At 40.3% G+C, this 144,179-nt stretch overlaps 3 protein-coding genes across 6 annotated transcripts; 1 reads left to right on the top strand and 2 right to left on the bottom strand.

Annotated features, from left to right (window-relative positions):
* Window positions 1-1,382: 1,382 nt before the first annotated feature.
* On the bottom strand, window positions 1,383-17,120 carry DRAM2 (DNA damage regulated autophagy modulator 2). 3 transcript variants are annotated; one of them, XM_070745748.1, is made up of 9 exons: window positions 16,793-17,114; window positions 15,615-15,757; window positions 12,914-13,070; window positions 11,476-11,543; window positions 10,360-10,499; window positions 8,188-8,365; window positions 6,168-6,247; window positions 5,229-5,321; window positions 1,383-3,332 (listed from the first exon to the last, which is right to left on the bottom strand). In XM_070745748.1, exons 3-9 carry the CDS (start codon window positions 13,042-13,044, stop codon window positions 3,225-3,227), a joined length of 798 nt encoding a protein of 265 aa, XP_070601849.1. In that variant the 5' UTR covers window positions 13,045-13,070; window positions 15,615-15,757; window positions 16,793-17,114; the 3' UTR covers window positions 1,383-3,224. The 3 variants fall into 3 exon arrangements, with proteins under 3 accessions (XP_070601849.1, XP_070601848.1, XP_070601850.1); XM_070745747.1 differs by lacking the exon at window positions 15,615-15,757 and having other exon boundaries at window positions 16,793-17,120; XM_070745749.1 differs by lacking the exons at window positions 15,615-15,757; window positions 16,793-17,114 and adding an exon at window positions 13,872-13,943.
* A 125-nt stretch (window positions 17,121-17,245) lies between these two features.
* CEPT1 (choline/ethanolamine phosphotransferase 1) lies at window positions 17,246-52,555 on the top strand. Of its 2 annotated transcripts, none has more exons than XM_070745744.1 (9): window positions 17,246-17,331; window positions 19,694-20,095; window positions 25,164-25,311; window positions 28,996-29,137; window positions 37,643-37,727; window positions 40,671-40,802; window positions 44,816-44,974; window positions 47,947-48,072; window positions 51,555-52,555. In XM_070745744.1, exons 2-9 carry the CDS (start codon window positions 19,757-19,759, stop codon window positions 51,672-51,674), a joined length of 1,251 nt encoding a protein of 416 aa, XP_070601845.1. In that variant the 5' UTR covers window positions 17,246-17,331; window positions 19,694-19,756; the 3' UTR covers window positions 51,675-52,555. The 2 variants fall into 2 exon arrangements, with proteins under 2 accessions (XP_070601845.1, XP_070601846.1); XM_070745745.1 differs by lacking the exon at window positions 17,246-17,331 and adding an exon at window positions 17,536-17,853.
* A 1,681-nt stretch (window positions 52,556-54,236) lies between these two features.
* Window positions 54,237-115,211, bottom strand: DENND2D (DENN domain containing 2D). The gene is made up of 12 exons (XM_070745743.1): window positions 114,916-115,211; window positions 99,274-99,452; window positions 96,112-96,224; window positions 92,084-92,153; window positions 81,021-81,098; window positions 78,834-78,974; window positions 69,587-69,735; window positions 67,869-68,046; window positions 67,214-67,255; window positions 64,194-64,278; window positions 57,507-57,746; window positions 54,237-56,978 (listed from the first exon to the last, which is right to left on the bottom strand). The coding sequence occupies exons 1-12, from the start codon at window positions 114,977-114,979 to the stop codon at window positions 56,917-56,919; spliced, it is 1,401 nt and encodes a 466-aa protein (XP_070601844.1). The 5' UTR covers window positions 114,980-115,211; the 3' UTR covers window positions 54,237-56,916.
* Between the last annotated feature and the right edge of the window lie 28,968 nt (window positions 115,212-144,179).

The following is a 144,179-nucleotide window of genomic DNA, read 5'->3' on the forward strand; positions in this document are numbered from 1 at the left end:
GCAGTTCAAAATTACCAGAGAAGCAGCTGTGAAGGATTAGGTTAACAACTCTTAAAGCCTTTTTGGCAATGTTGTTGCAGTGGGCTCTAGGACTTAAGTCATTGGATACCCCAAGGTCTTTGACAGATTGAGAGTTATCAATAAGTTCAATTCCTCCAAGTTTATATTTAATATTCTGATTCTTTTTACCAATGTGTAAGACAGAGCATTTAGTGGTGGAGATTTGAAGTTGCCAGGTTTTAGATGTTTCCATGGCTGTTTTCTAGGTCCACAATAAATCCATACCAATTTGGTTCATGGTCTCACTGGAAAGGCAACTGACTGTAATAATCTGGGTGGTTTCACAGACCTATTTTTTGTGGTGGTACATACCATAAAACTCCACATGTAATCTTCCACATTTTTTTCACCTGCGGCCACCAGAACTTTCTGTTGATCAAATGCAAGGACTTAAGGAAACCACAATGGCCAGATGCTTGGCATCGTAGCACCACTGTAGCACAGCAAAACAAACAGTACTGGGTACATACAATTTGGAATTGACAAAAATCGGCAAATCTCACTCACATGAGTGTCCTCACACGAGATTTCACTTGCTGTGCATGCACAGAAGCCAAATCTCATGTGGGGGCACATCAGGGCCACACAGGTACATATATACATACATATTACACACAGGCACACAAAAATATACATCATCTGCTATATAAAGTTGTGTATGCACACACACACACACACACACACCCAGAGCTCTTCTAAAATTGGAAACACACACCCAGAGTCCACTTTTTGCCACAGTCTCGCACACTCATTCACCGAATCTCTACTTTCTGCCTGCCCCACCAAAGCTTCCGCCAGCCCAGAGCCCGGCAGAGCTCCATAGGTGTGCACCCCAACGCTTCCTGGCCTGCAAAGGTCCTGGAACCAAAGCTGGGAAAACGAGAGGGGGGTCAGTGGAAGCAACCGCACCCTGGCGTCAAAACCTGTCATGTGTCCTCTGGGAGCAGTCTCTGGGTTGGCGGGGCAGGCAGAAATGGCAGATAGGTCTTACTGTTTGGCTTAAAATTAAGACTACTGAACTGAATTTGAGATCGGTTTAGCCGCTCTATGCCAAGTTTCCAATAATATTTTAATATAAATTAAGAGGGGAAGCTTGGGAATTTCAAGAAGCAAAATACCCAGACCATGTTTTTTTCCCATTTCTTTTTCTGAAGATGCTCTTTTGTCCCACTGTTAAACTTTGCTAATCTAGTTAGTCGCAGATTTTTTGTTCATTTTGAGAAAATTCTTTAGGCAAGCAATTGTGGTCTGAAAGTTATAATGAGATATATTCTGAGAATATTCACAATAATTTTATGAGGTATACAAAAAAAAAAATCAACTTTTGTTGTTTAATGTGCAAAATTTTTATTTTATAAAAATCTATAAAGAAATATACCATATAACCATTATTTTTTATATTACATAGTACAATATTTTGTGAGATACAAAAACGTATTCTATAAACTATTGGCAAAAGACAGTAAAAATCCTTCCTTAATATTTCATATAAAATGACATTTTAATATATTGCACTGAATATTATATAAATTTATATGTGCTATAAATTAAAAATGGCTTTCAGAAGCAGTTCTATTAATAGTTTATTTTTTTATCAATTAACAAAATGGAAAATGAATTAAAGAGAAATCCAAATCAAATTAATATTTGGGGTGACTACTTTTTGCATTCAAAACAGTATCAATTATTTTAGGTATGTTTGCACATAGTTTCTGAAGGAACTTGGCAAGGTTTGTTCAAGCTGTTCCAAACATGTTGGCGAACCACAGATCTTCTGTAAACGTAGGTTGCCTCAAATCCTTCTGTCCCTTCACATAATCCAAACAGATTCAATGATGTTGAGATCAGGACTCTTGAAAGGGCCAAACCATCACTTCCAAGACTTCTTGTTCTCTATACTGACGGTAGTCCTTAATGACATTGGCTGTATGTTTGGGGTCATTTTCCTGCAGAAGAATAAATTTTGGGCTAATCACAGGCCTCTCTGATAGTATGGTATGATAGGTAAGTATCAGCCTGTATTTCTCAACATTGAGAACACCATTGATCCTGACCAAATCTTGAATTCCATTTGCAGAAATGCAGCCTAAACTTGCAAGGAATCTCCATACTTCACTGTTGCCTGTGGACACTCATGGCATGCTCTCCAGCTCTTTGGTGAACAAACTCGCCTGGTTCAGCCAAATGTCACATTTTGATTCATCACTCCAGAGCACCTGCTGTCATTTTTCTACATCCCAGTTCAGATGTTTTTGTGCATAGTTGAATCACTTGCCCTTGTTTCCATATCAGAGGTATGGCTTTTTCCATGAAGATTACTTCTGGCCAGACTTCTCTATAGACAGTAGATGGATGTACCTAGGCCCCACTGGTTTCTGCCAGTTCTGTGCTAATGGCACTGCTAAACGTCTTCTAATGTCAAAGGGAAGTGAGCATGGTGTGTCTGTCATCTGTTTCCTTGGTCAACCACTGCGTCCTCAGTTTTGCTCAATTCTTTGTGCGTCTTCAAGAGTATGAAGAGTGCAACTTAAACTCCAATATGCTTTGCAATCTGCCTGGGAAAGACGTTGCTGATACAGTATAATTTATCTTTTGTCTTGTTCCTGTTCTCAGTTTTGTCAATGTTTGAGCGGTGACATGAAATTGTCTTCCAAAACCCCACACCTTAGTAGCAGAATTTGTTTGTCTCACCCAGTTTTAAGCTTTTAAGATGTCTGTTTCAATTGGCGACTGTGTTTCAACCTATATATGAAATTGATGCTCATTAGCCCCTGGCTTGGTATATAACTGGTTAATCACGTACCTAACTCTAATCCTACAAAACTTTGTGCAAGTATAAGAATTTATGCTGTTTTGAGGGCAAAAGGTGGTCACCCCAAATATTGATTCGGATTTTTCATAAGTTGATTAACTTTTCATTTTCTTAATAGATAAAAATAAACTATTAACACATATTTCTAAAAACATTCTTAATGTACAGTATTTTTGCACAGCTGCCTAAAATCTCAGGAGTGTACACATAGCCATGTATATGGGCTGATGTCAGTGGAACTAATAGACATTGTGATTTCTGCATATTAAAAAAAATGGGACTGCTATATGTGAACCAAAGCTTTCCCCCCCCCAGAGAAGTTCTAATTATTGTCATTTTCTCTGTTTTCTTCTCATATGCTTCCTGTGATTGGTATTCCTTGCTCATTTTCTAGGAGCTGCTCTTGAGTGTGATAAAGATTAGGGCCAAATAGTCTTGTTTCCATATGCAATGAGATTTTCTAGAATAAATGGGAAAATAATGAAATTTATTAGTTAATTTGGTTATGTATGATAAAATAACAACTTGATTGTACTTTATAAAAAATAATTAAGGAATCTCATGGAGATTCTTAATAATTTTATCAACATTCAGAAATTGCATGAAGTCATCTCAAATCATTCCATCACTGAGACTTTGTTCTCTTCCTTGTCTATCCCTTAAAGGAATTATCTGAAGTCCTTGGAAGTCATTACTTCTAAATGCTGAATGGTACTGTTTCCAGAATTTTGCTTGGAGGCCTTCCTTTCCTAACAGGTGGAGATAAGGTAGAAAACATAGATTGCAGCTCAGGAGGTAGGTTAGTAATAGAAGCAGGTAAATCAGAGGGAACCCTGTGGGCCCTAGAAGGGTCAGGCTCTAAGGGACCCTGGTTCAAGTGGTCTGGTTCCTCTAGACCTAAGCCCCATAAGTTAGGTTGGGGTCTGTTTAGGTTTGGCTCATCCAGAGACAAGATAGGTACACTTGAGGGGGGCAGATCAAAGGAATCTGGGGGTTCAGGTTTCAAGTTTCAAGTTCAAGTTTTATTGGATTTATACGCCGCCCCTCTCCGAAAACTCGGGGCGGCTAACAACAATCATGAACAATATACAATAAAATCCAATACTAAAAGCAAATTAAAACCCCTTAATATATAAGCTTACATGCACTTGGGCCTGCACTTTTAGGCCTTTATCTGATTGTTCATTGATTTTTTTAGAGTGCTTTATCCCTTCTCATTTCTAGCCACTGGGGGAGCTGCAAGAGAGGAGGACGAAGCCTGTGGAATGGGTTCAATTTCATCACCAGTAGGCCTAAAGTCCTGAACATTTCTGGAATTGGTGCCTCTCTGGGAACAGAAGCCATGGCCTGAGCAAATTACAGGGACAAGTTCTTGAGCCAAAAAAAAAAAAATTTGGAGAAGCAGTATTATAATTCCCAAGAGGAAGGGGGGCCCAAGCTCCCAGGCCCAGGAGCGTCTGCCACACAAAGACAATCTGGATCAATCCGAGATTCGTGCCAATGAGTCCAGACAGGCTAGGCCTCACTATTTACGCAACCAAGGCACACTGGTTGAGAGGCCTAGCACACGAGTAAAAGCCTGAGACTCTCACAGCCTACTCTGGGCCACACAGTGGATTTATGGCGCCAAAGGGCCTATTCATGGGCGGGCCATTGGTGCAAAAATTACTGGGTGTTGAGGGCCTTTGCATCAAAATCAATGCTCAATAAGAGTCTGACTAAGTCCGGGGGGCTAAACAAGCGCCCTTGTACAAGCGTCCCACTCCGCAGGAGGTAACAGAAAATAACAAGCCAATTGATAATGAAAACCTCCCTGCTGGTCACATTTAAAGAAAATAAACATAGCCAGCTGCAGCGAAGCAAGGCAATTACGCAATTAGCAGAAAGTTTTGCTGCAGCTTCTCCGCTTAAAGCCGAGCCCGGGAGGGCTGGCTGAAGGCTAAATTCCTTCGGTTGCCTTAGAAGAACGAAAAAGACTAATTACTTATCTTATCAGATTGAATTCTAGTGGAACGAGTGGAAGGGAAGGTGTTTGGAGAGGAGCTGAGCCACCACATGTCCTGCCGGTAGGAGGACTGAGCGAATTCTGGAGAAGGGGCGGATCCAACAATCTTTTTAAAGACAGGCTCGGTCCTATGCAGATTGGACAGCGAGCAACCCACGTGACTGCTGGACCCACTCCTTCAGTATGTAGAACAGAAACAAAGTATCTGTCTCTATGACCCAACTCCTATTTGTGGTTCTCATACAATGTTCAGTTCAGCTAAATCCAATGCCATCTGTAGCCACTGTCTCTAGATTAAGGACACTTTGTGTCTACCAAATGCTTGTCCATCCTTGCAATAGAGAAACTTACCTGGAAATCACGGATGAAAGTCAGAAAAAAACTGACAAAAGTGAAAGCCAAAGACCATTCAGAGACTGTAGTAATGATATGGAGGGTATATCCCTGTAGAAGATATTTTTAAAAAATGTATTATGAGAGTGCTTTTCAATGGCAGAATATATATCATCAGTCCTAGTGGTGAACTCAAATAAGGAAAACCAATAACAAGCACAACAAAAGAATTTTAAGAATTACAAACATGCAATTTATGTTTCAAGGCCTTTTTAAAAGCAGTCAAAAGGCCTTAGACAATTATAGGAGAATGAGTATCACACTTTTTATTCCATTCCACTATGTATGTTTATGTACATTAAAAAAAATTCCTAGTGTCACCGAGACAGGCAATGCTTATGGAACTTGCTAGTGGTGATGCCGTCTAGACTCCATAGAGATTATGACAGCTGAACTTTGGAAAGGCCTTAACAATACCAAAGTATAAAAAAACAGACAATGAGACAAATAATTACCTAATGCTCAATGGAAGTTATTAATGACTAGGAAACATGGTTTGTGTGTCTCAACATACACACAAATACACAAACATACACTTTCTCCATGTTTACAGGCATTATAAATAAAAGGCCTTTTGTTCATATCCTTTCATTGAAATTCTTAGTAACATCTAGGAATAAAACTTTGGCCTGATTTAGCAGAAAACCTAACTTTATTAAACTAGCTTTTTTAGATATTAAAGAAGTTGTACCAGCTACCCTGGATCTCTTTTTTCACTACTGAAGACAACTGTAGAATTCTTGCTTATGTTTGTGTGTATTAGCAGAATTAAACATGGTATTTCAGGAAAATAAACACTACAATGCATTAAAATTATCTTGGACTGTTTTCTGCAATGCACTTAACATATTTCATTTATATCTTCTCTGTTATCTTTTTTTAAAAAGTCAAACTTACTTTATCCTGAGGATTCCAATGCTGCCTCCGTAGGGAATCTATTCCACTTAAATTGAGTAAAATGAGCGCAGAAATAGCCACTTTAATCATTAAGGAATATCTTTGAAATACAAAGGAAATAGCCTTACTCTCCATCCATTCTTGTCTAATCCTGCTTGTTTTTATTTAAAGGCTATACACTCTAGGACAGGGATGGTAAACCTGTGTGCAACAGGTGGCACACAGAGCCATATCTGAGGGCATGCGAGACTTTGCTCCATGTCAGCTCCAGTGAACTAATTTTTGACCTTCTTTTCGATTGTTTTTGCTCTCCCCAAGCTTCAAGAAAGCCTTCTGAAGCCTGGTGGAGATGGTCAAAAACAGCCCTATGGCCCAACCAGAAGTTGACCAGAAGTGCATCACTCCTAGCCTCCTTTTCCCCATCAGCGGTCTTCAGAAACTTCTTCGACTTTGGACAGTTGCAGCCACACCTCTCACATCTTGGCCCATTTGTTCTGCAGCCAGCAAGGCTTTCTTTGAAGGCCTCTACAGCCGATAACATAACTCTGTTATAGGCTAGAGAGGCCTTCAGAAAAGCCTTGCCAGCTGCAAAAGAAATGGGCTGAGGTGTTCAAGGCTCAGTTGCAATTATCGGAAGGTAAGTAGTAGGGCAGCTTCATTTCGTTTCCAAACTTCCGGTTTGGCTATTTTTCGCTGTCCCCAGGCTTCAGGTGGCTTTCTTAAAGCCGGGGAGAGCAAAAAACAGCCCAATGGGCCTACGGGAAGTCCAGAGGCTTCAGTGAGGCCTGTGTGCATGCACAAGGGGGGCAGCCCGAGGGAGGGTTGCATGTGCACAGGAGGCAGCGTGGGCATTGTGCACACGTGTGGGGGGAGAGCATTGCATTATGGTTGTGGCATGTGCGCATGCTACCACATGTGCACCCTTTTGGCACCTGAACCAAAAATGTTCGCCATCACTGCCCTAGGCATTTTGAGAAACATAGAAACATAGAAGATTGACGGCAGAAAAAGGCCTCATGGTTAATCTAGTCTGCCCTTATACTATTTTCCTGTATTTTAGCCCAGCCATGTTTAAATTCAGTTACTGTGGATTTGCCAACCACGTCTGCTGGAAGTTTGTTCCAAGCATCTACTACTCTTTCAATGAAATAATATTTTCTCACATTACTTCTAATCTTTCCCCCAACTAACCTCAGATTGTGCCCCCTTGTTCTTATGTTCACTTTCCTATTAAAAACACTTCCCTCCTGAACCTTATTTAACCCTTTAACATATTTAAATGTTTCGATCATGTCCCCCCTTTTCATTCTGTCCTCCAGACTATACAGATTGAGTGAGTTCATTAAGTCTTTCCTCATAAGTTTTATGCTTAAGACCTTCCACCATTTTTGTAGCCCGTCTTTGGACCCGTTCAATTTTATCAATATCTTTTTGTAGGTGAGGTCTAAATCTAATCTAATCTAATCTAACTGAACACAGTATTCCAAATGTGTGCTCTATACAGCGGGATCACAATCTCCCTCTTCCTGCTTATTATACCTCTAGCTATGCAGCCAAACATGATCAGAAGGGCTGATATAATGTTTAGTTTAAATGATTTTTTTAAAAGTTATCTCTAGTTTGGCCCATCCTTTTGAAATGTGCCAATAATGCAGCAAATGTCCCATCTGAAGGTCAGTCAGTACAAAAATACAATTGTGACATTTCACTCATCCAGAAAATTGTTAAGGATCAGGGTTCTCATAACCCATGAGATGTGAATTAAGAGGATGCAACTGAGAAAAGAATTAACAGAAATCAGGGATTATAATCCTAAAACTATCATTATATGTACCTATTCTCATACAATACTATATTTTGAAATCCTTTTCACAATCAATACATGTAACATGAATGAAATAAATAGGAACACAATGAGTTCTAATGTAGTCATTTTAGCCACCTGAAGATAAAATGTGTTTATTTAAAGTAGACTTAATACCCCATTATTCATCACTTGCAGTTTTACCACAAAGGATACTACTCATTATGCTTACTGTGCACCATAGCAGTATTGTAAATCTGATCCAAAAAATATCCTTTCCGTGAATATGTGGTTGCATCTTATAGGAAATAATTGTCTGAACAAGAACATATATGACTCCAATTCCAAATGCGAGGAAAGCCCCAAATGTATGCATCAAATATATAGCATTTTTCTACAGAAAAATAACACAATTCAATGTTTTTAGACAATACTGGAGTAATACTTGAAAGGTTCAAATGATATAACTAAAGTGAATCTTTGAATATAATCTCTCAAAATTACCAGAACTTTGGCTCAATAATAAATATCATGTACATTGGAGCATCTTGAAACTCCAAATATAGAAAAATATTAGAATGTGCAGATATGAACAGATTAATGGTTGCTATAAAGGAAAAAGAATAAACTGAATTATTATATGACATAGGAGCTATTTTATGGATGGTTGGAGAATAAAAATAGAAGTGAAAATAAATGGAGATCAGTGAACTAAAGCACATATGTTAAGATAGAGATTTAAACAATATGATTATCAATATGATTGTTAAGTTTATTATATCTAATATATTATATTTCCAATAGAAGATATGTTAAGAGGGAGAAATTAATAGTTATAATGTTGATTATTATTATACAATTAGAAAATTATCATCAATATAATGAATACTGTAAATTTGGACTGTAATAGCACAGAGACGTTTGTACCCACACAACACTGTTTAATGGAAGATTATATGCTCAGGTTAAATTTAATTTAAAAAAAAAAAAACAAGTACAGTACCGCTATCTGCAAACCACTATAAAAACCTAAAGATTTATTATTATTGGAAGTTCATTATTTCTAATTAAGAGAAAGATTGTAAGGATATATATCCTAAAGGCAGTAATTTTGCTACAAGAAGGTGACTTTATTTAATGAGTCTTCCCCCCACCAAACTACAACATACCCATACGATTAATTTAAGAAAATATTTTCCCTTTTCTTTTGTCAGGTTATAATTCTATGGAAAAAATAATTGGCTTTAAAAAAAATTCTGAATATGTATTTTTGCCACTGAATGTTATTAGAGCTTCTATTGATATATAAGGGAATTTGAAGGAAAAATATAAGCCATCAGAGTCCTGACTTCATTTATTTCCTAACCAGCTTATATTCAATGTGCCACAATAAAAATTTAATGAGTCCAATCAGTTCAGTTAAGGAATTCTAGCTCCAAGTTTCAATGTTCATAAAATATTCAGGATTGATAAGAGACTTTTGAAGATGTCCATTACAAACAAATTGATGCCTATCAGTCTGAAAAAGGTTGCAAAATAATTTTGAAAAATTTGATGCTCTGCCATTTCACTTCAGAGAATTGTGTGAAATGAGATTGGGTACATTACTGAATTTGCCGGTGGCTACCCTGTCAAAATTGCTCTGAGAGAACATCATAAAATTGTCCATGAAATCATAGACAAAAAAAACAAACAATGGGCAGCATCCAAGGAATTACAGGCTTCTCTTGCTTGTGCTAAAAGTGTTCATAATCCCAAGATAAGATCACTGGGTAAAATGAGATTTGTGGAGAAAAAAGATTTTTTTTTCTCAAGAACTAAATAATCAACTAAATTTCAGGAGGATACATAAATCAATGGGGAGCTTTCTAATTGTCAGGACATTTATTCTGCTAAATTGTTATTTTTGAGAAATTCTGAGATTTATTTTCACCAAACTAGATTCTTTTTTATTTAACTTAATTCTATTAATACTGTAGTATTTTGCTTGCAAATGTATCCATTTTAAAATTTTTATCTGGCCTAAATAAAATAAATCCATTTCAAATATCAGCAGTTTGTCCTGGAAATTTAAAAGTAACTTACATTTATTTGATTTATATCTTATTGCTCATGGTAAATAAAATTAAGAAATAGCTATAGAAATATCCTCAGTATCCAACTATATTGTAAAAGCCAATCAATACCAATTAAAGTTGCTTCCAAATATACACATACTGTTCAAAATATATTATGCATCTTGTGCTGTCTCTTCAGAAACATGGAAAAAATGGTGAAGAAAAATGATGTTCCAAGCTTCATTTGGGCATACCCTTAGAACAGACTATTACAGTCTTATGATAAAGATATGTACTTTAGTAATTCAGTCATCTCAGACAAAACACAAACCTGGAAGTTTGCAATGATGCAAACCCCCAAACAGCTAACCATTCCAATCACTAAGCCAGCCTTATTGAGTCTGAGCATCTTGGGTTCTTCAGGATTCAAAGCACTGACTTGTTTGTACCGAACATATATTGTGGCAATAGCTGTGAATGAATAATTAAAGTAGAGTCAGAATAGATATGATATCAGAATAGCATGATATCAAATGCAATAAAGACTAATTAAATAACAATTATAGCCATATGAAAATTGTGATCTTTTATGCAAGACATAACAAAAGAATTGTAGAAGTAAATTTAACTGCCTGAGGACTCCTTTCATGCTAAGTATAAGAGGTTTGGAGAAACCTGCCAACTATGATTTTTAAACTGGCCATTCAATAATGTAGATCTGTAGGTCAGCGGTTCAAATCTCATCACCGGCTCAAGGTTGACTCAGCCTTCCATCCTTCCGAGGTGGGTAAAATGAGGACCTGGATTGTGGGGGCAATATGCTGGCTCTGTTAAAAAGTGCTATTGCTAACATGTTGTAAACCGCCCTGAGTCTAAGGAGAAGGGCGGCATAAAAATTGAATAAATAAATAAAATTAATCATATTGCATTTCTACACTAACGATTAGTAGCGTTTTATGATATCAACTGTTGCAAAGTGTTAAAAAGTGCTATTGCTAACATGTTGTAAGCCACCCTGAGTCTGAGGAGAAGGGCAGCATAAAAATTGAAACAATGAATGAATGAATGAATGAATAAATAAATAAATCCAGTTAAGTAACTATAGCTTACATTCTCTGAATGCATAGTAGAGTGCTATGTTCTTTAGCTATTCCTGCAATAACTTAACATCTTGTGCTCCCTTACTCTGCCCAGGTGTTGTGCGAATAGATTTTCAGACTACAGTATTTCATTAGAGTAGATGCAATGCTGTATAACTATCCCAATCTTTAAAATCTGTAAAAACTAGATTTTTTTGGGTCTCAATTGCATGTACCAACTGCATTGCCTCAAACATCTTTCAGTGAATGTTCTTTTCCTGTAGTTAAGATGCATTCATCATTGTAGTCTCATTAAAGCCCACATCTAAGCAATCTCAGAAGCTCAGTATTATTTTTACTGTACTTACCCAAGAAGGAAGCAAAGCATAACATTATTCCAAACAAGCATCTTTCTGGAGGTGATACCCCTGTGTCACTGAAAGATAAGCAACTTATGATACTAAGCATCCTGCAATACAATTGGAATGACAAAACCTATGGAATACACAACTGACACCCATTATTGTTGATAATAATGATAAGTGACGTAGTATGAGTAAAGATAAAGATTTCTTTGATAACTACATACTGTAGATTCTTGCAGGATAGGTATTTGCCAATACCTATCTCCATGATGTATTTTAAATCACATACAAAGCCTAGCAATCTGAGACTTCCTGGAGATTTTTCATCCAACATCTGAGTCTGCTAAATATTTTAGAATCAGTCAAGGTTAGCAATATATCCAACTATTTTTCTCTCCTTTCAAAAAAATAAATGTGTTAATGATATGTAGGATTGACCTTATAAGACCGGGATGCTTCCCAGGAAATGATCAGATAAGACCGGGTGTAGTACACAGGTGCATAATGAGCAAAAAAAGAAACTCAGAAAAGCACTTCCCTAACTTGTCAGGCAGTAAAATAGATACAGTCAAACTGTACTGATATAGGTTATTATACAGTAAACTGAACATAATTATACTTAGCAAAGCATATATATTTAAAAACAGGAAATGCAAATTTGTAAATAAGGCCTAATATTTACATAGCATAAATAGTTACACATGTTTTATCAATCAGTTGTTAATGTCAATCAGTTCAGGGTAACTTAAGCCTATTAAGACATAAAACGGCGTCTTAATATTTTTTCTCACTTTAAGATCAGACGTCAAGGATGCCACTGAATCCCCTAAGTAGCAATTGATATGAAATATTGATAATATCAATAATAATGAATTAATACTTTTAATAAATCAAATAATAGCTCAAGAAACTGCAGTCACAGCTATTTCTTTCTAGATAATATATGAGAGATCAAATATCTTAACAGATACTGTAATCTTGCAATTCATAAGCAAATACCAACTTTTGAGGAGCAATACGTCAAACTGGTTTATAACAATGGCTTGCTTTAAAACAGAAGCAGCACTTGAAATAGGAGGAAGAGAAAGAAAATATTGTATCTTCTTGAACATTGTACATGCAAATCCTCAAATCTCTTCATTCTCTAGTTCTCTAATAATAAAGTACAATGAATTTCAGCTGACTTGCTTTAGAACTAAAAAGTGAACACTGAGTTGTACACAAAAACAAGATAACAGGAGTTAGATTACTGGTAGAAGCAAATGGCAGAGGCAATTCTAATTCTTCCAGGAGCAAAGCAATTACGGTATTACAGAAGTGAATAGCAATTTATTATTATGTCCCAGTAAAAAGTAATATTCTACTACTATTATGTCCCTTCAGTTTCATAGATGTAACATTAGAAAATAAATTGCAATGGAAAAATGTAAAGTATACTGACCTGATATAGGGCACCAAAGCGTCAACATGGTACAAGAGTACTCCAAGAACATATGGAAACACAAAAGCAGCAGAAGAGCAAATAACCAGGGCAGAAGGCAAGAAACTCAATCCTTGCTGAAACCACCACATTTCAAAATGATCCACAGAATCAAATACTGAAATAAATAATAAATAAATAAACATTGTTTTCTTTCTTCTTGCCTTGAAGACAAATAAATTGTACATATTTATCTACAACAACATTTCTACATCATCCATTTCTCCCAATTCGTTAGTATACAGTACTATCCTTCTGCTCTGTACTGTATTTGAAAATATTTCCAGTCCAATCTTTTCATTGAATTATCAAATCAGGACATCATTCGAAATAGTATTTTCAGCTTCCCTATTTAAGTTATGTTCTAACTGTAGCTCAAACCATGAAAAAGTGAACAAACTATTTGGAGCATGTTTTTAAAGAATAGGAAATGGGAGAATGAAAAATCAAATCAAAATGTTGATAACCTTTATCTTTTAGTCTAAAAATGAGTGGAACCCAATGCTATACAATTTATCCTTTAATATATACAAATATATATTTTGTAATAGAAACTACAAACAACCACATTCATGCCTCCCTCATCTTCCATTCCAACTCCACAGGACTGCCATCTAGAAAAAGAAGGTAATGCAAAATACATCTAAAGGAAATAATCTAATACATCAGATAACACCAGCATTGCAGGAGCTGTATGAGATCCTGATGAGACTAAATTTCACATTTTTGCCCATCAAGTCTTTCTCAAGGACCTGGGATATGCAGATATTGTTTGATAATGTTAAAGGTACGGATAGCTTCATACCTATGGTAGGACTAGAACTCAGTCTCTCAGTTTTTAGCCTGATGCCTACAACTAGAATCAATAGGCTATAAAGTCTATATGGTTGAGGACCTGATTATCTCTGAGATTGCTTACTTCAAATAGAATCTCCTCAAAAGATACTTGCACGGAGAATATGCTAAGAGTTTCATCTTCCATTAGAGCTCAGAGGCAATCTCTTAATATGGAAGTTCCTTCTTGAAGAATATATCTCAAATAAAATGGGCATTTTTAACTTTTGTTAATTAAAAGGCTTGTTAAATTTCACCTTTTTCAAGGAATATTTAGAATCTGTGGAATGGGTAAAGAATGTACACAGGATTTATTATTTCAATTTATATAGATGTATATTTCAAATATATGACTCTGGGTAGCTACAACAATTAAAAACAAAACAAAATTAACACAATATAAAAATTAATATAACAAAATGTAGAACCATATTTAAAAACAGAACACAATTCTTAGTCATGCTACTCCAAAATCCATTGACTATCAACAATAATTAATATAATCAGGGCACAGGTCCTGTCACGCATTGAGATCCCGAATCCAATGGCAAAACTATTGCCATTAATCATTAAACCATTAATCTGAGTGTGTGTGTGAGAGGTGGGGGAGGGAAGCAGAGAGGTTTCAAAGGGTAGGACAAACAATAGAAAATGAAGAACATTGTGACTTCTATGGAACTGATAGATTTAGGTCTGATCTGAATGAATCTAACTGTAGTTCATAAAATCATATACCAAAATGTCCTTCCTGTTAATGACTACTTCACCTTCAATCATAGCAATACACGAGCACATAATAGATTCAAACTAAACGTAAACTGCTCCAAACTCAAATGCAGAAAATACGACTTCAGCTATAGAGTGATCAATGCCTGGAATGCACTACCTGACTCTGTGGTTTCTTTCCCCAACCCCAAAAACTTTAACCTTAGATTGTCTACAGTCAACCTCTCCCCATTTCTAAGAAGTCTGTAAGGGGCATGCATAAGCGCACCACTGTGCCTACCATCCCATTCCTATTATCATCTTATTGTTACTTTTTACTTATGTTATGTTTATACAAGCTATTACTATCCTACACATAATTGACAAATAAAACAAACAAACAAACAAACAAACAGGGGTGATGGATGCCAATTAAATTATGTAACTAGTCAAAGTAAACCCCATGCAATCAATATTTTTTGCAGCCCATTTTGAAACTCAATTGGTCCTTTTCAACAAAACATTGACTCTGTCCCAATTGATTAATCTTTTCATTCATCATAGAAACATAGAAGAAGATTGACGGCAGAAAAAGACCTCATGGTCCATCTAGTCTGCCCTTATACTATTTCCTGTATTTTATCTTAGGATGGATATATGTTTATCCCAGGCATGTTTAAATTCAGTTACTGTAGATTTACCAACCATGTCTGCTGGAAGTTTGTTCCAAGCACCTACTACTCTTTCAATAAAATAATATTTTCTCACCCTGCTTCTGATCTTTCCCCCAACTAACCTCAGACCTCACATCGGAACCTCATACCTCAAATCAATCCCTGCAATGCAATTCAAAATTCAAAACCTCTATATAATTTGGATCAACTGGACCAGAGAACCGACCACAGCAAACAATTTGCATCCTTAAATTTACACTATCAATTATACTCTTTATTAAGGGGGGGGGGGCTTTTAAAGCTCTTTGTATCCATTGCAGTTTCACATTTAGGACCTGCCCATATTTTGTCTTTTCCTCTTTTCAACCAGAGAAAATAGGAAACAGGAACAAAATAGCCAACAAAGCCGATTTTGTTATTAATCACTAGCAACTGTCGGTCGGAAATACCCAAATCAGAGGGTCTCTTGCTTCAGCCAAGTGGTCCAGCCAGATTGGAAGGAGGATGAAGGAGGAAGATATTTTCGTCCTAAGGAGAGCTCTCCTGTCCTCTCTCGGGCACCCACATAACGAACACTGTACTGTATATCTTCCTGGTGGGTTTGAAAAAATACAAAATAAATAAGCAACAGTTTGCAATGGTTCCTTTTCTCCAGTTTTCATTCTATGACTTCGCCATCATCCCGGACATACTAATATACTAATAACAAAAAATTTAAGTGCCAAAGCCCACTGCAACAACATAGCCAAGAAGGCTTCAAGAGTTGTAAACCTAATCCTATGTAGCTTCTGCTCTGGCAATCTCTCACTACTTACCAGAGCTTACAAAACTTTCGCCAGACCCATCCTCGAATACAGCTCGTCTGTTTGGAACCCATATCGCATCTCAGACATTAACACCCTTGAAAATGTCCAAAGATACTTCACCAGAAGAGCCCTTCGCTCCTCCACGCAAAACAGAATACCCTATGAGACTAGACTTTCAATTCTGGGCCTAGAAAGCTTAGAACTAAGACACCTTAAACATGATCTACGTATTGCCCACAAGATTATATGCTTTAACGTCCTGCCTGTCGGCGACTACTTCAGCTTCAACCACAACAACACAAGAGCACACAACAGATTTAAACTTAATATTAATCGCTTCAAACTTGACTTTAAAAAATATGACTTCAGTAACCGAGTTATCGAAGCATGGAACTCATTACCGGACTCCATAGTGTCATCCCCAAACCCCCAACACTTTACCCTTAGATTATCTACAGACCTATCCAGATTCCTAAGAGGTCAGTCAGTAAGGGGCGAGTACAAGTGCACTAGAGTGCCTTCCGTCCCGTCCTATTGCTCTCCTATATCTCCTATACCTTTCTTCTATTCCTATATCTCTTCTTCTATTCTTTCATTGATATGTTCTATTGATATGTTGATATGTTCTTCTCTTCTATTTTTTCTTAGATATATTTTACTGAGTACAGTATATCCTCTATAGCCTTCATTATGTATTTTACTATGTGTATACCCACTAAAACTCTTATTGTGTATTGGACAACATAAATAAATAAAATAAAAAATAAACTATTCTAGTCTTAGGCTTTAAAAAAGCTGCCCTAACGCGACATAAACTTAACCTCCGCCAACCAGCAGCGCGTCAGCAGCCTCCTCCTCCTCCTCCGGCTCGAATGGCAGAGAAAGCAGAGCTCTCCTTTGCAAGGTGGCGCCTGACAGGATATACACTGTATAACTCCCGTCGTCGTTTTGTGCCGGCGAAGCGCGCTCTGTCATTCAAGCCTCCCAAACGAGGTTATTTACTACCTCACGCGCTCTCCCAATTGCCTCACTTCACCCCCCACCCCCCCACCCCCGCGCGGCGCCTCCGAGGGCGGGCCTCGTGCCTTGGACGAAGCGGACGGAAGCAATCAGAACTCGCGCCGCCTTCCCTCCCGCCATCCTAACCCTGCAGGTAGTTACCCGCCCCTTTGGGCATGCGCATCAAAGCCCCAATCTCCGGGTTGTCCCACGCACGCACGCCCCTCCCCGCCGGCCGCTCCGTTAGTTGCCTGTTCCCAGTCGCGCGCCCTTCCTAAGCAACCACGCAGCCGGCCTTATTTACGGCAGGCCGTAAAAAAAAGGACGTAAAGGCGCCTCCTGGGCGAAGAGGCTGGTTAAGGTAAATGCCGGGTGTTCTTGGGGCGCTTCAAGGGTTTGGTTGGCACTGTTGGGCGGTAGAAGCTCGGCCTCTGGCCGGCTGTCGGGTGGCCTTCGAGATCAACCGAAGGAGGTTGAATCTCTCTGCCTCACCTGCCGCGAGGTGGGCGGGCAGTGGTCGTCCTTCTGTTCTCTCCTTTTGCTGAGCCTCGTCGCTCCTGCGCAAGAGAGGCGGGGAGGGTGTCGCTCGCGCTCCCTTGTTTTTCCCACTCGGAGAAGAACTGCTGCCCTTTTATTGCCCCGGACAGGCTGGCAGTCAAGTCAGTCAGTCAGTTTGTGGAGGGAGTGATGTAACCGGAGCGGGCGTTCTTCAAATGCCGGGGACAAGTCAAAACAACCCTCTCCCCCACATAGAGATATAAAGAGAGGATTCGTGTCAAATACAAGGCTGTGGCACGCATAAAATAAAATGCGCTTCAGATTTAGATGGATGTTCAAGATCGAAATAACCGGTTTTTAGTTGTCTTCAGATTTTCGGCTGCTGGTGGGTTTATTGGTGGAGATGCATGTCCTCCGTTTCGGGCAAAGTGCTAATTGCCGTATCTGCTTTCCTTTGAACGAAAAGCTAAAATTGGAAGCTTGGACGTTGTATAAACCCGCCTTGTTTGTAAAATCACAGCACTCTTTCCCCTCAGTCTTTTTTTTTAATCACTTAAATTACATTAAGAGTAACAAGATCTCTTCAGTAGTGTTCTTCTGAAGTGTTTTTTATATGCGACGCACTTAAGAGATACACGCAGAATTGCAAAAACGTCTTTTCATCTATTACATTTTCTTTTAGTTATTTAGTATTTATTGAGTGCCTGACATAAGTGAATCAGGTAACTAATTTGCTGCAAAAGTTATATCATTTGCGTAGTTTGTGATTATATAGAAAGCAATAAAATCTATATTAGTTTTAAAGGACTAGTTTTAAAGGTTCTTTAATTGTTAAATGGAGAAGCTGATAACTTCAAACAATTTGGAAGGTGCAGTAGTTTGCAAACTTATTCCATTGTTTTGAATTTAGCTTACCATACATATCTCTGAACAGGAGCTTCTTAAAGAAGAAAATATATTGAAATAAAATTATTGAGGCTAAATCATGTTCAAATTATTCCCAACACTTGCTCAAATCTTTCTTTATCCAGAAACAAAAGAACAGTATAAACTGGACCATAACACACACTTTCCTGTATTAAATGGAGATCTAGAACTCTCCATTGGCTGATAATCTTATTATTTACAATAGTGAAATGTTTATGATTGCAGCCCATAATACTCCTGACATCGGCCCTCAGGTCTCATGACGGAAGTACATCTTCAATGTTATCCCTAACATAAATAGTGCTTTCCAGAGAATAGCAAGAAGTTACTGGATATGGACAGTACACTTTATTTAAGTGGAAGGTGAAGATTAAAACAAGGCAAAGCAAATAGGATTAAGAATTTAATGAAGAGAAGGGCTTTGTTTGTGAATAATATTAAAAAGTTTTGATGATTCCAATCAGAAGATAGACATTTACCCATAGGAAGCATGTATTTGAATGTATTTTCATTTTTAAAGGTATTAAGAATTACCTTAACTAGTAAAAATCAGTAAGTACTTTTTTGAAATGACTTTCCATAATGTAATTATTTTTCATTTTTATTCTTTATTGTTGGTAGCACAGTCAACCAGATGTTCAGACCCTTTAGCATTTTTCTTTATCTAATACTTCCTACATACCTTGGATCGAGAGATATTGTTAATTAATATTAGAGATACTATCATAGGATGTTAGCTGTTCCAATTAAATCTGCTTTTAAAAAATTGACTGATGGTGATTTTATTTATTTATTTATTTATTATTTAGATTTGTATGCCGTCCCTCTCCGCAGATTTTGTCAATGTCGAGAGTTGGTGCCTATTATTCTTACTTAGATTTACATCACAACTTTTTTCCAGAATCTCAAGACAGCTTAGTTTACTCTCCTGTGAGCCGCCCCTAGTTTTCGGAGAAGGGCGGCATACAAATCTAATAAATAAATAAATAAAATAAATAAACATGAAACCTGTAAGATTGATTGGGCTGAAACAAAATGAGTGTCTCATAGTTTCTTTTCGGCTCTCCACATCATTCTTCATACTCCTCAGTAACAAGCCTCAAAGTGTAGAATATTCACTAGACTCTTGCATTTACGGTATTATTTTTAAAAGGAATATTAAAGTTGGTGCAACTATAGCTTGGTTTAATGTATTTACGAATATTCTGGATTTTCAACTATTGTACTCTCACCATTAAACACTTCAAAATTTTATAATATCTTTCTTCTTATATTAATCTAAATACTTTCTGTTCCAGGATCTTATGTTTCTTTACAACAATTAAACTCTGTCGGATACAGACTTTAAAGTGAACAAATCCATGAGTGGGAATCGATCACTGAAGAAACGATGTGGGGAATTGCATCTGGAATCCCCTGCACGCTATGGTCACGTTCCTTCTACAGGATGTACATTGAGCAAATTGTTTCAGTTTCCAACACCACCTTTATCAAAGCATCAGTTAAAACGATTAGAAGAACACAAATATCAAAGTGCTGGACGGTCCCTACTTGAGCCACTTATGCAAGGTTTCTGGGAATGGTTAGTGCAAAGAGTACCAGCCTGGATTGCCCCTAATCTGATTACAATTGTTGGACTGATAATAAACATCTGCACAACCGTAATATTAGTATTTTACTGTCCAACAGCTACTGAGCAGGTAAGTTAAGATCTCTCATATTTTGGGGGGACAAGGATTTATTGCTATTAATGGATCAATTTATTTGTTTTGTTAATATTCTGTGAAATTTGCAGATTTGTGAGGAAAAAAGGGTAAACTGCTTTGTGTGCAAGATCTTGCTAGCTTGATATGGGAATTGTAGCCCAGCATATGTGAAAAACGTCAATGTAGGGAAGGTACATTTACAATTAAAATGCATTACAAAATACTCTAATTCAGTGTTAAGTATGGGATACACACAGTATATACATTTAAGATATGCAGATCTTTTGTAATGGGCTGAGATAATCTTGAGGAAAAGAGGAAGAACCACATTTAAAGCAATGATCAAATGAGAGAAATCTCAGCACAAAACAGATTAGGATTTGAGAAAGCATCTCTGACTTGACTCTTCCCATTCTCTTTAGAATAAAGGCTAGGAGAAATGAGAGAGACATATTCGGAGTTGCAAAATTCTGTTGCTGTAACCGTATAATAGAAGTAGTTTTAGTAGTCATGACTTTGGCATTCAAGTCTGATTTATTTCAAAGGGCTGACATCTTCAGTTTCATAAAATAATTGTTTGGAGTGTGTGAGGATATACCTGTTTGCAGCTTCTTGAGGCAATTGTGTTGTAGTTGGTGTTGGGCAACTGCCACCCAATCACAGGATAAGATTCAATCATTTTTAAAAGTTCCAGACACTTGTTAACATATGTCCTTGATTTCTATCAATAACTTTTTTTGCTTTCCAATCAAAACTCCTTAATATACTACATATTATGTAGCCCAAGTGAATCAGCATTTAGTTAGTTTATGCTGAGATAGTTGTTCTACTGCTTTTATTCATGAACTATTTAACAGTTACTAAATAGGATTCCTTATTAAATCTTTCATGTGAAAGAAGAATAGCTATTCATTTGTAAATATATTATTTTAAATTGCTTTTTTATTAAACTAGTGAAAGTTTGAAGGGTTGCTAGTTGTTGTCAAATTCACTTATCCTGTCCTGAGAAAAGATACCCTCTATCTCCTGGGCTGAAGCTTGTTCAGAATAATTTTTTGTAAGCATCTCACAGCATTTTGCACTGATAGGAATCTGTTTTTTAAAAAATTAATCTAAACATATCTTTCATTATTAGCTAGAGGTGACTAACTCCTTTGGTTGCTTTTTCTTTCAAGTTACCTTTTTTAAAAGGCTATATTTTCCTATTTTATCTTTTCAAGAGATTAGATCATTTTTATAGCTCTACAATGGATTTTTCAAAAAATTTACCCTGTATGTACAGAGCTGACATTTACTATCTATTATAACATAATTGGAGACTGTGTATTTAATACCTAATGAATATTGATGATGTTTCGAATAAAAATTTTCTTGACTCTTTTTAATTGTTTTTTGAAATTTTTATAACCATTCATTTTATCAACTGAGGAGGGACTAACTGAATGACAGTTGCATTTAAAAGAAAAGAAATGCAAAAAGAATTTTCAAACAACCATCTGACCATTTTTCCAATGTTAGCAATAGCAATAGTAATAACACTTAAACTTATATACCGCTTCACAGTGCTTTTTCAGTCCCCCTTGAGCAGTTTCCAAAGTCAGCATATTGTTCCCAACAATATGGATCCTCATTTTAGCATCTCAGAAGAATGGAAGGCTGAGTCAACCTGGTGAGGTTTGATCTGCCAAATTATTGTATAATCAGTAACAGTTTTGATCTGCAAAAGTATTGTATAATCAGTAACAGTTTGCATGTGCATGTGCCCAAAACTTCTGCACATGTGCAGAAACGGGTGGGCGGAGCCTCCTGCCCTTAAAGGTTTGTGGATCTGGGCTGTACTGGTAGCAACCCACCGCTGGGTATCATTGACTGCATTAAAAAACATATATGCATAAATTTCTCCAACCAAAATATCTCTATTATCACCATCACAAGTATTATTCTATAGATGTAAAGTACATTCTATATTCTTGATGGTGGAACCATTTATTAGGTTCTATTGAACTATGTTCAACTTAACACCTTCTATTAAATAGATCACTTGGTATTTTGGGGAAGTGCTGTGTTATGGACAAAAGCAGCTCAGGAACATATTCCTTATTTAGGCAGTCGCTCTACTCTGTGAGGGTGGAACACAGGTAGAGTAAAATGGGTCAAGCCCAGGATAAAGTATATTAACTGAAAAAGTCATAAACATGAGCATTGGTTGTAAAGGGTTTTTTGTCATCTTTGTAACTTTGAACAGTTGTTGCCCGAGGCAGCTGTTAAGCGAGATCTACCAGTTATCTTCATATAAGCAGTTGAGTTCAAAGGGAGTTTTCAAATCAAGGTGGAATGCTCAGACACTTGCACATATGTGGAAAAAAATATAACACAGTATCCAAAACCACCTTTGGAGCTTATTTACAAATTGTCACTGAAATGTGATTCAAAAACCAAATACTGTATTTTTAAATACTTTAATTTTTTGGAGTATAAGACACACACACACCCAAGGTGAAAGTTTAGGTGTATCTTATAGACCAAATACTGCCATGTTTTGCTTCCTGAACTACACGCGTTGTGTTTTTGCCCTCCCCGGTACCCAGAAGTATTCTACAGTGCTCTGCACATCCCGTTTTTGCCAAAAATAGGCTCATTTTTGAGCGCCCAAGTCCTCTGTCGCGTTTTCTCCCTCCCAGACCCCTAGAAGCATTCTGCCATGTCCAAACATCCTGTTTTTGCAAAAAAATGGGCAAAAACAGGCCATGCAAAGCACTGTAGTGTGCTTCTTGAGGCCTGGGAGGGAGAAAATGCGACACACAGAGGGCTTGGGAGTGTCTTGTAGTCCAGTGCATCTTATAGTCTGAAAAATACAGTACTTTATTTACACTCACATTTGCAGCATTTCAACAATGGGAATATCAATGGAAGACAAATATTAAATGTACTGCAATATTGTATAGTGAACTGTGGAGTGCACTTGTAGCCCAGTGCGCTTAGCTCAGGACGTGATGATGATGACTGCAAATATTACATTCAGAGAAAACTTATGTGGGATGTTTTATCTTTGGTATATTATTCAGTGCTGATAATCCAATTTCAAAAAACGCTGGATATGCAATAATCAAGTTGGATCATTTTTTCATACTTGGTGCAGTGTTGGAATCCTGGATGGTGATTTATTAATGAAACAGATCTTAAAAGGTTAATTTTCTTTCCTGTCAGCTGTTTTTCTGCCAAACATCAAACTGTATATAGTAAGTAGAGAGGGAGCTTTGATTATGATAACAGGTGCCTGCATATCTTATGCATCATAATTCCTTCTTTAGATGAAGGGCAAATCACCTTGTGCAAGCATGCATCAATGTCAGTAACAAGGCCAATACAGAATTTAATTTAATCTGGAAACTGTTTATGGATTATGTTTTCCCACATGGATTTGTACCACATTCATAGTCTGCTTTCTATTAATATATGATTTTAAAAATTGAGATATTCTCTGATTTAATGCAGTAAAGATGCACTTTCTCAGATTGGAAGAAAAAAACTTAACTCCTATTTACCTGCCTATGGAGATTCTCAGTTAGTTTTTTGTTTTTTTGCTTTTTTGCTCTTCCTAAGCAAAACGTTATAAAAGAAAAACAAGAAAGTCCAGTTGCCTCTTGAAAAAAACACTTTGGTGACAGTAGTTCCTGCCCTAACAAATAGTTTGGTTAACACAATTTATATTTAAAATTAGAATACCATTTCACCATATTAAACGTTATTAAAAGCTATCAAGAAGTGGCCTTTTATCATCCAGATTAAAGAATGAGATGGAAATCAGAAAAAAGAATAATGGCTACCTTCCAATTGTGAAGGCTGTTTCTGATTCCTTTGGATGCATTATGTTTATTATTCAGAAATAGAAATAAATGCATTGGCTGTCAACGCTGAGTATTCTTAAACAACATCTGGCTCACATAAGCACTGAACTTTAACTTGTGAACAAACTATCATGACTTGATTCATCTGGTGACATTATAGCAGTATTCTAGTATTTGAGGGACTGCTAAAAAGAAGAGGTAGTCAACTTATTTTCTAAAGCACCAGAAGGCACGAGGAAGAAACAATGGATAGAAACTGTCAAGGAGAAAAGCAACGTGGAATTTAGGAGAAACTTCCTATCTGTAAGGACAGTAAACCAGTGGAACAGCTTTTTGACAGAGGTTCTGGGTGCTTTGTCATTTTTAAAAAAAGACTGGACAGCCACTTGTCTGCTGCTTGAGCAGGGGGATGGACTAAAAGACCTCCAAGGTCCCTTCCAACTCTACTCTGATTGATTGATTGATTGATTGATTGATTGATTGATCGATCGATATAATGCTATGTTGTTGGCTAGTTTACAAATTACAGTGGTTGATTTCATTGTAAATGGTCATGTCAACTGACACCAATAGTGTCAATTACTTAGTGTTTATAACACCAATACTCCCTGTACTGCACTGGTTGCTGGTGTCTTGCAGGTGCAATTCATGGTGCTGGTTGCCACCTTTAAAGACCTCCATGGCTTGGGACCAGTTTTTCTCAGGGATCGTTTTCTCCCCAGTTCTTTCTACCGTTCAATCTGATCCAGCAGGATAGATATACTATTAGCCAGGGAAGGATAATTGTTGGGATTAAGGAGGTATGCTTTTTGTCTCATAATGCATTGCCCACTACAGTATATGGAAAATCCTTCCTCTAGAGATTAGCTTGCTGACCTTTCATAAGGCCCTAAAGACCTTGATATGTGCTCAGGTGCATGGCCCCAAGTATTGAAGGGTCCTGTCTCCTGACCGGGTTAACCGCCATGCATTGTAACATTCTTCTTAGCTGTTTTTTACTATTGTTTAGGTTTAATCTTAATACACTTTGCTGTAATACTTTGTGTATGCAAGAAATTTCAGAACAGGATATGAATAAAACAAGGAATATTACTTGCATTTTTCATAATCAATCATGCAGTAGAATAGACTGTCACTATATGAGATTCATGCCTGATTTAAGACCTACACATTTATTTACATGTTGCTGCTTTTTTACATACATTCTCTTTTAGGCACCTCCTTGGGCATACATTGCATGTGCTTGTGGCCTTTTCATCTATCAGTCTTTGGATGCAATAGATGGGAAACAGGCAAGAAGAACCAATAGTAGTAGTCCTCTGGGAGAACTATTTGACCATGGCTGTGATTCATTGTCCACAGGTACTGCACTAGATAATGGTCTATTAAGTAATTTATGAGGAGAAAACTTTCTAAAACTATTTGGTACTCTAATAGGATTAGAATAATTTACCTCGGTTGCATAATTCTCATGCCACAGGTCAGAACTTTGGTAATATATTTTGTAAAGGTTTTACATTTGATTAGTTTCATATTAGCAGGTTGTAGTCTCCAATTGACTATTTGGGAAGCTAAGCACAGTTTGGCCTGGTTAGTATTTCCTTAGCATCCATGGAATGCTAGAGCTCCAGATTAGGCTGGAAAATCGCAAAGTTATCAAGATCAAAGGGAATCCTTTTTTTATTTTATACTAAGTCCAGGATGGCGAACTATGGCATGTGTGCCCAAGGTGGCACGCAGAGCCCTCTCTGTAGGAACGCATGCTCTTCTGGGTTCCATCACGCGCATGCACACCAGCCAGCGGCTGTCTTTTGGAGTCCGGCATGGGCATGCACGCCAGCCAGCTGGTCTTCACACAAAGACCAGTTGGCTGACACACAAAGACCAGTTGTGTGTGACAGATCCTAGAATATTTAAATTTCCTTAAAACTTTAAATAATTTCCCAAATTCTGCAAAGAGAAAGAACAGTTGAACCAAAACTAAACTACTTGCAGACTGTGGTTTCAGTGGCTTTCTTGCTCTTTTAGTAGTGTTCTGTATAAAACAGGAACACATATAAAACAGATTCTGATTTCCCACCCACCCTCCTCCAAATTTCAGCCTTGGAGTTTTATGGCATAACCCAAGAAGTTTTCTGGTGAAGAAAGACTAAAGTTAATCACATGTATTTTGGAGGAGGGAAGCTTGTTACTTAATTTGTTTATATGTGTGCATGCGCTTAGGTGCGCCTCCACACACACAGAGATATGTGTTGATGCAGTCTTTGTGACAGACTCACTTGTCTACTTTCGATCCGTTCATCTGTTTGCTCTCAGAACTCAGATGCACCTCTAAACTGTGCCCTGTCACTCAAGAGTAGATCTGTTCATCGCATTTCTCCCAAGGCATTCTTCATAGTGTACCTATATTGTGATTCATGTGCTAGACTCTGAAGTGGCTCAAATACAATTTTTATTTTCTGTTTGGACCATTTTGTCATTGTTAGACATTCAGACTGACATGAACATTGAAACATGATGCACTTGATAAGCCAGGAATTAAATTCTTGCTAAAGATTATTTACCTTTTCTCACCACTGTATTAAACTACTACCAAGTTATCCCTACTAAATAAAGTCATGAGAGTCAATTTGGTATAGTGATTAAAGACATGACACTGTGAATTCTAGTCTTGCTTTAGGTGCAAAGCCAGATGGGTGATTTTAGGACAGGTATTCACTCTCAGGCCAAGGATCGAAGCAAAGGCAAGTGATTTTTGTAAGTGTTGCCAAGAAAACTGTTTGGATTGCAATAATCAAGACTGACTAAAAATCACATACACACGCAAAACCAAATAAAGTAAAATTAATACAGAAACTGCACATACCAAAACCTTATGCCGCAGGTGAAAACTTGGGTAATACATTTACAAAAATAAAGGGTATTCTAAAACCATCCTGTTGGAATATTGATTAATGGTTCATCATAATGTATGCTTTGCTGTATTATACTATGATAGAAAGAAATAGGCAAAGGTCTTTATATGTATATCTTGGTAAGAATGCTGTTGTCACTATTGCAGCATAAGCTGTTATTTGTCTATGAATAAATGATAACAAATTACACAGTTGCTATTTTTTGTGGTACCGTATATTTATTAATTTCTCCCGCCATTCTGTGATCAAATTGGACTGGTACTTGTTTTTGGGTTGTGCTTTTAGTAGATATTAATTGTTAATAACACAACTAGCAAGGTTGTAAGGTCACAACAATTATTATGAATATTTATTTATAAAGTACTCCAAGCAGGATGCATAATACTTGAAAACAATTGCACACAGCAGCTTGCATCAATGGCTAAGCTGTACATTTCCTAATTAGATTGCACAAAATATGTTCAAGATTCTGCAATATTTTCTATAATAATAGAATAAAGGTAATTTTTTTCTCTGTTGCCTATTATAGAAAACATTTTATGACTGTTTCAAAGTAGTACAACAATTGTGTGATCTATTTTTTTTCTATTTGGAATCATGTTATTGAATTATGAAATGAACCAAATAAAGACACTTTTTCTCTTTTATTATAGTCAGACTTTCAATATTCCCCATCATGGCTGTAGAATTATCAAGGGGGGGAATTCTCATTCAGTATTGAGATTCAAAGGAAATAAAACTTAATTCAAATAAAATATTTGAAACTAGGTTTGATTTGAGATAAACTGATTTTAAAAAGAATCATGCATTGTATTGGGAAAGATCCAAACTCTTGCAGTTAGCTTATTTCTATGACTGAGTGGAACAAAATAACAGTGATGGGGGACCATTTAGAAATATTAACTCCTGGCAGATAGTTTCAAGGATTTCACTACAATATTTTTTTCTATATTTCCCCATGCCTCTAATGAGCCGAGAGTTGTCTAACAACAAAGCTATAGAGAAAATGTAATGAGTTAATACAAACTTTTAAAAAACTTTCAAATGCTAATTAAAAATAAATTCTTACTACTAAAGAACAAACAATTTGAGACTCCTTGACCATTTGTTTTTCTGAAGTGGCAGTCTCTGGAATTGGCATGGTTTATTACTTAACTACTCACTTTACAATTAGAAGGCCCAATCAGTCTCCATTCCTCCCCCCACAGCTTTGATCATATGGCAGGAAAGCTGCACAGTACCTCTATAAACAGAAAGCATAGTAAATCCATAACATCTTTAAATCTCCTAAGCAGTTTAAACTGCTTTAGAAACTTGATTACTATTCAGACTGAATACTTCAAAGTTTTGGGTAGCGTAGGCTGTAGGATATCAAAGGCAAGATGTTGAAATTAAATTTCCTATAAATAGTCCAATATTGCTAATGGTATAATTGTATGCATGTCTGAAAAGAAAACTCATTAAGTTGAATATCATTAGATTTTTATCCCCCTATTATTTATTGATATTTACATTTATGTAAACACATACACATTCATACAATCTCAAGTTGGCAATGACATCTAGTGCTCCCTACCTCTTATTTTTTCCACATCAACCCTGTGAGATGAATTAAGCTGAGAAGGAATAACTGGTCCCAAATCACCCAACTGGCCTACATGCTTAAGGGCGGCCTAGAAGTTACAGAGTCTGATTTCTAGGTCAGCATCTTAACCATTACATCAAATTGTTCCCCAATATGTACTTTGAGAATTAATTTTTTAATTTATTTTCAAACTGAGTGAATTCACAGGTGACCGAGCATCCAGTATCATTTCCAATATAGTTAGGAGTTCTGAAATTTGTTGCCATGTCTATTGTTTGTGTTTATTCATAGTGTCTTTATGCTAGCACAAAATATTAACCCTTCGTGGAAATTTTATTTTTAATCTTGCACAAGTGTAAAATGTAATTGATGACACTTTAAAAGTTGGAGACAATTCTTTTGAAGTAAATGTTTGTTGTGAATCGTATACTTTCTAGAATCCATCAGAAATAAATTTACATATTGTTATTAAGCAGCCATAATGATCCATTAGCAAATACAGTATGTGCATTTTCTACCTCTTAGTTTAATTTATTTTATCTTCAGTCTTCGTGGTTTTGGGAACGTGTATCGCTGTGCAACTGGGGACAAATCCTGACTGGATGTTTTTCTGCTGTTTTGCTGGGACATTCATGTTTTACTGTGCACATTGGCAGACATATGTCTCTGGAACAATGCGCTTTGGAATGTAAGTAATGTAGCTGAGAGAAATATTTTGTTGTCTCACCTATCTTTTTAAAGTTGTAAAATGAAACCTGATAAAAACAATTTTAATTGTTTAAATTTGTTGTTTAAATTCAGTGCCAGCTAGATGCAGTAACAACTGATTTTGCATATTTTAAAAAATCATTTTTAAAAAACATCTTTCCTTCTTTGAATGATAATGTCTGGTTCCCATATCACTTACTATGGAATTAACAGTGTCTGTCTGTATGATGAATAATTAATTAGGTCATGATAGCATCATACCGGTAGTATGATAGATATATTTGAAAGTTAGATCCAGATTTTTTTTTCAAAAGCTACAAAATCACTGCTTGGTTCATGCTGCTAATTGTATAACTTTTTCATTTCAAAGGTAGGACTGCTCATTTAGAAATAATGTTCATACACTTTGTCTCTCATCTCTTGGTTGCGAGGTTAAAAAGCATTGGGTACACAATGACGCAAAACCATAATACACTGTAATTTATTTTATTTAAATTTAGTCTGTAGGAATCCAGCCACTGTTGTTTTTATAAAGGATAGGTTTATATTTTAATATATTAGATAAAGCAATCCAGTTGTCAACAACCCACACTTTATTAAGCAATGGCAGTATGGGAAACAGCATTAAGTTCATGGCTAATAAATTTCTAAAATACAAGACTTTTAAAATTCAGTTTAGAGCATTCTAAGTAATAGGATAAAAGAAGGCTATATTCAAATGCATGGCCTTTGTATGATCCTTTTCACTTTCTGAAGCAGTAAACTTCAATTGATTTCATGTGAGGTTTGAGTTCTTAGGAAAGATAAATCTTACATATTCACTAACACTAGAGCAAGATATTAAACATAGGTCCTGAAATGTAACCCAAGATTTAAAATGCTTCTTCACTGAGTTAAGAGATAGCAGGATCATGCAAATTTCATCATTTAAGTATGTACTAATAAATATAAATTAAATGAAATATCCTTATAGAGATTTCTTGTGATTTATTGAATAATATTTAAGTCTATCTATCTATCTATCTATCTATCTATCTATCTATCTATCTATCTATCTATCTATCTATCTGCCACACTTTTTAAAATAAATAACTCAAGGCAGCAAACATACTACCCTCCTCCTATCTTCTCTATATCAACAACCCTGTGATGTAAGTTGGGCTGAAAGAGAATGACTGGCCCAGAGTCACCCAGCTGGTTTTTCATGTCTAAGATGGGACTAGAACTCACAGTTTCTGCTTTCTAGCCTGGTACCTTAACCAAGTCTAAGACAAATACGGTATTTAAAGAATCTAATGTGGCTACAACTTTATATGCTTTTGTTTTAGACATACAATTGGACTACCTAAGTGTTAAATGTACTATTTTTAAAATAATAAAATAATAACACTGAAATGTTGCCATTAAAATATATATTCAATTTCAAAGTACTTTATAATCTATTATTTTCTGTTCAGATATGATTTTATGTAACATAGATGGTCATAATAGAGAAATTAAGTTAAAAAACTTTTTTTTCATTCATTCATAATGGTGATCATTTGTAAGTACTGCTAGGATTACATGAGGCTAATATAAAGTTGACTATAATATTTTAAACTGGATTTTTATGAGATTTGTTTAGCAACTGTTAAAGGAATTATATATTGCTTTCAAAATACAGTATTTCTGGTCTCCCTCTTTTAAATTACTGATTGCAATTCATGACACTTAGGAATTTTGCAGTGGGGTTCAACTAATTGGGGATTACAATTGTTGTTTTCTTCTCTTTTTAATTTTAACATTGTAACTTTTAAAAGATTTCTTATGATTTCTTATGGTTTCTTCATTTATGAGTAACAATTTGTAGTCATAGAACTTTAAAACTGAAATGTCCTCGCCTCCCCTCACTCTTAGATTTGATGTTACTGAGTCTGAAGTCGGTATTGTAATAATTCACCTCCTAACAGGAATTCTTGGATCTGAATTTTGGAATGATACGGTAAATGAGAAAAATTGGTTTTGCCTAGGAAGCAATGATGCAAAGTCTATGGAGGCAGCCCTTTTTTGTCATGCACACTAAAACTGAAAAAAAGGCAATTGTTTTACTAAGGTTATTTCCAGACATTTGTTTCAATATAAGATGATACAGTATACGTATAATATCTGAATAGAAGACACAAATTCAGTCAGATTATAAAGTTTCCTTTCTGCCTTATTTTTAAAAAGACTTTGTTTTGAAACATGGATGTTTTCTTGCTTATTGGTTGTAAAATAGACAGAACTGACATAATCTCAAGAAAAAAGTAATGGAATGTTGGAGCAATTCATTATGTATAATCAGAATTAATTTTGTTCTTTTGTAAGAAACCTTTCCACCAGGAAAAAAGAATTATGTGGATCGCTACTTAGAAATATACACTCACTCTTTGATTAGCTACTACCTTCATTTATGACCATTCACAAATATGAGGTTTATTAAAAATGAATTCCAATTCACTTGTTTCTATTTGTGATCAAATTTTGCACCTGACACTAACTAACACACACATTTCAGTTGCATAGTTCACATAGCGACCATTTTGCTAATGACATGGGCATATTTATGTTCATACAAATATTCCCATTCATCCTTTGCAGTTCCTTGACCTCAAGCTCAACAAAGATTCTACAATCTCCTTTTTAAAATGTATAACAAATACATTTCTTATAAGTTTAAATTCTGTTATCTAGTTCTCCTTTCTAAAATACTAGGAAAAAAACATTTGAACTTTTAGCTGTGCTAATTTTTCTGTTCTTTTGGGGGGCGGCATATAAATCCAAATAGAGAGAGAGAAAGAGAGAGAGAGATGGTTTTTAATAGTTCTAATGTGTCATTATAAACATAATTAATATAAGCAAGTTTATTTATTCCTTGAATTCATTTCTTTTTGCAAATGGGTTCCAGAGAGAACAGGGGGATATCCAGGGGGCCTTTCTGCATGGTCCTGCCAAAGCTTTGGTTTTATCCTGGACCCAAAGGGCAGCCAAAAATTTGAATAGAAATGTGCTATGTGACTTGTCTTTACCCTTTGATTCCGACACTCACAGAAGAACTGCAAGTACTGAAAAGGGCTAAATGACTAGTAGAGCACATCTGGAGGAAAACAAGATATGAATCCAACTCTACACAAATAAGAACTGCTATTAAGGCATACCTCATAGCAAAACTCCATTATTTCTTGCTCTTATTGCATCTTCAGAGTGTCACCCAATGGACCTGTTCAGAATAACCCAGTCCTTCTAGGAATGAGTTGCACGCTTTCCTAAATTGGGAGTCCCTACACTCAGTCACTCAAGCCCTGATGATCTCAGATTTGGACTATTGAAACAGCTCTATATTGGTCTACCCTTGAAGAGTATTCAGAAGCTTCTGCTACTGCAACTGTAGTTTTGAAGACCTAGGGTGGCCCATATTACACTGCTGTTCCATGAGCAGCAGTTTTCTTCTGGGTCCAATTCAAAGTGTTAGTTATCTTCTATAAAGACCTACATGGCATGGATCCAGGTATCTGAGGAACTACCTCATTCTAGTGGGATTGGCCAACATTGGCAGAAGAGGCATGCTATAGATCCTATCAGTCAAGGAACTTCAGCTGGCAGGATCCAGGAGAAGAGCGTTTTTCTTCTATGGCACCCACCCTCTGGAACATTGTGCACCCCCACCCCCAAGATCAGATCTCCATTCTCCCTTCTGGTCTTCTGAAATGCCTTGAAGACCTGGCTCTGTCACCTGGGGCCTCAATGGAAGAGTGACATCTTGGAGGCCGTTAATGGATTAGTCAGACCTCAACCCCTTCCCATGTACTCTTTGCTCCCTTCTTCCATCTTGATTAGTTGAATTTTAACTGAAATTTAAATGTATCGATCTCATTTATTGTTTTGATTTATTGTGCGACTCTTGCGTCGACGAAAACATAAGAAAGGAAGAAATTTCTACTAATATTGATTTTTGGAAAGGAAAATCTCACACAAAAGGAATTTCTAAAGTAACTTTGATATATTGATACCTAGGAATGTTAATCCTTTTTATAATAGATTAAAATGAGATATTTGCAATAGCTGCAATTCAGATATGATTTCTTGCAGTATGAATGAAAGCTTGTATATTTGGGCAAGAAGAGTTCAGACTATCATGCAGACATTTATTGTTCCTACTGTATAGAAGAAAATAGCAATATACATAGAACATAAAAATATTGACACTTTGGGGGCCATTTGGGGTGAACTCACTTTTGTTGCCAGCAATTTAGACATTAATGGCTGTGTGTTGCATAATTTTGAAGGGACAGCACATTTACACTGTTATACAAGCTGTATACTCACTACTTTACATTGTAACCAAGTGTCATTTCATCAGTGTTGTCACATGAAAATATACAGTGGTACCTTAAGATACGAACTTAATTGGTGCCGGGGGGAGGTTCGTAAGACGAAAGGTTCGTAAGACGAAACATTGTTTCCCATAGGAAACAATGTACTGTAAAGTCAATTAATCCGTGCAACAACAAAAAAAACCCGCAAAAAAACGCTGCCGCCCGGCTGTCACCTTTTAAAACAGCCGTGCGGCAGGAGATAGGCTTTGAGTTTTTGGCTGGGGGGGGGGGGTAGAAGTAGGACCTTCCTAACTCCCCCCCCCCCAGCCACAAGGAGCGGCGAAGCGGCGAAGTGACGTGGAGGAATGAAGTGACGTCCCGCTCATCGCCCGTGTCTGGCAGAAGCTTCTGCCCGAGTGCTCTTGGCCGGCGGGATTCAAAGTGCTGGGGTGGGAGGTGTCCCGACAGCCCCACCCCACCCCAGCACTTTGAATCCCGCCGGCCAAGAGCACTCGGGCAGAAGCTTCTGCCAGACACGGGCAATGAGCGGGACGAGCGGCGCGGAAGCCTCTTGCAGCAGCTGCCACAGCCATCGGCTTCCGCGCCGCTCGTCCTGCTCATTGCCCATGTCTGGCAGAAGCTGCCACCCGAGCGCTCTTGCCCAGCGGGAGGCGAAGCACTGGGGTGGGGTGGGGGGCTGTCGGGACACCCCCACCCCAGCACTTTGAATCCCGCCGGCCAAGAGCACTTGGGCATAAGCTTCCCCCTCATCGCCCGTGTCTGGCAGAAGGTCTGCCCGAGTGCTCTTGGCCGGCGGGATTCAAAGTGCTGGGGTGGGAGGTGTCCCGACAGCCCCACCCCCACCCCAGTGCTTCGCCTCCCGCTGGGCAAGAGCGCTCGGGTGGCAGCCCCCGCTCCCCCGGCACAAAACTAACCCCGCCCCCTGGGCAGCCAGAAGGCTCCTTTGGGAAGGCGGCCGCAGGGGGAGGAGGTGGAGAGACAGGATAACTTTGCACCGCTTCGGAGCCCGTTTCTTTCCTGCTGCCACTATCTTCTTGAAGGTTTTCCCAACGAAGCGCTGCGCTGGGCTCCGAAGTGGCGCAAAGTTCTCCCTGCCTCCTCTGCGGTTGGGAGGCTCCTTGGGGAAGGTGGCAGCAGAGGAGGCAGGGAGAACTTTGCGCCACTTCGGAGCCCAGCGCAGAGCTTCGTTGGGAAAACCTTCAAGGAGATAGTGGCAGCAGGAAAGAAACGGGCTCCGAAGCGGTGCAAAGTTATCCTGTCTCTCCACCTCCTCCCCCTGCGGCCGCCTTCCCAAAGGAGCCTTCTGGCTGCCCAGGGGGTGGGGTTAGCTTTGTGCCGGGAGAGCGGGGGCTGCCACCCGAGCGCTCTTGCCCATCGGGAGGCGAAGCACTGGGGTGGGGGTGGGGCTGTCGGGACACCTCCCACCCCAGCACTTTGAATCCCGCCGGCCAAGAGCACTCGGGCAGAAGCTTCTGCCAGACACGGGCGATGAGGGGGAAGCTTCTGCCCGAGTGCTCTTGGCCGGCGGGATTCAAAGTGCTGGGGTGGGAGGTGTCCCGACAGCCCCACCCCCACCCCAAAGATCTTCCCGTCTGCAGAGGCTGGCTGAGCCGGAAGATCGCAGCGCGTGTTGCCTGCGCTGGCGAGGGAAGCCAAGCCGGGAGCGATCTTCCGGCTCAGCCAGCCTCAGCGGATCAAGCCCGGCCCGGCAGCTGCCTTCCGTCACTGAGCCTCGCCGGCCGGGAAGATCACAGCGCGCGTTGCCTGCGGCGGCGAGGGAAGCCAAGCGGGGAGCGGCGGCGACGCTGCTCCGGTTGCCTGGTCCTCTCCTGCCTCCCAAGCTGATGTTCCCCGCTGCGTCGGGCGCCGCCAGCCCCGAGTCGGACGCACCCTCCCCGCAGCGCCCAGCCGCTGCCCGCCCCGTCCTAGCCGGAGCCTGAGCCGGGTCCGCTCGGTCGCGCCTCCTCGCCCGCCGCCCGCCCAGGATGCAGACCTGCTGCCTCTCCCCGCGCCAGCCGCCGGCCCGATCCTGCGCCTCCTGCTTCCCCCCCCAGCCAAAAATACAAATGCGGTCACCCGCGGAGCAATGAGAAGCTGAAGTCGCTGGCGGTTTCAGACTCCCGCTGCTCCACGCTCCTCCGCCCTGCCTGTCATGCGGCGGCAGACCCTCTTTGTGTTTTTCGCTGAGGGGGGGAGCAGGAGGACCTTCCTGACTCCCTCCCCCAGCGCCGGACCTCCAGCCAAAAACCCAAAGCGGCCTCCCAACCTGCCGCCGCCCGGCTGTTACCTTTTAAACAGCCTCCCGAAGTCGAACGCCAAACCCGAACTTCCGGGTTCGGCTTCGGGAGGCTGCTGGGAAGCCCCCCAGCTGTTTTAAAAGGTGACAGCCGGGCTGCGGGGCTTCCCAGTAGCCTCCGGAATGCCGAACCTGGAAGTTCGGGTTTGGCGTTCGTAAGACGAAAAAAGTTCGTAAGAAGAGGCAAAATTTCCTGAACCCCGGGTTCGTATCTCAGGTTGTTCGTAAGACGAGGGGTTCGTATCTTGAGGTACCACTGTATACTTAAATATTTACAAAATGTGATGGGGTGTACTCACTTCTGTGACATATTGTATATATATATGTATACACACAGAGACAAGCACGCACACACACACACACACACAGTATTGAAAACTATCATGGAGTTTGACTTCATATGCAGTTTCATTATGGTCTTCTGGCATGCCTGCCATTCCTACAGTCTTACCTGTTGTTTTTTCCTTCTAAAATTCCTGTAACATCTTATTTTTTTTCTTTTTGATTGATATGGGATCTATGCAAGATTGCTTAATCTAATTCTGTGGTTTTCAGGTATGGATTGCTATATATGTATGTCTTTTGATGCATGGGTTTGTATACCTGTCTCCAATGCTTGAATATAGATATAAAATATAGGTAAGAGTTCTTGCTAGGACTTAGATTTCTGTTTCAACTTTCTGAAACAATAAATGGATATTAGTGGATAATTCCCAAATAACCCAGTTATCCACCATATGATAAACTAGATATTGTGCTAATAGTGGTCAAACATCAAATACATTTTCCAGAAATTATCAACTGTACATTTAAACATTTGCTTTCATTCTTTGCATATGAAATGGTCTATGTTTATGTTAAATACAATAATATTTTCCAATGCAATTGTACTTCGGTGGCTTGAAACATTATAGAAAGTGGATAATGTCTCTTTGTTGATGTATATCAATATATGCATTGTATCTGTACTACCTATGTTTAAAGGACAGTTTCCAAAGGCCAAAGGCCAACTGTAGTTCTTGGCCTGAACAAAATTACAGTGTATACATCTTTGAGGAAGAGCTTTATATTGAACACACAAACTAGGAATAGACCAAGAGCATGATGTGATGATTTATACACTAACTTAAAACTATGATTTCAAATTGTGACTACTCATGGGTTCATACAGTCAATCTCGATTTAGCATAATCTATTTATTTAAAGCACAATGAGTCAATTCACTGAAATGAACAGTATAGAAAATTTAAATCACTACAGAATGAAAGGAGAAAGATAGTTGAATCCACTATTTGTCTTAAAAGCTTTCTATCTAAATTCTTTTTGCTGGTGGGCAAGGTTTAAATTTCTTCAACTGCTTGTCATTGTTCAGAATAAATTAAAATGTAATATTCCTAGCTGTCCTTTTGTATAGCCAAAGGATTGGTCAGAAGGAAAATTCTGAAAGTTTATCTTGCAATGAGAAAAAGAATGAGTAGAATGAGGGGGGGGGGGGTAATTAAAATATTTTTTAAAAACTATATAACTAATGGCACTCATTGGCTTCACAGTGCAGAGCTATTATTTATTTTTATGTAGTTAATTTTTAGTATGTTCTCCTGTTTTATTCAGTCAGAGTGGTCAGGACCATAATTCTAAATTGCCATAGAACACATATGATAGAGAGCCAGAAATACTTTAAATTTTGACAACACTCAAGCTTGTTTTAAAATGTAAATGTGTCTTTTTCTCTCTCTTACCTTGTGCATGATAAACAAGAGCTGCCGTGCCTGCAAAAGTATTTAAAATTGCTTTGAGTAATTCTTCTTTTTTGGCTTTTTTTGTACCTAATCAGAATTGATGTGACTGAGGTGCAAGTCTTCATAATAAGCATGCATTTACTGACAGCAATTGGAGGACTTCAATTTTGGCAAACTATGGTAATTTTGTCCATCTCTGTATTTATATCTTTTAGTCTTCGGTTCTAAATAAATTAATTTCTTTATATATTTATATTATTCTTATTTTTATTGGAAATATTTTAATAAAGTGCTGTGATTCAGTCAAAATCTCTGCCATAAGAAATAATTTTGACTGGTATCTAAACAGGTTACAAATGTACTGGATAGTTCAGTAGCACAAACTAGTAGACACTAGATGCATAAACTAAAAATCAGTAGACTAGTAGAGCTATGCATCATTTGGACGGATGCTTTGCATAGTACTAGGATTATGCAAGGATTGGAATATACTGTACATTTTCTTTCTAATCCAGAACAAGCCATTACATACTAGAAGTTCTACTGAACCACTTCAGTCAGCCATGGTTCAGCAGAAACAAAACTAGAATGTTTTCATTGTTCTAGCTATTAGTTGAATCAAACTCTGGAGAGATCCCTGAGTATTTGATGGGTGAGTATAGCAAGGGCTGGCTCCCTTTCACTCTTTCTTTTCAATAGCCTTCAGGGAGTTATATCCTATCAGCTTTACCTCCAGTCTCTACCACCTGTGTTCAAATTCCTCAGCCACCACTAACGCTCTTGGTTTTTTTCTTAACTGCACTCACAACCAATCACATTTTGATTTGTAACTACAGCAAAAAAAGGCCCATTTTGTTCCATATAAAGACAATGTTTAGCTCAAGCATGGAACACCTGAAACCAGCTGTTCTGTTTAGTTTATGCATGGAATGTTATGTACATCCTTAGATAGCTTCTTTCCAAACTTGCTGTTCTGAATATTGAAGCAACATGTGAAGCTCTTTTCCAGTCTTTTAGGTGGAGGGGGAACCCACAAAGTAACTCGGCCAATTCTTTGAGAGACATGCCTGTCTCGACCCTCGACTTGGATTTAGTGGGACAGCTTGCAAAGAATCTCCAATTGGCATGCATAAATCTACTAATGTAAATCTTATGCTATAAATAAAATTCAAATAATGGTAAAGAAACAACTAACAAGATAATTTGGTTGCCATAGATGCTTGAGCATGTTGTTTTATCTACAACAATTGTTTGTGTCATATGTTTGTAGGTTATTTAAATATTGAAAATGAATAATTGGTGGATCTTATAAAATATATTACACTAAAAGCAAATAAAACAAACAAATAATTTTAAAACTTCCATAAATGCTCATTTCAAACAATGTTGCTTTCATTTGGTACCCTAAGCTACTTATGTTGTTTTTTATATTGAGTAAAAAAAGGCATTGTGCTGAGTGTACTAAACAAAGAGAAATACTGAATAGATTGGTATATATACTTAAACATTCTACTTTTCTTTCTGTATCATGTATGTTTACATGATAGTTGCACAAAACATGTTCTAATGGTATTAGTATTTGCAGTATTCTGTGCAAAGGTTGAAGAGAAACAAATTGAATGGGACAGAGAATAAGGATAGCAGTCTTCTTTACTATATTTCATGCTAGTGTAGTCATAGAATATTCTGAAAGAGTATATTGTTGTGGCCTCCCTTCAGTTTTGTTTATCTTAACACGTGTGATTATGTATATAATGAAATATCTGAAGCAGGAGTGGATTCTAACTCATCTCACTGCCAGTTCACTTCCTCCTATGCCACGTGCTAAAAAAAACAAATTTAAAAATTTAAAAAGCCAAAAACAAACTTGGCTTCTGCACATGCTCAGAAGAAAATAAAAACTATTTAAAATAAAATAAAGATGGCGGCACCCACGGAACGGCACTGATTGAACTGGGTCGGTGACATCATCATGGCATCACCAGTGGGTTGCTACCAAGAGGAACCCACTCCTGATCTGTAGTCTCTAAAAACAAATGAACGAAGGCACAAATGTAGAACATACACACTGTAAATTAAGGAGAAGGCTTACAGCTTACATCTCCATGCTAATATTTAGTTTGTTAAAAAATCATAACCAGTTTGTGTGAAATACATATCTTTGATATTATATGCAAGATATTTTATACTTGAAAAATGCATCTAGAACCCCAAAAATTCTATTTTTCTTGGGTGGGGGCTTTACACAGAGCAGTTGCACCTAATTTTAGCATGGTTTTTACAATTGCTCTGTTTTTTTAATTAGGCTGCAGTTCTGTAAACACTGCCTCCACAAAGCCATTGCAATGTTACTTTACTGTGATATAGAGCAATATTCTATGTTCTTATGAAATTAACAATAATTGGATAATGTAAATTATTGTAGGTGAACAATATTATCCATTAAACAATAAGTTTACAAGTAGTGTAATAATAATTAATAATAATAATAATAATAATAATAATAATTTATTAGATTTGTATGCCGCCCCTCTCTGAAGACTGTAGTTCTGAGTATCAGATGCTATACATGGAACCATTAGTGCTAGTGCTCCATATCAATCTGTTTGGTTCTGTCCAGAGTACTGCAAAATGATCCATTATTTCATTCCTATACAGGTCTTTTTTTCCCCTTTATGTCTGTGCCATAGAATTTTGGAGTTTATCCAAAGGTCCTTTCCTTACTCTTCTGTGATTTTCAACTAGTTTTCTTCCCTGAACACATGCAGTCAATTATTTTTATTATGCCATTTCTTACTTCAACGACAATATCTATTATAACTTAATTAAATCTTGATTCCTGATTATGCCAAAATAGGCATTCAAATGTTTAATCCTTCCATTCAGTTATTATTTGCTTCTTCTTAGGAAATAAATGGTCACATGTAGGTCTAGTGTTTCATTATAAATTTTAAAAAATTCTAAAAGATAAGGTAATGTACTCCAAAGATTTTTTAAAGCCCTGTTCCAGAAAATTCCTGGATACAGATTTAGAAAAGTGGAATGTTTTGAGTTCATTTGAAATCTAAAATAAAATTAACATGAAATATTTAAACTGTTTTAATATTTTCCTTTTTTGTTAAGATTCCAGTGTTAAATATTCACATGAAAATACTCCCAGCTATTTCTACAGTAGCAGGAACCATATTCTCTTGTACAAACTACTTTGGTGTGATCTTCACAGGTGGAGTTGGCAAAAATGGATCAACCATAGCAGTAAGTATTTTTCTGTTTTGTTTTGTATTTTTAGTATACATTATTCTTCTATTTTCTCTTCTGTATAATCCTCCCTCCCTCCCTCCATTCCCTCCCTCCCTCCCTCCCTTCTTTCCTTTCTCTTTTTTCCAAAGGCTCATAGAGGTTATAAAAAAAAGGTCCGTAAAAATTATCATTAAAATAATAAATTCTCAACAGCATCAGAACAGATTTTTTAAAATTTAAAGTTCTGTGTTCTCCAATGCATCCCAACAGTCAAAGCATCTGGATAAGATGAGAAGCCAAACTTAGGACAGAAGACTAGATCTCTATAGTCAGGCATAGAGTTTGTAATAGTTTCAAGTACTCATCAGTTGGCATTTTTAGAGACAAGATCTGAAGCAAAGTTACATTGGGCAATCTGATTCTATATGATTGAAAATAAAGTAATCTTAATTTTAAATTTTTTCAAGACTAAGTAATAAGATCCTATATTACATTATTAGTAAAAGGAAAGAATATACAGCATCTAAATAAAATTTCCAATATAATATAGTGACTAAGAAAAGATACTTTTTTTCATCTGGTTCTAGAGGTGCATTATTTTCTATTACACATTTCAAACTGTCTTATAATAGATTGATTTTATAATCAATAAGATAAAACATTCCAATCAAGATTAAAGAAAACAGCAGTTTTTGTTTGTCCACACTCCTTAGGTTACTAGAGCACCACTGATGATCTTCTAAAAATAAATTAAGACCAGTTGTCTTTGGAGTAGATTTAGCATTAATTTAGTTGAGTGGTTCTCAACCTTTCTAATGCCTCAACTCCTTAACAGTTTCTCATGTTGTGGTGACCCCCAACCGTAAGTCTAGCACCAATTCTCCCAAAGAGCTTTAAGCTGATTGGCAGGAAGGTCAGAGGGACACACCCCACTGTAAACTCCTGATTGGTCGGAATGTAAAAATATGTTCCAAGGCGCCAGAATAGAAGCTTTAGTTCCTAACACCATAGGAATTTTGTCTTTTCCCAGAGTCTTAGGTGTGCCCTGTGAAATGGTCGTTTGACCCCCAAAAGGGTCCCAACCCCCAGGTTCAGAATCACTGATTTAGATGAGTGTTTAATTTATACAGTGGTGCTTAAAAGTTTGTGAACTCTTTTAAATATTCAATATTTCTGCATGTATGACCTAAAATGTGATCTGTTTTCCACACAAATCCTGAAACTAGATTACCCAATTAAATATATGAGTCAAAATGCATGTGTTCATTTATTTAATTAGGAAGATGATTGAAAACTATATACAGTGAACCCTCGATCATCGCGAGGGTTCCGTTCCAGGACCCAACGCGATGATCGATTTTTAGCGAAGTAGCGGTGCGGAAGTAAAAACACCATCTGCGCGTGCGCAGATGGTGTTTTTGCTTCTACTGCCGCCCGCCCTTCGCCCGCCCACCCCGTTGCTCGCGCAACGGCTTCCCTGGGTGCCCGCTCGCTTGGGAACATCCCAGCTCCGCTCCCCAGCTGGGAAGCGGATCTAGGGAGTCCCCACCGCGCGCGCGTTGCTGGGGAAAGCGCGCGCGCTTGGGAACATCCCAGCTCCGCTCCCCAGCTGGGAAGCGGATCTAGGGAGTCCCCACCGCGCGCGCGTTGCTGGGGAAAGCGCGCGCGCTTGGGAACATCCCAGCTTCGCTCCCCAGCTGGGAAGCGGATCTAGGGAGTCCCCACCGCGCGCGCGTTGCTGGGGAAAGCGCGCGCGCTTGGGAACATCCCAGCTCACGTGCGCGCGGTGGGGACTCCCTAGATCCGCTTCCCAGCTGGGGAGCGAAGCTGGGATGTTCCCAAGCGCGCGCGCTTTCCCCAGCAACGTGCGCGCGGTGGGGACTCCCTAGATCCGCTTCCCAGCTGGGGAGCGGAGCTGGGATGTTCCCAAGCGCGCGCGCTTTCCCCAGCAACGCGCGCGCGGTGGGGACTCCCTAGATCCGCTTCCCAGCTGGGGAGCGAAGCTGGGATGTTCCCAAGCGCGCGCGCTTTCCCCAGCAACGCGCGCGCGGTGGGGACTCCCTAGATCCGCTTCCCAGCTGGGGAGCGAAGCTGGGATGTTCCCAAGCGCGCGCGCTTTCCCCAGCAACGCGCGCGCGGTGGGGACTCCCTAGATCCGCTTCCCAGCTGGGGAGCAAAGCTGGGATGTTCCCAAGCGCACGCGCTTTCCCCAGCAACGCGCGCGCGGTGGGGACTCCCTAGATCCGCTTCCCAGCTGGGGAGCGGAGCTAGGCTGCCCCAAGCTCGCGCGCGCCGCCCGCCCGCCCACGCTGTTGCTGGCTCCGCTTCCCAGCTGGGAAGCGGAGCTAGGGTGCCCCAAGCTCGCGCTCCAGCCCACCGCCGCTGGGGTCTTACCGGGGCAAGAGGGGGAAGACCCAGGGAAGCCTCTGCCCGGCGGGGAAACTCCACCATCTACGCATGCGTGGAAGGGCACGCATGCGCAGATGGTGGAGTTTACTTCCGGGTTGCAAACTAGCGAAATAGCCCTTTCGCGATCCTTGAGGACGCGAAACTCGAGGGTTCACTGTATTTGTTTTTGGCAAAAATTTGTAAACCTCTAGGATTATCAGTTCATTTTGAAGGGGAAATGAGAATCAGTCATTTCAATCAATGAGATGATAATCAGGTGTGAGTGTAAGAAGTTCTGGGTGCCAGTAATTCTGGGTGCCAGTCTCAAAGTCTGATCTTCACAACCTGTGAAAATGTGTCATGGCTCAAAGAAGATTTCTGGGTATCTATGAAAAACATTTGTTAGTATTTATCAGGCTGAAAAAGACAACAAAATTATTCCCAGAGAATTTGGACTCACCAGTCCATTGTCAGGTAGATTGAATAGAAGTAGAGATAATTCACATCTATTATGCTTCTCAAGACTGGACAAACAACTAAGAACACACCAATAGCAAAGTGTGTGATAGACTGGGAGGCGTCAAAGAAACCCAGAATGACATCTAAGGAATTAAAGACCTCCCTTGCATTGGTGAACATGAGAATACTAAATGATGGTGTACATAGCAGGATTTTAAGGACAAAGCTACTAGTCTCTAAAAAGAACATTGCTGTCCATCGTAAATTTGTGAAAGGCCACATTGATAAGCCAGAAGGCTATTATAATAATGTTCTGTGCACAGAGGAGACCAAAATAAAACTTTTTTTGCTTAAATGAAAAAGGTTATGTTTAGCAAAAAGGAAAAGCTTTTATTCCAGCATAAAACTTTATCCTATTTGCAAAAGATGGTGGTGTCGTATCGTGATTCAGCTTTGCTGCCTCTGTACCAGGATGGCTGGTATTATTTACGGAATTCTGAATTGTGCTAGCAAATTGTACAGGAAAATAAGGGTATTTATTCTTAAATTCACGTTCAAGAGAAAGCTGGTCATACAACAAGATAACAATAGCACTTAGACTTATATACCACTTCACGGTGCTTTACAGCCGTCTCTAAGTGGTTTACAGAGTCAACATAATTAATAATAATAATAATTTATTAGATTTGTATGCCGCCCCTCTCCGAAGTCTCGGAGAGTCTTGCCCCCAACAATCCGGCTCCCCATTTTACCAATTAGTAGCTTCTCACCCAGCCATCATGACATCTTAACTGCACATTGTTCAATAATTTCTTAGGGACTGATTATTTTTTCTTTTAAGTTTTTTTTCTTCAGTGTTATTCTGTTCAGAGTCTTTTTGAAACTGAGCAACTGCAATCTTAAATTGCATAATTAAATAAATTAGATAAATGTATGTTTATTTAGCCCTTGCATCTTAACCTATGTCATATAGTTCTCTGTAGTTCCTCATTGACTTTGAAACAGTTCAATGAGATTTAGTTATAATTAAAAGGTATGTATGTATGTATGCATGCATGCATGTATTATGTATGTATGTTATGCATTTATTTTTGACCAAGGTGTGCTCTGGAATGCTGACAATTGCATTTATGTTATATGCCTAGCACTGTAAATTAATATTAAATCTCTTTCCTATGTAGGGAACAAGTGTCCTTTCACCATTTCTTCATATTGGAACTGTCATTGCATTAGCTGCCATGATCTACAAGAAATCTGCTGTGGAACTTTTTGAAAAACATCCTTGCCTCTATATACTGACTTTTGGGTTTGTTTCTGCTAAAATAACTAACAAACTAGTGGTAAGTATTTCCTTGTGCTTTTAACTCATTTTCTATGAAATGCTTATTTATTTATTTATTATTTATTATTTATTTGTTTGTTTTGTCAAGTACGTATTGGTGGTATACAAAAATATAACAATATCTATATACAGTGATCCCCCGGTTATTGCGTCCCCGACCATTGCGAACAGGGTAATTTGCGATTTTTCAACCCGGAAGTCAAAACACCATCTGCGCATGTGTGCCCTTTTTTTCTATGGGCACGCATGCGTAGATGGCGCCTGGCAGATCAGCTGCTGGGTGGCTTCCCTGGGTCTTCCCCCTCTTGCTGGCGGGAGGGCGAGCAGCGGGCATCAGCAAGGAGTTTCCCCACCGCCCACGCAAACTCCTCGCTGCCGCCCGCCCTTCGCCCGCCCACGCCGTTCATTCTCGCCGCTTTCGAGCTGAGTCCTGAAGCGAATTCGCTCCGGGACTCAGCTCGAAAGCGGCGACAGCCAGCGCGGAGAAGCCGTTCGCTGGCGCTGTCTGTCGGCGCTTTTGAGCTGAGTCCCGGAGCGAATTCGCTCCGGGACTCAGCTCGAAAGCGGCGACAGCCAGCGCGGAGAAGCCGTTCGCTGGCGCTGTCTGTCGGCGCTTTGGAGCTGAGTCCCGGAGCGAATTCGCTCCGGGACTCAGCTCGAAAGCGGCGACAGCCAGCGCGGAGAAGCCGTTCGCTGGTGCTGTCTGTCGGCGCTTTGGAGCTGAGTCCCGGAGCGAATTCGCTCCGGGACTCAGCTCGAAAGCGGCGACAGCCAGCGCGGAGAAGCCGTTCGCTGGCGCTGTCTGTCGGCGCTTTGGAGCTGAGTCCCGGAGCGAATTCGCTCCGGGACTCAGCTCGAAAGCGGCGACAGCCAGCGCGGAGAAGCCGTTCGCTGGCGCTATCTGTCGGCGCTTTGGAGCTGAGTCCCGGAGCGAATTCGCTCCGGGACTCAGTTCAAAAGCGGCGACAGCCAGCGCGGAGAAGCCGTTCGCTGGCGCTGTCTGTCGGCGCTTTCGAGCTGAGTCCCGGAGCGAATTCGCTCCGGGACTCAGCTCAAAAGCGCCGACAGACAGCGCCAGGACTCAGCTCAAAAGCGCCGGGACTCAGCTCGAAAGCGCCGACAGACAGCGCCAGCGAACGGCTTGTCCGCCGCCTGCCTGCCCGCTAGCGAGGAGCCGAAGATTGGGGGCGGCGCGGCTGTTTTAAAATGTCGCCGCCGGCATGGGGGGCTTGCCAGCACCCCCCGGACCCCCAACCCGGGTTTGGGGGGCTGCTAGGAAGCCCACCATGCCGGCGGCGACATTTTAAAACAGCCGCGCCGCCCCCAATCTTCGGCTCCTCGCTAGCGCTGCGGGAGTAAAAACACCATCTGCACATGCGCAGATGGTGTTTTTACTTCCGCAGCGCTACTTCGCGAAATCCCGCTCGTTGCGGGGGGTCCTGGAACGGAACCCTCGCAACGAGCGGGGGATCACTGTACATGATACTAGTAAAAGAGAAACATAAGGACAGGGGACGGAAGGCACGCTGGTGCACTTATGAACGCCCCTTACCCCTTAGGAATCGGGAGAGGTCAACAATGGATAGGTAAAGTTTTGGGGGTTAGGTGATGATACTACAGAGTCAGGTAGTGATTTCCATGCATCAAGTACTTGTTTACTAAAGTCATATTTCCTGCAGTCAAGTTTAGAGTGGTTTACTTTAAATTTGTATCTGTTGTGTGCTCGTTGAAGCTGAAGTAGTCATTGACAGGAAGGATGTTGTAGCAGATGATTTACAGGTTTATTCTTTTTTTCTCCCAGTCCAGAATTATTAGTGTATATGGTGACATTTCAACAGGGTTTATCTCATGACTGGCCATAATTTAGTCCTTAAAGAGAAACATTTATCAAATGTACTGTTTATAGTTTCTTCCACCAAAACAGTATTACAGTGATCCCCCGTTTATTGCGTCCCCAACCATTGCGAACAGGGTACTTCGCTATTTTTCAACCCGGAAGTCAAAAATACCATCTACGCATGCGTGCCGGGCACGCATGCGTAGATGGCAGCGGCTTCCCTGGGTCTTCCCCCTCTTGCTGGCGTCAGCGAGGAGTTTCCCCACCGCCCACGCAAACTCCTCGCTGCCGCCCGCCCTTCGCCCGCCCACGCCGTTCATTCCCGCCGCTTTTGAGCTGAGTCCGGGAGCGAATTCGCTCCCGGACTCAGCTCAAAAGCGCCGATAGCAAGCGGCAAGGAATGGCTTGTCTCGGCGCTTTCGAGCTGAGTCCGGTCAGCTCGAAAGCGCCGAGACAAGCCGTTCCTTGCCGCTTGCTATCGGCGGTTTTGAGCTGAGTCCGGAAGCGAATTCGCTTCCGGACTCAGCTCAAAACCGCCGATAGCAAGCGGCAAGGAACGGCTTGTCTCGGCGCTTTCGAGCTGAGTCCGGTCAGCTCGAAAGCGCCGAGACAAGCCGTTCCTTGCCGCTTGGTATCGGCGGTTTTGAGCTGAGTCCGGAAGCGAATTCGCTTCCGGACTCAGCTCAAAACCGCCGATACGAAGCGGCAAGGAACGGCTTGTCTCGGCGCTTTCGAGCTGAGTCTGGTCAGCTCGAAAGCGCCGAGACAAGCCGTTCCTTGCCGCTTGCTATCGGCGGTTTTGAGCTGAGTCCGGAAGCGAATTCGCTCCCGGACTCAGCTCGAAAGCGCCGAGAGCCAGCGCCCCCCGGACCCCCAACCCGGGTTTGGGGGGCTGCTAGGAAGCCCTCCATGCCGGCGGCAAACAGCCGCCCCGCCCCCAATCTTCGGCTCCTCGCTAGCGCTGTGGGAGTAAAAACGCCATCTGCACATGCGCAGATGGTGTTTTTACTTCCGCAGCGCTACTTCGCGAAAACCTGCTCGTTGCGGGGGGTCCTGGAACGGAACCCTCGCAACGAGCGGGGGTCTACTGTAATTCTGATTATGAATAACAAATGCTTGTTTTTTCTCTGTAGGTTGCTCATATGACCAAAAGCGAGATGCACCTTCATGACACAGCATTCATAGGTCCAGCACTTTTGTTCTTGGATCAATATTTTAATAGCTTTATTGACGAATACATTGTACTTTGGATTGCCTTGGTAAGTGGCAAGCGCATTTTTAAGATACATGTTTACATCCTTGGTTTTCTATTGACAATGCTGGATTCGTAATTATTACTATATTATTTATAAATTTGTATTCTCAACAGCCAGAAAAAAATATTATAATAAAATAATATTATTTTACACAACAGCCAAAATATATATAATAAAATCAATAAAACATAAAAAATAAAGATGGCAAACGCAATAATGTGAAGTGAAAAACCAGGACTTCTAAAAAAAAACCCCAGCATAGTGGGAGCCACCTGGGCAGCTTTTCCTAAGGGCAGGCAGTTCTATAGAGCAGTGATTTTCAACCTTTTTTGAGCCGCGGCACATTTTTTACATTTACAAAATCCTGGGGCACACCACCAACCAAAATGGCACTAACTAACTAACTAACTAACTAACTAACTAACTAACTAACTAACTAACTACATACATACATACATACATACATACATACATACATAACCCCCTCATATATACAATCCCATGTAACATCCCCTTATAAATACAGTCAATCATCAATCATCCCTCCTCAAATTTATACCACTGTCTCATTTCTGGGTACTTCTCCTGTCTTTCCCCCTTTTCTCTCTCATTCCTTCTCCCTCTCACTTCTCCTCTTTTTCCATCCCTGTCTCTCTCCCCCCCCCCCCTTACACACTCGAACCATACACACTCGAACCATTTCCAAAACCAGTTGAGGGCTGGGGTTTTTTTCTCTTTTATTCTTTTCAAAAACAGGTGTGGGCTGGGGGGGGGTTTCTTATTATTTGGGTGCTTTTTACCATATGCTTCAAGAATCACTTCTCTCTCTCTCTTTTGTTTCTCTCTCTCCTCTCATTCTCTCTCTCTGTTGCTCTCTCTCTCTCGTTCTCTCTCTTCCTTTCTTCTCTGTGGAGGCCGGCGAAGGTTTTCCTTAGTTTGAATGTTCTGAGCAAGCTGGCAGGGGGATGGGAAGCAGCCCCTTTACTGACAGCCTGGGATCGCCAGCGCCGCTGCAGCCACTGCTGTGGGAGGAGCCGGAGAGAAGGACGGATCGGGCGGGCGGGGACAGCCACAAGTGGAAGCCTCAGCCCTGGAGCTTCTACTTGCAAAAGCCACCCCTCCCCCGGCTATTGCCCGCAGCCGCTATTAGCGACGAGAAGCCACGGGCGCGAGGGGGACGACTTCAAAGCAACCTTTGCCGGCCTCCCGCGGGAGGGTGCCAGTAGCAGCGGCGGTGGCGGTGTGCAATAGCCGGGGGGGGGCGGCGGCTTCTGCAAGTGGGAGCTCCAGAGCTGAAGCCTCAGCCCTGGAGTTCCCACTTGCAGGAGCCGCCTCGCGGCACACCTGACCATATCTCCCGGCACACTAGTGTGCCATGGCACACCGGTTGAAAAACACTGCTATAGAGAAGGCATGCTGTGTTCCTAAGGGCAGGCAGTTCTATAGAGAAGACATGCTTCTGTGGTTCTGAGAGGTGATATTGTTTAATTGAAAGAACCCAGAGTGCACCAAACTTGCAGATGTTAGGGAGACGACCCTCTAATACCAGGGCCTTTTGCCATGTAAAGCTTTAAGGAAGCATCCAGAACCTTGAATCACACCCAGAAACAAATCAGTATAATTTTCCACATCTCTGGAGCATACCTACACTCACCCTCGGCAGCAAATGGCAAGTAGTTTGATGTCTTAAATTGCACAATAAAGTTATGCCATCTATAGTTTGAGAAAGGAGAATTTTACACTAGAAATATGTTATTTATAGTCTGCTGAACTTATAGAATGAGAAAGTTATACTGAGAAATCACAGCTAAATATCCTAGATCAAGTATCAATCTTTTCCTTTGGCTATGCGCATTGGAAAAATAATGCAAAATATTGAAAAATATTGTTCCATCTTTTTAAAAGTAAGCCAGTGTTTCTAAACAAAGATATCATTTTGTAGTTCTCTTCATATTCTCAATAAAATATTGGCATTTAAAGAAATATAATTCATTTTAGCCATATTATCAATTGTTTTTTAAATGTTCTCTTTCCTTGTAGGTTTTAATGATTTTTTTAAAGAAATATTTTTTATTCTTTAAGATTATGTAGAGATTTATAGATGTACAGAGTTGGAAGGGACTTTGTAGATTATCTAGTCCAACTCCTCATTCAAACAGGAGACCCTACTACACCATCTGAGACATTATTTAATTGATATTAAAGTGTTCATAATTACTCTGATATTTCAATCACTGATGAGCAGGGATGGCACAGTGGTTAATAGTGCAGCACTGCAAACTACTTCAGCTAACTGCTAGCTGTAGTTCAGCAGTTCAGATCTCACCACTGGCTCAAGGTTGACTCAGCCTTTGATTCTTCCGAGGTGGGTAAAATGAGGACCCAGATTGTTGGGGACAATATGCTGATTCTGTAAACTTCTTAGAGAGGGCTGTAAAAGTACTATGAAGCAGTATATAAGTCTAAATGCTATTGCTATTGATACTATTGAATTTTCATGTCACACATTTCACTTACTGTATAGCTAGCCTAGACTTTCTCCAAAGTGCTCAGGACAATAGCTGCCATATTTTGTCCATGTTATAACTAAATCATGAAAGATCTATTCATTTGAATGATAAGGGATTTCAACATAGCTTTGAGGTTCTGTATTGTGAAACTATATAGCTTTCATAGACATGCCCAAGATTTTAAAAAAAGGTGGATGTTTTTGTATTGATGATGGAAATCCTGTAGCCTAGAATATTAAAGAATGCCATATCTCCAATAGAGGAAGTAAAGTCATAGAACCTAGGATCTCCACAGTTGCATTGGAGCAAGAACGTTAGAAAAATATAAGGCAGGATCCTTTTGGAAAAATATAAGGCAGGTGAAATTAGGCAGACATCTTGCAAGCATTTTAGTTGCAAAAGGGCAAATTAAACTTGTTCACTCTTACCAAGTTAGGCTTTATTTTCTTGGCATCTTGGGAGCAGCAATAGCACTTAGCAATAGCACTTAGCCTTAAATACCGCTTTTCAGCCCTCTAAGAATCAGCCTATTTTCTCCCAACAATTGGGGTCCTCATTTTATCCACCTTGGAAGGATGGAAAGTCTGAGTCAACCTTGAGACTGGTGAGATTTGAACTGCCAAATTGCAGGCAGGTGTAGCCTGCAGTACTGCAGTCAACAGATGGAGCCTGCAGTCAGACGTAGCCTGTAACAATTGCAGTTAACAGATGGAGCCTGCAGTACAGTAGTGCACTCTTAACTACTACGCCACCGTGGCTCATCCTTTAGGAATATGCCTGACCTGTCCTCTAGCTTAGACTGCTGGGGGACTGGGTGTTTCCCAGCTCCCACTTCTATTTTAAAATGCAGAAAAAATATTTGTCTAGTAAATCTTATTGAAGAGAGTATCCTCATGTTTACAATGATGGGTTCAAAACACAAAGAATAATTGTTTTAATGCACCAATCTCATGCATGCTTATATTATCCTTGCAGATTTTCTCTCTCTTTGATTTACTCCGATACTGTGTCAGTGTCTGCAATCAAATTGCTTCCCATCTTCACATCAGTGTCTTTAAAATCAAGACCTACAGTACGTATTCAAATCATCACTAGGTTGTTGCAATAACTAGTAACTGTTTTCTACAAGAGAGGATGCGGTTATATTGAGGAGTCTACAGAAACTGCAGCAGAGAGGAACAAATCTAATTTATAATAATGTTGTATAACTAATTTTGTTATGGATGACACTCCCTAGTTAGACAGTCCTCCAACAAACGGAGAATCCCACGTATTCTCCAAACATCTATATTACCAGGTCCACAGGTGTGTACTTAAAGAAGCATGCAGAGAATAAGGCTTTGTCATTGTAATTACCTTGACCACAAACCAGGCTCTCAGATAAATGGATTCCCAACAACAAGAATTTCTAATACAGTATATTTACAAGCTATAAACCTATTTGCTTTTAATTTAATTCTCCTTTAAAGTGCTCATTTAATACTGTCCTAAAAGTATAATTATTAATTGCCTTGAGAAACTCTGGCATCTCACTACTTTTGGTGGCTGGAATACTTTGGTCTTGAGCCTAGATCATCACCAGTTGCTGATAATTGTGGTTAGTTTTTAAGAAAACAGATTCTTCATGTTATTTGCGTTGTCTCTGGAAGCTAGCATTTTGCAATGCTATCTTCGGAAGCAATCCACTGTGACTGATCATTTTGTCATTGCACATTGTACACAGCCACTGTGCTTGATAAATTACATCTTTTGTCTTTAAAAAATTCTAACCCTGGTCCCCTAAAATGTGGGATGATTGTCAGCATGCAGTATAGTGCGTTATCTGTCAATTTATTTTTTAAAATAAATACATTAAATAAATTTTCAGGTGTTTTTTTTCAGTGAAAAGTCTATACAAAATTTGCAGTTACTTTTTGTATAAAATTTATGCAAAAATATTTCTGTTTAATAAATGAAAATTCTCATAAGTATAATAATCCTTGTGCTCTGTTTTGGTCAATCAGCAAAATATTAATTTGAACTGTTAAAGTATATTTGTGCAGTTGAACTATACTAATATTAAGGAATCAAAACCCGACCCAAAACAAATAAGTCTCATTGTGGTGTTTTTTACATAAATGGTACGTATATTGTGGGTCCCCACCAAAATACAAGTCACTTGCAAGCAAGAGATGCTCTGATAATTATATATTTCAGGAAAGGGAAACGATGGAGGCATATATATTAATAAGTAATAGATGATACACTACGTAGGTATTTGATCTTGGGTTTTGTTGATCTGCCTTGTGCTGCCTGCTATCTTCAAAAGAGAGCAATTGTTTTAGTGGGAAGAAACAGTTCAAAATGAGCACCAAATCACAAGAGGAAGAGATTCTTCATTGGCTTCTTGATAACATATTTATATTTTATTTTCTGCTGAAATACTTGCGCAACAGTGTAATATTTTATTAGGCATGGCTAAATGAATTTTATGTAGTTTCTGACTCAAGAAATCAGCTTGTTTTTACTCCCAGTTATGTAACATTCATTAAAAATTAACCAAGGAAGAAATTAGTAAAAATTATATCTCTGGGATATAATATATACCAGACAAATAATATAACTGGAAGTTTATGATGATATCTTTTTACATAACATTTATCTGGTCATACTCATTGAGGTTTTTGAAGGCTCCTTTAACACCTGCTATCTTGGACAAGCTATTATCCAATAAATATTGGTACAAAATATTGACAGTGACACTAGCATATAGATTATAGACACTTTTTCAGATTTTTCAACCTGTAGAGTTGTGTTTAATACAAAGGTTGCCAAGCATTTGATATTATATTGCCGACATTCTGGATATGTATTCACAAGAAATGAAATTATATTAAATTAGTGGTAGTTTTCACCCTCAATAGTATACGTCCATATGCATTTTTTTGGCACTTTAATTCCTTCTTGTATTCCATGATAATTTTTAGAAAACAATTTTTTGAAATTTGTTCATATGAGTTGACCATATATTGTATTTTAAACAGTTCTCTTTACTTTCATATTAACCAGCTATAATCAATTACACTCATTCATTGATTTTCTTAATATATTCTCTTTATCTCTTTCCATCCATTCATGTGATCTAGTGGAATATTTTCCCCTGAAAATCTATTTTATTCATTAGATTGTGTATCAAGATGTATCATGGATGCACTTTACCTCCTGTTTTAAAATTTGATGTTGAATCATTGGCTTATTTTATTAAACAAACCAAGAATATTTCAATGTAACAGCTAGAAATGAACACAAACCTTTATTATATCCTAATAATATACAAACATTTATCTCAATTTTAGGATAAGGAGCACTATGTAGCATGCAGGAAAGGAGTAAGAAATAGTCAACAAAATGTAAAGGCACAAAATAAGGAAATATAAATTTGAATAAGATTCTGAACAATTGTTTAGGTTCATATGTAATTGAAACTAAAACATGGATATATTTCATCCATGAATAAATATTCCCTTGGAATAACTGTACATTTTTGTGTAATGATGTAATCATGCCAATGGTATAATCAGGTCATTATTCAAATGAAATAAAATGACATAAATTGAAGCACATTACAAATTCAGATTTAATAACAATTAGGAATAATAGACACTCTCATCTCCCAAATTGAATTGAAATTTTATTGTGTATTCAAATAAATCTTGTAATTTTGACAGTTTGAAATGAGACATTACCAACACCTAAATCCATAAGTTACTGTCAGTAGTGGGATGTGTTTCAAATAATTCTAAGTCAATAATATTCTTGAACAATTAAGAGTACAGTACTGTATAATAAAACTGGATAGATTTTTTTTTTTTGAAAACCCTCTAATGAGGAATTGGAATATCCCATATTAATAAAGCAATGGCTAAGGGTAAGAAAATATTAAGTGTATTTCTCATCGTAGGATGAGACTAATTCAACAAATATTACATGTTTAGTGTACAACAAAAAGGTGTTAAAACAGTTGGCCTGAGGGAAAAAATATTTATATGATAAGATCTCCACTATTGCTTTGTTTTTGTTTAATATCCTTAAGTGAATTAATAAATATTACAAAGATTACAGTTTTTAAAGATGTGAATGTGACTCTGAATTATATATAAAAACTTTGCATTATCACTCTGATTTATGGATTTAATAAGCATGGGAAGAACAGCCAGCCAAAAGGTTACTTCAATACTGTATTGGAAAGATGGTAGGACCTCAGGATTTAAAGTCTAGGACTGTCAATATAATATGCCTTCCTATTTAGTAATTCGTCCTCTATCAATGCAGTGGAAAGACTGATTATACTGTCCTGTGCAGTCAATTTAATGGCATCTTAATGGCTAGAAAAAGATATGATTAGATAATTATATTTTTTTCCACAGCTTTTTTTTTAATATATATATATTTGGGTGGAGGGAACATCCCCTTCTGAGTTTTACATTAAATTGTCCTGTTGCAGATAACACCATTTTTCTCCTGTCTCTGAAAGAATTTAAATATAGCATCCTATATAATTGTGAATAGAGCATTGTACTTTTTGGAAGCTCTAACATAGTTCATTAGCTGAAGAACCTGAACACTTTATTAAAAACATTGTACTGTACTAGCATGTTGAGCTAATTTTCCTATAAGCTTGATAGCTTGTCAGAGGACTTGACTTGTACTCGCATTAAAGTTATTTAAAACTTCCTAAAAAGTACACTTTGTTAAATTTGACATGACATTCGACTTTATATATACCACATTTATTGAACTCAAGCAATTGGTATACAACAAAATTGGTATACAACAAAACCATGTGGCAAAACATGTCTGCCAAGCACCAAGCTTCCCACTCTCAAATCCTAAACTCTGTTGAGCTTATTCAAGAGGAACATCTATTGTCCTCTCCCACTGCTCCCCCCCCCCTTTATAAAGATATGATGCTACTTATTTATTCTTGAGGCAAATCATGTTGGGGAAATTGGAAGACAGAATATTTAGTAGATCCAGTCTTCTCCAAGCTAATCCTTATGTGCGTTTTCTATTTCAGCATAGTGACAGAATATTTCAGGGAGAACAAAGACAAGCTTTTATTTTTAGAAAAGATATGCAAAATCTACAGCTCCTGAGATATCTCTTACATATCAAATCAATATTCTTATATTGGAACCATCCTACTCAGTGTCAATATTATTATTCGTAACATACAAAGAAGAACTTAAGGTAAACTAAAGCAACCTAACACTATTTAACTGTTAGATTTCAGTTCTTATCATCTGTAGATAATCTTGCTAACCATCAGATTGCTGAAGTTACAAAAAGTGAACACTGGATGTAGGAAATTGTTGATTTTTTTCCCTAGTAAATGATTGCTTTGATTAATATTTTCCAAATTAGCACTGGAAATTCACCAAGATTTAGGCCCCTAAGAATTTCATTGTAGATAGGAACAAATATGTCTGATTAACCTTTCACTGGCAGTTACTTGTTCTAACTGTGACACGACAATGCCTCTTATGATACTAGGAACAGCAACAGTTGCTCAAAGATAGTATCCTCGGGTTTGATTGTTTTTCTGAATCCCTAATGTTCAGTGCAAGAATGTGTGCTTTCCAATTCATTGAGAGACTTTCTTTACAAAGTTGGCATGGTCGCTACGGATGTGTTTGCTTTTCTATTTCTTTATTCCCATGCGCTTCAAGATTCTTTAATCCAATATTATGGTTCTGCTTCCCTTCTTTAAACTGTTTACTAGGAGAAATTTCATGTGATACTGGGACAAGCATTCGTGCTTAAAACATAGCAAACTATAGAATGCATATTGAAATCTAACATCCATTTTGTAATTCCATCAAGTACAAATATTCAATAGAAGATTTTTAGGCTGGAAACCAGTTTCGTGAAAACCAAAATTTCCAATGAATGTAATTGTCTCACTCACTCAATGAATGTAATTGTCTCTGCCTTATGCGTTGTTTACTGCATCTGACAACATTTCCAAAAAATGTAGAATCCTATTAACAAAATAGAATTGTTTGATAAAACAGTTTTTATGCTGCCATTTTTTCCCTGTGGAACTGCAGCTTTGATTGTCAGTTGTACAACAAAATTTCAGGCATGTAAAGAGCAGCATGTAATGCCAGCCACAAGGAAAAAGGAAAACGTAGAAAACGGTACCCAAGGCTCCCCATGACTTTTCATGGTTTACATAGAAATACCAATACCAACCAAGGTCCATAGGTAATATCTTTCACCTATGGACCTAATCCAGATGATCAGTTGCAGGCCTGCCTATTTCCTAGGGATTAATATTCTCTTATGAAGCAAAGATTCAGGAGGGTCTTCTGGTCTTCTTTTCTTCTTGATATTCATTTAATTTCTGCTGAAAATATCCTGCAGTTAAAACAAAAGCTGCATGAATTGTTATGTCTGGAACATGTAAACACCCCCTTACAATGATCTCTTTTGAGAAAATGTTTCATGGGTGAGAATATTCATTTGATTAAAAATATGATTTCCATAACAACTAGAAAGCAATGGCTGGTGTAGACAGCCTAGCCATGTGAATCCTTGCAGGTGTGAACAATAAAATAGGAATAAATCTATAGAACCTGGGGGCAGGGGGAAAGGGTTGAAAAGGATATCCTTATCCCACACTTGGTATATTTAGTTTTGCTCACATATCAAAACTTTGCGATTTGTTATATCTTCCTGTACGTCTGAAGAGATCAAAGCGGTATCTCAAATGGTGCCAGAGTAGCATATTGTGGAAAATTATGGTATATTTTCATTTAAAAACAAAGATATTCTAAGGATCTGTTTACCTGCAGAAGTTGGGTTAGGGCATGACTGCTATCCTCAGCCAACACCCCTTTCCCTCCCCCCCCCCAAAAAAAAGACCACTAGGGCCAAGGAATTTACCTTCTATGCACTTCTTGCTTTTTTCTGCTTCTTGAATAAATAACGAGAACGTTTGAGTCTTAACAAATTTTTTCACAAATCTGCGGTTGGTCTTAGAGGTGATAGCCTTGCAAAATGATTGTTCTTGGAAGCTGCCTGTGCCATTTCTGCTCCATTTGATATACGCTGGATAGTGACCAATCATCCTCACAAAGAATCGTATAAAAGTGTCCGAGACATGTGTATTGAATTCCTCAGATGCTTGAAAAAGAAGAGAGTGCATATCAAGAGAATTATTCCCCCTATCTTAAAACTTGAATTGCTACTTCAGAAGATTCTACAAATCACATTAACTGGGACACATCTATTACATGGAAGCCAATTTAGAATGCCTTCATATAGGTGCCATCAAATTAAAAAATATATGTACAATGCCTCAATTGAAGATTTGAGATGCTCCCAGATTGTTGTGAAACTAGTTGCCCTTTCCTTTTCAATCAGATATACAGTCTTAAAATTTTAAACAGCATATTATACTCATTCATTAATAACAATCTAGTGATGCTAAAGTGCCAGATAGCTGTTGAGGATAATGGACGTTTACGGTCGTAAGGATTGAGGGGCCTGGATTTTGGAATGGGGCAGCAATTGGGGGAATAGAGGCCGGCCAAAGCATTATAGTGATGATAGACATTGGAAGATCTGGTAAGTAGGAGATAGGGAATGGGACATTCTCAGATTGAAAAGCTATGAAAATATTAATATCAATAAGCACCTGGCTGCAAAAGAAAGATTTTGCTAATTTGCTTATAATGTAAAAAAATGATTTTGCTTAAAAAAATGAAAAGCCTTCAAATTTTATTAATCCCAGCCATGGAATTCTACAAATTCACTCTCTGCCATGATATTTCAATAAAGAAATTGCAACAAGTCTTCCTGAAAACATCATGAGATAATGGTGCTATAACCAAGGCTTAATTTTAAGCTACAAAACAAATAATCATGCAGTTATTGTAGCTAATAATTATTAAACAACTATTTTCATAATTTAACCTCTATGAATTGTACATTTAGGGTAAATTGATGATTTACCCTTTATCATTCTCCTTGTCTTAATATCACCAAGTAAATGGCAAATGTGCAGCAGAAGAGTTGTATTCTATACTACATGTGGATAGATTAGACTTGAGATGTTATCAGAAGTAAAGCTAAGTGATTAGAAAATGAATTTGAAAAACTAATTATCAGGCCAATGCCATTTTAGTTGGGGGTCTTTAACCTGCCACACTGCTATTTTGAAATATATTCTTTGCTGTGGGAATTTGGGAGGGATAATTGCATGTGGGATGTCTGCATGTAGCTATAATAAATTCCCTCTAGATTGTCAAGGTCATCTTTTGTCTTTGCACTCCTCCACTTGCACGGAAGGAGATGGCAGATGAAGATTGGTCAACGAGATGGACTTGGAGGTGTGGGGAGAAGGGTTTGAACTTTTAACTGGATGGAAAAACCACTTGGGGCTTCAGATTTGGGTTTGTCCCAGATGTTCTAACATGGCTCTGTTAATAAATTGGAATTTTGAGGAATACTTTGTCTCAGATTCTGATTTAATCCTGGATGCCATTTGAAACCTTGACATCAAGGTCACAAATACATTCTATTTCATGTTTACATCTTTCTTCACTGAATGCCTCATTTATTGTGTTTCCCAAAAGTTCCTGAGAGTATAAAACACAGAGAAATGGCATGAACATTTATATTTTACACTACCCTCTTATTTAATGTCAGCCTCCAGGCAGTTGGCTAAAACTGAAAAGTAGTGTTTCCTTTTAACAAAATTTATGGCAAAGGAATGGAATACAGTGGCAGAAATCTGAACAGTGGCATTTTTTTCACGTCAGAACTCTTTTTTTTCTTATTTTGTTAATGTGGAGGCTCTTCCAGTTCTTTGTTGTTTTTTAGTAATGGGCTGTCTATGAAGGTGCAAGAGAATACTACAATTGTCTCCCTGATAGCTGAGAAATGTGTAGGTGAGTGAAAATGTGCAGTTTGCTTTAGATGTTGTATCAGGCAAAATACAGGTTAGCTTGTTAACTGAATTCCAGAGTGACACGATTCCAATAAAATAGGCATATAATTTGGCCTTTCTGCTCAACTGCAGTTTCAGGCTGTACCTGTCAATCAGCTCTCTGCACCGTCTTTGCTTGGTGCAAACAATTTTATGTGATATACATGCAAATAGTTCCCTTCAAAGTAGGCATGACGCATTACAGGAAGGGCTCATTTGGTATGCATCAAATACTTTTCAGCCTCCAAAAATGAAATAGAACAGCATATGGCAAGCTGCACATATACTATTCCACCCTACTTTTTAACATAACCTATTTATTTTGAAAGGCATCATTAACGTATCAGAAACATATCACATATTTCCACTTTCATAAAATCATAGAGTTGGAAGGGACCTCCAGGGTCATCGGGTCCACCCCCCTGCTCAATTATTATTCAGTTATTCAATTATTATCATTATTTCCCATAAGGAAAAGTTAACATTACATTATTCTACATTAACTATATATTTTCAATTATTATTAAATTAGGATCAAAATATGCTTTAAATATTTTTAAACTATCTTAATTCCGGACAATGAACAGGACATTGAATTTGACATCCGCTACTATGTTTAGCCTACCACTGTTACTTCTAATTCTGAGTTTGGTATTCTAGAAGTTGCCCAAACATTCACTTCTTTCACCTTCTGGCAATTGTGAACTAGAGCCAACTACTGAAACCATTACTGTTGGAAGCCATACGGTGGATTGCCTAATGCAGATAAATTTAAAATTCTATTTGCCAATTCAAGATTTCTCTGACCTAAATTTAAGATTCTATAGTTGTCCCCCAGAGGTCGTCTGTCAATATTTATTTCCTTTTGAATTCTCAACATAATGCGACTGTTGCTCTAGTTATGGTTTTATTATTTTTGTTGGGTGACAAGTTTTTGCTATTTTCACAATGCTTCAAAGTCTGCTAAAGTAACTTTGCTGTTGATCATAACATTTTCTCTGCTTTTCCTGTAATCAAAACAAGCCCCGAAGAATCTTAGGTTGAAGAGTTATATGAACAGACACAGGGATTGTCCCAGCAGTGAAATGCAATTTTTTCTCCACAACCGGTTCTGTGGGTGTGGCTTGGTGGGCGTGGCAGGGGAAGGATACTGCAAAATCTCCATTCCTACCCCACTCTGGGGCCAGCTAGTATTTGCCAATTCTTCGAATTACTCAAAATTTCTGCTACTGGTTCTCCAGAACCTGGATTTCACTTCTGGGTTGTCCTCAATATGTGGCCCATCAAAAACTGCACCAGGGAACACTCCAGGCCAAACAATCAACTCTACAGTATTCCAAATTTCCACTAAAACTTAACAAACATTCTTATCTGTTCCTTATAGTTTTATAAAATACTATTCATTTATTGTTCAATTGCTTACTATTTATTGTTCATTCAATTGTCCCCCATTCAATTTGGCTGTGGGTATCTTGAACTGGTCTGTTAATATTGTTCCAAGACCTTTTAAATTGTGCTATTTTTCTACTGGCAAAATGGAATATCTGTACATATAGCATCATGTAGAATACATAACTAGCAAATACATCTGCAATTTTAAAATACACAACAAAGCTGACTTATCTGACAAATTCTTTTCTGAATTCACTGAAAGCAACTATGTCTACCAAATGAACAAATGCCATCAGCTATTTAACACCATGACACGTCTAGAGTTTCATGAGATAACAATGGTTTTTTTGTTTGTTTGTTACTTGGCCTCTACTCTAGACAAAGCTTGCACTGTTCAGCACATTTTCTAGATAGTGTGTCATCCTTGCTAAATGCATAGTTTCCCAATTACTGATACATAATGCAACTCTTGACGCATTTCTCTGCTTTCATATTACTATGGACAATAATCTTATTCCCAGCCATCATTACATACTTTATAAAGAAATTAAATCTTTCATACACCAATGTAATTGTTGCAAAACAGGTTTAATTTAATTTATTAAATGTATAAGGTTCTAGTTACTTTAAACATCTCTAAAGCCAAGGTACTACCCAAGTAAAAGCCTGTCATCCCAAATATTGATTTGGATAATGAAATCAACTAATCTACACTTACATTTGATTGAGAACTTAAAAACTAAATAATTTTTCCAAAAGACTGAATACAAAGTGAGGTCAATATTTTGTTCTGAATGAGGAACAAGCCACCACTTTCCCAAAGGTCTGCAAAATAATTTTAGATCAGCCATGGCTTGACAGAATACAAATCAGGAACATTGATTATATATATTAGATCCAATGGCAATTTTTTAAAAGCCTAGGCATACTTTATTCTGCTTCGGTCAAAGTTCACGATGGAATTTTTTTAAAAAAGAAAGCATCTAACCATTCTTAGATGCGGCTGACTAAATAACTAATTTTCTAGGATCATAAAATTTTACTATATACAATATTGTTTTTACATCTTGCAAAGCCCTATCTTAATCTACAAATCATTGCCATATGGTATTATTACTTAGCAATTATCTCAATAGAATTGTTACTTCTGCTTCATTGGGAATATACTGTGCAAGAAATTTGAGCATCCCACTAATGGCATATTAGTTCAACGTTAAGTTTTTAATTACTTCTGATGAAATCTCATATATCTTATTCACTTGAGACTGGATATTATTTAAATTAAATTCATCACTCTCCTATTGGGTTCTTTCCATCACTGCCTTCAATATGTCATGATATGAAGAAAGCTATAATCATAATATCTAACATAAAATGAGCATCAGCTATATCATCAAACATTTCATTGTTTTTTCTGCTGAAACATGCCAGTGGTACACTAAAGACTAAAATATTTACCTTATTACTTTAATGAAATGGTATCTATTTATTTATAGTGCTCACAGTTCTACAATTAAGTCCACATAGAGTTTCTGAATTTTTCAAGTATACTCATAACATCAATCACCTAATACAAATACAAAATGCAACATACCCTAATACTCAATGCACTAATGATATCTAAACCCTCAATAAAATTCACAGCATTATCCCTTAAATGCTCTGCAGAAAAGTTTATTTTGACTGTCTTTCTCAATATATAGACACAGTTCATATAACCTACTAAGAAAAAAGTGCTTTTACTACTGCTCCCCTAATCACTATTATTGTCATGCAAGAGGTGGCTCTGTCAACATTACTTTGAAATAAATGGTCTGGATAGACCAGTTCTACCTGAATCTGATAGTCCAGGAAGTACCTGTCAAGTACAAATGAACATGATGCAAATGATTAATCTAAATTAATGTGCCAGTCCTTCTTCTTTAATCTAGAAGAATCACTATACTTTTGACTTTGGACCTTCAGCAATGCAAGAACTGAAAAAAAATACTATCCTGTTCTACCTTCAATAAGATATCTCAGAACAAACTTGGAGTGATGACTTTTCTTCGGTGATAACACTTAAACAAAATAAAGTAAATAGGTCCATTTACTTTAACCACAACACTATCTTTTTCTAACTGGTATATCTTTCAATTTCTCTGCACAACAAAAGATGTGCTATAGGGTACCGTTTAGCCAACAATGTTTTAGTTTGCATCATTCAAATTCTACATACTAACTGAAAACCATGTTTCCTTCACAGAAATGTACTAGCAGATAATGGGGTTACACAAAAATGAAAAATGGTCTTCTGTTTGGTTGCACTGGCTCTTAAAACACGCTCCCTCACACAGTAAAACCATGAACCATCACATGGAACCAGAACAAGATAACATCACATGGAACCAGAACAATGTCAGAACAAGATAACATCACATCTTTACATCACAGCTTATTGCTTCCTTAAACCTAAAGGTGCTTTTTAAGAGGCAACTGGATTTTCTTGGTTTTTCCTTTCTTTGTTTCACTTCTCATTCAAGAAGCTTTTTCAGTTCTTCAGATAAAGGTAATATCTGTTTATTATCTGATTGAGGCCAAAATTTTAATTATTCAAGCACATTTTCTGTTAGGATTATAATGAGATTTAAATAAAGCTAGGATCCTTTTTAAAACTAACAGTCTGTAATTTCAGTTTATAATTTTCTGCAAGATTTCTTGAGACAAATAAAGAAGATATCCATTTACAAATAAGCTACATACTTCTTTTAGGCAGCTAGTCTAAATACACTTTCATCTTCTCATTGCCACACATTTTATAAAATTTTCCTGAATTTAAGAATCTACAGCCACTTCTGATAACATATAACGTTTTTTCTTATAACAAGGATATGCTGACTAACCATGCTTCAGAAATCTTTCCTTATTCTTGGCAGGACATCCCTCAAAGTGAAACATTATAGCATACCTAAGACAAGTGACATATATAATGTCCCACACTCCATATAAACTATTTATTCCAAGAGTTATTTTATGTTACCAACCCAGCACAAATCTCATCATGCACACAAATTTATTAAAACTCTTTGTTTTCTATGCTTCAAGTATCTTCCTCCAACCCGATGCCTAAAAATATGTTGTGCTTCCCTCCCCCCCCCCCCAACAGTTTCCAACCAATAACTATACTAGAGAGGAATTAAAGGAGATCTGAGATCTAACAATGATGAAAGACAGCCGGCTGGGCAAGGCTGGTACAGAGAATGACTTACTCTGGATGTTGTTGTTCATTGTTGGCAAAGAGTGCAACATTTCACTTCTCAACTTGGGTGGCAAAATATCCTCCTCATCTCCAATCTGTAGAATTATTAAAGAGGAAAGTTACACCAAATTAGCACTAGTAGCACAATTAAAGATCCACAGTTCCTCGCAACACCTGGAGGCCTATTTAGGAAGAAACTGGTATTACTGTTAACTCACTAAAGCAGGGGTATCAAACTGGCAGCCTGTGGGCCAGATGTGTCATATCGGCTACGCCCACCCCACCTCTGCGAACAGAAAAAACAATGTGATACGTCACTTGATGGCAACGTGACACGGTGAGTTTGACACCATGCACTAAAGCTATTTTTAGCATGGGTTAAAGATAGACTGCCATCTGGGCAGTTATCTCTTGATTCTGATAGAGCATCAAGAAGAATTCAGGCACGGTGGAATTTAGATGATGAGGATGAAGAACTTTCTGAAAACAAAGCATGTCATAGGAAACATCAGCAAACAGTGATAGATTGAAGATACTGTAAGTAAAGGGAGCACAACTAATTGAAATATTAATAGTCCATTTTTCAAGGCAACCCAAGTCAAGAATAGGAGATCACCATAACCTGAAATTGGGAAAGAACAGAAACAAAGTAAAGTCAGCAGAATTAACCAAGAAATATCGAAGAGAGGGAGAGATTAAACAGATTAAGAAAGAAGAAAATACCATATTTTTTGGATTATAGACACCGCCCCCCACCAAAAGTGTTTGTTTGTTAGATTTGAAAGGGACCTAGACTCTGTTTGTGGCCACCGAAACTTCTCCCTCCCCTGCATGTCCAATTTTCACCCAAAACAGCTCAGCCGTTTTTTAAAAAACAGGACAGGGAGAGGGTTTGGAGACTTGCAGAGTGGTCCTGAGGGCTGGAGAGGCCAAAAACAGGACATGTGGAGGGAGGGGGGTGCTGGGGAGGTCAAAACGTTCCCATTTTTTGTGAAAACGGGACATACAAAGGATTGGGGAGGTCTACAGAATGTTACTGGAGGCTGGGGAGGGTAAAAACAGGATATGTGTATATGGGGAGTTGAGAGCTTGGGCCTCTTTGGTAAAAATGGGATGCGCAGAGGGTTTGGGTAGTCTGCAAAGTGATCCTGGGGGCGGGCAAAAAAGGGACACATGGAGGGGGTTGGGAGGCCAAAAACAGGATCATTTTTGACAAAAACGGGACCTGCAGAGGGTTTGGGAAGCCTGAACAGTACTTCTGGGTGCATGGGGAGCTCTTGGGAGGTCAAAAACGGGCCCATCTTTCACAAAAAATGAGACACGCAGAGAGTTTGGAAGGCCTGTGTAGTGCTTCTGGGGGCCGGGGAGGGCAAAAACTGAACGTGCAGCTACTTATTTAGGTGCTTCTTTTTATCTAGGTGCTTCTTATACTCTGGTGCATCTTATAGTCAAAAAATGTGGTAGGTAACAAGGAGCAGATATCAAGAGAGTACAAATCAGGACTAGACCACATTTATTTTGTAAAGGCTTGGTGCTCTCTGAGCTGCTTTATCTGCTAGAACATTGATTTTCAATCTTTTTTGAGCCACGGCACATTTTTTACATTTACAAAATCCTGGGGCATACCACCAACCAAAATGACACAAAATGACACTCTAACACAGTACATATTATACATATAGTTAATAATATAGTTTCTAAATGTTTGACATTTCACTTGTCAAATGGAGAAGTTTGCTTTCTAGGTAAGGATTCTGATAAATACTAGAGTTCTCCCTGAGGTTGTGGGTTCAAATCCCATGGTCAGCTCGGTGCAGGAGCCTTGGTTTTGTCTGTTTTGATGGTGTACATAGGGATTTGAGCTCTTTAAGAAGATGGCCCTTCAGGAGGCCATATACAATATAGATAATATTGTGATGCATTGTGATGCATTGTGTATCACCCTCTGCGGAGGCCTCTTATAAAAAGAAAAAGGTCAAATATCTATATACACCATCAGGATAGACATAACCAGCTGAGGCTAAGGCTTCATCTAGTGGTGGCAACATTTACCTCCAGTCCTGACCAGGATTAGAAATTGGTACCATGGGGAGGAGTAGCAGCTTCAACTTCTTGCCGTGGCCACACAATGACAAGCCCGAGCGGGGACCTTCCTGGGTGTGAATGAGAGGCGGCCTGCTATTGGTTCATCGCTAGTGGTTGGGATGAATCCTAGAGGTGATTGGTCAGTGAGCGTTCCCTGTGCCTCCACTCTCCCTGTCGCTGATAGCTGGAGGGATTGTGAGGGGAATGTTTATGTTCGGATGTAGGCGGCTGGCAGTGGGCCGGATAAATGGCCTCTGCAGGCCGTATCAGGCACGCGGCCTGTAGTTTGGGGACCCATGTTTAATTTCCCCACGGCACACCTGACCATGTCTCACGGCACACAAGTGTGCTGCGGCACACTGGTTGAAAAACACTGCTAGAAGATGATACATTACCTAACTTAGTAACATCTTCAAGCACTGATCCTATTACCTATTTGGATAATGAAATCTCTGCAAACAAACAACCAAGCCCAGATGGCATCAAGAACTTCATAGTTCAACCCTGAACTATAGAAATTTTCATCTATTGAATATGCTTCTGGCTTCATTTTAATTATGCTAGGCTGCTCCAAAATAATGGTGCCCAAATTTAAAACCAAATCTACAAAATTAATCCGCCAATTTTTTAAAAGCCTCTAAAAGGGAGACAAAATTTTATCTCGATCAGTTCTAGTAATATCACTGCATTTTTGCTAACCTTGCCCTGTAGCTTTCAGTGGCTAGTATAAATAGGCAAGCGTGGTGTGTGTGAGAGAGACTGTGGGGTGGGAGGAGGGAGGGAGGGGGGAAGGAGAGAGAGAGAGAAAGGCGAGAGGCAACCAAACAACTGAAGCAGAACTAACATTCTGAGAAGAAACTGAACAGGATGGATATACATCATTTCCTAGAAATGCAAATCTAAGTTCCACAAATAGTTACAATATAGGATTTGGAAGGAACTTACATTTTTTAAGAATACTCCTTTGGACAGATCGACAAGCAACACCTAAAAAGGAAGCAGTATTTAGATGTATGTATTTAAACAATTTGTAGGGCCACCCATGTTTAAACCGTGTTGCCCACAATAATAAATCACAAAAACCATATGACAAAAACTAAAAGCCCAGTATGTTAATCATCACTCAGGCATTCCCAGCCCCTGGGCTGTGACCCACTATCAGGCCATGGCCAGTTCAAACAAGCGGTGGGCCAGCACACACATGCACAGCTCAATTTGCACAACCGGCAGGCTTTTCACACTAGCACTCTGCTCATGAGTCAAATTACCTGCGTGGTAGGCCGGCGACTGACTCGAGGGAAAGGCCAGTGTACACACATGCATCGGCCCACCTGTTGCATGGGTCAGTTTCCCTCCCCCCCCCCCCCAGCCCACAAGAAATAAAGGCTCCCACCACACTACTCCAATGTTTGGGTAAACAGCAGGTTTCAATGGGGCCTAAGGCTAAAACAAATGTAGCTAGTAATTGATAGGGATGATTAGGAAACATTAAGAACATAAAGAAATATCACCACAGCCAATTTTTGTGCTGGTGTTTGTCACAGAGACATAGCAAATATTTGGTCCATTCAACTATCTTAGGGAACATGCAAGTTGGTACCTCCTCCATAGGTTGATCCAGAACTTCTTCCAGGTAGCGCTTTTGGATCCCAACCATGAATGGTGTAGGACAGCAGACTGTGCTGAGAAGTTTCTCTGGAACCACTGGGATGTATGTATGGGCCCAAGTAAATGGGTAAAGAAGAGCAGCAGCCGAGTGAATGCACGTGGAGAGGGAGCTGAAAGGAAGCCAATATTACAGAGTAAAACATTAAATAATATTTTATAGCTAAGGGTTGTATCTAAATAATCAGTTTATTTTGGTTCATCAATACTCTTTGCACGTTTATTAATTTTATTGTTTAAATACATTGCCACTGTTGTCTTAAAGGATTGATTACAATACAGTACTGTATTACTGATTTTAAAAATATACAAATGTACAGTGGTACCTCTACTTAAGAACGCCTGTAGTTAAGAACTTTTCTAGATAAGAACCGGGTGTTCAAGATTTTTTTGCCTCTTCTTAAGAACCATTTTCTGCTTAAGAATTTGAGCCCGGAAAAATTTCCCAAAATTTTGAGAGCGGCACAAAGGCCCGGCCAGTTTCCTGCCATTCCCCTTTAATCCCGGCCACCTCGGGCTTTTCTGGGCTGCCAGAGGAGCCTTTTGGTGGCGCTTAAGGAGGCTTTGGCAGTCCAGAGCGAACAAAGCCTTTTCCTTTCTCTGGGTGCTTGGAGAGGGAATAAACCTCTGCCAGCACCCAGAGAAAAGAAACGCTCCCTTCACTTTGGGCAGCGACTGTCCTCCTCCTCTTCTTCCTCCTCCTCCTCCCACCCAAATTCCAAGCTTTTATTTTTTTCCAAATGGGTTTGGACGCTTTATTTGCTTTTATATTAATTCCTATGGGAAAATTGCTTCTGCTTAAGAACTTCTCTACTTAAGAACCTGGTCACGGAATGAATTAAGTTCTTAAATAGAGGTGCCACTGTAATTATGCTCCTAACAGTATAATATATTTCTACCTCATTTTGCAATTATTCTTAGCATGGACTGGGGAAATTTGCTATATCCAATAGCTCCAGAACTGTAAATAAGATACATCCCAGTGTCTATCTCTCACCGGCTCCCTCCCCTGACTTTTGGACAGAGCAAGAACAAAGATATAGTCAGCTCCTGAATCAATGGGATCCTACTTTGTCGCTGCTGCCCTGTTGTTTCATAGATGGGGAGCTCTCTTAATGGAAATCCCAAAATGGGAAAGGTATGGTTTTATAAATGTAACACAGTCATTGTGAAAACCTCTAAGAAAACCTTCCAATCTAAAAGTTTTATTAAAAACTTTAAAGGACAGATACAGATCTCAATGGATAGTTAGGACTGCAGAAAAAACAATTGCAACCAGCCAGCCTTCCATTGAGGACCTGTGTACTACATGAGCCAGAAAGAGGGCTCAGAAAATATCTACAGACACCCCCCCCCCTCACATCCTGGGCATAAACTATTTCAACTCCTCCCCTCACAATACCTCTATAGAGCATTGCATAACAACAAAACAGCATAACCATGCCATCCCTCTGCTAAACACCTAATTCCCACACCACCATCTTATGAAAGGATAGTTACCCAAATAGTAATTAATCCCGTATTTTACAAATGAAAAATACCAAAATGATAGCAAATGATAAAATGGAAACCTAAATGCTATACTGACTGGTGAAGCATAACTGAGTTATTGATTTCAATAGGACAAACACAAAACTGTTTTCTTAGGCTTACCTAAGCTCATCAGCCAGGAAAACTATCCGTCTCTCCAGAACTACAGAGGCAAATATGAGAAGTATATTCTCAGGACTGAGGCACTTTAAAAGGGCCTGAAATTCCACATGTTCCAGGTGAGAATCCAATGGCCGGGTCAGCTCAATTTGCTAAAAATATGACACCAGGATAAAGTCAATATAACAATCATGTTTGAATACCACCTAAAACAATAATAAGTTTCAGTGGGATTAACATTTTTCTTTCCCCCTCCAGTTCTGAATAAATGGTTATGACAGCTGTAATTACACCCTTAGTAACCAAAATAGGAGGCAATGCTAAAATATGGCTTAGTGCAATGAAGTAAATGCAACAAGCTGCAGGCTCTCATATTTGGATTATGTATAAATTTGGGGAAATTCTGGTAAGTCTAAAATATATTTTTCATCTAAATCCTTATCAAATAAAAATGGTACCAATGGACAAAGAAAAGAAACTTAAAAGAAGCATTGAAATAAAATATTAAGAAATTTAAAAGCAATTAAAAGACAATATTGATAGGAATGTATATATGATGTAGATTCATCTGTAAATATGATCATGTACTTTTTTTTAAAAAAATGGAAAAACTTAATAAATATATATTTTTAAAAATGTGTCTACAGTGGTCCCTCGATCATCGCGAGGGTTCCGTTCCAGGACCCCTCGCGATGATCGATTTTTCGCGAAGTAGCGGTGCGGAAGTAAAAACACCATCTGCGCATGCGCAGATGGTGTTTTTACTTCCACCGCAGCAGCGAGGAGCCGAAGATTGGGGTTTCCCCGCCGCCTCGCTGCTGCTGCTTATCCGCGTGCGCGCCGCCGGGGCTTCCCCCACCCACCCGGTTAGTGTTGTTGCTTCCCAGCTGGGAAGCGGGCCTCGCGCGCGCGCCGCCGGGGCTTCCCCCACCCACCCGGTTGCTGTTGTTGCTTCCCAGCTGGGAAGCGGGCCTCGCGCGCGCGCCGCCGGGGCTTCCCCCACCCACCCGGTTGCTGTTGTTGCTTCCCAGCTGGGAAGCGGACCTCGCGCGCGCGCCGCCGGGGCTTCCCCCACCCACCCGGTTGCTGTTGTTGCTTCCCAGCTGGGAAGCGGACCTCGCGCGCGCGCCGCCGGGGCTTCCCCCACCCACCCGGTTGCTGTTGTTGCTTCCCAGCTGGGAAGCGGGCCTCGCGCGCGCGCCGCCGGGGCTTCCCCCACCCACCCGGTTGCTGTTGTTGCTTCCCAGCTGGGAAGCGGACCTCGCGCGCGCGCCGCCGGGGCTTCCCCCACCCACCCGGTTGCTGTTGTTGCTTCCCAGCTGGGAAGCGGACCTCGCGCGCGCGCCGCCGGGGCTTCCCCCACCCACCCGGTTGCTGTTGTTGCTTCCCAGCTGGGAAGCGGGCCTCGCGCGCGCGCCGCCGGGGCTTCCCCCACCCACCCGGTTGCTGTTGTTGCTTCCCAGCTGGGAAGCGGGCCTCGCGCGCGCGCCGCCGGGGCTTCCCCCACCCACCCGGTTGCTGTTGTTGCTTCCCAGCTGGGAAGCGGACCTCGCGCGCGCGCCGCCGGGGCTTCCCCCACCCACCCGGTTGCTGTTGTTGCTTCCCAGCTGGGAAGCGGGCCTCGCGCGCGCGCCGCCGGGGCTTCCCCCACCCACCCGGTTGCTGTTGTTGCTTCCCAGCTGGGAAGCGGGCCTCGCGCGCGTGCCGCCGGGGCTTCCCCCACCCACCCGGTTGCTGTTGTTGCTTCCCAGCTGGGAAGCGGGCCCCGTGCGCGCGCCCACGCCGTTGCTCGCGCCACTTACCAGGGCAAGAGGGGGAAGACCCAGGGGAAGCCGCTCAGCCCGGTGGGGAAACTCCACCATCTACGCATGCGTGGCCATAGAAAAAAAAGGGCACGCATGCGCAGATGGTGTTGTTTACTTCCGGGTTGAAAACTCGCGATATAGCGTTTAGCGAACATCGAGATCGCGAAACTCGAGGGATCACTGTATTCTGTTTAGCTCAAATAAGCCACTGTTTAAATTAGCAGGTGCTTTTATAATTGTGACAAAAATCTGGAATCACCTGATAGCACCTTTTCAGACTAACAATTTACTAAAAAGCATATATTTTCATAAAATGTTGATGAAAAGAATTATAGCTGACATTATGCAATTTAACACAATTCTGAGTTGGAAAAAATACTACCCTTATGATTTTTGACTACCATATGATAAACAAGCACAGCTCTCCTTCTCAATATCTGCCAGGCTATCCCGACATGCTCCGCAATAAATAATGGATTTTTTGACATTTTGTGACTTAGTCAACTCTTCAGCCAAGCGTGGCAGAAATTCAAAGGCAGCTCCACTAGACTGGAATATTTATTGAGGGTAAGAATGAAGCGATGCTCATGACAGGGTTGTGATTGCCCACTGCCACTAAGACCTTGTAAATGACTTTTATTGCTTTTTTATTTAAAGTTGTGTCTTCTTGCCTTTATGAATAAATGTGTATATAGAAGAGGTCTTAGTACTAATACTGAGTAATTATTACATACTTATATGATTTTATTTCCAGCTTGGCAATTAATGACTCTAGCCTCGGCGCTCACAAATTCAACTGTAATCCAGATCAGTTAAGAAATCAGTATTGATCACCTCTTTGTAGCAAGATACAATAGGAGTGCAGATGCATATGTGGAGGAGGGACATCATTATATTCACACACTATGGCACAGGAGTATCAAACTCAATTTTATTGAGGGCCGCATCAGGGTTGTGTTTGACCTTGGGGGAGGGGGCTGGAATGAGTGTGGCCAGAGAGGTCATGGCCAGCTAAACGTCACTCGTATCGGGAGTTCCCGTAGTGGCCCAAGTGCTCTGCTAGCAAAAACGGGCTCCCAAGCTCTCTTTTCACCTACAATGGCCTCCTGCAACCCCCTGCCAGCAGAAACAGAGCTCAGAAGGGCTACCTGTGGCCCCCACAAGCTCTGTTTTTGCTGGCAGAGACACCACAGGCCAGTGCTTCTCTATTTCCATAGCGACCCCATGGACCAGATCATAACACTCCAGATCTTAATACAGGATCTGGCCCCTGTGCCTTGAGTTTGACACCCCTGCTATAGCACAACAGAATAATGGGGTTGGAAGGGAACTAGGAGGTCTTCTAGTCCAATCCCATGCACAAGCAGGAGAGCCTATATTATTCAAGACAAGTGGCTGCACAGTCTCATTTTAAAAGCTTCCGGTGATGGAGCATCCACAACTTCTGAAGGCAAGCTATTCAATTGGTTAATTGTTCTCACTGTTAGGAAATTTATCCTTAATTCTAGGTTGCTTCTCTCATAGATTAGTTTACATCCATTGTTTCTTGCCTTCACTTATGGTCCTTTGTAAAATAAGCTGATCACCATCTTTGTGGCAGCCCCTAAAATATAGGAACACTACTATCATGCCACCCCTAGTCCTTCTTTTCATTAGACTAGACAAATCCAATGTTTGGTTTGATTTAGCAATCCGTAATACTAAATTATGGACTAGTTTTCAAAAACTTAGTAACTAGGTTCATACCATTGAAACAAACCACACTGGTGTAGAACCACTACTTATATTTGTTTTGGCCCAGGAAACAGTCATACATTTACAAAATTAGTCATTCTATCAACCTTTTTATATACTGTATAGCGAGATGCATATATGTAACTTAAAAAAAATATTTTGAAAAGGAGTATGGCATTTCTCCTTGAGTATGCCATGTCCCCCTTCCACTATTCATTAAGGCTTGCCCAAATTTTCAGGCTTTTGCTATTGTATTGGTGCAGTACAATGGTTAAAATAATCTGCTTTCTCAGAAAGTCAGTTTAATATGACGTTTTGTACAAAGACGTTTTGTATGCCTATATATGGCTAAGAGAAAGAAACAGATGCTTTTGAAAAATATGTTCTGCACACCCCATCAAACTCCTCCAGTTGCATGAAGAACTGAGCAAGCCAGGAAACCAAATACCAAAACATCATCGCCTGATAGCTAACAGAGAGAAAACTCTAATACCCAAACAGGAAGCCAGTGTAGCAAATCACACAGAAGACAATGCAAGGGAGCAAGGAAAGCCTGTGTTTTGTGATAGATTCTTGTGCTGTTGTGACAAGGAGGAGAAAAACGGAATCTTCCCTAAAGAGCTATTAATTACACAGGAACCTCTATTATGTCTGGAAATCATACTTGACAGTAAAACACATTCCTTTAAAAAAAAAAAAGATTTGTCTGCATCAGTTATCAATCACCAATTACCAAATGCATCATACAAAGATCTGGAGAATCAGGACAAGCATAGATCATGATATTTCTTAAACAAAGATCCTAAACTGAATCTGGCAAAATATCACCCAAATATAATATAATCGGTTTTCTATTATTGCATTCTGATATTTTGTCATCGGCTGTGGATTCTAGAAAAAATGTTTATGTGAAAAGGGCTTCTGGCTGGCTGGGAATACTGAATCACTGACTCAAATTTTATTCTACTGTTCTCTTAGCAACTACTAACAGCACTCATTCCTTAGATGGCTGAATGAGTTTTACATGAAGTTCCTCTTGGTTAACAAAAACCACAAAACAATATGACTGTCACTATGTTTGCAGTTGCATTCATGCATTGCTGATATGGAGGTGACTATAGGTTATATTAAGTTTCACATGGTTCTTTTGCTGTGTTTTATTTTGTTGGGTTACTAGAAACATAGAACCATAGAAACATAGAAGACTGACGGCAGAAAAAGACCTCATGGTCCATCTAGTCTGCCCTTATACTATTTCCTGTGTTTTATCTTACAATGGATATATGTTTATCCCAGGCATGTTTAAATTCAGCTACTGTGGATTTACCAACCACGTCTGCTGGAAGTTTGTTCCAAGGATCTACTACTCTTTCAGTGAAATAATATTTCCTCACGTTGCTTTTGATCTTTCCCCCAACTAACTTCAGATTGTGTCCCCTTGTTCTTGTGTTCACTTTCCTATTAAAAACACTTCCCTCCTGGACCTTATTTAACCCTTTAACATATTTAAATGTTTCGATCATGTCCCCCCTTTTCCTTCTGTCCTCCAGACTATACAGATTGAGTTCATTAAGTCTTTCCTGATACGTTTTATGCTTAAGACCTTCCACCATTCTTGTAGCCCGTCTTTGGACCTGTTCAATTTTGTCAATATCTTTTTGTAGGTGAGGTCTCCAGAACTGAACACAGTATTCCAAATGTGGTTTCACCAGCGCTCTATATAAGGGGATCACAATCTCCCTCTTCCTGCTTGTTATACCTCTAGCTATGCAGCCAAGCATCCTACTTGCTTTTCCTACTGCCCGACCACACTGCTCACCCATTTTGAGACTGTCAGAAATCACTACCCCTAAATCCTTCTCTTCTGAAGTTTTTGCTAACACATAACTGCCAATGCAATACTCAGATTGAGGATTCCTTTTCCCCAAGTGCATTATTTTACATTTGGAAACATTAAACTGCAATTTCCATTGCTTTGACCATTTATCTAGTAAAGCTAAATCATTTACCATATTACAGACCCCTCCAGGAATATCAACCCTATTGCACACTTTAGAGTCATCGGCAAATAGGCAAACCTTCCCTACCAAACCTTCCCCTATGTCACTCACAAACATATTAAAAAGAATAGGACCCAGAACAGACCCTTGTGGCACACCGCTTATAACCTGTCTCTGCTCAGAATACTCGCCATTAACAATAACTCTCTGATGTCTATGCTTCAGCCAGCTTGAAATCCACTGAACTATCCAGGGATTAAGTCCAATCTTCACTAATTTATCTATCAGCTCTTTATGTGGAACCGTATCAAAGGCTTTGCTGAAGTCCAGATAGGCAATATCCACAGCACCACCTTGATCCAACACCTTTGTGAAATAGTCAAAGAAATCAATGAGATTAGTCTGACATGATTTGCCTTCAGTAAAGCCATGCTGATTTGGGTCCAATAAGTTATTGTTTTTTAGGTGCTGATTTATCCTCTTTTTGAGTAGAGTCTCCATCATTTTAACTATAACTGATGTCAAGCTAACTGGCCTGTAGTTTCCAGCTTCTTCTCTACCCCCCTTCTTGTGGATAGGCACAACACTGGCCATTCTCCAATCCTCAGGAACATCTCCTGTTAACAGGGATTGGTTAAACAAATCAGTCAGGGGAGTAGCAATGACAGATCTGAGTTCTTTAAGAACTCTGGGGTGGATGCTATCTGGACCCATTGCCTTATTTATCTTTAATCGTTCAAGTTCTTCTAAAACATCGGCTTCTAAGATCACTGGAGCTGAATCCGTACAGCTGGAAGTAATGCTGGAAGCAATACTAAATAATAAGTTTTAAAGTAACCACCAAATTGATATGTCAGAAAATTTATTAAATACTAACTAAACTAAATTAATTAAATTAAATATATTAAATGAATAAAATTATTAAATTCCATAAAATGCTATTTTATTTCATTGTATTTACGTTTAAATTAAACAAAATAAAATTTAGCTTGTATTCTGGTTTTGCACATAGCTACTGAACAAGCCACTGAAAAAACATGGATAGCCCTTGGCCCAAAATGTGCATTGCTAAACCACCATTGGTCCAACTTATTGGCTCATTACTTTCATATCTTGTGTTTTTCTTAGGAACTCAAAGTAGGCTACACAGGGGCTTCCTCTTATTTAATCTCCAGAAAAGCCCTTGTTAGGCTGAATTCTGTGATCAAGTGGGGATTTGAACCTGAATCTCCTGATTCAAGTCCAGCAATATAGTCACAATACTGCATGGCTTCTCCAATCCAACACACGTAGAGCTCCAGGTATACAGGAAGCAAACCATAAAACAGAGCTTCTCATCTGCTCAATCCTCAACTAATTAAATATTTTCATATCTACTTCTAAATCTTTCATGTTGCAGCAGTTTCTTGACTCTCTGTTTCAATGAAACCAGGTTCAAACCTCATTTGGTCATTTCCTAATTTATCAACCTCATTGAGGTTAAACAGGGCCACTAGGGGCAACTCCATCCTGTCTGAGATGGTGAAGGAAAATGTCAAGTGAAGGAGAAACTAATGAAATAGTTTGAACTAATCAAATGGCTAAATAGGATGCTATGCTTCCCTGATAATGCTTGAAAATATAAAATGAAAATAACTTACCAAAAGGGTTGGAGCTGAAAATTTAAGACCTATGTACTGAATAGGAAATCAATCCACTGCTGACTCTGTGTTTGATCCTCAAGGTTTGTTAACTAAACAAGTCGAGGTTTAAAATAACCTTACTAGGTCAAATTAAACCAAATTAACCTTGTAGTTAAGACGCCAGGCTAGAAGCCAGGAGACTGTGAGTTCTAGTCTTGCCTTAGGCACTGAAAACCCAGTGAATGACTTTGAATCAGTCACTCTCTATCACCCCTACTCAGCTCTCAGAGTGCTTGTGGAGAAAATAAGAGAGGGAAGGAGTATTGTTTGCTGCCTTAAAAGTTATTTATAAAAATAATAAATGTGCGGTTGGGTAAGTTCTGTCCCCCTTCAAACAAGACCATTATATAAGCTTTGTCCCTTTTCTCTCTTGGTGGGCATAATTTTGTAGTCTATCTCTTGCACACTTGGCTCAAGCTTATTGTATGGAAGCAAATCAACACGTGGGGTTGGGTGATATCCAATTGGTATCCCTTTCCCCCCGCATATCAATTACACAGGCCATATTCTGCAGGACTGAGGCAGTGCCATTACTATATCAGTATTTAAAATGTGGTGTGGGAGGGAGCAAGGGAATCCAGCTAATTATCACTCTACATATTTGCTTACTATGATTAGTAAACATTATACCTTCCATCTGAATAGAAAATTATAAGTCTCGATAGAGAAAAAAAATCAACTCTGGGCAAAGAACAAGCCAGTTTCCATCCCAGCTGTTATATATTAGGTCACAGGACAGATAATTGAAAAAATATAACTGCAAGAGCAAGCCTACACTTTCTATAGCCTATATAGGTTCCAAACCACTTTTTGATTCCACTCCAAAAACATTTGGGGAGGAAGAAGTTAAAATAATACAATCATAGATAAGTGTCTCCTGTTTTTAATTCAACCACTTTACAAAGATGCCATTTTTCATATTTTTGTAAAGAATTAAGAGTAATCCTTTAAGTATTTTGACTAATTCAATCTCTGTTTGAAAGGGAATTAGATAAAATTCTTTAGCCTCCACCCTATTTAATCTCTATTTAAACTTCTTAGCAAGTAGATTACTGAATTCAGGTTTCTACTCCCAAGCTTACAGGAATGGATATTCTGTTCTTCGGTATGGTAATGGTGTAGCTCTGCATTCAGATCTTTTACCCATTACTATAAAAGCAGCTGCTGGTAATTAATGACCAGAACACCAAATGGTTGTTCTTGCCAGGAAACCTAAAAGATATTAAATGCCTTATCAAGGAGATGAAAATGAAATAGAATGAAACGCTTAGGGAGTAGCACTCCAGGCCACAATTGCTCATGTTGTTTTACAAGCACAAAAGAATGCAAGAGCCATAATGAAATTTATCCAGGTAAAAGGTAGGGACTGCACACAAGCAGCTCTGAAATGCTACACAGCAAAACCTATGACCCAAATACTTTCTGGTACTGACTGGATTGCGTTTAATTATTCATTATAAATCACTTTGAGCCACAAAAAGTTTTTGCAAAAAGTTTCCTAGGTGCCCTGATGCATACTTAGTGTGCCTCTTAAAATAGAAGCAGGACAAGCAAAAATGGAGCTGAGGGTAATGTTGTTAATACTCCCTTATTAGCTTGAATGCCACTTTTTCCTGATTCCAATAGTTCTGGAAGACCAATTTCAATCCTTGGAATAACCAGCAATTTAGATGATACTGAGCACAATTGCTCCTTTTGGAATATATTCAGGCAAAAGGAATAATTAGAGAAATGGCCCTAGATACTTGTAAACAACTCATTGTGGATTGGGCATGGAAGGTATGATGTTACTGATAGACACTCTCTCAAATAGAGGTCAGTCCTCTCAGCTCAGACGTTTTGCAGAGTATTCCTTGCTATCAATCAAAGGGATCTTAGTAATTCTTAGTAATGGAGGTTCAATTGTTTTTCTTAAATCCTATTGGGAGGTATTGCTTTATTAATTTGTTTAACATGATGACTTTAATTATAACATTTAATGACAAGTCATGTTAGAACCAGCCAAAGGTATTTCAAAGTAGGCACACACCTCTGTCCCGGATTCAGGGATGAAGCTTTTAATCGTAACTGTTCTTCCTGGTGCCGGGAAGGGAGATTCACGTAGGGCCTGCATAAAGGGGTAGATGACTGCTGCAGAGATCTGCCGCCTTTTCTCTACTTCATCCAAAATCTATAAGAAGAAAAAGAATACCCATCATTTTGCAACTTCCCAACTCAACTCTTAATAATTCATTCATTCATTCATTCATTCATTCATTCATTCATTCATTCATTCATTCATTCGACTTCTATGCTGCCCAATCCCGAAGGACTCAGGGTGGCTTGCAACATAATAATACAAATACAAAAGATACAAAGCAATAAGAGAAGTGGCTTTCCTGCTCCTGAAATTATTATTGATTGATTGATTGATTGATTGGATTTGTATGCCGCCCCTCTCCGTAGACTTGGGGCAGCTAACAACAGTGATAAAAAAACAGCATATAACAATCCAATACTAAAACAACTAAAAAACTCTTATTATAAAACCAAACATACATACAAACATACCATGCATAAATTTTAAAGGCCTAGGGGGAAAGAATATCTCCGTTCCCCCATGCCTGACGGCAGAGGTGGGTTTTAAGAAGCTTATGAAAGGCGAGGAGGGTGGGGGCAATTCTAATCTCTGCGGGGAGTTGGTTCCAGAGGGCCGGGGCCGCCACAGAGAAGGCTCTTCCCCTGGGTCCTGCCAAACGACATTGTTTAGTTGACGGGACCCGGAGAAGGCCCACTCTGTGGGACCTAACTGGTCGCTGGGATTCGTGCAGCAGAAGGCGGTCCCGGAGATGATCTGGTCCAGTGCCATGAAGGGCTTTATAGGTCATAACCAACAGTTTGAATTGTGACCGGAAACTGATCTGCAACCAATGCAGACTGCGGAGTGTTGGTGTAACATGGGCATATTTGGGGAAGCCCATGATTGCTCTCGCAGCTGCATTCTGCACGATCTGAAGTTTCCGAACACTTTTCAAAGGCAGCCCCATGTAGAGAGCATTACAGTAGTCGAGCCTCGAGGTGATGAGGGCATGAGTGACTGTGAGCAGTCAAAACCAACAGAGTCTTAAGCAAAGTAATGATACCATCTCCTCCTGAATCATGTGTCTCCTTCAAACACATTTCATTCTTAGAACCAAGGTGTAAGAACCAAAGGTCAAGAAATAGTAACAGTGTGGCTAATGTTTAAGCCAAGCTTGAAGAACCTTGGATCCAGTCATGTTCATTCTCCTTCCACTAGCGGAAACTAATTGAAAAGGCAGAGTTAATTTAGTTATATCTGGTCTTGAAAACTATGACTGAAGTGAATTTTAAATTTTCCACAAAGCTTCTTGTACTATTCATTTGTACACCTAGTAATTTGAAATAGCTGAATTATCTGATCTGAGCTACTGTTTTCTGTATTCAAATTAAAATGCTATACAGTGTTCCCTTGATTTTCGCGTGTTCGAACTTCGTGGATAGCCTATACCACGGTTTTTCAAAAAATATTAATAAAAAAATACTTCACGGTTTTTTTTCCTATACCACGGTTTTCCCCACCCAATGACGTCATATGTCATCGCCAAACTAATAATTTTTGCAAATAAATAACAAAAAAAATAATTATTGTTAATAAATAATTATGTTTATAAATATCAGGATCACTAAGTGTTTTATTCAATGGTGAGTACCAGTAATAATGGTGAGTAAATGGTTGTTAAGGGAATGGGAAATGGTAATTTAGGGGTTTAAAGTATTAAGGGAAGGCTTGGGATACTGTCCATAGCCAAAAATGGTGTATTTACTTCCGCATCTCTACTTCGCGGAAATTCGACTTTCGCGGGCAGTCTCGGAACACATCCCCTGCGGAAATCGAGGGAATACTGTATTGCTTTTTCATTCTGATAATGGTGAAAATTCTCTAAATGAGCATACATATATACGTACATGTTCATTTAGAGAATTAAATATATACAGTATATGTAGCCACAGCCAATTCCCAAATAACTGGGGCGAGGGACCTGCCTTTCTTCTCTTTCCTTTTTTCTGCGAAAGATCGGATGAAGAAAAATGTAGAAAGTTCATCTTATGATGAAACAAGATTAGGAACAACAGAACATTTATTTCTGCCTATGCTACCTAACAAAGAGTTTAATGATTTTTGTATTTCGGGGAGCAGACTATTCAGAAAACATACCTTTGAAAATAGTCCAAAGCAACCAAGACAGCTTACAATGCAATAAACTTCAGGCAGTCGAGCATCTCGTCCAGACGGCTGAAAAGCAATATTATGTAGAAAAAAAGTCACCATGAAATTTTCTTTTTAAATTAAAATAAAACGTCACTATTAAATTGCACATCTATATTATGGAAATATACAAAACTATTACAGCAGCAAATATATTTGCTTAATTAAGTTCCCAACAATGGCATTCCAAAATAATGTTGATAGTTTCTGGTGTAAGTCCATATGCATATGGATAAAACTTAGCAAATCTTTCCATTTTGGGAAAATTTGGTTTTTTAACTTCAAATCTTGGAATCAAATCTCAAAAGCATTCCATTCCATTTTGGGATTCCATTGGCTATCAAAAAGGGTCATTTATGCTATGGAATCGGCAGGCATTACCCTGCTGTCCTCTAGGTTATAAGATGGTCTTCCAAAGCTTTTAAAGATGACTGAGAGGATTGCATAATACAGAAGTTTGAGAACTACAGTACTGGCATAAAGCACAGTAGTAGTTCTGATGTGATATCTGAAACTATTTCTTGATTTCGGAGTGGCCAAATAAATAAGCTAGTTTATAAAATGCTCTTTGTGGAGTCAGGAATTCATTTGTCCTTCACTACATGAGTCATTTTCTTTTGAACATACATATCATTCAGTATGAAAAACAAATAAACCAAACTCCAGATCAGCACCGTGGTTATTGAAGTGCTCTGATTCACTCCCTTTCTTAATTTCTCATTAAATACAGAACATAAGAATGAGACATTGCTGGATGATTTTCTTTTTCACAATTTTCCACCGAAAGCAGTAAGAAGCCCAATTTATCTATAATGAACAAAACAAAAAATGTTTATTTTTCACAAGCTGGTCCTGCTAACTAGAGTTTCTTACTAGATACAGCTCAGACCTGAACAACTTAAACTGTATTGTCAAACAGACAACAAGTGGTCAAAATAGGAAGCACCATATCCACCCCCGTCCCAGTTAAAAGCGGTGTTCCCCAAGGTAGCGTACTGGGACCAACGCTCTTCATTCTCTACATCAATGACCTTTGCGATTACATCACAACCAGCTGTGTCCTCTTCACCGACAATGTAAAACTCTTCAACACCACACAACTACTCTCCAAAAAGGCCTTGACGCTCTTTCTGAGTGGTCTAATACATGGCAACTCCAAATCTCAACTAGTAAATGCTCTGTCCTACACATTGGGAAGAAGAATCTGAACTCCAAATACAAACTGAATAATCAAATTATCACAGATAATCCCCCCTCAGTTAAAGACCTTGGTATACTAATAACAAAAGATTTAAGTGCCAAAGCCCACTGCAACAATATAGCCAAGAAGGCTTCAAGAGTTGTAAACCTAATCCTATGTGGCTTCTGCTCTGGCAATCTCACACATAGAAACATAGAAGTCTGACGGCAGAAAGAGACCTCATGGTCCATCTAGTCTGCCCTTATACTATTTTCTGTATTTTATCTTAGGATGGATATATGTTTATCCCAGGCATGTTTAAATTCAGTTACTGTGGATTTATCTACCACGTCTGCTGGAAGTTTGTTCCAAGGAGCTACTACTCTTTCAGTAAAATAATATTTTCTTATGTTGCTTTTGATCTTTCCCCCAACTAACTTCAGATTGTGTCCCCTTGTTCTTGTGTTCACTTTCCTATTAAAAACACTTCCCTCCTGGACCTTATTTAACCCTTTAATATATTTAAATGTTTCGATCATGTCCCCCCTTTTCCTTCTGTCCTCCAGACTATACAGATTGAGTTCATTAAGTCTTTCCTGATGCTTAAGACCTTCCACCATTCTTGTAGCCCGTCTTTGGACCCGTTCAATTTTGTCAATATCTTTACCAGAGCTTACAAAACTTTTGCCAGACCCACCCTCGAATACAGTTCATCTGTTTGGAACCCATATCGCATCTCAGACATTAACACCCTTGAAAATGTCCAAAGATACTTCACCAGAAGAACCCTTCACTCCTCCACTCGAAATAGAATACCCTATGAGACTAGACTTTCAATCCTGGGCCTAGAAAGTTTAGAACTAAGACGCCTTAAACAAGATCTAAGTATTGCCCACAAGATCATATGCTGCAACGTCCTGCCTGTCGGCGACTACTTCAGCTTCAACCACAACAACACAAGAGCACACAACAAATTTAAACTTAATATTAACCGCTCCAAACTTGACTGTAAAAAATATGACTTCAGTAACCGAGTTGTCGAAGCGTGGAACTCATTACCGGACTCCAGGGTGTTATCCCCAAACCCCCAACACTTTACCCTTAGACTATCCAGATTCCTAAGAGGTCAGTAAGGGGCGAGTACAAGTGCACTAGAGTGCCTTCTGTCCCCTGTCCTATTGCTCTCCTATATCTCCTATACCTTTCTTCTATTCTTACATCTCTTCTTCTATTCTTTCATTGATATGTTCTATTACTATATCTTCTTTTCTATTATTTCTTAGATATATTTTACTATGAGTATCTCCTATATAACCTTCATCATGTATTTTACTATGTGTATATAGATATATACCCACTAAAACTCTCATTGTGTATTGGACAAAATAAATAAATAAAATAAATAAAATAAATAAAATAAATAAAATAAATAAAATAAATAAAATAAATAAAATAAATAAAATAAATAAAATAAATAAATGAATGAAGAAAGAAAGAAAGAAAGAAAGAAAGAAAGAAAGAAAGAAAGAAAGCTCTGTGCAATCTGAAGATGTTACCTATAAAGAAATATCTTGTTTGGCTCAGAGAGAACCAAAGCCTCCACTCCACTGTGTATTCCTTCCAAGAAGAATTTTATGCCATAAAATTAGCCTCGAAACTATCTGTTCCATCCCACTATTACTTTGGAAATATGATCATTTTGAGATGAGATTTTTAAATAGAAAAAGCCTGATATATCCCAACGCAAGGAATCTAAAGTTCAACCTAATATCGTCTTATGAGGAAATGAATGTACTACCTTTTATTCTTCCCCTTTAAAGAAGGTACTAAATGAGGACATAAGGTGGTTGCACCACATTACCAGACGTGATAATAGCAAATCTCAATCCTGGCCATGCTAAATTTCTATCAAACATCAATATTAATGAATAACGGTTTCAGGAAGGAGGGAAATATCTTTCAATCTTACTTGCTCAAGAGCTATATCTCTCAATGGGAAAAAATCATACCAAAAGAAAAGCAGGGAAGATATGGGAAGATGATCTTTATTAAAGGTGCACCCTATTTACTTACAGGAATACCTGTTCAACCTAAATGGACCCAAAGAGTGGTCATACTTAGCTTGTCCCAGTTTTTTTCCCTCATTCCTTTCTTCTAAACTCCTACAACTGAAATACAGTGGTACCTCGGTACTCGAACGCTTCCTTTCTCGTACATTTCGGATAATGAACAAAATTTTCGGCAAAAATTTGCTTCGGTATTTGAACAAAAATTCAGATACCGAACAGCCAGAGAAAATTTTGTTCATTATCCGAAATGTAATCCCGGCAGCTTCAGGGGGCTGAGGAGCTCTCTAAGAGCTCCAAGCTGCAGGAAGGGTGGGGGCTGCTGCAATCCTGGCAGCTTCTGGGGGCTCCTTTCCTCATTGCTTCCTCTTATTACCTGTAAGCAGCTTCAAAAACTTTCTCCTTCCCTGTGGCGGCTTCCCTTCCAGTAGCAACAGCGCCGGGAACGTCACGTGATGAGGGGAAGCCGCCGGAGCCATCTCAGCAGTTGCTGCCGCTCCAGCAGCTTCCCTTCATTACGTGACTTCCCGGCGCTCTTGCTACTGGAAGAAGCCGCCGCTGTTGCAGCCACAGGGAAGGAGAAAGTTTTTGAAGCTGCTTACAGGTAATAAAAGGAAGCAATGAGGAAAAGAGCCCCCCAAAGCTGCCGGGATTGCAGCAGCCCCCACCTTTCCTGCAGCTTGGAGTAGCGAATTTATTTATCCCATTGGAAATAAAGAAAATAGATTTAATTGGTTCCCAGCGAGTTAACACGGGCTGGGAACCAATTAAATCCATTTCCATTATTTCCTATGGGATAAATAAATTCGGTACTCGACCAAATCGGTTCTCGACCACACTTCTGGAACGAATTGTGGTCGAGTACCGAGGTACCACTGTATTTATTACAAATGCCACTGGAGTTAAAGGATTGTGAGTCCTTTTTTCCAGCTTAAGGTCAAAACTTTAAAAAAATGTTCACCTTGGTTCAGAAGCAGTTTCTCTTAATTATTACACAGTCCTTCAAGTGTGCAAACACTTTAATCCTTTTTTGATATTGTGCCCACATAATTGCAGAGAGTAAGGTTCCACTTGTAGGCATTGACCCAGCCACTGTCCCAGCTATATATATAAAAGTGTGTGTGGGTGTGTGCCTCTAATTTATTAAGTAGTTAAAGTCCTGAGGCAGCTTACTGATTAACAGAAGTTTTCTCTATGGCTGAAACTATTAATCATTATTTAACACATTATATTAATTGGAAGATACTTTGCAATTTGTCTTATTTATGTTTATATCATGATATCCCATTCATTTGGTAAACTGCTGCCTAAGAACATACAAAACAACTATTTCCTTTTAATTTATTCACTGTGCAAGATGAAGCTTCTGAGATTTATATTTTTACCCTTTCCAGCCAATAGATGCTGTGACCTATGGGACAGAATGCTGGGCAGCTGTTCAGAATGTTGCTGATTTCTCCATTGTAAGCTCTCTCTTCTTTCCTAATCATCTCAGCTAAAGGGAGCTTTTTAAAGGAGTTTGAGAAGACTTTCCAAAGTAATGAACTGCAAGATTGCCTTAACTTTTTTTTTCTAATTGTATCTCTAAAATTAATACATGGACAGTAAATCAATTAATGCAAAAGGATAGCTATAAAACAAAATGCAAAGCCTTTGATACGGTTCCACATAAAGAGCTGATAGATAAATTAGTGAAGATTGGACTTAATCCCTGGATAGTTCAATGGATTTGCAGCTGGCTGAAGCGTAGACATCAGAGAGTTATTGTTAATGGCGAGTATTCTGAGCAGAGTCAGGTTACAAGTGGTGTGCCACAAGGATCTGTTCTGGGTCCTATTCTTTTTAATATATTTGTGAGTGACATAGGGGAAGGTTTGGTAGGGAAGGTTTGCCTATTTGCCGATGACTCTAAAGTGTGCAATAGGGTTGATATTCCTGGAGGCGTCTGTAATATGGTAAATGATTTAGCTTTACTAGATAAATGGTCTAAGCAATGGAAACTGCAGTTTAATGTTTCCAAATGTAAAATAATGCACTTGGGGAAAAGGAATCCTCAATCTGAGTATTGTATTGGCAGTTCAGTGTTGGCAAATACTTCAAAAGAAAAGGATTTAGGGGTAGTGATTTCTGACAGTCTCAAAATGGGTGAACAGTGCAGTCAGGCGGTAGGGAAAGCAAGTAGGATGCTTGGCTGCATAGCTAGAGGTATAACAAGCAGGAAGAGGGAGATTATGATCCCGCTATATAGAATGCTGGTGAGACCACATTTGGAATACTGTGTTCAGTTCTGGAGACCTCACCTACAAAAAGATATTGACAAAATTGAACGGGTCCAAAGACGGGCTACAAGAATGGTGGAAGGTCTTAAGCATAAAACGTATCAGGAAAGACTTAATGAACTCAATCTGTATAGTCTGGAGGACAGAAGGAAAAGGGGGGACATGATCGAAACATTTAAATATATTAAAGGGTTAAATAAGGTCCAGGAGGGAAGTGTTTTTAATAGGAAAGTGAACACAAGAACAAGGGGACACAATCTGAAGTTAGTTGGGGGAAAGATCAAAAGCAACATGAGAAAATATTATTTTACTGAAAGAGTAGTAGATCCTTGGAACAAACTTCCAGCAGACTTGGTAGATAAATCCACAGTAACTGAATTTAAACATGCCTGGGATAAACATATATCCATCCTAAGATAAAATACAGAAAATAGTATAAGGGCAGACTAGATGGACCATGAGGTCTTTTTCTGCCGTCAGACTTCTATGTTTCTATGTTTGTTTGATTTTGCCCAGAGAGATCATTTCAAAGTCTTTTTTCTGTAAATATCTAAAGATGAACTGTAAGAAGCAATAATAGAAACGGGTGAGAAACAGGTCTTCTTTATGACAAAAGCACTTAAAGATGGTGAGGGACTGATGTGAAAAATAAGAAATGAAAGCAGAAACTAAGCTGGTGAAAGCAGGGTGGAGTGAGCTACTGACAGGAAGAGGGAAATGTGCATTTAGGTGGCACCTGTGTTTTACATTGGCTTTTCTCTTTAAATCATAGGACATATTGTTTTATTTTGTTTCATTTCAGACTACCTGTTAACACATCCACTTATTAAAAAGGAAGCCACCAGTGCTTCAGTTTCTAAATTGTGGTAGTTGTAAAATGTTCTAAAATCTACTTCACAGATCTCGGTATAAAAACATACTGTTATGTACGAGGCAGGTACAAAAAAAGGAAAAGGATAAACCTGGATTACAAGTTTGTATAACACATATATGGAAATCAAGAGTCCTAGAGCCCATCTACAAATGGTATAATGTAACTCAGATGCAAATGAAAGTATATACAGCAGAAGCACACGACACTATGAGATTTTGTGACATTACCAAATATAGGGAAAAAATTATCTAGTTGCCATATAGAATGTATTGACGGTTCTTGGAAGGTCAGTACTTGGTCACTGTATCCAATAATCCCCACCTCCACCCCACAAGACTTGAATCCATTAATCTAATGGTCACTAGATGGCAGCAAAAAAAGTGATTTCTTAAATTTCTATGGAGATTCTCAGTCATCCAAGTCACAGTTATCCCAAAGGTGCTTTTTTCAAAAGGCAACTGGAGTTTCTTTGTTTTGCTAAGAGCAAAACAAAGCTTTGCTTGGGTGAGAAGTGAAACATTTTAAAACAAAACAAAGGAAATCCAGTTGATAATCTATCTACCAACAAAGCAACTGATTGGCCACTAGATGGCAGCAAAGATTTAGTTGCATTTCTTTGTTGCCATCTGGTGGTGAAAAGTTGCCAACATTTGCCTACTGTGCAGTATAAATATTATGGAAGATCTGAAAAAGGGTTTTTGATATATATCATAGATAGATAAATTGTTCTGCATTTCAAAATACAGCCTATTAACTGATCATGGAAGCCAGGTTTCTGGTCTTCTGCAGAGCTAAAACAGGACTGCATCACAAGTGCTGAGCCCAGCAACCAGGTGAAGGGGATGGTTCCATGCTGGCCCAACTGCAACCAAACAGATCATCAGTCCTGGTCACATCAAGCACCTCCTCATCCCTAGGATGTTCACACAAGTCTACATTCACATGTCTTTACAATTGTTCAAAATAGCTACCAAATTATCTACTTCAGGGAAAAGCATTAATGCTATCAAGATCAGTAGTAACTACTATTGTTACTTTCTTCCCCTTAATTAAAACATAACATTATAACAGTGAATGTATAAATTAGGCAAGTGAGAAACACTTCAGTTTATCCCAACTTTGTAATCTTAAATTATGAAGTATCCATTTATACTACCATGAATATTTTAACTACCAATCCTATCATCCCCAAGTCAATTTGATTATTGTGCTGCCAAAGATCATGTGGTTACCAGTTCTATCACTCCTACATAACATGATTTTTAGTTGGAAGAGATGATTAATTTATTATAAATTTATAACCTAATATATTTGGAGATCATCATGTTAGAGAAGGAGGTTAAATTAATTTAAAAGAGATTTGTGCACATCAGCAACTCAACACAAAATTACCCCATTATAAATATTTTAAATCCCATTTGCAATTCTGTTTGGAGTCTGCATAATTTTTTAGAATAATTTTTAATAACGGGAAGCATATACAGGGACTGGATAATATTTACTAATTATAACTTAAATAACTTTATTTCACTTCATATGGGTATAAATTCCCAAAGTAGATGCTATTGATCTTTTATAACTACAAGGAAAATAGAAACATAGAAGACTGACGGCAGAAAAAGACCTCATGGTCCATCTAGTCTGCCCTTATACTATTTCCTGTATTTTATGTTAGGATGGATATATGTTTATCCCAGGCATGTTTAAATTCAGTTACTGTGGATTTACCAACCACGTCTGCTGGAAGTTTGTTCCAAGGATCTACTACTCTTTCAGTAAAATAATATTTTCTCATGTTGCTTTTGATCTTTCCCCCAACTAACTTCAGATTGTGTTCCCTTGTTCTTGTGTTCACTTTCCTATTAAAAACACTTCCCTCCGGAACCTTATTTAACCCTTTAACATATTTAAATGTTTCGATCATGTCCCCGCTTTTCTTTCTGTCCTCCAGACTATACAGATTGAGTTCATTAAGTCTTTCCTGATACGTTTTATGCTTAAGACCTTCCACCATTCTTGTAGCTCGTCTTTGGACCTGTTCATTTTTGTCAATATCCTTTTGTAGGTGAGGTCTCCAGAACTGAACACAGTATTACAAATGTGGTCTCACCAGCGCTCTATATAGAGGGATCACAATCTCCCTCTTCCTGCTTGTTATACCTCTAGCTATGCAGCCAAGCATCCTACTTGCTTTTCCTACCGCCCGACCACACTGCTCACCCATTTTGAGACTGTCAGAAATCACTACCCGTAAATCCTTCTCTTCTGAAGTTTTTGCTAACACAGAACTGCCAATACAATATTCTGATTGAGGATTCCTTTTCCCCAAGTGCATTATTTTACATTTGGAAATATTAAACTGCAGTTTCCGTTGCTTTGACCATTTATCTAGTAAAGCTAAATCATTTACCATATTACAGACACCTCCAGGAATATCAACCCTATTGCACACTTTAGAGTCATCGGCAAATAGGCAAACTTTCTCTACCAAACCTTCCCCTATGTCACTCATATCTCCCTGAAGAGGAATTTTCCCATTTGAGACCTGTAAACCTTCTATAGCCCTCTCCTACAGTATTGAAAACTAACTTCCCAGCTGAGGAAACTGTCAAGAAATTAGCAAACAAATCAACTACTGCTTCTCATGGGACAATCATTAAGTTGATGGATAAGATAGTGTGACTTTAACATTTTTTTAAAAAACTTGCATTTTTGGATCCTTTCTATTTGTCTTATGTTTCCTACCATAAACTATTTCTTTGGAATCTTGTTCCACACCCTGACTTTGCAAGCCACACATTGTTCATTGCCTATAGTTTCTTGCTAAGTTTCCAGAGAAAATGCAATAGGCATGGCTGTACCAGACTGATTGATCTACTTTCTCATCAAAGGGTATTTACTCTAAATATCTGAACCCGTTTTTATTCCTGAATCTTCCTGTCTATGTGGAAAGAGAAGGTAGCATATTCCTCAAATGCAATTATCTTCGGTCCAAATTAGCCCTGAGTCAGCCAGTCAGATTCAGCCACAGTGTTTTGTGGTAATCTGTTGTGTCCATTCTTGATTTTCTAAAAACATATTTTGCCCCCCTTTTCCCTTTACTTTCTCTCTCTTCATCTTTTCTCTTATTTTATCTGAAGCATATAATTAAAGAAAAATATGCACTTACCAAAAATAAAATCACATCACTCCTATAGTACTCTAGCCAGAAATTATAGCTGGCTGTCTCAGGGAATCATTATTAATATTCTCTATTTATCCCAATCAACCAGTCTACCTTTCCCCTCCATGTTCTCTTTCCTCTCCATATTTGCATAAGGTAGCCATTTCTCATTTATTCTTTGGTTATTAACAAAGCTAGGAGTAACAAAGGACCAATGATATAAATTCTTATTGGCTCAGTAACCCAAGTGTTATTCTTATCTAAGATGGCCCAGAACTTTGGAACATAATTTCAGTTCTGTCCAAAGTTACAGGGCCATAAAAGGTTTGTTTGTCAGAGTGGAGCAAAGCTACATTTCTGTCTTGTATTTTTCAATGCAAGATTTATATTTATTCCCCAAATAAGTCAACTTCTCTGAAGTTTGATATTGCTACTTTTACATTTAAGGAAACAAGAAATCGAACTATTGATCCTAGCACAAATGCTGGCCTAGTCAAAGTAACTAAATTTGGACATCACTGTCATAATTAAATTAATTCAGTACATAACAGAAGTTAACAAACATCCTTTTTCCAATTCTGTATTTTATCCGTTTGCTCAATAACAACTGTGATCTAATATGGCTTCTGAGCATACAGGAATGGTCAGAAGCCAAGTATTCTTCCATAGAATAGCCTGCTCAAGCTTTAAATGTGAGATTACTAAGTGCTACCTTCTCCAATGTGGTATCTTTCAGATTATTACTAGAAATCCCATAACTGTGGATCATGGAAGGTTGTGGAGCTTATGGTTAGGAAAGCGAAGCAAACTACTCTATTGCAGGAATGATCCTGGAATAGTCACAATTTTACAAGTGGCCACAGTTCAATATGGTCGCTGAAAAAATTGTGGCTGCTTCCAGGATCGCACCACTGGGCCCAACAATGGGATACCCTGTCTTCTTTCCCTAACTCAATCCATGGAGCTCCAGAGATCTTTGAAAGGTAAGTGTGCAATGAGTGATGCAGGGTGAGGAGGTGTGGGGCCCGATGGGATAGGAAGGCCTAAGGTATGTGGGGACACAGCGGGTGGATGGAGGGGAGACAGGCAGGAGACTCGGAAGCAGCTGTAACTTCAGGATCAGGTTGTAAGTAACTTTGGAGGCAGGGGTCTGCTGTAAATTTGAATGGTCACTAAACAACCAGTCATAAATCAAGGATTATCCATTTTTTTTCTAATTTAGCAAAAACACTAGCACCATGATTCAAATTGTCAATAATATTTTTAAATCACGATGACACATATTTATTTTTCTGGAATTTTAAAGAATTATTTATTATATGGGAAGATATGACTGCATGGAATGTATTGCCTCAACCGCAGCCAAGTAAACTCTTAACAAATAAGAGTTTTATTTCAAACCAAGAGTTTTATTTCAAACCAATAAAATTTAAAAAAAGGAAATATTTACCAGCAGTCTTCTGCAGTAGCCAATTTTTCTACTCCCATCAATATTGGTAAGGACGAAAGAAAAAGTCTCACTGCAAAGAATAAAAGACATAGAAGGTTACTAGTTTATTTGTTTGTTTATCATATTTATATAGTTCCCCGTCTCACAAAACATGACTCTGAGCAGTGTACAATGAAAACTAAAAAAAAAAAAAATTAAAAATCCAAATTAAAAACACCAGTCAAAGCTACAAGTGACGGAGTAGCAGGTAGAACTATCATGATAGGCAATACAGTGGTACCTCATGATACGAACCCCTCGTCTTACGAACAACCCGAGATACGAACCCGGGGTTCAGAAAATTTTTGCCTCTTCTTACGAACTTGTTTCTTCTTACGAACCCGCTGCCGCCGCCGCCAAGAAGCCCCGCCGCCCAGCTGTCACTTTTTGAAACAGCCGGGGGGCTTCCCAGCATCCTCCTGAACCCGAATGCCAAACCCGAACTTCCGGGTTCGGCTTTCGGGAGGCCTCCGAGAAGCCCCCCGGCTGTTTTAAAAGGTGACAGCTGGGCGGCGGGGCTTCTCGGTGGCCTCCCGAACCCGGAAGTTCGACTGTTTCAAAAGGTGCCAGCCAAGCGGCGGCGTTTTTTGCGCCGGGGGGGGGGGGGTCGTTGCACGGATTAATGGATTTTACATTGTTTCCTATGGGAAACAATGTTTCGTCTTACGAACTTTTCGTCTTACAAACCTCCCCCTGGAACCAATTAGGTTCGTAAGACGAGGTGTTACTGTATAGCCATTTCACTAATTTGCCACTTCTCTGAGATTCCCAAGCCTGATGACACAACCATGTCTTAAGGGATTTGTGGAATAATGTCAGGGTGCAGCCAGTCTCGCTTCAAAGGAAATAGTGTTCACAACAGAAAAACCCTGATTCCAAAGTCCTTTATAGAGAGGACCTATAGCAGTGATGGCAAACCTTTTTTTCCTCAGGTGCCGAAAGAGCATGCATGTGTGCTATTGCCCACACCCATAATTTAATGCCTGGGGAGGACAAAAACAGCTTTGCCCACCCTACTGAGGTCTTCTGGAGGCCAGAAACGGCCTGTTTCCCTGGTGGCCCCAGTAGGCCATGTTTCGCCCTCCCCAGACTCAAAAGGCTTCCCTGGAGCTGGGGGACGGTAAAAACACCCTCCCCCTCCCCCCCCAGAGCCTCCCTGGAAGCCAAAAATGCCTTCCCAGAGCTTCTGTGTGAGCCAAAAATCAGCTGGCCGGCACATACATGCATATTGGAGCTGAGCTAGGGCAACAGGTTTAAGGTTATGACCTATAAAGCCCTTCATGGCATGGGATCACAATATCTCTGAGACCGCCTTCTGCCGCACGAATCCCAGCAACCGATTAGGTCCCACAGAGTGGGCCTTCTCCGGGTCCCGTCAACTAAACAATGTTGGTTGGCGGGCCCCAGGCGAAGAGCCTTCTCTGTGGCGGCCCCGACTCTCTGAAACCAGCTCCCCCCAGAGATTAGAACTGCCCCTACCCTCCTTGCCTTTCGTAAACTCCTTAAAACCCACCTTTGTCGTCAGGCATGGGGGAACTGAGACATCTCCCCTTGACCTATTCAATTCAATTTATGTATGGTATGCTTGTATGTATGTTTGCTTAAATAATGGTTTTTTTAAATATTTTAAATTGTAAATTATTAGATTTGTTATGAACTGTTTTATTGTGTTGTGAGCCGCCCCGAGTCTACGGAAAGGGGCGGCATACAAATCTAATAAATAAATAAATAAATAAACAAACAAACAAACAGCTCGCATGCCAGCAGATATGGCTCCGTGTGCCACCTGAGGCACCTGTGCCATAGGTTTGCCATCACTGACCTCTAGCATACCTCCTCTGCTGGGCTTAATGTGCTGGGCAAATGTAATTGGGTGGAAGGGTCCCTCAATCAACTCGATTCCATGCCGTGAAGGGCTTTAAAGATCAAAACAGTACCTTGAATTGAATTCCAAAGCAAACTGGCATCTAATGCAACTCACAGAGCAGAGGTGTAACATGCCATTCTAGAGGCACATATAACTTCCTACACCACATTTTCAACCAGTTGATTTCTCAGAAAATTCTTCAAAGTAGCCTCCTATAGTGCGCGTGTTGCAATAAGCTATCTGGGGGGTGACCAAGTTGACGGTTTGGAGAGCTTCCTGACCCAGGAATAGCACAACTGGTAATAATAGGAAGTTGTGCAAAGGTCCTTCCTAGTTACAACTGCCAACTGTTCTTTGAAGAGACTCCGGAAGGCTGTTCATTCTGCACATCAGGTCTGTACCAGAGCAGTACCATTGAACCTGTACTGGATCAGTACCATTCAGTATGAAAGATGGCCCCTAAACTGGAGGGCTGCAAAACCCAGAGCCACTCAGCTTGTCAGGGTTCAGTTGAAGCCTGTTGTTCCCCATTTAGGCTCTCCTAGCCTCTAGGTACCAGGATAGAATGTCAGCAGCAAAATAGGTATAAAATTAATAAAAATAACAAAATGTGAAAAATGGTCCAATATTTTATATTATTTATAAATAATTTGCAAAACACTGCGTGGAAATTATTATTGTTACTATTATTGTTATTATTATTATTGTTGTTGTTGTTGTTGTTGTTATTATTATTATTATTATTATTATTATTATTATTATTATTATTTATTGGATTTGTATGCCGCCCCTCTCCGCAGACTCGAAGAAAGGCTGTTCAGTACAGCATCTATTTTAGCCAGATTTTAAATCTGCTTTGAAATCCAAAATCTATTGGGACTACCATACCAAAATTTTCCAAGAACGCAATTCTGATTGATTGTAAGAATTAATAAGCCTAGCCACAGAGTCAAGAGATCGACCAACCATGTATAGTTAAAGCTCAGAAAAAAGAAATCTCTAAGAATATTAACTTATTATAATTACCAATTCTAATTCCCTTTGTGGTACCCAAAGCAGTGTACAAAAAAGCATGAAAAACCATCTACCGGTATTTGCAAAATAGCAGCAAAACCCATAATCACCAAGCTATTCAACAGAATTCATTTTAAAATGCTCCCTTGAAACAAAACTATAGGAATATGCCTACTTAAAATAAAATTCCATTAAAATAGCCCATTTCCTCCTCGGTTGGCATCTTTGGGGGGTTGCAGATCATCTAAAGTGCTGCTCCTGAATGTTAAGATTGCAACCTTTTTCTCTTCCAAAGTGCCATTTGTAGTCAGGGATTCAGAACATTGTATTTACTACATACAGGAAGCCACCAAATTAGCATTTGGCTGAAGATCTTCAAAAACAAGAGTGGGAAAGTTGCAATATTTGCTTGCTGAATAATCTGTCAGGTAAATTTTCTCAAACAAACTGTGCTGGAAAACTCAAGAATAATAGTTCTTCCTAAAAAAAGGGAGGGAAGAGATTCAAAGTACCTATTGATTTAAACAAGTACCGTTTGTTTACTAAAATATCATATATTTATTCCACTGAGTAGAATAAAGGTACAATAATTCTGGACTGATTGCTATATAGAAATGAGGAAAATGTGAACTTTGTTTTTGTTTGCTTTGCTTTTCATGGCATTCCCTCGACTTTCGCGGGGGATGCGTTCCGAGACTGCCCGCGAAAGTCGAATTTCCACGAAGTAGAGATGCGGAAGTAAATACACTATTTTTGGCTATGAACAGTATCACAAGCCTTCCCTTAACACTTTAAACCCCTAAATTGCAATTTCCCATTCCCTTAGCAACCATTTAGATTATTACTCACCATGTTGATTTATTAAAGTTTATTAAAAAAATATTTATTAAAGGCGGACAAAAATTTGGCGATGACATATGACGTCATTGGGCAGAAAAAACCATGGTATAGGGGAAAAAAACCACGAAGTATTTTCTAATTAATATTTTTGAAGAACCGTGGTATAGACTTTTCGCGAAGTTCGAACCCGCGAATCGAGGGAACACTGTACTTGGCCTCTTGTAATACAGTTATACAACCTTGCTGTACACTATCCCAGGACAGTTACCTCTTATACTCCATGAGGGGTACCCATTCATTACCATTTGGGAAGCAGAACAAGGGAATGGCCTGAAGCAACCTTTCCTCTTCTTCACGCTGTCCTCTCAGTAGATTCTCACGCTGAAACACAAAGCAGAAAGTAGCTAAAACAAAGTTGTGAGAGAAATTTGTTTGCATTTGTACTTTTGACAGTGTTGATTCTTTACAAGTGCATGGACAAGTCCCTAGAGCAGTGATGGCGACCCAATGGCACGGGTGCCACAGGTAGCATGCGGAGCCATATCTGCTGGCACGCGAGCCATTGCCCTACCTCAGTTCCAACGTGCATGAATGTGCCAGCCAGCTGATTTTTGGCTCACACAGAGGCTCTGGGAGGGCGTTTTTGGCTTCCAGAGAACCTCCGGGGGGATGGGGGAGGGCGTTTTTACCTTTCCCCGGCTCCAGGGAAGCCTTTGGAGCCTTGGGGAGGGTGAAACACAAGCCTACTGGGCCCACCAGAAGTTTGGAAACAGTCCGCTTCCAGCCTCCAGGGGGAGGCGGAAGTTTTTTTCACCCTCCCCAGGCATTGAATTATGGGTGTGGGCACTCATGCATGTGCAAAAGCCCACGCGCACCCTTTTTCAGCACCTGAAAGGATCCCCATCACTGCCATAGAGTTTTGATAAGATTTTGGAAATGGTTTGCTATTGCGTGCTTTCTATGGCTGAGAAGAAGTGATTGGCTGAAGGTGACCCAAGTGGCTTTGTGCCTAAAGTAGAACTAGAATTCACCATCTCCAGGTTTCTCACCTTAACCACAATACCAGACTAGTACTTTCCTTATGATTTGATTTAAAAAATCCAATGTCTGAGTTTGTTAGAGATGTAAAAGTGAAAATCACAAGCAAAGAAGTGTCTGCTAATTTCACCTACTTATAGGCTCGTATTTAATTGTGTATGGTATGTGTACTAATGTATAACTATTTCTGGAGACTTGAAAAAGGCTCAAAAAAACTTTCAGTTCTTTTAAACAGATAATTATATACAGTATATTGTACATACTACAATTATTGTTCTCAAAATGATGCTAAGATAATATTCATAAAGCACTTTTTACATTCTCAAGTAACATCCAATAATCATTATTAGCAATATGTAGCGAAATATTTGATAACTTATTTTCCAAATGCAGGGTTCAACAAGAAAATATTTTTAATCTCCATATAATGAATACTGGTCTGTCTTTAAAAATATGATTTTCTCTAAGAAGAAACAAAAACTGGTATTTTTAGACTCCTTACTCAGTGGTAAAGTAGATGCTTTGTGAGAAAAAAAAATCCAAGTCACATTCTGGCATTTCCAAATAAATATCAAACATTAATTAAATACACTAATGTGATATCTTCCAGCGGTATATTTAATAACTTTCTCCTTCTGTCATGTTAAAAATTACAACCTGATTTTAGTGTTTGGAAGCTCATGAAGGTCACTTCCAAGTGACTTTCTGGAGGCTACATGTAATCTCGATGCTCAGACTGTGGAAGGACTCTGACATAGAAGGTAATCAGGAAGCTGCTTCTGAAAGCTGCTTCTAGTCAGAATAAAATGCACTATTTTGACAATCTGATTCAGTATACAGCTTCCTAGACCCCATACATATACAATTTGGTTGTTGCTCAGCATTAAGCAGGATTGTGCAAAAGGGAAAAAAACCAGTAAAGGATTTGTAGGAATTTAGACCTGCTCCTATGTACCTTTCCTTCTATGGACACACAATTATGAAGCAGAACTTCATTTAAGGAAACCTTCTTCTCATCAGAATGTAAACATATCTAGGGATTTTCCTATTTGCAGCTAACCACAGCAGAAAGATGTCTAGCAATATCTTTTTCAGGGCCCCATTAATGTTGCCATTATTGTGTTTTAACTCAGCCCTTCATCGACAGTCGTAAATCGATGTTAGTTTATTTTCCTTATTACTCCAACTTTGTCCAAGGACAGCTTTAAGATATATAAAATTCCTTACTTTGAAAAGAAATCAGGTGCAGCAATGTGAAAAGAAACAAAGGGAGCAGGGCAGGTTCAGCAATAAAAATCTAAATGTCATTGTGTTATTCTTTCTGCCAGTTGAAAGGTCGATGAGTTGCATTTCAGCTCAATAATAGCAAAGGCTTCTAAGTTGATTATTAATCTAAGCAAGAGTTGCTGTATTTGATGCCTCCATAGAATGTCTTAGGAGCAAGGTCATGCCCGTAATAAGAAGTTTGAGAGCACCTGCTCAGGAATGCAAGAACAGTGGAACAGCAGATTGCATCTTAAACATCTTATATTTACATCCGGTGGCTTTGGTGGCTTGTGTCATTTTGCAGCCAATTGTACAAAGGCAAGGTAGACTTTTATGTTTTTCGTAAGAATCAATCATATACTTCCCCTTTCTACATAGGATGAGTGATGAAAATATATAGTCAAATAAAATGAAACTGCTGCACTAGGAAAGGGAACCATATGAAGCAAAACCACAAAGCAAAACAAAAGATGAGGAGGCCCAAATGATCAAAAATAGAAAATGAAGGACACAGATTCTAACTAAGGGGAGGATTACTTTGGGGAAACACACAACTAGACCAACACAACCTAAGATTTAGCAGATATGCATGCACTTTGTTTTGTTAGGGGACAGTCAGTTTGTCTCAAATAAGACAAACTGACTGCCCATTACAATCTTGGTGCCTTCTTCCCTATCTACGTCTGCTATAAGTTGTCCGGCAAACAGTTTCTTGATTTTATCTATCTAGAAGCTCTGACAACAATCAAGCACTCTCCCTCAATGCCTTGCAATAGGCCCTAATAGCAGGTGCTAATTTGGATTTACTCCATGTTGTCCTTCAGCACTACTCTAGGCATCCACAAAATTTCATTTCCTTCAACTCATTGGTAAACTCCAAAGCGCCGCAAAAGGGTGGACGGCATCACTTACTGAGATGTATCCACATACTCATGATAGCTTATCCTACGGTGATGGATAATCTCACCCAGAAGCTTTATGTAGAAATTAAAAAGGAGTGGAGAGAGAACACTAGATGAAATGAAATTGGAGCACAGCCACATATTTATCTCTGAGAAATATCTGAAAGGAGCTCCTGGCAATGTTCTAATTTCTACACATGATGAAATCATTTTCAATTCCTTACCTTTGGAAATTGATAGGTAATCTTCGGTTCATAATTTCCCCTTGTGTCCTTTTTAAGTGAGACCACAACCAGGTATTCAAAAAATGGGTGCCCAGCTGAATAAGAAAAACTGCTTCTTTGTTTCAGCCTTACATCAGGACCAGATTTGTTTTCTGTAGGCTTTGCATCCTGGGGGTCACCTGTAAATGCAAAACAACAGCAACGTTATCACTTATAGTTTGAGAAATGTAAAATGTAAAAATGTTGGCGTAGATCAGACATCCTATAACAAGGAAAGTGAATTATCTGTCATAGAAACATAGAAGTCTGACAGTAGAAAAAGACCTCATGGTCCATCTAGTCTGCCCTTATACTATTTTCTGTATTTTATCTTAGGATGGATATATGTTTATCCCAGGCATGTTTAAATTCAGTTACTGTGGATTTATCTACCATGTCTGCTGGACGTTTGTTCCAAGGATCTACTACTCTTTCAGTAAAATAATATTTTCTCATGTTGCTTTTGATCTTTCCCGCAACTAACTTCAGATTGTGTCCCCTTGTTCTTGTGTTCACTTTCCTATTAAAAACACTTCCCTCCTGGACCTTATTTAACCCTTTAACATATTTAAATGTTTCGATCATGTCCCCCCTTTTCCTTCTGTCCTCCAGACTATACAGATTGAGTTCATTAAGTCTTTCCTGATACGTTTTATGCTTAAGACCTTCCACCATTCTTGTAGCTCGTCTTTGGACCCGTTCAATTTTGTCAATATCTTTTTGTAGGTGAGGTCTCTAGAACTGAACACAGTATTCCAAATGTGGTCTCACCAGCACTCTATATAGCAGGATCATAATCTCCCTCTTCCTGCTTGTTATACCTCTAGCTATGCAGCCAAGCATCCTACTTGCTTTCCCTATCGCCTGACTGCACTGTTCACCCATTTTGAGACTGTCAGAAATCGCTACCCCTAAATCCTGTCTTGAAATAAATGCTTCTAAAGCTAGCAAATTGAAACCATTCCTCACTATTTTAGAACCTATCTGCTACCTACAGACACTAGACTTAACATGCAAGGTTTGCCCTCTTGTGCATCAACATTTGCCCCAGCTTCTTTCTCATTAGCAATACATAGCTAGCAAACATTTATAGCTAGCAGGCACATCAACAATGGCCACATCTCCCATCCCGTATCATCTGTTGATGCACACATCCTCAGTCTTTATGTAAAATGTCCCCAAGAAAGCTTTGATGACTGCTCACAATTTTTGCCTTAGGGCTCCTGCCTTCAAAATAACCTGCTCTGAATTGAGAGTATTCTACATTCACCCCTATGCTGACACCTGGTCTCTTGAATGCCTTCAATAACATCCACTTGGCAGGTAGATGCTAGGTAAAAATCTGTTGCTCTCTTCAGGCTTTCCTTCAATGGTGGCAATTTTTCATTAAAGTTGTTTTCAACTTTGTTTAATTGCATTTATCTAGTAAGAATAAAAAAAAATCATTATAAATCTCACCTACAAAAAGATATTGACAAAAATGAACAGGTCCAAAGACAGGCTACAAGAATGGTGGAAGGTCTTAAGCATAAAACGTATCAGGAAAGACTTAATGAACTCAATCTGTATAGTCTGGAGGACAGAAGGAAAAGGGGGGACATGATCGAAACATTTAAATATGTTAAAGGGTTAAATAAGGTTCAGCAGGGAAGTGTTTTTAATAGGAATGTGAACACAAGAACAAAGGGACACAATCTGAAGTTAGTTGGGGGAAAGATCAAAAGCAACGTGAGGAAATATTATTTCACTGAAAGAGTAGTAGATCCTTGGAACAAACTTCCAGCAGACGTGGTTGGTAAATCCACAGTAACTGAATTTAAACATGCCTGGGATAAACATATATCCATTGTAAGATAAAATACAGGAAATAGTATAAGGGCAGACTAGATGGACCATGAGGTCTTTTTCTGCCTTCAGTCTTCTATGTTTCTATGTTTCTAAATCTTAATCCCTGGATCAGAAAGGAAGGAAAGAAAGAGCAGAACAAAACAAAAGCCATAGATGAGCGATGGGTGTGGGAGATGGGTGGCATAAAAGTTTAATAAACAAAAAAATAAATAATATGTGTATATAAATGGAAATAAGTTATTCTGACTTAGTTAAATAATAAATTACAGATGACTGCATGAGGCAATGTAACTTTTGATTCAATTGCCTGAAGGGAAAAAAAAATCAAGTTTTTAAGTATACAAGGAGTGTAGAGGAAAATCCCTTCTGTGTTTGCCTTAGACAGCAGATTCTATAGATAAAGAAATGAGGAACGTCATTACCAGAGCAGGAAACAAATCTGGGAGAATAAAGCACACATTAACAAGTTGCCATGTAACCAAGTCAGCACCCGATACCCTTGATATCTTGTACATCAGCTGCATTTGAAAAACATGTTAAAGCTATAAGCCACCCTTAATTAACTACTTTGGCTGTGGCTATAGGGCATGCTCAGCACAGACCAACCAATTATATTATAGCTTTTAATAGCATGGTTTATTTCACACAATACTGTAATGGCTATTTTGCTTAAGACTTTAGAAAAAATATGAATTAATCATATAAATATTATCTGAAAACTGTTTTTGAACCAAATGTGGTTGTAAGACTCAATTATTTGAATTGAATATAGGAACAAAATATAGTTGCCCACTTGCTCCTCTATTTCTATGTAGTGTCAGTGAAGACCCTCCAATTGGAACTATAGAATAATTTATTGATTGATTTATTGATTGATTGATTTGATTTGTATGCCGCCCTTCTCTGAGGACTCGGGGCAGCTCACAGCATATAAAATGTTTGGAACAAACTTCCAGCAGATGTGGTTGGTAAATCCACAGTAACTGAATTTAAACATGCCTGGGATAAACATATATCCATCCTAAGATAAAATACAGGAAATAGTATAAGGGCAGACTAGATGGACCATGAGGTCTTTTTCTGCCATCAATCTTCTATGTTTCTAATATAGCAATACTGTACAATGTCAAATCTAATTAAATTTAAAATTGACAGCATAGCCCCATAGATTGCCTACATTGATTGATGACATCGAAACCAACCAAATATTTCCTTTTGGTTGGTTAGGAAATACCAAAATAAGAGGAAAGTAGGAGCAGAATTTACAATATTTTTTAAAAGACTAAAGCTCTGTTCGTCAAAATTGCATTCAAGATAGAATGAGTTTTTTTAAAACCCTTGCTTTATGATTTGTATTATAGATATGAATTATATTGGAATGCTACTTTCAAGAAATATTTCCAATGGTATGCTAAATTATAATTTGAAACTTATAAAATTAAAGTCAAGTTCAGTTAGGCACTTATAAAACTTATTTTGGAGAACTGCACCTCTAAAAATGTTTATATTTCCCAAATGATTACAACTTCTTAAAATATAGCCAGAATCTTTAACCCGGAAAAATCCTAATATTATGTAAACATTATTAGGAAAAAGTGTATTCCAAAAAAAATGTATGCATAAATATAAAATTATTGTAGCATAATATTTTTTAATTTAAATTTATTTATTTTTTATTTTATTTTTTTATTTATTTATTCAATTTTTATACTGTCCTTCTCCTTAGACTCAGGGCGGCTTACAACATGTTAGCAATAGCACTTTTTAACAGAGCCAGCATATTGCCCCCACATTCCGGGTCCTCACTTTACCCACCTCGGAAGGATGGAAGGCTGAGTCAACCTTGAGCCGGTGATATTTGAACCACTGACCTATAGATCTACAGTCAGATTCAGTGGCCTGCAGTACAGCACTCTACCTGCTGCGCCACCCCGGCTCTATCTATCTCAAAAGCGATGGAGATTTTTCTAATATACTGTATGACTTAGTTGAAGCCTCTACCATTTTGAAAAATAAGCTTAAAATCAGGGTGCAAGAGGAGGGAATCAGAAAAAAATGTGATCTGAAGAATCACAATACTATAGTCAAGATTATTTCACAAGAAAATTGACCTAACATGTTATGAAGAGGGCTTGCATAGTTCCTTCTTGAATTGCACAACTGAAATCTGCAAAAGTGGCACTGAATATGAATGCTGCCTTCTTTGTCACTATTGGGCAATATTCTTTTTTAGCTAATTTAAAAATAATACAGAAGAGAATTGCCACTGCCCTCAGATCTACACCCAACATTTTTCTTACCATAACTGGCTGAGGAAGAAGGGAAGAAAACGGAGGGGGTTAAGGGCTACTTTAGTGCTAATTCTCAAATCCCCGAGTGTTGGTATCAGAGAGCAAAAGACACATCCATACCCAACAGATTTCTGGACTAAAACCTCTGTAGGCTCTTTTTTATACATTTTTGTTAATGTGCAAAATTTTTGTGCTATAGATTAAAAAACAAAGATGTAGAACCAGCCGTGGAATTTTGCAAATCAGCAAAGGCTGCAAAACCTACATATGCAGACAAACACGCACGGAGATTAATGGGCTCCTCGCTTCAAAGGCTTCCACTGAAGACTTGGTTTCTTGGAATCCTGCGAGCAGTTTTGAAGTGCTATCTCATCCATCAGATGAAATGCCAGAGTCTCCTCTCCCTAATAAGGACAACAGACTCCTGTGGAGTAATGACTTTCAGGAAACCATTGCCTTTGGTAAGTACACCACCCATTTTGAAGCTTGCATATGTATTTATATCTATAATGATGCTCCAGTCGACAAACTAAATAACACCCTAACCATAAACACATGGCCATCAGATCGTTTAGTAAAATACTGTCTTTTCAGTCTCAAAATGGGTGAACAGTCTCAAAATGGGTTAACAGTGCAGTCAGGCGGTAGGGAAAGCAAGTAGGATGCTTGGCTGCATAGCTAGAGGTATAACAAGCAGGAAGAGGGAGATTATGATCCCGCTATATAGAGCGCTGGTGAGACCACATTTGGAATACTGTGTTCAGTTCTGGAGACCTCACCTACAAAAAGATATTGACAAAATTGAACGGGTCCAAAGATGAGCTACAAGAATGGTGGAAGGTCTTAAGCATAAAACATATCAGGAAACACTTAATGAACTCAATCTGTATACAGTGATCCCTCGAGTTTCGCGAGGGTTCCGTTCCAAGACCCCTCGCGAAACTCGATTTTTCGCGATATAGCGGTGCGGAAGTAAAAACACCATCTGCGCATGTGCGGCCATTTTTTCATGGCCGCACATGCGCAGATGGTGAAGTTTGCGTGTGGGCGGTGGGGAAGACCAAGGGAAGGTTACTTCAGCCGCCCAACAGCTGATCTGCTCGGTAGCGCGGCAGCAGCGAGGAGCCGAACATGGGGTTTCCCCTTTGCCTGGGCAACGGGGAAACCTCATCTTCGGCTCCTCGCTGCTGCCGCGCTACCGAGCAGATCAGCTGTTGGGCGGCCGAAGGAACGTTCCCTGGGTCTTCCCCGCCGCCTCGGATCCTCGCTGATGCCCGCCCGCCGTTTGCCGCTCGCCCCGTTCGGCGGCCGCACATCCCGTTCGCCCGCCGCTCGCCCCGTTCGCCCGCCGCTCCCCTCGTTCTCCCCCCATTCCCCTCGTTCGCCCGCCGCTCCCCTCGTTCGCCCCCCACTCCCCTCGTTCGCCCGCCGCTCGCCTCGTTCGCCCGCCGCTATCGAACTTGCTATCGAGCCTGCTAATGAAATCCAACCCGCAGCGGCCCTTTCCCTCTCCAGGCTGCGGGAGGGGTCCGGAGAACAATGCCTGGCGCCGCGCTCCCGGCTGGGCTTTTTTCCCCCATTTCCCCTCGGGTGGAATTTCAGACCCTCCGCCGGTTGGATTTCATTAGCAGGCTCGATAGCAAGTTCTTCCTCCCTTTAGAAAGCCCCGCAGCCTCCTCCGCCCGGCGAGGCCGCCAGCGAGGACCCGCAAAGCCGCCGCCGCCGCAGCGAGGCCAAGCCGCCCGCTCCCACGGCACGGGCTCCCAACACAGCGCCGCTCAGCCCGCCCTCGGCGATGCCTCCGCGGATCTGCAAACCCAGCCGAGCGACGCCTCTGGTCTGGGCGAAGGCAGTGGGCAGGCCCCGCCGCAGCAGTCCCCGCGGGCACCGCGCGCCAAGGGCCGGCCAGGCCGCCGGCCAACAAAGGGGCTCCCTCGCCTCCCTCGGGCAGGTTTACAAAGGCAGCGCGGCAACTTGGAGCCCGGCACGCCCCGCAGCCCTCGCCTCGCCCGCCCCCGCCTGGCCGGCGCTCCGGCTACCCCCGGCTGAGGAAGAACCGAGTAGCCCCCGCCCTCCCCCGCCTGGCTCCCTTCAGCCCCCCGGGGCCAAGCGGGCGGGGGGCGGGCGGGACTTCGCCTGTCTCCGCTGCCAGCATCGCCCCTCCGGCGGGCCGGCCTCCCCCGCCCGCCTCTGCTGCAGCCGCCGCCGCCTCCCCGACTGGCACAAAAGGGCCCCGCCCGCCCCGCCCCGAACCTTACCTTGCGAGTTTTTGGCTGCGGGGGGAGAAGTAGGATTTTCCTAACTCCCTCCCCCTGCAGCCAAAAACTCAAAGCCTGTATCCTGCCGCCCGGTTTACCCAGGACACGAGCGGCGAAGTGACTTGGAGGAATGGAAAGTCCAAACCGCCCGGTTTCAGTGGGGTTTCCCCGTTGCCCAGGGATTCCTTCGCCCGAACGGAGGTGGCTGTGGTGTGTTCAGGAATCCCTGGGCAACGGGGAAACCCCACTGAAACCGGGCGGGTTAAGCCTCCTTCGGCGACTGCGGAACTGCTTGCTGTCAACTTTGCACTGGGCAAAGAACTCTTCACCTCCCGCCAGGCACGGACGAAAGGCGTGGAAGTCTATTGTAGCAGCTGCTACAGCGGAGACATTTGGGGGGGGGGGGGGAGGCAGGAGGCAGGAGATCCGGCCCTTCACTTGCCCTCCCAGCAAAAGGCAAAGCCGCGCAGCTCCCCAGCCGCCAAAGGAGGCTTAACCCCACCCCTCTGTCCCACTCATCGCCCGTGGTCGGCATAACCTCCTCCTGCCTATCCCCGCTTTTCTGCCGGCCACGGGCGATGGGTGGGACAGAGGGGTGGGGTTAAGCCTCCTTTGGCGGCTGGGGAGCTGCGCGGCTTTGCCTTTTGCTGGGAGGGCAAGTGAAGGGCCAGATCTCCTGCCTCCTGCCTCCCCCCCAAAATGTCTCCGCTGTAGCAGCTGCTACAATAGACTTCCACGCCTTTCGTCCGTGCCTGGCGGGAGGTGAAGAGTTCTTTGCCCAGTGCAAAGTTGACAGCAAGCAGTTCCGCAGTCGCCGAAGGAGGCTTAACCCGCCCGGTTTCAGTGGGGTTTCCCCGTTGCCCAGGGATTCCTGAACACACCACAGCCACCTCCGTTCGGGCGAAGGAATCCCTGGGCAACGGGGAAACCCCACTGAAACCGGGCGGGTTAAGCCTCCTTCGGCGACTGCGGAACTGCTTGCTGTCAACTTTGCACTGGGCAAAGAACTCTTCACCTCCCGCCAGGCACGGACGAAAGGCGTGGAAGTCTATTGTAGCAGCTGCTACAGCGGAGACATTGGGGGGGGGAGGCAGGAGGCAGGAGATCTGGCCCTTCACTTGCCCTCCCAGCAAAAGGCAAAGCCGCGCAGCTCCCCAGCCGCCAAAGGAGGCTTAACCCCACCCCTCTGTCCCACCCATCGCCCGTGGCCGGCAGAAAAGCGGGGATAGGCAGGAGGAGGTTATGCCGACCACGGGCGATGAGTGGGACAGAGGGGTGGGGTTAAGCCTCCTTTGGCGGCTGGGGAGCTGCGCGGCTTTGCCTTTTGCTGGGAGGGCAAGTGAAGGGCCGGATCTCCTGCCTCCTGCCTCCCCCCCAAAATGTCTCCGCTGTAGCAGCTGCTACAATAGACTTCCACGCCTTTCGTCCGTGCCTGGCGGGAGGTGAAGAGTTCTTTGCCCAGTGCAAAGTTGACAGCAAGCAGTTCCGCAGTCGCCGAAGGAGGCTTAACCCGCCCGGTTTCAGTGGGGTTTCCCCGTTGCCCAGGGATTCCTTCGCCCGAACGGAGGTGGCTGTGGTGTGTTCAGGAATCCCTGGGCAACGGGGAAACCCCACTGAAACCGGGCGGGTTAAGCCTCCTTCGGCGACTGCGGAACTGCTTGCTGTCAACTTTGCACTGGGCAAAGAACTCTTCACCTCCCGCCAGGCACGGACGAAAGGCGTGGAAGTCTATTGTAGCAGCTGCTACAGCGGAGACATTGGGGGGGGGGAGGCAGGAGGCAGGAGATCTGGCCCTTCACTTGCCCTCCCAGCAAAAGGCAAAGCCGCGCAGCTCCCCAGCCGCCAAAGGAGGCTTAACCCCACCCCTCTGTCCCACCCATCGCCCGTGGCCGGCAGAAAAGCGGGGATAGGCAGGAGGAGGTTATGCCGACCACGGGCGATGAGTGGGACAGAGGGGTGGGGTTAAGCCTCCTTTGGCGGCTGGGGAGCTGCGCGGCTTTGCCTTTTGCTGGGAGGGCAAGTGAAGGGCCGGATCTCCTGCCTCCTGCCTCCCCCCCAAAATGTCTCCGCTGTAGCAGCTGCTACAATAGACTTCCACGCCTTTCGTCCGTGCCTGGCGGGAGGTGAAGAGTTCTTTGCCCAGTGCAAAGTTGACAGCAAGCAGTTCCGCAGTCGCCGAAGGAGGCTTAACCCGCCCGGTTTCAGTGGGGTTTCCCCGTTGCCCAGGGATTCCTTCGCCCGAACGGAGGTGGCTGTGGTGTGTTCAGGAATCCCTGGGCAACGGGGAAACCCCACTGAAACCGGGCGGGTTAAGCCTCCTTCGGCGACTGCGGAACTGCTTGCTGTCAACTTTGCACTGGGCAAAGAACTCTTCACCTCCCGCCAGGCACGGACGAAAGGCGTGGAAGTCTATTGTAGCAGCTGCTACAGCGGAGACATTGGGGGGGGGGGGAGGCAGGAGGCAGGAGATCTGGCCCTTCACTTGCCCTCCCAGCAAAAGGCAAAGCCGCGCAGCTCCCCAGCCGCCAAAGGAGGCTTAACCCCACCCCTCTGTGCCACCCATCGCCCGTGGCCGGCAGAAAAGCGGGGATAGGCAGGAGGAGGTTATGCCGACCACGGGCGATGAGTGGGACAGAGGGGTGGGGTTAAGCCTCCTTTGGCGGCTGGGGAGCTGCGCGGCTTTGCCTTTTGCTGGGAGGGCAAGTGAAGGGCCGGATCTCCATTCCTCCAAGTCACTTCGCCGCTCGTGTCCTGGGTAAACCGGGCGGCAGGATACAGGCTTTGAGTTTTTGGCTGCAGGGGGAGGGAGTTAGGAAAATCCTACTTCTCCCCCCGCAGCCAAAAACTCGCAAGGTAAGGTTCGGGGCGGGGCGGGCGGGGCCCTTTTGTGCCAGTCGGGGAGGCGGCGGCGGCTGCAGCAGAGGCGGGCGGGGGAGGCCGGCCCGCCGGAGGGGCGATGCTGGCGGCGGAGACAGGCGAAGTCCCGCCCGCCCCCCGCCCGCTTGGCCCCGGGGGGCTGAAGGGAGCCGGGCGGGGGAGGGCGGGGGCTACTCGGTTCTTCCTCAGCCGGGGGTAGCCGGAGCGCCGGCCAGGCGGGGGCGGGCGAGGCGAGGGCTGCGGGGCGTGCCGGGCTCCAAGTTGCCGCGCTGGAGGCGAGGGAGCCCCTTTGTTGGCCGGCGGCCTGGCCGGCCCTTGGCGCGCGGTGCCCGCGGGGACTGCTGCGGCGGGGACTGCCCACTGCCTTCGCCCAGACCAGAGGCGTCGCTCGGCTGGGTTTGCAGATCCGCGGAGGCATCGCCGAGGGCGGGCTGAGCGGCGCTGTGTTGGGAGCCCGTGCCGTGGGAGCGGGCGGCTTGGCCTCGCTGCGGCGGCGGCGGCTTTGCGGGTCCTCGCTGGCGGCCTCGCCGGGCGGAGGAGGCTGCGGGGCTTTCTAAAGGGAGGAAGAACTTGCTATCGAGCCTGCTAATGAAATCCAACCGGCGGAGGGTCTGAAATTCCACCCGAGGGGAAATGGGGGGAAAAAGCCCAGCCGGGAGCGCGGCGCCAGGCATTGTTCTCCGGACCCCTCCCGCAGCCTGGAGAGGGAAAGGGCCGCTGCGGGTTGGATTTCATTAGCAGGCTCGATAGCAAGTTCGATAGCGGCGGGCGAACGAAGCGAGCGGCGGGCGAACGAGGGGAGTGGGGGGCGAACGAGGGGAGCGGCGGGCGAACGAGGGGAGTGGGGGGCGAACGAGGGGAGCGGCGGGCGAATGAGGCAAGCGGCGGGCGAACGAGGGGAGTGGGGGGCGAACGAGGGGAGCAGCTGGCGAACGGGGCGAGCGGCGGGCGAACGGGACGTGCGGCCGCCGAACGGGGCGAGCGGCAAACGGCGGGCGGGCATCAGCGAGGATCCGAGGCGGCGGGGAAGACCCAGGGAACGTTCCTTCGGCCGCCTAGCAGTTGATCTGCTCGGCAGCGCAGCACCAGCGAGGAGCCGAAGATCTTCGGCTCCTCGCTGCTGCTGCGCTGCCGAGCAGATCAGCTGCTAGGCGGCCGCTCGAGAGCAAGAGGGGGAGAGAAAGAGAGAGAAGGAAAGAAAGAGATGAGAGAGGGAGGAAGAGAGTGTGAGAGAGGAAGAAGCAACATAGAGAGAGAGAAAGAAAGATGAGAAAGGAAGGAAGAGAGTGACCTGATCGGGTGGGGAAAATCGCGATATAGTGTTCGCGAAGATCGAGATGGTAACAATTGCTGAAAAATCGCGATATAGCGTTTTCGCGAAGATCGAGATCGCGAAACTCGAGGGATCACTGTAGTCTGGAGGACAGAAGGAAAAGGGGGGACGTGATCGAAACATTTAAATATGTTAAAGGGTTAATTAAGGTACAGGAGAGAAGTGTTTTTAATAGGAAAGTGAACACAAGAACCAGGGGACACAATCTGAAGTTAGTTGGGGGAAAGATCAAAAGCAACGTGAGAAAATATTATTTTACTGAAAGAGTAGTAGATCCTTGGAACAAACTTCCAGCAGAAATGGTTGGTAAATCCACAGTAACTGAATTTAAACATGCCTGGGATAAACATATATACATCCTAAGATAAAATACAGAAAATAGTATAAGGGCAGACTAGATGGATCATGAGGTCTTCTTCTGCCATCAGTCTTCTATGCTTCTATGTTTCTATGTTTCATTCTCTGACTGTAATAGCAAATAACAACGGTAAAAAATGACAATCTGAAGAAATCCTTTGATGCCCATCCAGGATCCTTACAGAAATCAAACTACCTTCAGTGAGCTAATGTGCCTGATACCCTTCCATCTGGATGGATAAGTCGCTGGGAAGGAGTAACACTTGGGCTCCTCCAAGCCCCAGTAGCAAAAACAATTCTATCCTCATGTTATCAACATAAACAGTTGTTCTTAATAGCAGCATTAATGTGGGCAGACTGACCTTGATAATTTTTTCCTAAACCAACTACCGGTATTTCTGTGATGGGGAACCTATGGCATGTGTGCCAGAGGTGGAATGCAGCGCTCTCTCTGTGAGCATGCAAGCTGTTGCCCCAGCTCAGTTTTGCTGCGCATGTGTGCATGTCACCCACCAGCATTTCAGGTCTCTGCAGGGACAGAATGCACATGGTGTGCTGCATGCACATGTGCAGGTCAAGGAGCATGCATGTTTGGGGCACGCGGTTGGCTACATGCATGGGGGCTGCATGCATGTGCGTGGCTGGAGCACATGCACTGCGTGTGGTTTGCATTGCAGGGGCATGCATTTGTGCACACATTAATGCGCCTTGGGCACTTGGTTCGAAAAAGGTTAGCCCTCATTGAACTACTTCATTGTCAGCTTCACCCCATTGACATTGTTCATATGAAATGCTTCCCAACAAAACGAAACAAAAAAGGATTCCGTTGCTATTCAGAAATACTACTATCAGCACTTTTGTTAGCTTTCTATGAAATTTATGTTTTTAAGTAATCTTTTCACTTCACTTAGCAGAGTATTATCATAGCAGAATTGTGCAATACAATGTATATTGGGCACATAAATACACTGACTCCAATATAAGCTCAGGTGTTTTATTTCTTCTTCTTGGTGGAACTGTTTTCACAACCATTTGACAAGTTATAACACATATACACAGTCCTTGTACTTCATTTAGATCCTATGCTAATCCTAAATATTCTATCTATGAACATTATATATACAGTATGACCTATAAAGCCCTATATGGCATCGGACCAGAATACCTCCGAGACCGCCTTCTGCCGCACGAATCCCAGCAGCTGATTAGGTCCCACAGAGTTGGCCTTCTCCGGGTCCCGTCAACTAAACAATGTTGTCTGGCGGGACCCAGGGGAAGAGCCTTCTCTGTGGCGGCTCTGGCCCTCTGGAACCAACTCCCCAGAGAAATTAAGACTGCCCCCATCCTCCTCGCCTTTCGTAAATTATTAAAATGTCATCTTTGCCACGAGACATGGGGAAATTAACACACATACACACACCAATTGTTAAGGTTGATGTATGGTTTGATTGGATTGTGTAATTATTTTATTATAAGGGTTTTAAATTGTATTTTTTTTAAATTGGATTTGTACACTGTTTATGTTGTTGTGAGCCGCCCGAGTCCTCAGAAAGGGGCGGCATACAAATCTAATAAATTATTATTATTATTATTATTATTATTATTATTATTATTCTCTCATGAACTCTAACATTAAGAGAATACATCTGCTCTCTGTGATGCAGATTCACCAACAATCAACATACGAATGAAAAGAATTCTCCCTTCCAACTGCCAAAACAGATTAAATACCAATATGCAAATTAGCCCTCATGTATTTTCCATTTTCATGCTGCATGCTAACAACTTTCAATAATCAGGATCTTTTTAAGGACTATTTAGAATGACCTCTATTCGGGGAATTCTCTGATGACAACAGGAGGCCTCTTCTAAACATTGCATGAGCTTACTCATCCCAAAATGCTGTGTCTGTTTCCCCCTTCCTTTTCTGCTTATCTTGCTTTGAATGACTGGAGAAAGGGGGAGGGTGGGAGGGAGAGTAGAGAAGTGACATGCCTCCTTAGTTGTCAGTTCTCCTATCCCCTGGAGCAGGGGCCTCCAACTTTGGCAACTTTAAGCCTAGTGGACTTCAATTTCCAGAATTCTTGGCGTTGCAGTCTGCCAGGCTTAAAGTTGCCAAGGTTGGAGACCCCTGCCCTGGAGTCAGAGGTGAGCTGCTAAGGTGGGACAGTGACGTGTGCTCACCCCTATGGCTCTGAGTGCTAGCGGAGTCCAGCGCAATTATGCTACTGGACCTGGGCAGGTAGCGAAATCAAGTGCACCCATGTTTCGGTGCAGTAACCATGTCCGCACGTGATTTCACTAACTGCCCAGCCGCTTGAGTTTTTTCAGCGAAAACGTTCTGGATATTGCAAACAATCATCCCGGCGGAGAGTTGCCCCCCCCCTGAAATGTTTATTTCTTCCTAGGAGGGGCATAACAGAAAATAATTGAGAAACACTGGATTAGGTGAATGTGAGTGACTGGTTTTAAGAAATTGGGATATTAGGATGTTTTTAGATTTAAATTTCTAGATGTTTTGTATTTTTCTTGCTGTGCACCACCCTGAGTCTGAGGAGAAGGACAGCATAGTTAAATCAATGTATCTATCTATCTATCTATCTATCTATCTATCTATCTATCTATCTATCTATCTATCATCTACCTACCTACCTACCTATCTTCCTGGTGCATCATGTCACTAAGGGGTTTTTTGCATTCCCCAGCTACACCACACCAAGAAGTCTCCTTGTGCACTATGAGACCCATCTTCATTCTGAGCCCAGTCGAACAACACAGTGCAGAGGAACTTTCGGGTACCTCACAGCTCGGGTGGATTTTGCAGTGCCAGGGCCACAAAGCATCAAGGACCACTTGAGCTGCAGTGTATTTTTCCCTCAGCTTTCCTGAGCTTGGGCCACACCATCACACCGCTCCTCCCCCAACTTGTGCATAACCTGTGCTAAGCCCTTCCAAGTCAGCCACCCCATGCTCCTTAGCTGGGATTCCCTCCACTTCCTGCTTAACAGGAATTATGACAGCAATTGAGACTGCAGAGACTGAGCAATGCAGGACATCTTGCTTTTGGACCACATCACTTAATGGTGGAAATTCCAGCTCCAACTGCGGTCATAAATCAAAGATTATCTGTATACAGAACTATAATCTGTGTTTGACTTCGGCTGTTACATTCCATTTGCAGTGTTGCATGAATCCAACCATTATGCTGTAGACAAGAAACATTTACTTTGTGAACAGAACACAAAGGGGGTTAAACCTGCCCCATATGTGCACTTCCTGCTTCCTGATACAGAATTGTTACACATCTGAGTTTACTTCATGCATAGAATAGAACTGAACAGAACAGAATTTTTTAAAGGCCAATGTGATCGGACACACAAGGAATTTGTCTTGGTGCATATGCTTTCAATGTACATAAAAGAAAAGATAGGTTTGTCAAGAATCATAAGGTTCAACACTTAATCATAGTCTGGGTACAAATAAGCAATCAAACCATATTAGAAACCAGTCAATTTTATAAATCGTAAAGATACAAGCAGCAAAGTTACAGTCATGAAGTCATTTATATAAAATAATACCAGGCTTGATGCTGAATGAATCCATCTGGACTCCCCAGTATACACTGTCATACACTTATACTTAAACCGTTTCAATAATGGCAACTTGAGTTTTTCAGGAAGCAACTTTGTTGAATGGCCATTCAACATGGAAAAATCCAGCAGTTGCCAGATCGAAGGTATTCTTAATAGGCCAAAGGTGTACATTACAGCACAGATAAGAGGCCAAGACGTTTTACACTGCTAAAACACTGCTATTAGAACAATCTGAATTATTTTGCTTTAACCAAACAGGTGATCCGAATTAAAATCAATACTTTGCCCAAAAGTATGATTTTAAAAAAAGCTATAATCAATTTATTTCTTCAGGTCTCTCAGATCTCATTATTTCCCCTCCAACTTGACTACAGTTCTGTCAAAAAAAACCCGAGTAGCTAAAGTTTGGTTAAGCGGAAAGTAAACTGCACAAAATAAACCTTGGTTCTGCATCTTCTCTATTTTCCGAAAACTCAGAATGAGCTACTCTGATCTCTAACCGAAAAAACAACCCGTTGCACCTAAAAATAGTCCATCTAAACAATTATCACACAGACTGTTAACGATAGGGTAATAAAAACCCCAACCAGGCAGCCTCGGTTTGTTTATTTATTGTCAGTTCGCTGCATCCATTCAATTCTCCTTCCCAAAATTCCTCCTTCCAAGTTTTCCCGGTTATTCCAAAACGTTTCCTTCCGATGTCGTCACACGAAGCACACACACAAGGGACTTTCCTACCGCGAATTTATCGGAAGAGTGTGTTTGTGTTTGTACACCCAGCACATAAACTTGGGGGTCATTTCCGCCGCCCACCGCACCCCACAAACAAAAACTTCTACGGGGACGGCGCACCCCCCAAAAGGCGCGAATTCACTAAACAGGGTCAGCGAGCGCGTTGCTCTTCCCGAAGAACGCGAAGTACTTGACCGAGCGGGGGAAGCCGGAGCGAGAAGACCGAAGGAGGCGAAAGGCTGGGCTGACGCCAAACTGACGGACAAAGTGGGAGGCAAGAGAGCTCGGGCCGGTCCTGCCCTTTTTAGGCTCACCTCCCCTGGGCGACCTCCGGACCAGGCTGCTTCGGAAGAAGCGGGCGAACCTCTCTCCCGCCATGCCGTCGGCGGCTCCTTCTCCTCAGGCTCGGCCGGCGTCTCCTCAGACTCGCAAACTTTTTGCACCTGGGAAAAGTGAAAGCCCGCTGTGGCGGCGGCGGAGCCACCGGGCGGGAGGAGCTTTGGGGAGGCCGGGAAGCCGCGCTGCAGTTTCCCGAGCGAGGCGGTGGGCGGAGAAGCAGAAAAGCCTCCGGAGGAACTACACCTGAAGGGCGGCAGCCTGCCAAAAAAAACACCAGGCCACCACGTGCGCCTCAGTTAAATTGAGATACAAGCCTGCCCCGCATTGGCTGTGGGGGCGTCAGGCTTTCCGGGTCGGCGCAGTGTTATTTCAGACTCAGCAGAGGCTTGCATTTGTATACCGCTGCAGGCCTTTGCCTTTCCTTGTTTAATAATAATAATAATAATAATAATAATAATAATAATAATAATAATAATAATAATAATAATAATAATAATAATAATAATACAGTAATAATAATCACAACTGAGTTGGGAGGGACCTTGGAGGTCTTCTAGTCCAACCCTCTGCTTAGGCGGGAAACCCTACACTACTTCAGACAGATCCAACAGCTGCTTAAAAACTTCCAGTGTTGGGGCATTCACAACTTGATTGTCATAAGCAATCGGGAAACGATCAATATTAATAAAAATCTAAAGGATACAAGCAACAAGTTACAGTCATGCAGTCATAAGTGGGAGGAGATGGGTGATAGGAATGATGAGAAAAAAATAGTAATAGTAGTGCAGACTTAGTAAATAGGTTTTGACAGTGTTGAGGGAATTATTTGTTTAGCAGAATGATGGCGTTTGGGAAAAAACTTCTTGTGTTTAGTTTTAATAATAATAATAACAACAGATTTGGAAGGGACTTTGGAGGTCTTCTAGTCCAAACCCCTGCTTAGGCAGGAAACCCTATACTACTTCAGACATCTGCTTAAAACCTTCCAGTGTTGGAGCATTCATAACTTCTGGAGGCAAGCTGTTCCACTGATTAATTGTTCTGACTGTCAAGAAATTTCTTCTTACTTCTAAGTTACTTCTCTCCTTGTTTAGTTTCCACCCATTGCTTCTTGTTCTACCCTCAGGTGTTAAGTTGACTCCTTCTTTGTGGCAACCCCTGCTATTAGAACACTGCTATCATGTCCCCCCTGGTCCTTTTCATTAAACTAGCCATGCCCAGTTCTTGCAACCGTTCAAGACCAATCCTGTGGGCTCTTATTTATTATTTATTTATTATTTATTAATTGGATTTGTATGCCGTCCCTCTCCGTGGACTCGGGGCGGCTCACAACAAACATTGAATACATAGTAAAACGATTTGATCCCATTAATTACGATTAAAAGACTTTAAAAGATCTTAAAATTTTGAAAACATTCTTATTGGTCGCTGTGAGCTATGCGGTAAAAGGCGATGCACTCAGCATCCTGGAGAAGTGCAATACACATGCTAAGACCTATTATTTTTTTCTAAATCCAAGTTTTTCTTAAATAGCAACTCCACCCCTACAGGACAAAATCAAAACAGTTCATGGGGGATCACACACACGATTCCCCCATGTGTGAGCACCCTCACAAACACTACAGGTAATCGTCAACCTGTGACCACAATTGAGCCCCAAATTTATGTTGCTAAATGAGAAATGTGTTAAGTGAGTTTTAGAATAGAGTTATTTATTGACCCTATGGACACACAAGGAATTTGTCTTTAGTGCATATTTTTTACCCCATTTTATGACTTCTTGCCACATTTGTTACGTGAATCACTGCAGTTGTTAAATTTGTAACATGGTTGTTAAGTGAATCTGGCTTCCATCATAAGTGTGAATCGATTGTCAAACATCCAAATGTAAATCATGTACCATGGGGATGCTGTAACGGTCATAACTGCGAAAAAAGACCATAAATCACTTTTTTTTAGTGCCGTTGTAACTTCAAACAAACACTAAGTTGTAAGTCAAAGATTGCCTGTATATACAGCAGTATATAATATACTAGTAGCTGGATACCCGTGCTTTGCTATGAAAGTGAACTCCTTAGCATGGAATAGAATGGCTAAACTCCCTGTATGCAGGCCAAATAAATCACCTGCTGGTCATGCTCACTGGCAATTGGAACAGAGTTCTTTTCAGGTGGGGAGGGGGAGTAGAACATCTAATTCCTTAGCATCAGAGCATGTTAATAATAATATAAGAAATAACTAGTTATCTAATGAACAAATCCTAAGAAAAATCCTTTCTTAGCAAGTAGAAGCCAAGAGGAACATACAATACCTTCCAAGTTTCAAGTTTATCGACTTTACAGTTCTGGAGATTTCATAATGATGCATGAGTGGTATTTGGCTTATATATACAGTATATACATTGGTCTGGCTGTGGAATACTGCTGTATTAAATCACAGTTTCAATGCTAGCTTATCCAACTGGAATTTATTTAAAAAACCAGTATTAAACAAACTCTCACCAACAAAATATATGCTCACATTAACTTGATCTCATTATATGACTAAGTAGCTTCCTTAATCGATTGTGGAAATACTGTAGCCGTGACACTAATCAACTAGATTAGCAAAATATATGGGCATAGTGGCATTTCTGTTGTGTGCATTTCAGACAATCAAATTCAAAGAATACTTATTTGGATTTTTGGAATGAATTATTAAATGGCCTGCCACAATATTCAATCCTGAGTCCTATACTTGAAACATTTTTATTAAAGGGCTGGACGAAGAAGTGGGAAAATGCTTATTAAATCGTCTGGTTATGTAATATGAGTGAAACAGCCAAATAAATCAAAAACTCAGATTGGTCTTAATAGGGTAGGAACAGTCTTTCTCAATCTGTGGTCCATGAAAGCTTGAAGAAATGATATGATTTAAGTCTTGAGTTAAATCTTGGGGGGCCGTGCCCATGGTCCATAAAAGATAGTTAAAGGAGATCAGTGGTGAAGTAAAGGTTGAGAACCATTGGACTAGAGCAATGATGGTGAACCTTTTTTTCCTTGGATCCCGAAATAGTGCACATGCGCACTATTGCACGCATGCATGTGCCCACATCCATGTTCAATGCTCCCCATGTGCCCCCGCTCCCCCATTTCATGAGTTCCAGTGGGTCCGGTAGGCCAATTTTTCACCCTTCAGAGGTTTTTTTGGAGCTTGGGAGGGCAAAACGCCCTCCCCTGCACCCCTGGAGGCTCTCTGGAGGCCGAAAACACCCTCCCAGAGCCTCTGTGCGAGCTAAAACAATCAGCTGGAGGGCACCCACATGCGCACTGAAGCTGAGCTAGGGCAACAGCTTATATGCCAGCAGATATGGCTCCCCTTGCCACCTGTGACACGTGTGCCATAGATTCACCATCATGGGACTAGAGGATAACTTATTAAAATTGCATAGATGATGATATTTCATTTAGGAAATAGAACTCCAATAAAGTGGGTTAAGAAGCAGGATATCTGTCTCTGAGTACTTGGAAAGTTGCTTTCAAACTGCATCTGACTCAATAAAATGATGTTTCTACAAAAAAAAGGCAGATGCAGCATCAAAAGAGGTAGTTTCCAAATGAAAGGAAGCACATTTTGTAATTCAGTATGTTAGTGTAGTGTTTCCACAGCCCCTCCCAACAGATATCACTCCCAACAGAGGTCAAGGTTCATGAAGTCATTTCCTTGTTTCTTACCAGTCAGACCTGTAAAAGACAAGCACCGCTTTGCTCTTTTGCCACAGGCATGGATAGGTTATCTTTGAAGACAGTTTTTAGTTTGTTTAGGATTTAATCATTCTGTAGCTTGTTTGGCCTGCTCAGGTGGACAAGGATATTTATTGCTGGTGCAAAACAGTTTATCAGAACCATCTCAGATATCTCCAGTTTAAAGCTTTACACTTTAGGAAGAGTTCCTGCAAAGGGGGATTAAATGATTTGGGATGGTTAATTGTTAAGGTGACTTACCTGGAGATGTTACTATTCCAAAAATACAGTGGTACCTCTACTTAAGAACTGTGACCAGGTTCTTAAGTAGAGAAACAATTTTTCCCATAAGAATCAAGGTAAAAGCAAATAATGTGTGCAAACCATTAGGAAAGAAATAAAAGCTTGGAATTTGGGGAGGAGGAGGAGGAGGAAGAAGAAGAGGAGGAGGAGGAGGACAGTTGCTGCCGCAGGAAGAAGGTGAGGTGAGGGGAATCAAAAAAATCCAAAACTTTAAGGCTTAAAAAAGGGGGGGACCCTGAGGTAGCGAGGAGGAGCACACGCCTCCCATAAACCCGGTGCGAGGCTGCCTCCCATACACTGCACCAGAGGAAAAAACCAGGTGGGCGAGAGGGGGGAACCTCCTGCTCCTTTGACTGAAAGGTGGCTGCTGCTGTTGCTACCTGCTTCCTCTTCCTTCCCATGTTGAAGGGCTCCCCTCTCCGCTCACTCGCTCACTTTGTAGCCAGCGCCTTTCCTTCACTGTGTTGACTCCTCGGTTTGGCTGAAGCCAAATTGATCCGGTTCGGGCGAAGCGCCCCCTTTTGCCTTTCTGCACCCAGACGCTCTGGGAGGCAACATCGCGCCGGGTGTATGGAAGGCAGCGCGAGGGAGTCACCACAGCAAAGTGGTTTATTCCCTCTCCAAGTGCCCATAGAAAGGAAAATGCTTCATTCGCTTTGGATTGCCAAAGCCTCCTTAAGCGCCAATGAAAGGCTCCTCTGGCAGTCCAGAAAAGTCAGAGATGGCCGGGATTAAAGGGAATGGCAGGAAACTGGTCGGGCCTTCGTGCCGCTCTCAAATTTCATGGGAAATTTTTACGGGCTCGGGTTCTTAAGTAGAAAATGGTTCTTGAGAAGAGGCAAAAAAATCTTGAACACTGGTTCTTATCTAGAAAAGTTCTTAAGTAGAGGCGTTCTTAGGTAGAGGTACCACTGTACCTGAAGGTAACTTATTGATAGAGTATCAGGACTTTATATTCACAGAAGGATAAAGATTGCTTTCCATTGTCCCACACAGCAAGATACAAATTCGTGTCTTTAAGTTATAGGAAGACAGATACTAAATAAACTTTACAAAAAGGTTTCAACAGTCACGTTTGTTAATTGACATAGGATAGACAGCCCTCTGTTAGGAAAATTTCAATGTGGATTCCTAAGGATGTGTAGCTGGGATTAATATCTAGCTGGCTGACAATTCGTACTCAATGTTTAGTCTTCAACAGAATTCATCAAATTTGCAGATGACACTAAGCTGGCAGGAATGGCCAACACTCCAAAAAACAAGCTCCAGATCCAAAAAGATCTTATCGGATTGAACACCAATTTAACAAAATGAAATTCAATGTAGATAAAAGTAAGGTGTTACACTTAGCCAAGAAAAAACAACTGTTTAGGTATAGACTAGGTGACATTTGGTTTAAGACCAGTAAATGTGAGGGAGATCTTGGACTCCTAGTGGGCAATCATTTAAATATGAACCAAAGTGTGCAGCAGCAACCAAAAAAGCCAATGCAATCTTAGGCTGCAGTAGTAGAAGGACAGAATCAAGATCATGCAAAGTTCTAATTCCACTTTACAAAGCCTTAGCAAGACCACACTTGGAATACTGCATCCAGTTCTTGACACCACAATGCAAAAAAGACGTAGAGACTCTGAAAAAAAGGGCAGAGAAAAGCAACAAAAATGATGAGGGGGCTGGAGGCTAAAACGTGAAAAACAGTTGCAGGAATTGGGTATGTCCAATGAAGTGCTACCAAATTTTTTACTACCACACTGTGGGCATGGCTTATGCAGGATGCCCTCGGAGTACTAATTACAAAAGACCTAAGTCCCAAAGCCCACTGCAACAACATCGCCAAGAAGGCTTCAAGAGTTGTTAATCTAATCCTTTGTAGCTTCTGCTCTGGAAATCTCAAACTACTTACCAGAGCATACAAAACTTTTGCCAGACCCATCCTAGAATACAGCTCATCTGTTTGGAACCCATCTCAGACATTAGCACCCTCGAAAATGTCCAGAGATACTTCACCAGAAGAGCCCTGCATTCCTCCTCCCGTAACAGAATACCGTATGAAACTAGACTTACAATCCTGGGCCTAGAAAGCTTAGAACTAAGACACCTTAAACATGATCTAAGTATTGCCCACAAGATTATATGCTGCAATGTCCTGCCTGTCAATGACTACTTCAGCTTCAACCACAACAACACAAGAGCACATAACAGATTCAAGCTCAATATTAACCACTCCAAACTTGACTGTAAAAAATACGACTTTAGTAATCGAGTTGTTGAAGCGTGGAACTCATTACCAGACTCCGTAGTATCATCCCCTAACCCCCAACATTTTATCCTTAGACTGTCCATGGTTGACCTCTCCAGATTCCTAAGAGGTCAGTAAGGGGCGTGTATAAGTGCACTAGAGTGCCTTCCGACCCCTGTCCTATTGTCTTTCCTATATCCCATATATCTTCTCTTCTATCCCTATATCTTTCTGCTATTCTCTCATTGATTATTTTATCCTATACTCTCTCTTCTATTCTTTCTCTAATTCTATTTCCTCGAAGGTGTCCTCTATTACCTTCATTGTGTATTATTGTGTATTGGACTAACTAACTAACTAAATCAATCAATCAATCAATCAATCTTTCAGTGCAAATTAGGTGATCTGGGGTGGAACTCCATTTTTGCTATCCCATTGCGTTCCCCCCCCTGTTCAGGCAGCAGCCCACCCCTGGGTATGTCCGACTAGTCTAGTGAAAAGAAGGATGGGGGGGACATGATAGCACTGTTTGAGGGACTCCTACAAAGTTGAGAAGGTTGAAACTATTTTTCAAAGTACACGAAATGTATCAAAACCTTCCCCCCCACCAATGTTGGAAATGTAACTATAAAATTGGATCTTACTATCCATATGTATTGGACTTGCCCTGTCATAAAGAAATTATTGTATAAAATTTGGAAATGGCTTGTGGGAACGCGGGAACTAGTGTTTTGGAATGTGCGTGCAAAAAGCATAGACCTTGAGCATGACACTATGATGACCCAGTTTCTCTTGCAACATTCTCCTTCCCAGCACTCTTATATTGCCTTCTTTGCTGCTAGCCTAAGAAAAGTGCAACATTATATATCATGAGGTGGGCTGATGGGTCCCTTCTCTCACTCTCACTTTCCTTTTCTCATGAATCAGCACTTTGAAATGTAGCACAAGTTGTGTGATTTTTATTGGTTATATTTTGTATGCTTAATATGTTATGAGTTCGAATTGGTGTAATTGACCCATGTGAAATGTAGCATCATAGAAGCCTGCCTTTCTTTGTTTGCTTTCAATAAAAGGGTCATCCTAGATTGAATCTAGGTTGTCTCACCAAAGAGGAAAAGTTGTTTTCAAGTTTCTTGTCCGAGGTCTTTTCTCTCAATTGGATTTGTGAGTAACCCACAGTCAGTTGCCAGCTGTGAGCCTCAATAACCCCCATAATGGCTAGAGTAAATCACAGAATAGAAAATAACAATGAAACCATAAATATTTCTGCTGGGAATACTGGATCTGAAAGCTGGGAAAAAATATTATCACATTATATTACATATACTTACAGCAGCTAGAATTAGCCTCATACAATGCTGAAGCAAAGGGAGTTACCAACTGAAAATACATTAATTACGAAAATTCTTGATTGTGCTGAATTAGACAAAATGACGATGGAATTTTAATTGAAAACAAGGACTCAGAATACTATGAAATTTGGAAGAAACTATATGATTGGCTTGAAAAGAGAAAGCAAAATAAACCTGTAAATAATTTAGTAGTGTAAATATGATGACTCTTAACTATATTAAAATGGAACAATTATATCAATGAATAATAACTAAGTATGTTAATGAAAAAGATTACCTAACTATGGTAATGGAAAAGATTACATAAGAATGGATTTATTGACTGTAAAATCAGATGTATTATAATCCTAGAGGTTATGTAGTGTAGTTGTATGATATTGTATTGTCTTGTTTTGTCTTGTTTAAATGTATCATATTGTTCGGAGTATAAGACGTACCTTAGTTTTTGTGGAGGAAAATAAGGAAAAGAATCTACTTACCAGGTATTCATCTGGCTAGCGTCCTGAGTCTGGTCAGCTTCAGCACATTATTTTATCCCCTGGTTAAGGGCTTAAAAATGTTTTTATTCTGAGAGCGTAACAATGAAAGAGCTTGGGAGCCAGTAAGAGCTGGGAACATCATTAGCACCTGGAAAGAAACAGTCTGAGCAAGTAGAGCAATGGCAAAAATCCTGCAAAGTCTTAGGCCTTATAAAACATTCTTCTTTGCAGAAAGTAACAATAAAAGAGCTTGCAAGCCGGTAAGAGCTGGGAACATCATTAGCATCTGGTTAGGGCTGGAAAGAAACATTTGGAGCAAGTTAGACCCAAGCTGGGAACATCATTAGCACCTGGAAAGAAACAGTCTTACCAAGTAAAGCAATGGAAAAAAACCTGCAAAGACTTAGGGCTTGGAAAACATTCTTTGCAGAGAGTAACAATGAAAGAGCTTGGGTACGTTCATAGCACCTGGTTAGATCTGGAAAGAAATATCTGGAGCAAGTAAAGCAATGAAAAAACCCCCTATAAAGACAGGGTTTGGAATACATTCTTGGCAGAGAGTAACTATGAAAAAGCTTGCAAGCTGGTAAAAGCTGGGAACATTGTTAGCACCTCGTTAGGACTGGAAAGAAACATTTGGAGCAAATAGAGAATGAAAAAAATATAAGACAGGGTTTGGAAAACACTCTTTGCAGAAAGTAACAATGAAAGTGCTTGCAAGCTGGTAAGCGCTGGGAACATCGTTAGCACCTGGTTAGGGCTGAAAGGAAACTTACTCAGGACAAGTTAGAGTAATGAAAAAAACCCTGCAAAGACTTAGGGCTTGGGAAACATTCTTTGCAGAGCAAAACAATGAAAGAGCCTGCAAGGTAAGAGCTGGAAAGATCGTTAGCAGCTAGTTAGAGCTGGGGGGGGGGGAACTACATTCAGATTATAAGACACACCCAAATTATCAGCCTCTTTTGGGGAGGAAAAAGTTGTGTCTTATGTAATATGGGAAGCCTTCCCCTCCTTGAAGAATGAAATATTTTGGGAAATATTTCCATAAAGGAGAAATGTAGAAACTTACCCTTAAAGACAGAAAGCAGCCCCTAAGTCTTTCTTAATAGCCCAGAGCAGGTGCCAGAATTTAGCTGCCTGCATTTTCTTAGAAGCTTCCTTCCCCCACTTTTTCTTAACCACAAGCCATGTGTTGCCACCAGCCAATTTATGCAACAGGCTTGTGCAGGTTGTTTGGATATGCTGTGCTTGAATGGCAACAGCACACCCCAACCCCCAAGGTATCATCCAGAAAGGAAGATGTTGAAAAACAGCAAGTGGGTCAGTTGGGGCACATCTTATCAAAAGGCTGGAGGGAGTGGGGGCAAGGCTCTCTTTCTGTGCACAACCTGTGGCAATGGATGCACCGCTAGGCAGCTTGAAAGAATGGGTTGGATAAAATCTATGCAGTTGGTAGCAGTCAAAATTTGATGGTATATAATTTATAGTTTAGTGTTCGGAAACTTCAGATCGTCCAAAATGCAGGTGCGCCCGACTGGTGATGAAATACGAAATCCAGCATAGTGATCTTGTTTGCTGTGTTGTACTGACATAATAATAATAGTAGTACTAGTACTAGTACTAGTAGGAGTAGGAGTAGTAATTTATTTCTTCAATTTCCATGCTGCCCAACCCTAAGGCCATGATGGTGAACCTATGGCATGCGTGCCACAGTTGGCACATGGAGCCATATGGGAGGGCCCGCGAGACTTTTCTATGTTTCAGCTCCAGTTCACATGTGTGCGCTGGCCAGCTGATTTTCGACTTTTGGAAAGGCAGTTTCATCCTCTGGACGCTTCAGGGATGCTTCCCTGAAACTCCAGAGGCAAAAAAAATATCCCCCAACAGACAAACCGGAAGTTTGGAAAAACGCACTTCCAGTTTGCTGGTTTAGGCAATTTTTCAGTGGTGGATTCATACCAGTTTGGTCCGCAGAGCCACACCTGTATGAACCCACTGATTTTGGGTGATTTTTTCCCTGTGTCTCCGTGTGGAAAAAGCCCTCAGCTGTGCTTTGGATGAAGAATAAAGGTCAAAAGATGGGCTACAAAAACGGTGGAAGGTCTTAAGCATAAAACTTATCAGGAAAGACTTAATGAACCCAATCTGTAGAGTCTGGAGGACAGAAGGCAAAGGGGGGACATGATCGAAACATTTAAATATGTTGAAGGGTTAAATAAGGTTCAGGAGGGAAGTGTTTTTAACAGGAAAACAGGAACACAAGAACAAGGGGCACAATCTGAGGTTAGTTGAGGGAAAGATCAGAAGCAACATGAGAAAATATTATTTGACTTAAAGAGTAGTAGATGCTTGGAACAAAGTTCCAGCAGACGTGGTTGGTAAATCCACAGTCACTGAATTTAAACATGCGCAGGATAAACATATATCCATCCTAAGATAAAATACAGGAAATAGTATAAGGGCAGACTAGATGGACCATGAGGTCTTTTTCTGCCGTCAATCTTCTGTGTTTCTATGTCAACATTAAGACAAGCGGAGTGGCTGGGAGGGCTTCTTCTGACATGGGGATGCCAGAAAGAAATTGCCAAACATCAGTGGGTTCATACCAGTGTGACTCTCTGGACCACACCGATATGAACCCACCAGTTCCTGCCAGGCTTCAGAAAGGCCTGTGAGCATGCGTGTAGGACATGTGGGGTGGGAGGGAAGAAGTGTGTTCACATGTGCACATGTTAGCCCACCCAGACCCACTCTTTTGGCACATGAACCAAAAAAGGTTCTCCATCACTGCGCTAAGGGCTCTATAATTCAATCTGAAAGCAAACTATTCCAGGGTGTAGCTCAGTTGAACTGTGGCCTTGCAATGGTTCAAGTCAGGGATCAGCAACCTATGGCTCTGGAACTGCATGTGGCTCTTTCATCCTTCTGCTGCAGCTCCCTGTCAATCATCTTCCATACAATCATCTTCCACTTCTCTTCCCCAACCAAGGAAGTGAGAACAAAGAGGGTAGGACAATATCAGTTTATGTCCCAAAACTGCTAGTCAGTTTGCAACAACTTATACTATCTAAGGCAGAGGTAGGCAAGCTTGGCTCTTCTATGACATGTGGACTTCAACTCCCAGAATTCCTGAGCTAGCAAGATTGGCTCAGGAATTCTGGGAGTTGAAGTCCACAAGTCATCAAAGAGCCAACTTTGCCTATCCCTGATTTAAGGAATGTTGGCAGATTATAACCCCTCAGAATAGAAACCAGCACCTCAAATACCTACTTAGTATATATTTCATTAAAAACACAACAGTATAGAGAAATATGGAGTAGTGCCTATACTCTAGGGCAGGGGTGCCCAACCGCTGGTCCGCGGACCAGTATCGGGCTGCAAGGCATGTTGCACCGGTCCGCGGAGTCAGCAGCTGCTGTGGAGCCGGCGAGTGCCAAGCTGTTTCCTGTCTCTTTCCCCTCGCGTTCACTCAGGACCGCCGTTTCCCTCGGGCTGAGAAAACCTTTACTTGCTTGCTTGCTTTCTTCCTTTCCTGTCTTTCTTCTCTTGTCGAAAGTGGTCTATTTCCTCCTTGCGAAGCCCTCGCAAAGCCCTTGCTCTGCCTGCAGCTCAAACGGAAAGGCTTTGGCATTGTGCAGCTCTTTTTTTGCTAGGCTCCCCCACCCTATTCCCGGGGTCCTGGGTGGGAGTGAAGCCAGTGGTGTGCGTGTGACCATGAAACCCCCACCACCAGCTCCGGTAATTTTCTTTTGGAAGGATTCCTTGCTGCAATAAAATTACCGGATCTGGTGGTGGGCACTCCAAGCAGGCAGCAATCACAAAGGAAGGTGACTGTGTCCATGGAGGCACCTCCCCCTCCTCTGGGATTCCTTGCTGGAATCCCAGTCGGAGCGGGCGGTGGCGGGGGGGGGGGTGTCCTCTGAATCTGCTGAAAGGCAAACGGCGGTCCCGAGTGAACGTGAGGGGAAAGAGACAGGAAACCGCCCCTTCCTACACTTCCTCCCTCTGTCACCTCGGTTCCCCCGCAAAATTAAAAAGGGGGGAGGGAAGAGAGACAATGGAATGATATACCCTCATGCTTAATCCCGCCCAAAACCACACCCCTTTCCGCCCCCACTGGGCCATAGAAAAATTGTCTTGCTGAAACTGGTCCCTGGTGGAAAAAAGGTTGGGGACCACTGCTCTAGGGACAAAGAATTCGATTTTCAAGAGTTGAATTAGTCCAAAATGCTAATTAACCTCCAAGGTAAAGTAGTTACAAAATAAGCTAGATGAAGTTTTGAGGACATCTAAAATGAAATAAAATATAGTCTGATGCAGTCTGCATAATTATTTGAATAATGATATTCTAGTATCTGAAATCCCAAATCCAAACCAAAATAGCAATACTGTAAATGCATTTCATTGCTTAAATAACCATTTCTTTCTGCATGATCTGATTTTGGGAACATATATTTATTTCCTTTGCATCCTCCCTCTAAATTGTTCTGAAGAATGAAACGCTTGCTCACAATTCTGTCACTTAGGAATTTAATAAAAAATTATCCTAATACAGATTTTGATATTTTTCTTACACCAATATAATATTTTTCAATGGCATATTGCTTATTAAATGAGTATCTAACCTCAAGATAGGTATATAAAGTTTTATTTAAATAAAACAGTTTTTCATACAAAATACTGATGGAACTGGGCTCCAATTAATGTAAAAACACACACTTAGTGAATTTATTTGATGCATTATATTTTTCACCACATGATGTCAGGCTAACACAATGAAGCTACATGTTGGCAAGATGAACAAAATTATACATTTATATTAAATATTATATAATATATGTGTATAAAGAATATACAGCAGTTTCTGCAGGGTATGGTTTTTAAAAAGTCAAAATGATGTCCATGATAAAGCAATGTAGCTCTGCCTGGTTTCTGTGTATGCCACACATTATGTGAAACACATCAAAAATTGTTGGAGTTTTTATTGTACTGTTATGGTTTCCATCTTGCTTTTTTATATTGTTAGTGCTGACACTCCTGAATACATAAATGGAGTCCACGTTGCAATTATTCTGAACTTAAATATGCATCTAAATTGTTTAATGCTTGATGTGTATTTTTACGCAGTACAACTAAGTCTTTGTAGCATCTAGTGGTCACTCATATTTTTGCAGCCCAGTTCTAGAACCCTAATGCATGGTGCATTTTCATACCATAAATACAAATTGCTGGACCACAATGCTGGAAAAAATCTTATTTGCAAAAAAAAACAAAACACGGAACGGTTTGAGTGGGGTCGGCAGTCTGACTGGATTAGGCTATTTCCCATTATATCCATTATATTCTGCCCAAGTTTATCAAAGAATTAGCTGATTGTGTTTTGGATTAACTACAATTATTCATCAGTCAAACCCCCCCCCCCCCTTTAATAATTTTCAGTGTTTTCCTAAGACAGTTTCTGAACTTTCACATTGCGATCAATCATAATTGAATCATGTCTGGTGAATAAATCACAATAAAGTCAAAAGTAAACAAATCACATTATGGCTTAGGGTGCATTTATGATTTAATATAATGTAGAAACTAAGCTACTATACTTTCTTCAATGAACAGTTAAAACAAACTATGTCTTGGTGAAATATATGAACCTCATTGGTTAGGTTAGGTTTATTGGATTTATATGCCGCCCCTCTCCGCAAACTCGGGGCGGCTCACAACAATAATAAACAAAAAAAAAACCAGTACAGTACATAATACCAAATCCAATGCCCACCCATCTAGTTACAATTTAAATTAATAATCTCATAAAAACAGTATATATAAAAAACAGGCACACAGTCAATCAATCAACAAAACAACATGGGCAAGGGGGAGGTGTTTTAGTTCCCCCATGCCTGACGGCAAAGGTGGGTCTTAAGGAGTTTACGAAAGGCAGGGAGGGTGGGGGCAATCCTAATCTCAGGGGGGAGCTGGTTCCAGAGGGTTGGGGCCCCCACAGAGAAGGCTCTTCCCCTGGGTCCCGCCAGACGACATTGTTTAGTCGACGGGACCCGGAGAAGGCCAACTCTGTGGGACCTAACCGGTCGCTGGGATTCGTGCGGCAGGAGGCGGTCCCGAAGATATTCTGGTCCGGTGCCATGAAGGGCTTTATAGGTCATAACCAACACTTTGAATTGTGACCGGAAACTGATCGGCAGCCAATGCAGACTGCGGAGTGTTGGAGTGATATGGGCATACTTGGAGAAGCCCATAATTGCTTTCGCAGCTGCATTCTGCACGATCTGAAGTTTCCGAACACTTTTCAAAGGTAGCCCCAGGTAGAGAGCGTTACAGTAGTCGAGCCTCAAGGTGATGAGGGCATGAGTGACTGTGAGCAATGACTCCCGGTCCAAATAGGGCCGCAACTGGCGCACCAGGCGAACCTGGGCAAACGCCCCCCTCGCCACAGCTGAAAGGTGTTTTTCTAATGTGAGCTGTGGATCAAGGAGGACGCCCAAGTTGCGGACCCTCTCTGAGGGGTCAATAATTCCCCCCCCCAGGGTAATGGACGGACAGATAGAATTGTCCTTGGGAGGCAAAACCCACAGCCACTCCGTCTTGTCTGGGTTGAGTTTGAGTTTGTTGACACCCATCCAGGCCCCAACAGCCTCCAGGCACCGGCACATCACTTCCACTGCTTCGTTGACTGGACATGGGGTGGAGATGTACAACTGGGTATCATCGGCATATTGATGATACCTCACCCCATGCCCTTGGATGATCTCACCCAGTATCTGCATATTAAGAATTAGAATGCTTGCAGATGTTATGGCTGTTATAGGTGTAACACTAGGTGTTACCTAGTAGAAAGAAATATTTTAAGAAACATTAAAAAGACAGAATATTATATTTCCCTGAATGAGAAATTGAGAAACATGAGGGCCATCAAGAAAACATGTTTCTTGATGGCCCTCAGCAGATGTTAGCATTTAAGAGATAATGAGTTTATTGAGCTCTAGATAGCTCTATTCACAAGCCAATTCCCTGCAGCAAGGTCTGAACAAAGGTAGGATTAGCCCTCAGCCACAATAGGAATTGCCCAACAAGCCCCTTTACTGCATCAGGAGACCAAGCTTCAACCAATTTTGGCTCAGACAATCTACAAAGCTGGCTGTGACCCCTACAATAGCCAATGGAATGCATGTTCTTGCACAGGAACAGAAAGCTCACGTTCAAAGCCCAAGAAAAGGTATAAATACCCCTAACTCTTAATTCCATGTGGTCAGCTACCCATAACTATGTGTTTGGCAATCAGCCTCCAACCTTCATTTTGACTCCAATGCCTTTCTCCCAGCTTGGAAGTAAACCAGGTGGATATTTCTTCCAACATGGGATTTCAGCAATGGGAGACGAAGCAGGACTACCATATCTGGGCTGCAATGGATGGCAGCAGATTAAGTGTCCTCACCCCACTGCCTCCCTCTACTAGTCATCCAGATTTTGTAACCCAAAGCTTTAACCCCGAGACAAATCCTATTACGTTTCCAATGAGTTTGTGAAATTCTGTGTTCCTTCCATTTGTGGAGTCATTTTCAAGCTAGGAAAATTGAGAGCCATTAGAAGACATTACTTCTGCTCTCAAGAGTCCCCTGTCAAATGGCAACCGATGAAAAGGTAGATAAGCCTCCTGCTTAGATTTGCCAGGAAATAATTATTTAACTTGCTGGGAGTTTCTTGGCCAATCATCTTGAAATTCTCCTTTGAACCTCTTAATGAGTGCTGATAATCCCAAAGTATTTGTTGGCATTTAAACAGTAAATTACTCTGTGCCTCACGCCATGAAGTCCTTTCCAGAAAGCCAAGCTAAGTTTACTCTGGAGCATTTGAGATCAGATATCAGCTGGGTTGTCTCTGTGTTATTGCTTTCTCCTTCCATTCTCCAGCTTTGCAAATCCAGGCTGATTTGTGTAGCTCACCTGGAGTCTCATAAGCCACATACTGCGCAAGTTCTCTTCTGCACAAAGAAAAATAGATCAGAATGCAAAACAAACTCTTTGTTTTTCTACTGGTAGGGGAGAGACTGGTGGAACTGTACAGACTGTTACTCATTGATACCTTGACGTACAAGGACAATCATAACAATCACACACAGAAAAAAAAAGCCTTATGCTTTATAGGCATAGCTGATAAAAGGAACAGATGCCAAAATAAAGTTGGCAACAAGCATGCTTGTATCAGTGTCAGGATTCATGAATACAAGCAAAACTTAAATATAAATAAAAGCAGCTGGAAACAATAGCTTCGTGTTTATATACCCATTTTCTGCATTGCATTATTTTCTGTCCCATAATTTTTTTTTAAGATTACAAAATAGGTTTAGCTATTTGACCTACTTGTTAGCTGTACACCACAGACAATCCATGTCAGATGTTAAAATGTTTTAATATACAGTATATGTGAAGGAGGTTCCTCAGTGGGTTATATTGGGGTTATATTCCTTAGTGGGTTATATTCTGCAGCATCTCAATGGAAAATAAGACTACCCCAATAGTTCCTGCCCAGATGTTAGTTTTCATAGAACATTTCCAGAAGGGAAAAAAGCAGAGAAAGGAGGAGAAGTAACTGTATTTCCACACATAAGCTAAACAAGGGGTTTTTTTTTAAGTGGTGGTATTTTTTAGGGGGAGCCATCTAGGTACTTTACTGTGCTCATCAGCACTGAACCATCAATAAGTTGGAAAGAAATAATAAACTGACTGTCTGACATCTAAACAAAAGACTGCCATGAGAATTTAGGCTTGTGTTTCTCTATTAGGTATATCAGTTGCCTGGAAACCCGGAAATTTCTTTGTAAAAAGAAATGGACAAGATGTCATGGTTAAAAGTAAAAAGCAAGAATATTTCTTTTCCCTCCTCTCTATCAACAGATAGTTTAATACAGTGTTTCCCAACCTTGGCAACTTGAAGGTATCTGGACTTCAACTCCCAGAATTCCTCAGCCAGCTTTGGCTGGCTGGGGAATTCTGGGAGTTGAAGTCCAAATATCTTCAAGTTGCCAAGGTTGGAAAACACTGGTTTAATACATTTAGAATCCAAATCTTCAAGCTGGGCTCCCTATTATTATTATTATTATTATTATTATTATTATTATTATTATTATTAATATTATTATTATTATTATTAATTAGATTTGTATGCCGCCCCTCTCCGCAGACTCGGGGCGGCTCACAGCAATAATAATGTGATATACAGTAAGTAAGTACAGTAAGTAATAATGTGAATCCCTTACATTCTTGCAGTTGTCACCCAACAGGATCTCAAAGGACTTTATAGACTGTGAAGTGGAATTCATCCCTCACATGTTTGTAGGGACATTCTTTGGCAGAGTCCCACAGCATTTAAACTCTATAATAACTACTTCAGCTGGCACTCTCTCACCTTTAGCAGGGGATCTTACTGAGTAAAATCTGAAAGGCAGTATATCAGACTATCTTGCAAGAGCTCTTAATACGCAATTGTCCTACATTCCTTCTGGAACAGAAACACTCTGAAGAGCCAAACCAACTTGAACAGAACAGAACAGAACAGAACTAACAGAACAGAACAGAGTAGAGTAGAATAGAATAGAATTCTTCATTGGCCAAGTGTCATTAGACATACAAGGAATTTGTCTTGGTGCATATGCTCTCAGTGTACATAAAAGAAAAGATACATTTGTCAAGAGTCATGAGGTATCTTAAAGATGAGATTCAATCTGAAACCCAAATTATTTTTGTTGGGAATAACTATTGCTAAATATGAGAAAAAGAAGATATATTTAATGTTACATATTTTAACTGTGGCAAGGATAGTATACACTCAGAAATGGAAAAATAAACATGTTCCTATGGAAGAAGAAATCTTATTTAAAATTTTATGAGATGGACAGACTGACATTGGAGTTAAAGGATAAATTAGATTCGAAACCTGGAGAAAATGATATAATTGTATAGATAGGAGAACCAAGATTAAAGGTTAGAAATTATGAAGAAGAAATTATAAATTTTTAAAAAATTAAATACATATTGGAAAAATTAATAGAAGGGGGTGAAAGGGAACAACCAATGTAAACACTGAATAGTGTTTACTGTCTGTATTGTGTTATATGTTATGTTTTTTTAATGTTTTATAAATAAAAACTTTTTAAAAGAATCATGAGGTACAACATTTAATGATTGCATAGGGTACAAATAAGCAATCAGGAAACAATATTAATATAAATTTTAAGGATACATGCAACAAGTTACAAATCCTTTGATTCATTAAAATCCTTTGAATATGTTTGAATCCAACATTTTCCAGTTTTTTTAAACGTCTACATAGTATGATAAAATATCCCTTCTTCTTGTTCATATTTTCAACATGAAGTGCCTTTATACATCTTAGACCATTTTTTTCTGGTGACATATACTGTATCAATCGTACATCTTATAATACAAATTCTCTTTTAAGATTATATAACACAACACATTTCAATCCTTTCAAAGACATATTTTCCCATTTTTTCATCTGCATAGTTTGGACTTCTGTTCTTGAGAATCTGGGGCCCTTTCCTCCCCATACCACCCCTATTTTTATGAGTTTCACAATTTGTTTCTTATATGATTTGATCCAAATGAGATTATAGTTCAAGAAAGACATTAGATAACATTGCAATAGATAACATTAAAATGGTGCTACGTAACCTAAACCCATCTCTATGTATTGGCACTGTTGGATTATATGCCTACTTCACAAAAAAGCTTGCCTCTATGCACAACCTATCAGGTATCTTTCAGAACCAGCTCCTTACCTGACCTATGGTCATTAGCCACAGACATACTTATCTTTAAAAAGGGACCCTAGTCTAGTTGAAAATTAGTGGACCAGGGGAATGCTGTCGATGTGGTTTACTTGGACTTCAGTAAGGCTTTAGAAAAAGTAGACCATAACCTACTACTAAATAAAGTAGAAAATGTGGGATGGACAGCAACAACTCCAGATGGATTAAAATCTGGCTAACTAACTGCACTCAATATGTAGTGCTCAATGGAACTACAGTATATCTACATGGAGGGAGGTAAGCATTGGAGTACCCCAAGGTTCTGTTTTAGGCCCAGTATTCTTCAACATCTTCATCAATGACTTGGACAAGAGGATAGATGGGGAACTTATCAAATTTGCAGATGACACTAAACTGGCAGGAATAGCCAACACTCCAGAAGATAGGTGCAAAATACAGAAGGATCTTGACAAACTTGAACAATGGGTGCTATCTAACAAAATGAAATTCAATGGTGAAAAAAGTAAGATTCTACATTTAGGCAAGAAAAACAAAATGCACAGGTACAGTATATATGGTACATTGCTCAACAGTAATAACTGTGAGACAGAGCCAGCAGTGTGCAGCAGCTGCAAAAAAAGCCAACACAGTTCTAGGCTGCATTAACAGAGGGATAGAATCAAGATCACGTGAAGTATTAATACCACTTTATAAGGCCTTGGTAAGGTCACACTTGGAATACGGCATTCAATTTTGGTTGTCATGCTGCAAAAAGTTTATTGAGACTCTAGAAAAAGTGCAGAGAAGAGCAACAAAGATAATTAGGGGATTGGAGGCTAAAACATATGAAGAATGGTTGCTGGAACTGGGCATGGCTAGTTTAATAAAAAGAAGGACCGGGGGGGAAACATGATAGCCGTGTTCCAGTATCTCAGGGGTTGCCACAAAGAAGGAGTCAAACTATTCTCCAAAGCACCTGAGGGTAGAACAAGAAGCAATTGGTGGAAACTAAACAAGGAGAGAAGTAACTTAGAACTAAGGAGAAATTTCCTGACAGTCAGAAGGGTTGATCAGTGGAACAGCTTGTCTCCAGAAGTTGTGAATACCCCAACACTGGAAGTTTTTAAGCAGATGTTGGATAACCAGTAGTGTAGGGTTTCCTGCCTAAGCAGGGGGTTGGACTAGAAGACCTCCAAGGTCCCTTCCAATGCTGTTGTTATTATTATTATTAAAATTATAGACCAATCTCATTGTGCACCACCTCTAAAGTCATGGAATCAATTATAAACCCTCCACTTAGAGACAAACAACCTGCTTTCTAACAAACAATTTGGTTTCAGAAAAAAATTGTCCTGTAATTTGCAACTCCTACACTGCAGAAATGTTTGTACCACACATATTGACCAGAATAAAGCAATAGATGCAGTTTACATAGTTGGGTAGAAATGACCTCGTAGATGACACTCACTTTGTCAAGGACCTAGAAGTACTCATCTCAAACAATCTAAGTTCCAGAATTCACTGTAACCCCATTGCCCAAAAGTCATTAAAAATTGTTAACATAATTTTGCAAAGCTTCTTCTTTGGTTACATCGTATTGCTAATTAGGGCATACAAAACCTTTACCAGACCAGTTCTCAAATACAGCTTGTCTGCCTGGAATCCATATTTTATATCGGACATTAATACAATTGACCAGGTCCAGAGGTATGAGAAGAGTACTCCACTTCTCTACTCACAACATAGTTCCCTATACCAGTGTTTTTCAACCAGTGTGCCGTGGCACACTAGTGTGCCGCGAGACATGGTCAGGTGTGCCGCGAAGCTCAGAGAGAGAAAGAAAAAGCAAGAGAGAGAAAGAAAACAAGAGAGAAAGAGAATGAGAGAAAGAAAGCAAGAGCAAGCAAGAGAAAGAAAGCAAGAGAGAGAGAAAGAAAGCATGAGAGAAAGAGAACGAGAGAAACAAAACAAGAGAGAGAGATAAAGAAAGCAAGAGAGAAAGAGAACGAGAGAAAGAAAGCAAGAGAGAGAGCAAGAGAGAGAAAGAAAGCGACAGAGAGAGAGAGAGAGAAACAGAGGGAGGGAAGGTGGGAGAGAAAGACATAGAGGGAACTAGGGAGGGAGAGAGAAAGAGAGCAAAAAAGAGGAAAGAAGGAAGAGACAAAAAAAGAGGGATGGAGAGAGAGAGAAAAAAAGAGGGAGAGAAAGAGGGAGAGAGAAATAGAGCGAAAGGGAGGGAGAGAATTTTTTTGTCCAAACTTTTTTTAGCTACCCCCCCCCTCATGTGCCCCATGGTTTTGTAAATGTAAAAAATGTGCCGCGGCTCAAAAAAGGTTGAAAATCACTGCCCTATACCACCAGGCTTGAAATTTTGGGCTTGGACAATCTGGAACTGTGCTGCCCGTGGTCTGATCTAAGCATAGTACACAAAATTGCCTGCTACAACGTCTTACCTATCAATGACTTTTACAAATTCAAATGCTCCAAACTCGATTGCAGAAAATACGACTTCAGCAACAGAGTGGTCAATGCCTGGAATACTCTACCTGACTGTTGTTACATCCTCAAATCCTCACAGCTTCAACCTTAAACTGTCTACCCCATTCCTAAGAGGTCCATAAAGATGGTGTGCATAAGAATACCAGGGTGCCTACCATCCCTGTCCTCCCATTCCCATTTGTTTGCATTCATTACCTTTCTTCAAGTCCATGTTCATATTTATACCTGCTATCTTGTACATGTTTGACACACAAATAAATCAATAAAATAAAGAGGTAAAATATTGCTTTGAATCTCATTTATTTTACACGGGCTATGAGCTATTGCTTTTCAACCAGCAATATCACTGGCCTTCATTCTCTTATTTCAGGACATTTTAAGAACATAAGAACATAATCCTAGCCCTCATCCTGATGGATCTGGTCAGCCTTTGGTTTCTTACAGGAACCAGCCAGATGCCCTGGGATTTTCACAAGCTGATGATGGAGACATACTCCTCTCTTGCTGTCGCTCCATTGCTATTGGTATTTGAAGACATGCTGCCCTCAACTTGAAGGTAACTTTTTTACAAGTTAATAATTTTTGGCAGACTTTTCCTCCATGAATTTTTAAAGCTATGCCATAAACACAACCTATGGTGGTGAATTCAGCAGGTTATGTATAGTGTCAGGAAAGTTCAGTTGGTTGGATTGAGTTTTGGCTTTTTCTTCTTGTCCTAATTTTCTTTTTGAGTTTTTTGAGATAATATTTTGTGTAAATATTCTGAGAGGGGAAAGAAAAATGTGCTGCTGTCCATTTTTTCCATGATATCCACTGTTTTATACAGTTTAATTATGTCCCCCTTAATCACCTTTTCCCGAGTGAAGGCATTCCAAATATTCTAACCTTTCCTTATAAGGATATTCAGTACAGTAGTTGAGATTCCTAATAATTTTGTTTGCTCAATTCTGAACTTTTCCCAGCTCTTTTTTATTCATTCTAAATGCAGTGACTAGAACTACAGGGTAGATCTAAGTTTGATTAGAGGTATGCAATATTCCAAATGTGGGCACATTATTGAAAATAAATATTCAAAATAAAACTCCGTAAATTATGATAACCTCTGTTTGAGGTCATCATAATTTACACTGCTTTATTTTTAACCCATTTCCTAATGGATCCCTAGCCTTTAATGTTTACAGCTTTGCAATTCACTCAGCAGCATGTTTGAATGTTTATGGAATGTGTTCCAGATTCAGAGATATATGATCCTAATTTAATTTTTCTTTTGTCATTTAAGTTCTTACACATTGCTATTATTTGGCATTTACCGATACATTTGGCATCACAATTTGTTCCTGTAAAAACACATGTACACAGAGTAAACCCAGGCTTACTGATTAAAAGTGGGACCCACTGTGTTCAAGTGTAATTAGAATTGCAGCTATAAATAAACAATATTATATCATCAACCAGGTCAAAGGAATTAATGTTTGCAACTCAAGTACTGTTTCTGCAATGCAACTGAGGTAGTAGAATTTGATCTAGGCGAGTATCCACATTTGGATATGCTAAGTTGAAGTAAAGGTGGATATGTATTTTGAAAATGAACATTTGGCTAAAGCAATACTCATTTACTCCCATGGACTGCTAAAAGGGGACAATTATCCATCATTCCCCTAACAAAACAGGAAAACAATCCCCCAACACTATGCTAGGATATGCACCACATCATCTGCAGAGAAGGGCGGCATAGAAATCTAATAAATAAATAAATCTAATAAATAAATAAGTGTATACTCTCTGGCTATGTTCTCAAACATAATTAGCTAGAAGAAAAAACCAAATTGTGCATCAACATGATGTGTGATCTGTAAATTACCAAATCAATAATTTATATGCACATGCACACATCTACTTTAAATTTCCCCACCAACACAAAAGTTATTCAAATCATTCATCTTTCTCATTGCATATTTTTAAAGGCATTAGACCAAGAAGATATTCTTTCAATGCCCCTTAAAGTTGTGCCTCAGAGGTGATGAATTAAAACAAAGGCTAGGATTTCCTAGCACATGGTGGGTGAGATGATCTTTGAGTTTCTTCCCAATTCTGTGATTATGTGGTTGCTGCCTGTTCCATTATATCAAAGGCAAAGGGTATTTCTATGGAGTTGGGAATTATACTATACAGTGTTCCCTCAATTTTCGCGGGGGATGCGTTCCGAGACCACCCGCAAAAGTCGAATTTCCGCGAAGTAGAGATGCGGAAGTAAATACACCATTTTTGGCTATGGACAGTATCACAAGCCTTCCCTTAACACTTTAAACCCCTAAATTACCATTTCCTATTCCCTTAGCAACCATTTACTCACTATTATTACTGGTACTCACCATTGAATAAGACACTTAGTGATCCTAATATTTATAGACATAATTATTTATTAACAATAATATTTTTTTTTGTTATTCATTTGCAAAAAATATTACCGTAGTTTGGCGATGACGTATGATGTCATCGGGCAGGAAAAACCATGGGATAGAAAAAAACCTGTGAAGTATTTTTTAATTAATATTTTTTGAAAAAACTGTGGTATAGGCTATTCGCGAAGTTTGAACCCACGAAAATCGAGGGAACACTGTACTTCAGATCAGTGCCTTGTTGACTGTCTTCAGATATAAGTCTCTTTTTTTGTTCTTGGGATCCTGAAACAGAAAACAGAAATAGGAGGATTTGCATTCGCCGCTGTAAAAACAGAAAGTGATGTCTTCTGTTTGTCAATGTATGTACTTCTGAGACAGAGGACAGAACTTGACCTGTTACACAAGTCACCTGACCAATTCCTCAGAAATAAAGTTTAGTTGCCTGGCAGCGTTTCCATGCGTCAGACACTTATTAGAGCTCTCAGCTGCTGCCTCACACCAGGGGAGTGAGGTAGCTTGTGTGAGGACAAACAGGTGGATGGATACTGGGAGTACCCGGTATATGGCCTCTATCACATGTTACATTTACATATGAAAAAACCATACTGGATTTTTTCAAGTAGAACCAACGGGCAGATTGAAGTATATATGTTGGAAATATCCCAAAGGCATTTTTAATCTAACCCTTTCCCTAAAATCAATATATGTTTACAGTGCAAGTAGCAATGAAAAAAAGCCTGCAAAGACTTAAGGCTGGAAAAAACATTCTCCAGAGCGATTAGCAATGGAGAAAAGGCCTGCAAGCTGGGGAGATTGTTAGCGAATTTTTGGACTGGTAAAAAAAAACTTTGAAAAAGCTACATTCAGAGTATTAGATGCACTCAAATTTTCAGCCTCTATTAGGGAGGAAAAAGGTGTGTCTTATACTCCGAAAAATATGGTATATTGTGTATAATTTCTTGGTGAAGGAGCACACACCCAAAAATTTCACAGAATAAGGATCTTTATTTTAAAAATATTTATGCTGCTAGAAATTTTTTTAGCAGGTCATGGATATTCAGCCTGCATTGTTTAATTTGGTAAAGATTGATGTGGGGCGCAGTAGAAACAGGAATTTTCTACAGCAGCCATAAAAGGAAGATAATAAAAGAAAGATGTTCTGGAACTGCCACTGCTGACATAAATTCCTAAGAATTACTGTATTTTTTTGGAGTATAAGATGCACTGGAGTATAAGATGCACCTAGATTTTAGAGGTGGAAAACAAGGAAAAAAGTATTCTGAACCAAATGTTATAGTAACATATAATTTAATAAAATACCAATGTAGCAAAATTCCTTTTACAACCATGTACAGTTTTTACAAACTTCAAACTTGACAGCTTTAAGACTTGTGGACTTCAACTCCCCAAATTCCTCCTCCAGTCATGCTAGATGGGGTAATTAGAAACTAAAAATACCTCCTTTAAAAAAACCCCCCCAGGCTGTTTTTTGCCCATTTTTTTTTTAAAAATGCAGTGGGCAAAAGGTCTGGGAAACCTGCAGGCAGCTCCTGGTGCTGGGGGGGGTAGCAAAAATGCAGTTTTTACAAAAAATGGGCCATTTGTCGCCCATTTTTTCACAAAAATCGGGTGAGCAAAGGGCCTGGGAAGCCTGCAGAGAACTCCTGGGTGCCGAGGGATGGCAAAAATACCCCCATTTTGTGAAAACGTACCATTTTTGCCTCCCCCAGTACCAAGGAGTTCTCTACAGGCTTCCCAGACCCATTTTTGCAAAAACAGGGCCATTCTTTGCAAAAATGAGTCAGGGGGAAGGGGCTTTGGGACAGCAAAAATGCTGTATTCAGTGTATAAGACACAATGACATTTCTTAACTAGTTGGTGGGAAAGTGAACTTCGAATAGATGCACAAGAGATGAAGAATGTAGTGGAGATTATAAGAGAAATTAAGAATACAAGGGTTAGAGAAATGAGAAGTAAAATATTACATAAGTAGTATTATACACTTGTACAACTTGCGCATATTTCTAAGAACGTTAAGGCACTCTGTTGGGACGGATGTCAGGAGAGAGGGGTGTTCATGCATATGTTTTGGGAGTGTCCAGTTGTACAGAAATTTTGGAAACAGATGCAAGATGAGATTAATAGGATGCTGAATATAAAATGGGTGATTACAAAGGAAATGGCAGTACTAATAACGAGGAGGGATATGGTTGACTTCAGAGAAATTAAAGAAGCAGCTATAGAAAGTGCCCAAGGGGCAATAGTAGTTTTAGGTTGGAAGGATGCAACAAAATGGATAATACAAAACTGGTATCAGTACATAGTGGAACACATTCAATTTGAAATTATGGAAATTAAAATGAATACGGTCAATGAAAATACAGTAGTCCCTCACCTATCGCTGGTGTTACGTTCCAGACCTGGCCCCGATAGGTGAAATCCGCGATGGGGAATTTATCGACTGATAGTACTTATTTAAGTATTTATATTGTAATTGTTTGGTAAGTTTTCATTGTTTTAAGTGTTTATAAACCCTTCCCACACAGTATTTATTTTAGATACAGTATTTAAATATAGTATTTACAATTAAAGATTTATTTTTTTTTTGGAAAAACCTGCCGATCGAGTTCGGTGGGCTGTTTAAATCTGCCAATCGGCTTCCTCAGAAACCCGCGATGAAGTGAAGCCGCAGTAGATGAAGCGCGGTATAGCGAGGGACTACTGTAAAGTGGAAAAACTGATGGGAAGATGGGACAGGGTCTGAGGTTTTATGGATAGTAGAATTCGAGACTGAGCCATAAAGAACAAATTGGAATCACTCTACGTTTTGTAAATATGTTGATGTTCCTGGTTTTAAAATATTATAAATTAGTATACCTTCATTTGGTGGAGGAACCGAATGATTGTTGTTGGGTGGTGGGAGCACATATCACTGTACACTGTTTTGTGTTGTGTGTATTCGTTTATATTATAAAAATCAATAAAACTTATTTTAAAAAAAGACACAATGACATTACCACCTTCTTTTAGGAGGGGAAAAATGCGTCTTATACTCTGAAAAAATACAGTATATAATAGTCCAAAATTATATTTATAATTTTATATATTCTATATAAATTTTATAATAAAATATAAAAAATAAAATAATAAAAATGTTTTGTAATTTTATCAATACAATTATTTAATTATAATTATATTTTAAGAACATCAGAGAGGGAAAAGCTTACTTCGCAGTTACAAATTACAAGATTTTTCTAAAATGCACCAAGGTTTACATAGTAGCCTCAACCAAGAATCTCCAACCTTGGCAACTTTAAGACTTCTGGACTTCAATTTTGGGAGCCCACAAGTCTTAAAGTTACCAAGGTTGGAGGCCCTGCTCCTATACCATGAGATATGCTTGGTTTTAGCTTAGCAAATACTGTAATTTATAAACAAGACTTTATAGGTTCTCTCTCTCTCTCTCTCTCTCTCTCTCTCTCTCTCTCTCTCTCTCTCTCTCTCCCTCCCTTCCTCCCTCCCGCCTCTCCTCTGCCTCTCTCCCCTTTTTCTGTGAGATAGATAAAGCTAAGAAATAGTCCCAATTTCAAATATTCTTGACAAATATGTGAAGAAGATTTCCATGACGGTTTCCCATTCTGATCAGATTTTTAAAAAACCAAATTGAGTTCAATTTCATTGCCTTAAACTTACTCCAACTGTTCAGATTTTTAATGAATGAAATTGTTAATAAGGGACTATATAAAGTACATTCCCAATTACTTAAAACAGACAAGAATACACTGTCTTTTGACATAACAATATCATGAATGAGACATTCTTTATATTGCTAATGCTCACTCACAGCTGCCGTCATTGTTCAAAAGCGAGATAGATATTCAATTGTGTGGCATGCACATAGTGAAAGGTGGTCTGGTTTATTGTCCAATGACTCATCACTTTCTAAATGAATAATTCCAGGCATGAAAATGCTGCCTTGTTAGCCTAGAAATGTATAAAATAACTTTTCTCATTCCTAACTATCAATAGCTAACAAGCTTTTATGGAAGAATGGTTGCCTATGTCATCTTTCATTGCAATATGTACTCATCAAGGAGTGTTCATTCAGTACATTCTTAGGCATATTCTCAGTGTCTAGACTTACACATTGAGCTTAGCCATAGTTGACCCATGATTTGTAGAATAAAATTGGGTTCACTCCGTATACTGCTGAACGTCAACATAATTAGGATTAAACAGTATGCTAGGTCCCCAAAAGGACAAATCACATGTATTGGCTTATTGTGAGAACCAAACCAGTCTCTGTGCGCAAGCAACATAACAACACTAGTGATGCATATTGAGTATGTGCATGATAGAGATACCAGAACACAATAAATGTGGAAAAGATTTTCTAAAATAAAAAAGTATTGAGTATTGTATTGGCAGTTCTGTGTTAGCAAATACTTCAGAAGAAAAGGATTTAGGGGTAGTGATTTCTGGGTGAACAGTGCAGTCAGGCGGTAGGGAAAGCAAGTAGGATGCTTGGTTGCATAGCTAGAGGTATAACAAGCAGGAAGAGGGAGATTATGATCCCGCTATATAGAGTGCTAGTGAGACCACATTTGGAATACTGTGTACAGTTCTGGAGATCTTACCTACAAAAAGATATTGACAAAATTGAACGGGTCCAAAGACGGGCTACAAGAATGGTGGAAGGTCTTAAGCATAAAACGTATCAGAAAAGACTTAATGAACTCAATCTGTATAGTCTGGAGGACAGAAGGAAAACGGGGGACATGATCGAAACATTTAAATATATTAAAGGGTTAAATAAGGTCCAGGAGGGAAGTGTTTTTAATAGTAAAGTGAACACAAGAACAAGGGGACACAATCTGAAGTTAGTTGGGGGAAAGATCAAAAGCAACATGAGAAAATATTATTTTACTGAAAGAGTAGTAGATCCTTGGAACAAACTTCCAGCAGACGTGGTAGATAAATCCACAGTAACTGAATTTAAACATGCCTGGGATAAACATATATCCATCCTAAGATAAAATACAGAAAATAGTATAAAGGCAGACTAGATGGACCATGAGGTCTTTTTCTGCCATCAGACTTCTATGTTTCTATGTTTCTAAGTTTAAACTATACAAAATGCTTTGTTCCAATAAAGATAAGATCCTTCAGTAGGATTTAGATGTAGGATTTAGATTTTAGATTATTTGAGATGGAAAACTCATAATACTTTAGGTGTTGAATGAAGACCATACTGTGTACTAATTTTGTAAATTCAAATGACCTTTGAGGTAGTTGTAAACTTTGAAACTAATCTTTTTTTCCTAAATAAAGCAAAAATTTAGCAACATAAATCCAATTAGCTTTACCCCATCATAGACATGAAGTTTCAACTTTTTGATGTTTAATATCCATATCAACTGATGAGATTTGAAACTGTTTTTTTGGAACTCTTCATTAAGTAAG

This window comes from Erythrolamprus reginae, chromosome 3, assembly GCF_031021105.1.
Source record: "Erythrolamprus reginae isolate rEryReg1 chromosome 3, rEryReg1.hap1, whole genome shotgun sequence".
Classification (NCBI taxonomy): Eukaryota; Metazoa; Chordata; class Lepidosauria; order Squamata; family Dipsadidae; genus Erythrolamprus; species Erythrolamprus reginae.

Excerpts from the sequence above, each read along its gene's own strand:
- DRAM2 (XM_070745747.1), bottom strand. The coding sequence starts at position 16,946 with ATGACAGAGCGCGCTTCGCCGGCACAAAACGACGACGGGAGTTATACA. Across the intron at positions 13,071-16,792 it reads CGCGCTGCTGGTTGGCGGAG|TATTTGATTCTGTGGATCAT; the intron begins GTTAAGTTTATG and ends TATTTATTTCAG. Across the intron at positions 8,366-10,359 it reads GCATCATTGCAAACTTCCAG|AAAAATGCTATATATTTGAT; the intron begins GTTTGTGTTTTG and ends ATTTTTCTGTAG.
- DENND2D (XM_070745743.1), bottom strand. The coding sequence starts at position 114,979 with ATGGCGGGAGAGAGGTTCGCCCGCTTCTTCCGAAGCAGCCTGGTCCGG. Across the intron at positions 99,453-114,915 it reads CCGGAGGTCGCCCAGGGGAG|GTGACCCCCAGGATGCAAAG; the intron begins GTGAGCCTAAAA and ends TTGCATTTACAG. Across the intron at positions 81,099-92,083 it reads GCTACTGCAGAAGACTGCTG|CCGTCTGGACGAGATGCTCG; the intron begins GTAAATATTTCC and ends ATTGCTTTTCAG.
- CEPT1 (XM_070745744.1), top strand. The coding sequence starts at position 19,757 with ATGAGTGGGAATCGATCACTGAAGAAACGATGTGGGGAATTGCATCTG. Across the intron at positions 25,312-28,995 it reads CTGTGATTCATTGTCCACAG|TCTTCGTGGTTTTGGGAACG; the intron begins GTACTGCACTAG and ends TTTTATCTTCAG. Across the intron at positions 44,975-47,946 it reads AAATAACTAACAAACTAGTG|GTTGCTCATATGACCAAAAG; the intron begins GTAAGTATTTCC and ends TTTTCTCTGTAG.